Source organism: Scyliorhinus torazame, chromosome 9, assembly GCF_047496885.1.
Source record: "Scyliorhinus torazame isolate Kashiwa2021f chromosome 9, sScyTor2.1, whole genome shotgun sequence".
NCBI lineage: Eukaryota > Metazoa > Chordata > Chondrichthyes > Carcharhiniformes > Scyliorhinidae > Scyliorhinus > Scyliorhinus torazame.
The window spans coordinates 157,731,653-157,875,831 of record NC_092715.1 but is presented as its reverse complement, the minus strand read 5'-3'; the positions used below and the strand labels follow the sequence as shown (position 1 = coordinate 157,875,831).

The following is a 144,179-nucleotide window of genomic DNA, read 5'->3' as shown; positions in this document are numbered from 1 at the left end:
CGGCCTTTTTAGTGGGAGCTCGCCAATCCCCCTTTCCTGGTCCCCTGGATGAACTTCGAACAGCTCACTCTTCCCCATGTTGAGCTTGTACCCCGGAAAGTCTCCGAATTCCCTAAGAATCCTCATTACCTCCAGCATTCCTCCCACCGGGTCCGCCACACACAGCAACAGGTCGTCTGCATAAAGTGACACCCTATGCTCCTCCCCACCCCGCATCAACCCCCTCCAGTTCCTTGACTCCCTCAGTGCCATAGCCAGGGGTTCAATCGCCAGTGCGAAGAGCAGGGGGGACAAGGGACACCCCTGTCTCGTCCCTCGGTGCAACCGAAAGTACTCGGACCTCCTCCTGTTTGTGACCACACTCGCCATCGGGACCTCATACAACAGCCAAATCCACCTGACAAACCCCTCCCCAAACCCGAACCTCTTCAGCACCTCCCACAGGTACCCCCACTCTACCCTATCGAAGGCTTTCTCAGCGTCCATCGCCACCACTATCTCCGCCTCTCCCTCCCTCGCCGGCATCATGATAACGTTCAAAAGCCTCCGCACATTCGCGTTCAACTGTCTCCCCTTCACAAACCCCGTCTGGTCTTCGTGAATGATCTGCGGCACACAATCCTCAATCTTCGTGGCTAAGACCTTCGCCAGCACCTTGGCATCTACATTTAGCAAGGAAATCGGCCTGTAAGACCCACATTGCAGGGGATCCTTGTCCCGCTTCAGGATCAAGGAGATCAGTGCCCGGGATATTGTCGGGGGCAAAGCCCCCCCCCTCCCTTGCCTCATTAAAGGTCCTAACTACAGCGGGCCCAACAGGTCCATATATTTTTTATAGAATTCGACCGGGAAACCGTCCGGCCCCAGTGCCTTCCCCGCCTGCATGCTTCCTATCCCTTTGATCAGCTCCTCCAGCCCAATCGGGGCCCCCAATCCCGCCACCAGTCCCTCTTCCACCTTTGGAAACCTCAATTGATCCAGGAAGCGGCCCATCCCTACCGCCGCCCGTGGGGGCTCGGATCGGTACAATTCCTCGTAAAAGTCCCTGAAGACCCCATTGATGCCAACCCCACTCCGCACCACACTCCCTGCCCTGTCCTTAACACCCCCGATCTCCCTAGCTGCGTCCCGCTTCCGAAGCTGATGCGCCAGCATCCGGCTTGCCTTTTCCCCATACTCTTAAATAGCCCCCTGGGCCTTCCTCCACTGCACCTCCGCCTTCCTGGTGGTCACATGGTCAAATTCGGCCTGGCGGCTATGCCTCTTCCTCAACAATCCTTCCTCGGGCTCCTCCGCATACCTCCTGTCTACCCTCACCATCTCCCCCACCAGCCTCCCCCGCTCCTTGTGGGCCCTAATGGAGATCAACTCTCCCCTCACCACTGCCTTCAGTGCCTCCCATACCATCCCCACTCGGACCTCCCCGTTGTCGTTGGTCTCCAAGTACCTCTCTGTACTTCCTCGGACCCGCTCGCTCACCTCCTCGTCCGCCAACAGCCCCACCTCCAAGCGCCACAGCGGGCACTGGTCCCTCTCCTCCCCCATCTCCAAGTCCACCCAATGCGGGGCGTGGTCCAAAATGGCTATTGCCGAATACTCAGTATCCTCTACTCTCGCTATCAGCGCCCTACTCAAAACAAAAAAGTTGATTCGGGAATAAGCCTTATGGACATGTGAGAAGAATGAAAATTCCCTAGCCCCCGGCCTTCCAAATCTCCAAGGGTCCACCCCTCCCATCTGGTCCATAAACCCCTCAGCACTCTAGCCGCCGCCGGCTTCCTACCCATCCTGGACCTGGAGCGATCCAGTGCCGGATCCAGCACCGTGTTATCCTAGCTGATTTACTCCCCCCATTGCACTTCTGCAAGTCAGCTGACCCCGGCCACTCCCACCTCTCCTTCGACTCCTCCCATTGTGTGGCACACCCTCCTCTCCTGTTCCCCATCCATAGGCTCTCCCCCTTCCGTTCTAAGTGCGGGAAACAACCCTCACTTCCCCTCCCTGACCCCGCCCCCTCCAGTCTTCAGCGCCGGAAAAAGCCCACGCTTTCCACCTACCAGGCCCCGCCACCTCTGATGCACCTTTTGCAGGCCCGGTCCCCTCACCCCCGACTCAGGCCTCCCCCTCGCTTGCGGGGCCCCATCTCACCGCCGTCCACCCCCCCCTGTTCCGTTTACCTACCCCCCCCCCTCCAAGAGCCCCCCCCGACCAACCCAACCAAAACAGTGCCCAACCCGCCCCAGCCACTCTCACCAACCCGAAAGAGAAAAACACAGAGAAAGAAACCCGGAGCAATACAAAGGCTCCCCCTCGAGAAAAAATAAATAAACATAACATATCAACCGCAGTCCTCAATCACCCATCCCGACCCTCAATCTGTGTCCAACTTCTCGGCCTGAACAAAGGCCCACGCCTCCTCCGGAGACTCAAAATAATGGTGCCGGTCTTTATAGGTAACCCACAGTCGCGCCGGCTGCAACATGCCAAACTTCACCCCCTTCCTGTGCAGCACCGCCTTCGCTCGATTGTACCCGGCCCTGCTCTTTGCCACCTCCGCACTCCAGTCTTGATATATCCGACCCTCCGCGTTCTCCCACCTGCTGCTCCTCTCCTTCTTGGCCCGCCTGAGCACACACTCCCGATTGATGAACTGATGGAACCTCACCAGCACCGCCCGCGGAGGCTCGTTAGCCTTGGGCCTCCTTGCCAGCACTCTTATGGGCCCCTTCCAGCTCCAGGGGCCCCTGGAAGGGCCCCGCTCCCATCAGCGAGTTCAACATGGTGACCACATAGGCCCCCACGTCCAGCCCCTCCGGGAGGCCCAGAATCCGCAGATTAGTTCGCCTCGACCGATTCTCCATCTCCTCGAACCGCTCCTGCCATTTCCTGTGGAGCACCTCGTGTGCCTCCACCTTTACCGCCAGGCCTAAGATCTCGTCCTCATTGTCAGAGATCTTTTGTCGAGCCTCGTGGATTGCCACCCCTTGGGCCGTCTGTGTCTCCAGCAGCTTATCAATAGAAGCCTTCATCGGCTCCAGCAAGTCCGTTTTAATCTCTCTGAAGCAGCGCTGGATACCCTCCTGCTGCTCTTCCGCCCACTGCATCCACGCTGCCTGGTCTCCGCCCGCCGCCATTTTATCCTTCCCTCGCACCTTCTTCGGGTCCACCACCACCTTTTTTGTCGCCCCGCTCCTAGTTGAAGCCATATACTGATGGGGAGCTGTTATAGACTCCTTCCCACAACGGGAAATGTCGAAAAAGTGCCGTTGGGGGCCCTGAAAAGAGCCCAAAAGTCAGTTTTTGCGGGAGCCGCCGAATATGTGACTTAGCTCCGCATAGCCGCAACCGGAACTCAAGTTCTGTACTATCAAACGACGGTCATTAATATGTATCAAGAAAAAGACCGAGTATCAACCCCGGGGGAATCCCACTGTGTCTTTCTTCAACCTGAAAATCAACTGTTCCAAAATGGAGAGAAGTAGAAATGTGATGTATTTATATTGTTGAAAAGGAGGGTGAGGGGCAGGTGGAGCAAAATAGATCAGCAATAGGTTTGTGTCCAGGAGAGATTAAATGACAAAGATGTCATGGAGCACAAGACAAATGGAGTGGTAATGATGGTATTAAGGCAGGCTTGTCCAAATACTGGCCCGCAGGCTGGATTGTGGCCTCCCTGAAGCCATTCTTTGGTGCCCCTAGGATTCCTGTGAACCAATCAGCAGCAAATATGGGAAAGTCTGCGAACACCATAATAATCCTTATTTGTGTCACAAGTAGGCTTACATTGACACTGCAATGAAGTTACTGTGAAAATCCCCTAACAGTGTTTGCTGTGGAGAAAGAGGCTTTCTTACGATGGGGTACAAAGAAAGGTACAGCACAGGAACAGGCCCTCGGCCCTCCAAGCCTGTGCCGACGGGGCGGTGAGAACCAGAGTGCTGAGGCCCTTCGGGCAGACCAGGATATCAGGGACCCCAGGGGGGAAAGCAGAGGTTGGAGTGGTGAGAGGTTGGAGTGGTGAGGGGTTGGTGTGGGGGTTGTGCTACATGTGCACTGGGGAACCGCAACTCACCAGGGGCTCACTTGCTTGCCTGATGCCAACCTCCGCCTTGACGAATGTCGTCTCTCTGGGCCCACCAACCAGGTCCACTGCTCCACTGCAGTGGGGTGCCGCAGATCCTGAGGTCCCTCTCCAATCATCTCGCTCTCCTGGCTATTATGCGCCGCCTTCTGGCGGGGGAGACAGAAAGGATAAAATATTAGGCAGTCGGACGCATGCAGCACAGGGATGGACAGATGGTGGCCTTCATGGTCACAGTACCCAGCAATGGTGGCTGTTATGGGTGCTGGCATGTGGTGCATACTGCCAACTGGTGGCGTTCGATCTCCGTCCAGGTTTGGGGGGGGCGGGTGGTTAGTGCCAAGGGCACGGTGCTGCCTGGCCATACTGAGGAGGTTGTGCAGCTTTTTACGGCACTTCTGTCTGGTCCTGGCGTTGGGCCCCAAGGCGCTCATGGCCTCTGCCACCTGCACCCAGACTTAGTGTAGGGCGGCAGGTGGCATCCTTCTTCTCACCACGGGGTACAGGGTAACCGCCTGTCCTCCACGGTGTCCAACAGGGTCTGTTGATTCCCAAATTTCTTTCTCTGTCAGTCTGGCCTCAATAAAAGTTGAGATGGATTCGCACGTAAAAAGAAGTTATTTATTTAGCTTGCAAGCTTAATTCATCTTACAGAAACATAAGAGACATCCAGCCTCTTACACTCCAGAAAGCGACTGAACAAAGAGACAAAAGGATCTCTGCAAAATCAATTCAAATGGTATCAAGTTTCACATACTCGACGCCCATAGGTCAGCCTATGTCCCTCCTGACCTGTTTGATCTATTCTGATTGGCTCACTTCCAATCCCTTTCTCTGGCCCCTATCAATGCAGCATCACTCTCATAGACACACCTCTTCCTGCTTTTTCCATGCGGTCTCAAATCCCTTTGTCCCTAACTGCCAGAATCAAAGTGGCTTATTTCTACATTACATTAACTAGTATCTCTAAAGTAACTATTTTATATCACATTCGTCAGGTCTCCAGCTCGATGTCCGTAAACTGGGGTGCCACTCTCCGTGCTGCCATCGTGTTTGCTGGGGTGAGTGCGTGTGGGGAGTGGAGTGCTAATACGCAGCTTGTCAGCCTCCCGAGTGGCAATCCCGACCCCGGCGAATTGGACTCTGTTTTTCATTGGAATTCTACATGGTGGCCAGTGCTAGCCCATTAACGGTTCATGAATTGTTTCGGGACCGGCGCCAATTTTGTGGTCGTGGAAGTCCACCGATTCAGTCAACACTAGTCTCTGAGTCGGAAAATGCCGCCCCTGGTGCTTGAGATAGAAATCCTGTGTCAGAACACAGCTGACAACTGCTCTGCAACTCTACTTCCCTTTTCCCTCCCTCTGCAAGGATGAGAAATTTCTGTCATTTGGCGGATTTCTGATATTGGGGCCTCTAAATTCTGCCATTTCAAATATATGTTCCAGCCTCACAAACTAGTATGGGGCTTTAAGAAATCACAACTGTCAGCCAGAGAGAGTGGGAACTAACTGCTGATTATGATGGGAGGGAGAGAGAGTCTGTTTCCAACTCCGCTCCATAACTATTCCCAACATCCTAAACGTGGTAATCCTCCCATGTCAGACTGGACACAACACACAGCTGAGACATCCTGTGGTGTTCACGCTGTGAAAAAGGCGCAGTGACCATGGGAGCAAAAACAGAAAATACTGGACACTCGCAGCAGGTCTGACAGTATCTGTGGAGAGAGATGGTGATATGCAAATGCTTCTAGGCCACTTCAAAAGGATGGATTTGAAAATTACTGAGAAGTACAGTTGAGTTCATTTTTGGACTCAAAACCCCTCTGACACCAACCCTCAACTAAGTCCCGCCTTCCCCTTTTAAACGCCCCCTGCCCCGTCACTGACCCCTCAATATTCCTTGAAGAAATTGATGAACGGTTTCCACCTCCGAATGAACTATTATACTGACCCCCACAGAGCGAACGTAATCTCCACCCTCAGGAATTCTGCCAGGTCACTCACCCACACCCCTGCCTTTGGCGGCACCGAGTCCCTCCAACATAACGTTTTGAGTCTGGATGACTCTTTGTCAAAGCTGGCTGATCTTCCACTTTCCCCCTTTGATCCTTCCTTCTCCTTTCCCTTCCTGCAAGTTCTCCCCTCACTCTCGTTCCCATCCCTCCAGGTCCCCTGACCCACTCGTTCTAGCCCCCCCCCCGTATCACTATTAATTTGGTAGATGTCGTATTCTGTTCCTTCATAATGAGGTAACTGGAAGTCAGAATTCCAGACAGATCAGGTGTGTTAGATTTTGAGTCCAAAATTGAACTCAACTGTGCTTATGTCTCAGTAATTTTCAAGTCCATCCTTTTGAAGTGGCCTAGAAGCATTTGCATTTCACCATTAAGATAGATGCTATAATTCTCTGCCCCCTCATGCTCAGTCACTTTGTTACTTTGCACTATAAGGTATATGATTCCTTGTTACAAAACTATCCCAGACTTTTTTGTCATTGACCACTCGTCCTTATTCTGGGGTCACTTTGCTGGTTTAACCATGCGTCACTCCCCTGCTACCATATTCTGCTTTAGCCATCCTGCTCCTTTGTGTGTATATCCTTTTTAAAATTCTCTCAGAATGCCTCCTTTTGGCTTGTAGTAATATTGCTTTTGTCATCTAATTGCCCCTCGTTCGCTATCTATCACTTTCTGGATTTTTTTTCCTCAGCCCCTTAGCCTTGTTCTGTGCCTCAGAATAAGCTGTAATATCTCCCAGTTCTGACAAATGGTCATGGGCCTGAAACATCAACCTCCTTTTTTGTTTCTGCACAGGTGCTGGCAGACCTGAATGTTGCCGGCATGTCGTTATTTCAGATTTCCAACATCTGTAATATTTTGCTTCTCCATTATTGTGCCACTGAACTATTGACCTGACTGCGCCAAGTAGCAGATACAATGTGCATTGAACTACATTAAATTTATAAGAGCTTTACTCAAATCTGTTGCACGTTTATCCATTCTTAACCGACAGTCAAGAAAATTAGTGTCTTCGTACTAAGGTGACAATGAATATAAGTTGTATGCCAGGAATATGTGGTATGATTAAAGTTTTTAAAAATATTTTTATCAAGGCTGTTCAATAAAATATAAATATAGAAAATATCAAAAGAACATCACATCAACCCAATAAACAACTCCAGATCCTCCCTGACTCCGACCCTCAACCACGTCCTGCCTTCCCCTATTTAACCCCCCCCCACCCCGAACGCCCCTTCCCCCCCTCACTGACCCCTCAATATTCCTTGAAGAAATTGATGAACGGCTTCCACCTCCGAATGAACCCTTCTACTGACCCCCACAGTGCGAACGTAATCTCCAACCTCAGGAATTCTGCCGGATCACTCACCCACGCCCCAGTTTTTGGCAGCCCCGAGTCCCTCCAACATACCGGGCTATCAGGGAGGCAAAGGCCAAAACATCGGCCTCTCTCCTACCCCACACTCATGGGTCTTCTGACACCCCGAATATCACCACTTCCAGGCTCTGGGACACCCTCACCCCCAGAACCTCGGACATAACATCCGAGAACCCCTGGCAGAACACCCTCAATCTTGGACATGCGCAAAACATGGATTTGATTTGCGACCCCACCGCGCACACCGCCCATACCTATCTTCCACCCCCTCAAAAAACCTGTTCATCCTCGCCACCTTCATGTGGGCCCTATGCACCATTTTAAACTGTATGAGGCTTAATCTCGCACATGACCAGGACACATTCACCCTCCGCAAGGCCTCAGCCCATGTCCCGGCTTCCACCTCCTCTCCCAACTCCTCCCATTTGCACTTAACATCCTCCACCAGGGCGTCCTCCCACTACATCAGTTCCTTATAAATATCCGACACCTCCCTTTCCCTGTTTCGTCCTCCGACAGAAACTTATCTTGCAGCACTGGAGGTGGAAACCCTGGGAAAGTCGGCACCTCTCTCCTCACAAAATCCCAAACATGCAGGTACCTAAACCCATTCCCCTTGGGCAACTCAAACAATTCCTCCAACCCTGCGAATTTGCCCCCTATAAGCAAGTCCCTGAAGTACTCAATCCCCACCTGCAACCAACCCTGGAACCTCGCATCAAGTCTCGCTGGCACAAACCTATGGTTATCACAGATAGACGCCCACCGGACTTACCTCTAACCCCAAGTGCTGCCTATACCGCCCTCACACCCTTAAAACCGACACCACCACTGGACTAACAGAATACCTGGCCACCGAATATGGCAGTGGCCCTCAAGCTCGTTCCCCTACACAATGCCGCCTCCACCCATCCCAAAACCGACCTCTCCTCTATTTCCTCACCATTGAAATATCTGCAGCCCAATAATAATTTGTCAAATTCGGCAAACCCAGCCATTTGTCCCCCGCTCCAGAAAAGCCCGCCGTACCAACGGAGTCTTACCCGCCCACACGAACTCCAAAATCAACCCATTAAATTTCCTGAAAAACAACTTAGGGACAAAGATAGGGAGGTTCTGAAACACCAGCAGAACCTTGGCAGCACCCTCATTTTTACTGCAGCCACCCTGCCAGAGCCAATGGGAAAACATCAATCTCCTAAAATCCATCTTCATCCCATCTACCAATCGAGCCAAGTTCAACCTATGCAGCTGGGCCCAGCTCCGCACCACCTGAATACCGAGGTCTCTGAAGCTCGTCCCCACCACCCGAAACGGCAACTCCCCTAACCTCCTTTCCTGCCCCTAGCATTGATCGGGAACATCTCACTCTTCCCCATATTCAATTTATATCCCGAAAACCAGAACCTGCCCATTGCAGCCCAATGGATCCAAAATATATAACAGATCATCTGCATACAGTGAAACCCTATGCTTGGCTTGATCCCCACCCCCCACTCAATCCCTCGATGCCTAAGCACCATTGCCAGTGCCTGTATTGCCACGGTGAAAAACAACGGGGAGAGTGGGCACCCCTGTCTTGTCCCACTGTGTAACTCAAAGTACCCCGAGCTCACTCGGTTCGTCCGCACACTGGTCACAGGTGCCTTATACAGCAACCGGACCCAATCCACAACTCCTGTCCGAACCAAACCTCCCAACACCTTGAACAAATACACCCAATCCACGCAATCAAAAGCTTTATCCACGTCCATCACCACCACTACCTCAACGTCCTGCACCCCCAAGGGCATCATAATCACGTTAAGTAGCCTCTGGCCATTTGCCGCCAATGCCTTCCCTTCACAAAACCTGTCTGATCCTCCCCAGTCAACCCTGGCATGCAGTCCTCAATCCGCAATGCAACGACCTTCGCCAATAGCTTGGGATAAACATTCAACAGCGATATCAGGCGGTATGACCGGTATGCTCTTGGTCCTTATCCTTTTTAAGAATCCGGGAGATAGAAGCCTACGATGAAGTAGGGAGGAGTTTCCACCCCCCCTTTCCCTCGCCTCATTATATGCCCTCACCAGCAAGGGCCCCAGCTCCGCCCCAAACTTCTTATAAAACTCCATTGAAATCCCATCCAGACCCAGGACCTCCAGGCCCTGCACCTGCCCCTCCTCCACCTTGGGACACTCCAACTCATCCAAGAAACCCCTCTTCCCCCCCTCAAGGGCTCTGACTCATAATGCCTCCTATAGAAGGTCTCAAATGCCCCTTCCAGATCGCTACCATACTCCCTTCATCCCTCACTCTATCAATCACCCTTGCCACTGCCTGCTTCCTCAACTGATGGGACACCATCTTACTTACCTTCTCCCCGTATTCATACACTGCATCTGTGGCACTCCAAAACTGCTCCACCACGTACACCGTAATCTCTAATCCAACCTCCATCTGGAGCTTCTGTGTCTCCTTCAACAACTCTCCTCCAGCACCACCGAGTGACTCCTATCCACCCTCAAAATCTCATCAACCAATCTTGCCCTCTTCTCCAGATCCACCCTTTCCCTGCGCACTTGAATCAAAATAAATTCCCCTCTACAGCCTTGAGTGGCTCCCACAATGTGGCAGCTGTGACCTCCCCCGTATCATTCACCTCCACATAGCCCCGAATGGCAGCCCTCACTCACTCACACACCCCCTCATCTGCCAACAGCCCCACATCCAGCCTCCACTGCGGCCTCTCCCCCCCCCCCCCAAACCGATCCACCCGTAAGTCCACCCAGTGCGGTGCGTGGTCAGAGACCATAATCGCCTTATACCCCGAGTCGATCACCCTTGCCAACAGCGTCTTGTCCATTATGAAAAAAACGATCCAGGAATACACCTGGTGGGTGCACATGGGAGAAGTATGAAAACTCCCTCGCCCTCCGGCTCCCAAATCTCCACAGATCCATCTGCTCCCCCCTGTTCTCCATGAACCACCTCAGCTCCCTCACCACTGTCGACCTCCTCAACGACTTCGGGCTCGACCGATCCAGGCTCGGATCCAGGACTATATAAGAATCCCCTCCCCATAATCAGCCTGTGCGTATCTAAATCTGGAATCCTCCCCAACACACACCTCATAAAATCCACATTATCCCAACTCCAGGCATAAGCATTAATCAGGACCACCGGCATCCCCTCCAGCTTCCCACTGACCACCACATACCTAGCCCCCGAATCGATCACTCTCAAACGCCACCCTCTTATTGACCAACGCCACCACTCCCCTTGTCTTCATATCCAGCCCTGAGTGGAACACATGTCCCACCCATCCCTGCCTCGTCTGATACCCCAACATCAGGTACGTCTGCTGCAGATCACCACGTCCGCCTTCAGACTCCTCAGGTGCGTGAACACACACGACCGTTTAATTGGGCCATTCAACCCCCACACATTCCATGTGACCAGTCTGGTTGGGGTCCCCCCGCCACCCCCCTCTGCCGATCAGCCATACTCCTTCTTGGGCCAGCCCCTGGTCCGCGTCATGCGCCCCTTCAGGCCCACCCTCGGATGTCCACCACCATCTCTCCCTTCCCAATTGTGCCACACCAACCACACCCATGTTAGCAGCCCTCCCCCCATCCAAAATCAAAAACTTCCCACCCCCACCCGTCTTCCCCCTGGCAGCCCCGTACTTCACTTCCGTTAATTAGCCTACCCAGCTAACATGGTAGCCCCCACCCAAGGCCTCTAACCTCCCCATCCCCCTCCAATCCATCCCCCAGCCACCAACAAACAAAGAAGAATAAAAAGCACACTCACCATCGCTGCTACCCTGTCGAAGCCAACCCCAAAATACCCACCATAGACATTTTATCACATTATACACAAAGGTTCTCTCCAACGTTCAGTGTCCTCACACTCCCAGTCCATGGTCTCTCATAAATTACATCACCTACTCCGACGAGTCAAAATACAATTCCTGTTTCTGAGGAGTCATCCACAAGCGGGCAAGGTACAGAACCCCAAAATTCACTGCCTTCCTGAAGAGGACAGCTCCGCACCCAGGTCCTGGTAGATGTGCAGTCCACTCCCTTCCCAGGTGCACCTCTTGATCTGCCTTGCTCACTACAAAATCTTTATTGTTATTTTAAAACTCCAGGCAGCATGTGGCGCAGTGGATAGCACTGGGACTGCGGTGCTGAGGACCCGGATTCGAATCCCGGCCCTGGGTCACTATCCGTGTGGAGTTTGCACATTCTCTCCATGTCTGCGTGGGTTTCATTTCACCCCCGCAACCCAAAGATGTGCAGGGTAGGTGGATTGGTCACGCTAAATTGCCCCTTAAAATGAAAAGAATTAAAAATTATTTTAAAACTCCACCTGTTGCCCCGTCGGCCACTTGCCCTCCGCCATCTTGACCTGTGGTGCACCACGAGACTGCCCTGCTCCAGCTGCTCTGTCTTTCTCATACCCCTTCTCATTCTCTGATCCATGCACCAGACTCATCAGAGGAGTATTACCTTCCCTGGGCACTCTCAATCCGATCTCCCTCACAAAGACCCCCGTACGGGTGGGGAAGGACCAACAAAATCCACCTTGAGCGGGAACCACCAAATGTGTGACCGCTCAGTCCATGGCTGCCACCGGAAGTCCGTGATATTATTAAAGTTAATAGATCATTTAAATGTTTAAAAACTGGGCCAGGAGTTGTTAGTCTTTTAGATACTAAACCACTGATTTGTTATATTTTAGTAAAGATGGGAAAAGTCAAAGGGGTAATGTATAAAGTTAAAGCATTGACTGCCGGTGATATATCGAAAGCAGTGATGCCATATATTGGTCAATAATGGTATTGCCAAGAATGGTTCAGACCTCTGACATGAAGCTTATCTGTATGGCTGCAATTATGTGGCAAGTTTAATGCCACTGCAGGAAAGTTTGCATTAAATTAGAAAATCCTAATGATCTGTTATCGATTGCACTCTTTAAGTGAATTCATTAGCATTCAGCAAAGGTGGCTCACTTACAGTTACAAATTGGTATCGAATCAACTAAAGCTATGAGCAAAGTACATACAAAAAGACTTGCATTTATATGCTGCCTCTCATAACCTCATGCTGCCCCAAAATGCTTTACAACGAATGAAGTACCTTTAAAGTGCAGTCACTGTTGTAATGTAGGAAATGGTGCAGCCAGTTTGTACACAGCAAGCTTCCTGAAGCTGTAATATGATGACAGGGTGGTTGTTTTTAGTGACATTGATTGAAGGATAAATATTGGTCAAGAAACCAGAGGAGTCACCTCTGCTCTTCAGAATAGTACCGTCTAAGAGTGGAAATGTGCAATTTTCTTTTATAAATTTAGAGTACCCAATTAATTTTTTCCAATTAAGGGACAATTTAGCGTGGCCAATCCACCTACACTGCACGTCTTTGGGTTGTGGGGGCGAAACCCACGCAAACACAGGGAGAATGTGCAAACTCCACATAGACAGTCACCCAGAACTGTGATCGAACCTTGGACCTCGGCGCTGTGAGGCAGCAGAGCTAACCACTGCGCCACGATACTAGAAATGTCCATTTGAGGTAAATCCAGTGTCAGCAGCCTGCACAAGAGGACGGGGCTGCAATGCTGCAAGGCGATGAATGACCTAGTCCATTCTGCCAGGGTACAGGGTGCTCCCTGTATCCTCTCAGCATCACAACTTGCCATCACTCCTCAGAATATCACATGGATTCCACATGCTGCCACCTAGCAGGGACCCAGAACCTAACCGCCCACAAGCTTCCTCATACCCCCGTGGCACTCCTCTTCAGAACCTTTCCCTGTTTACGTGCAGTGCCCTCACATGTCAGGTATTATCGACATCTGAGCTGCCAGGCAGCCAGCTCAAATCATCCCCATTTTTGTTCCAGCAGGATAAACTTGCCCACAGCTGCCACACAACTTTTGAGGCGAGGAGCAGGAGTGGGCCTGTGCTAAGAGTGAGGTGGACTCACAACATTAAAGTGAAGAGTCACTATGCGTTCATCCAGATGGCCAAATTCAAGTGAGTTCTGTATATCCCAGACCATTGAACTAGTCATGCACAAATACCATGTCCCTTTCCTTGCAGCAACATCACCTGATCAGCCTGGCCTGTCCACTAGCAGTGGCCCAACACCCACCCTCAATGCTATCTCAGAGGAGACATCGTAGGAGGACAATAAAGAAACTATCCACCAGCGCAGAGACAAATACCTTGGCAAGCGATCTTAGCAGGCAGGTTTCTGACTCACTATCCTGTGAGCACCACACTGCTTCTGATGCACATCAGGTGGAGGCAGGATCATCCCAAGGATTGGACAGTCAGCTATACCCCAGAACTCAGCTGTGCCCCAACCAGGTGCTGTGCCTCTAGACATGTTCATCCTTCAGCTGCCTGAGATGCAAAGGCAGAGCCGGGAATATCAGGAGGGGGTGTCAGCGACACTCTTGCGACAACGAGGTCAAATGGAAGAATCCCAAAGCCTGCTGTCCCAGGAGATGATGCGGGCAATGCATGGCACCCAGACCAATGCTGCAGACGCCGTCCAGAGGATGTCTGCCATTGGCATCTCGGGCAACAGGACATGGAAGGCTGCAGGGCACCTCCACCTCTGATGTGCATCCTGGAAACACATCTGGACAGAGTGGGAAGGTTTGCAAGGCTAAGGAATTGTAGGGACACAGCACGGGCACGGGTGAAGTTAGGCACCGTTAGTTGGGAGATATTGTCTCTTGTCATATTTTTAGATGTCACTACATTAAATGCTGTTATTGCTCACCACTTTAACATCTCAGAATCTTTAACCCACCTCCCTGTGGCATGGCGCTTCTCCCCATCAGGACACAGGTGTTCTAATTGGGCCTCCATGCCCCCCCCCCCCCCCCCCCCCAGATGGGGAGGCCCTCTCAGAGTAAATGCTTTATTTGCTGTGATAGGACTCAGGCATGATTCAGTGAACCTAGATCCTCACCCCTAATCCCCCTCTGGACAAAATGACAAAGAAATGTAAGGCAGACCCTCGCTCAGGCATGAGCTGGGGAGTCAGTGTGTTGGCAGCAAACGGACAGGAGTCAGACATAAGCTGCAGCTGAGGAGCATCACAGCCTTTCTTCACTACAAGCCATCATAATCCTGCAGTGACTGGGCACCTACAGCACCCTGATGATCGATATCTCAGCCATCTTCACCCCCTGGTCAAAGAGGGGACATGATGTCCTGGAGGCTCACGCTATCAGACAGCGAGTTTGTGTTCCTCTAAGAAGCAGGAGGTGTTGAAGGCGGCTAGAGCCCTCATGCCCACCCTTGGCCCTGGCTGGCCTCCATCCTCAGGCTCCTCAGTGGGCTCTTCCTCGGCACCCTCAGGCACGTCCTCCTCATCCAAGGACATGAGCTGTTCCTCGAGGTCATCCTCAGAATCTCCTCACCCCACTGCGGAGCCAGGTTGTGTAGGGCACAGCAGACTACGTCAAAGTGGGAGACCCTCTGGGGGCTGTTTTGGAGGGCCCCACCGGACCTGTCAAGCCAGTGGAACAGTATCTTCAATAGGCCAATGCACCACTCGATGACAACTCAGGTTGCACTGTGCGCCTCATTGTACCTGATCTCCATAGCGGTCTGTACCCTCCACACTGGTGTCATCAACCACGACCTGAGAGGATACCCCTTTTCTCCAAGAACCCATCCCTGTTGCTTGAGGGAAGATTCCAGGGATCTCGGACTGACCGAGGATATAACTACCATTCACGCACCCTGGAAAATGGGCACATGTGTGTATGACCCACATCTGGTGATCACACATAATAATAATAGTAATAATCGCTTATTGTCACAAGTAGGCTTCAATGAAGTTACTGTGAAAATCCCCGAGTCGCCACATTCCAGCGCCTGTTCGGGGAGGCCGGTACAGGAATTGAACCCGCGCTGCTGACCTTGTTCTACATTACAAGCCAGCTGTTTAGCCCACTGTGCTAACCAGCCCCTGGGCATTGAAGGAGTGGAATCCCTTCTGGTTGATGAAGGGAACTCTCTGGTGCCACAGGGCATGGAGAGTGACACGGGTGCAGTCTATCACCCCCTGCACCTGTGGCAGACCAGCTATGTGCCCAAACCCCTTAATCCTCTCATTCTGCCAGGCCTGGTCCAGGTCAAAGTGGATGTAGTCCAGAGCCCGTGCATACAGTGTATCTGTCACCTCACGGATGCACGTATAGGCAGATGCCGGTGAGGTACTAGAGAGATCCTCTGGAAGGACACTGTGGCATGGAAGTTGAGGGCTGCTGTGACTTAATGGTCACAGGGAGCGGCTGTCCTCTGCCGTCACATGGTGCCAGGTCCGCAAGGATGTGGCACAGATGCCACACAGTTTCCCTCGTGATGCAGAGTCTTCATCAGCAGATTGTGTCAAAAAGCTCAATGAAGAACACACGAGTCCGGTAGACTCTGATGTGTTGGGTGTTCTGGATCACATACAGGTCACCAACACTTGAAGTAGTGCAACACTATTTTATTAAAAGGTTAACTATTTAAACATACTTGAACTGTGGGTAAATACGATACCAGCTTTAACTAAAGACCTTTGCCTTGTCCTAACCAGTTGATGCACTCAGCACATGGTGAATGTCTGTGTTGCAGGCTGTGAGCTCTGTGCTCCTAGCTAGCTGCTACTCGAATGAGCGGGAACTCTGATGTCCCCTGTCTTTATAGTGCGTGTGCTCTCACTGGTGATTGGCTGCGGTGTTGTGTATGTTGATTGGTCCCACTGTATGTCCATCAGTGTGTGTCTGCACCATGATATACTGGTGTATATTATGACAGACTCTTGGTCTTCTTTGGCGCCTTTGTGTTCCTGCACAGCTGGTGTGGCCTCCGGCTCCTGATCCTGCGGCCCCCTGGTCCTGTCCTGCAGGATCATCCCTCGGAACCACCACATGTCACTGCTGAAGCCTGTGCTCGTCCAGCGTCATGATTAGTAAAATTGCCAGCTTCACTGGATCCATCCCGACATCGTTCCGAATCCTGAGAGGTATCAGAGAGATGGAGAGAAAGAGAGAGTCAGGTTGGTGCCACAGCTGCTGGCCATCATTATCTCTCCTGACCTATTGGCCTTCCTGACCTGGAAGCAGCAAGTCCCAGAGCTTCACTGGCAGCGACTGCACACTCGGGCCCTCCCATCTTCAGAACATGGCTAACCCCGCTCTGTGCCCTCGCCTATTTAGAATTTCCTGTAGCTATCCATCTGGGCTTGCCCTCACTTAAGCTCACTACTACTGTGGGTTCTTACAGAAGGGTCCCGTGCTCCCTCATCTCAACTGGCCAAGACCAACTGGATGGTCATGTCCACCTGTTGATCCTGACTGGCAGGCATTGGGATCCCGGTTGAGAAGCGACCCCGTTGCCTCTTGATCCCGTGCTACCACGCTTTGAGCCCTGAATCCTGGGGATTCATCCCATTCCTTGACTTTAAGGCTATGGGGAACTGGCATTGCTAAGGGTTAACTCTTGATAGCCAATTAGTGTCATGAGCATGAGTCCCAGGGATCTTAGAGGGTACATTTCCTTTCTGCTTCAGGGACAGCCAGAGCTAATAGGCACCTTTCTTAGTCAGGCTGCATAATTCAGAGATCCCATTGCTGTCATGCCGCAACATTTAAGAATCCTGGACAGCTACCCCACAGGTTGAGCCCCTCTGGGTGGGCACTGTGTTTGTTTCTCTTTCTGGGTCTCATCCACCCAGCCCATTTGGCCTGGCTCATGACTCTTCTCGCACCCCGGCCCCGTCTCATGTACCCCACAGCCGTCCCTGCCCCAGACTCCCATGCCACAGACTGCATATTCACACAACACTGAAAGCAGACTCACTCAGCACTGAAGGCAGACTCCAGGACCACCGGCACCAACAGTGAAACCCTCCCTGCCCTGCGGCTACAGCCTTATGCCACCAACAGCTGCCTTTTTCTTGGGATATTTGAGTAAACTGACTGTCTTACTCCCGCAGATAAGGCCTTTTTTTCTCCGAATTAAGGGGCAATTTAGCATGGCACATCTTTGGGTTGTAGGGGGTGAGACCTACGCAGACAGGGGGAGAATGTGCAAACTCCACATGGACAGTGACCCGGGGTCAGGATTGAACCCGGATCCTTGGTGCCGTGAGACAGCTGTGCTAACCACTGTGCCACCGTCCTGACTTGGATTAACTTTCAAACTTTGTCCAAAACTAATTAGGATGGCTTGTTGCTTGTTGCATGATCAGACCACATCTGGATACTGTTTACAGTTTTAGTTATCTAGTCTTAGTAAAGATAGTATTGCCCTGGGGAGTACATAACTGAGAAACAATTTCAGTTATCCGGAACTTAAACTACGAAGAAAAGTTACGAATGTTTTCTTTGACAAATTAAGACTTTGAGGTGATCTATATTAAACAATATAAATTGATCATAACATTTTTTTTTCACTGTGGTGAAGGGTTTAAATACTTTAAAAATAGGAAATTGAAAATGAGATGAAATGGACTTTTTCCTGACACAATTTTAGGAATTGTCGGACAAATTAAAATGGAAGCCCATTAAAACAGCATAATTGTAATATTTTAAAAATCTAAAAGATTTATTAGACTTAATGAACTTTCCTACTCCTAATAGTCCCTATATTAGGGGTGGCACAGTGGTACTGCTGCCTCACAGCGCCAGGGACCCAGGTTCAATTCCAGTCTTGGGTGACTCTGTGGAGTTTGCACTTTCTCCCCATGTCTGCGTGGGTTTCCTCCGGGTGCTCCGGTTTCCTCCCACAGTCCAAAGATGTGCAGGTTTGGTGGATTGGCCATGCTAAATTGCCCCTAGTTTCAAAACATTAGGGGGACATGGTGGGGAGGGGGGATAGTAGGGTGCTCTTTCAGAGGATCAGTGCAGACTCGATGGGCTGAATGGGCTCCTTCTGCACAGTAGGGATTCTATGACAATTCTATGATGTTCATGCTTGTATCCTTATTTTTACACTTTGTATTGATTTATTTGAACATTTTTTAAATTTGTGATAAATGAATTATCTAAAGGGGACCTAACCTTTCACTGACTTAAGTCCAAAAGTGCAAGGAAAGAAATTCAGTTGACCTGCTTTTAACCTGGTAGGCTTCAGTGAACTTGGTCATTGCTGCTGCATACTCACTTCAGTCCATCGTAACTAAACAACTTACATATGATACGCAGCACAGAAACAGACCATTCGGCCCGATCAATTCCTGTCAGCATTTATGTTCTATTTGCGCTTTCTCCCATCTTTCCTTGTGTAAATCTATCATCATAACTCTTATTTCCTTGTCACTCATATGTCTGTCCAGCTCCCCCGTAAATGCATCTATATTATTTACTTCAACTAATCCTTGTGCAATGATTTCCGCGTTCTCACCACCTTTTTTGTAAATAAATTTCTTCTGAATTCCCTCATGGATTTCTTGGCCACTATTTTGTACTGAATGCCTCTAGTTATGCTCATCCCCACAGGTGGAAATATTCTGCATCCACTCTATCAAAACCTTTCATAATTTTGAAGAACTCTGTTCAGTCACCTCTCAGTTTTCTGTTTTTGAGAGAAAGGAAACTCGACTAGTTCATCTTTCTTTATATGTATATGCACGTATTTCAGGTAACCTCTTTGTAATTCTTCTCTGAACTCTCTCCAGTGGTTCAAAATACTTATTTTAATGTGGTGACCAGAATCGCTCGCAGTATTCTTAAATGTGCTCTGACCAAGTGTAGTAAATGCAATGATTGGCGACCACCAGTTGGCTAATGAACAATGAAGCGTTTATTAACAAACAGAGCACAATAATCAATGTCTTCATTCCCAGCACTAGGGTAACAACTGGCTGCACCGTTGCATGAGATCCCCATGCTCATTTCCCATCAGCCAATCGGGTTAACCTAGCTCTACATTCCCCTTCCCCCCCTCCCCTTTAAGTCCTTTATTGTATAGTACATTGATAACTTATACAACTTTCAAAACATTAGCAATAGAAAAATACTTTTCACTGTACCTCGGTATACGTGACAATAAACAAATCCAATCCGCTAAATCCAATAATGAACAACTTTTAACACCATTTATCAGAAACCAAGTCTGTCAAGGGACTTTCTCTTTCTCTGGGAACGATGTAGCTCAACTCATTGAGCTGCTGTAGAGGTAGCTTCGGTTGGACTGTTTCACTGGAACTCTCTCTTGCTGGCAGTACATCACTTCCCACTGTTTCCTCAGTTCCACTGGGAGCAACACTTTGGCCTTCCACTGGCTGATCAACTGTTCCCCTTGTTGAACCAACATCAACACTACTTGCTGGCACAATTGGATCAGGCAGTAGCACTGGACCCTGGGATAGCACTCGTCTCCTCTAATGGTTTATGTGTTTCTTCAAAAACTTGTCCTGCACTTTCACTTCCGAGGACAGTCTTGGCCATCACAACTCTCAGGACCCAATTTGGTTGACTTCCACAATTCTTCACAAAAACTGGATCAACTTTCTCAAATGTTTTTTCCACATTTGCCGAATCACTGCGTCAGTATCTGGCAGCTTCCCCTTCTCCAATGCTTCACTAAACATCCCCAACAAATGCGGTGCCAAAAGTCATGTGTGAGTACCTTTAAGAAATGGGTGTTTATCAAATAGCTGTAGTGGGTGTACCTTTAAGAAATGGGGGTTTATTAAATAGCTGCAGTGGGTGTACCTTTAAAGAAATGGGTGTTTATCAGATAGCTAACGCTCCCTGCAATTCTGAATGGTACGCAGTTGATTTAAATTGTTTTATTCCTAAGCTATCCAGAACTTCTTTGAATAACCTAAAGGTAAAATTTGATCCTTGATCCGATTGTATTTCGGTGGGTAGTCCATATCTAGTAAAGAATTTAAGTAATTCCTCCACAATCTTTTTAGCTGTAATATTACGTACTGGAATGGCCTCTGGAAACCTGGTAGACACATCCATTATAGTCAAAAGATATTGATTCCCACTTTTTGTTTTAGGAATCACAATCAATTAAGACCCTTGTAAAAGATTCCTCAAATGCTGGAATGGGTTTTAAGGTTTCCTTATCACTTGACATGTGTGACATGATCAACAAACTTTAACTACATCTTTATGTAGTCCAGGCCAATAAAAATGTTTTTGGATTTTAGCTTGAGTTTTCCTTACTCCCAAATGACCTCCCACTGGTACCTCATGTGCAACTCGCAACACCTCCTTTCTATACCCTACCGGCAATGCCACCTGATGAACGTTTGCCCATTTTTTATCAGCCTGCATATGTAAAGGTCTCCATTTTCTCATCAAGACATTTTTACGGTAATAACATTCTGGTATACACTCAGATTCCTCTTCCATGTATGCTTTCTGATACATCCGTTTTATTTCTGTATCTTTCAGTTGTAACTCCGCCAATTTTCCTGAAATAAAAATATCTGCCTCATCCTCCACCTGTTCTTGTTCTTTTCCAACCATCTGATCAAAAATCGTTTCTGATAATTGAACTTCAACTTTATCTTCACTCTCTGATTTCTCCTCTTCGCTTAACCTGTGATTTTGTGACCTTGTTACTACACAATCCAAAACAATTCCCAGGATACTCGTCCTTCAACACATCAGTTGTCTGATTTTCCACTGGCTTATCAACCACAGTAGGCATCACTCCCACCTAGGATCCAGCGATATCATTACCCAAGATAAACTGTATTCCTGGACAAGATAGTTTCTCTATTACGCCTACTACCACTTCACCACTCTTCACTGGACTTTCCGACCTTACCTTATATAATGGAACACGACTCTTCTCACCCTGAATTCCACATATTACCACCTTTTCTGGCAATATTCTTCCCAAACTACATAACTCATCATCTCTTACCATTAAAGATTTACTAACTCCCGTATCTCTTAAAATTGTGACTTCTTTACCTGCTCCTTCTGGTACACGTGAGTAAACTTTACCCGCACAAGTAAATTATTTAAAGAGATCTGGCACCTTCTTATCAATCACCTCTTGATCAGGCTGTACAATCTTTTGCACCTCCTTCGCTTCACTTGGGCTTTCCTTTACCACTTTAACAAACCCCACTGCCTTATCCTGTTTTACCACATCAGCCTTCCCAGTGCTTTTCTTCAACCACCAACACTGACTTGACATGGCCTAGTTTATTACAGTGAAAACATTTGAAACTTTTCATTTCTCTTCCACCCTCCTGGATTTCTTTTTTAATCTGAGGTATAATCTCCTTATTATCTCCCATCAGATCTCCTTTACCTCGACCACTTGAGTATTTCTCTTTCCCCCAGTTTCTATCCCTCACAGGCTGAAACTGATGTCAGAAACCAAGCTTTGATTTATGACCTAATTCATAATCATCTGCCATTTCTGCTGCTAACCTCACAGTTTTAACCCTCTGCTCTTCCACATGAGTTCTCACTACACCAGGAATTGAATTTTTAAACTCCCTCAAAAGTATAATTTCTCTGAGCGCTTCATTCGTTTGGTCTATTTTCAAAGCCCTTATCCACCTATCAAAATGTCTCTGTTTGATCCTTTCAAACTCCATGTATGTTTGACCAAATTCTTTCCTTAAATTTCTAAACCTTTGTCTGGAGGCTTCAGGCACTAGTTCATATGCACCTAAGATGGATTTTTTCACCTCCTTATACATTCCAGATACCTCCTCCGATAATGATGCAAACAATAATACTCACATGTCCGGGGCCATTTCATTTGTTTAGCTACCTTCTCAAATGAATGAAAAAGGCTTCTACCTCCTTCTCATCAAACCTTGGCAATGCTTGGACATATTTAAATAGATCTCCACCAAGCCTTCGACTATGATGCTCTTTCTCTTTATCCTCATCACTATCTTCTAACTACATTTCCATAAGACCATAAGACATAGGAGCAGAATTAGGCCACTTGGCCCATCGAGTCTGCTCCGCCATTCAATCATGGCTGATATTTTCTCATCCCCGTTCTCCTGCCTTCTCCCTTTAACCCCTGATCCCCTTATTAATCAAGAACTTATCTATCTCTGTCTTAAAATCACTCAGTGAATTGGCCTCCACAGCCTTCTGCAGCAAAGAGTTCCACAGATTCACCACCCTCTGGCTGAAGAAATCCCTCCTCATCTCTGTTTTAAAGGATCGTCCCTTTAATCTGAGATGGTGACCTCTGGTTCTAGCTTTTCCTACAAGTGGAAACATCCTCTCCTCGTCCACTCTATCCAGGCCTCGCTGTATCTTGTAAGTTTCAATAATATCCCCTCTCATCCTTCTAAACTCCAACGAGTACAGACCCAGAGTCCTCAAACGTTCCTCATGCGACAAGTTCATCATTCCAGGGATCATTCTTGTGAACCTCCTCTGGACCCTTTCCAAGGCCAGCGCATCCTTTCTTAGATATGGGGCTCAAAACTGCTCACAATATTCCAAATGGGGTCTGACCAGAGCTTTATACAGCCTCAGATGTACATCCCTGGTCATGTATTCTAGCCCTCTTGACATGAATGCTAACATTGCATTTGCCTTCTTAATTGCCGACTGAACCGGCACATCGTGAACAAGGACTCCCAAGTCCCTTTGTGCTTCTGCTTTCTGAAGCATTTCCCATTTGGTAAATAGTCTATGCCTAAATTCCTCCTTCCAAAGTGCATAACCTCACACTTTTCCACATTGTATTTCATTGGCCACTTCATTGCTCACTCTCCTAGTTTGTCCAAGTTCTTCTGTAGCCCCCTTGCTTCCTCAATACTATCTGTCCCTTTACAGATCTTTGTACCATCTGCAAACCTAGCAACAGTGCCTTCAGTACCTTCCGCCAGATCATTAATGTATATTGTGAAAAGCTGTAGTCCCAGCACCGATCCCTGAGGTACACCACTAGTCACCGGTTGCCATCCTGGAAAAGACTCCTTTATCCCCACTCTCTGCCTTCTGCCAGTCAGCCAATCCTCTATCCATGCCAGGATCTTACCCTGAACACCATGAGCTCTTAACCTATTTAACAGTCTCCAAGTGGCACCTTGTCAAAGGCCTTCTGGAAATCTATATAAATCACGTCCACTGGTTCTCCTTTATCTATCTTCCTTGTTACCTCCTCAAAGAACTCTAACAGATTTGTCAGACACGACCTGCCTTTGACAAAGCCGTGCTGACTCAGTCCTATTTTACCATGCACTTCCAAGTGCTTCGCGATCTCATCTTTAATAACAGACTCGAAAATCTTAAACCAATGATCGAAGTCAGGCTAACCGGCCTATAATTTCCCGTCTTCTGTCTCCCTCTCTTCTTAAACAGTGGTGTTACATTAGCCACCTTCCAGTCCTCTGGGACCTTTCCTGCCTCCAATGATTCCTGAAAGATCATCACTAATGCCTCCACAATTTCCTCAGCTATTTCTTTTAAGACCCTGGGGTGTAGTCCATCCGGTCCAGGTGACTTATCCACCTTTAGACCTTTCAGTTCCCCCAGAACCTTCTCCTTAGTAGTGGTCACTCCACTCACTTCTGCCCCCTGGTTCTCCTGGAGCTCTGGCACCCCACTGGTGTCTTCCACCGTGAAGACTGATGCAAAGTAACTATTCAGTTTGTCTGCCATTTCTTTGTTTCCTATTATTACTTCTCCAGCCACATTTTCTAGTGGTTCAATGTCTATAATTGCCTCTCTCTTGACTTTTATATATTGAAAAAATCTCCTCCTATCTCCCTTTATATTACTAGCTAGTTTGCACTCATACTTCAACTTCTCCCCCCTTATTGTTTTTTTTTTAGTTTTTCTCTGCTTGCTTTTAAAGGCTCCCTAATAACCCTCAGAAAGCCCTGCCATTGCTGTTCCACTGTCTTCCCTGCTAGGCTCCTTCTCCAATCAACTCTGGCCAGCTCCTCCCTCATGTCTTTGTAGTTACCCTTATTTAATTGTAACACCGTTACATCTGATTACAGCTTCTCCCCCTCAAATTGCAGGGTAGATTCTATCATATTGTGGTCACTGCTCCCTCAGGGTTCCTTCACCTTAAGTTCCCTAATCAAGTCTGCCACATTACACATCACCAAATCCAGAATTGCTTGTTCCCTAGTGGGCTCTACCACAAGCTGCTCCAAAAAACCATCTCTTAGATATTCCACAAATTCCTTTTCTTGGGATCCACTACCAACCTGATTTTTCCAGTCCACCTACATATTGAAGTGCCCCATGATCATTGTAATATTGCCTTTTTTACATGCCTTTTTCATCTGCTGATTTATTTTCTGCCCCACATCTTGACTACTGCTCGGGGGCCTGTACATAATTCCCATCAGGGTCTTTTTACCTTTGCGATTCCTCAACTCTACCCACAAAGATTCTATGCCTTCTGATCTTATATCGCTCCTTGCTATCGATTTAGCTTCATTCCTTACTAACAACGCAAACACGCCCCCTTTGCCCATCTGCGTGTCAGAATAACATATAACATACAGTGCAGAAGGAGGACATTCGGCCCATCGAGTCTGCATCTACACACTTAAGCCCTCACTTCCACCCTATCCCCGTAACCCAATAACACCATCTAACCTTTTTGGTCACTAAGGGCACTTTATCATGGCCAATGCACCTGACCTGCAGATCTTTGGACTGTGGGAGGAAACCGGAGCACCCGGAGGAAACACACACAGACATGGGGAGAACGTGCAGACTCCGCACAGACAGTGACCCAGGAGGGAATTGAACCTGGGACCCTGGCACTGTGAAGCCACAGTGCTATCCACTTGTGCTACCTTTCGATAGGACATATATCCTTAGATATTTAGATCCCAGTCATGATTCCCTTGCAGCCACATCTCTGTGATGCCCACAACATCGTACCGGCCAATTTCAATGTGCGCAACAAGCTCATTTACCTTGTTCCCTATACTGCGCACATTAAGGTACAACACCCTCAATCCTGCCTTGGCCACCTCCCTTTTCACACTCTCCTCAGTCACTGTACCCTGTACTGTGCCCCTTTTTGATTTTTGACTATGGCTTCTCTGCCTTACACTTTCCCCGTTACTGCTTTTTGTTTCTGGCCCCGTTTTACTTCCCTCCGACTTCCTGCATCGGTTCCCATCCCCGTGCCACATTAGTTTAAACACTTCCCAACAACACTAGCAAACCCCCCCCCCCCCCCTCAGGACATCGGTTCCAGTCCTGTCTGGGTGCAGACCGTCCTGTTTGTACTGGTCTCACCTCCCCAGAACCGGTTCCAATGCCCCAGGAATTTGAATCCCTCCCTCTTGCACCATCTCTTGAGCCCCGCATTCATCCTATCTATCCTGACATTCCTACTTTGACTAGCCCGTGGCACAGGTAGCAATCCTGAGATTACTACCTTTGGTGTCCTACTTTTTAGTTTAACTCCTAACTCCCTGAATTCAGCTTGTAGGACCTCATCCCATTTTTTTATCTACATCATTGGTGACTATGTGCACCACGACAGGTGGCTGGTCACCCTCCTCCCCCAGAATGTCCTGCAGCCGCTCCAAGACATCCTTGACCCTTGCACCAGGGAGGCAACGTACCATCCTGGAGTCTCGATTGCGACCGCAGAACCACCTGTCTATTTCCCTTACGATTGAGTACCCTATCACTATAGCCCTGCCATTATTCTTCCTGCCCTCCTGCGCAGCAGAGCCAGCCATGGTGCCTTGAACCTGGCTGCTGCTGCCTTCCCCTGGTGAGCCAACTCCCTCAACAGTATCCAAAGCGGTATACCTGTTTTGCAGGGAGATGACCGCAGGAGACAGCTGCACTGCCTTCCTACTCTTGCTCTGTCTTTTGGTCACCCATTTTCTGTCTCCCTCAGTAATTTTCACTTTGAGTTAGAATCATTAAAACCTCCTCCATTTGCTCTCCTTCCCTTTCAAAGTATATTTTCGACATATTCACATGACACAATCGGTGCGTTTTCCTTCTATAGTGGGTGTACCTTTAAGAAATGGGTGTTTATCAGATAGCTGCAGTGATGTCAGAGTGTGGGTGGAACTGGGCTGTCTGTCTTTCACTTTCGCTTTGAGATCGCAGTTACACAGTGTGTTTAGTTTCGTTTTGCAGATTGGGAGCTGCATCCAGCAAAACCAGGTGTAATTCTGATTTCTTTCTGAAAGGAATGTCTTCAAATCACTTGCTAATTTAAAAGTGATAACTACTCAGAGTAGAGAATTTAAATCTGACCTTCGTGTTGAAGAGGATATTTGTCTTATGGATGTTGTAAGGAAAGATTAAAGGTTACTTGTAGAATATTGTATCTGTGGGGATGATAGGTGTTGATAGTTGTTAAGATGTTTACTGTGGGTTTATAAAGTGTTAACTGGTTTCATAAATAAACATTGTTTTAATTTCAAAGTACTTTAGCTCTCTATTACACCACACCTGTAAAGTAGGCCTGTGTGCTCCCCATAACCACACTCTATTGAAGGTTGGGGGTCAGGTGAGCTCCATGATACCCTTTGGGGTTCTCTAAACCCTGGCCCATAACACAACTCCGTCACGAACGCCGTATGAAATTCCGCCGGAAAGCCGTCTGGCCCTGGATCCTTCCCCGACTTCATACCCCTAATGCTGTCAATCACCTCCCTCGGCCCCAGTGGCTCCTCCAATGCCTGCCTCCTTTCTTCCTCCAACCTTGAAAACTGCAATCTGTCCAGGAACCATCCCATAACCCCTTCTTCTCCACCCGACTCCACCCTGTACAGCTTCTCATAGTACCCCCTAAATACCTCATTTAGCCTCCCCAGCTCTGACACTACCTCCCCTTTATCTGTTCACACCTTTAAGATTTCCCTGGACTCAGCCTGTGTCCGCAGCTGATAGGACAGCATTCGACTCGTCTTGTCCCCATATCCATATTGCACCCCCTCACCCTCTGTATTTGCCCTACTGTCCTTCCCGTCGTCAACCTATCAAACTGCCCCGCAAGCTCTTTCTCTCCACAAACAACTCTTTAGCGAAGCCCCGTGTATCTTCTGTCCACCTTGAATATCTCCTCCAATAACCGTCCATGCACCTCCCAATTTGGCACATATACATTGACTAGCACCACCGGAGTCCCCTCCAGTACCCCACTCGCTATCACATATCTTCCCCCTGGGTCCTGCACAAACCCCGTTCTTTTTTTCAACAAAATGGTCACCCCTCTGCGACTTTGAGTCAAGCCCCATGTGGAATACTTGTCCCACCGATCCCTTCCTCAGCCTAACCTGATCCTTCACCTGGAGGTGTATCTCCTGCAGAAAAATCACCTCCGTCTTCAAACTCCTCAGGTGCGCAAAAAACCTGGGATCCCTAAACCGGCTAATTTAGCCCCCCAACGTTCCACATTACAATTCTTACTGGAGGCTGGCCACCTCTCTCGGCCTCCTCCCCCACCTCACCTCCGTTTATCAGCATAACCTGCCAGCGTGCCAGCTTCTGCTCGAAGGCTCCCCCTGCACACTCCTCTGCCCCTTTCCCCACCGGTCCCTTCTTCGCTTTGCAAGCGCCCCCACCCACCTGAATAGCCCTCAACCAGCAACCCCACTCATTGGGCACCACCACACACACACCCTATCCGTAAAGAGAAAACATCCAAAGTCGTAGACCGCCCCACCAAAAAGAAAAACACCACAAACGGCGGGGGTGGGTGCTTACCTCTGTACAAACTTATGACTCCCCAAAGTAAAAAAGAACTAGAAAAAAAAAAACATCATCCGGCAACATATAACAATCATAACATCCAAACTTTACAGATGTAGCTCCTTCACACCAACTCTCAGTTCTCCCGCAATTTATGGTTCCTGATAAAGTCATTAGCCTCTTCTGGCATTTCAAAATAGTACTTGTGATGATATTCATAAGCTATAGTGTATATAATGATGAACATGACCTCCGACCAGCAGGTGGCAGAGTCAATCTATCATGTGACTCTGTACCTCGGGGAGTTGGGAGTATCAGGACTGAAGATCTACAGAGAAAACATTCTTTGAAGATCTGAACAATTAAAGATAACTCTGCAGAAGAAAATACAGACAGAAATACATTTTTCTACTCACCTGGTGAACTACTGGCAACTAGTACTCAACGCACTGTAAGACTTCAAAGTCCAGGATGGAAGGTCTGAAGGCATCTCACCAGTAACGTAGATGAGAATTGGCGTGTGTTTAAACAGCAGTTCAAACCCAATTTTGCAGCACAGCCTGACGAGAGGCGTATTGCGTTGTTTCTCACTGTAGCAGGTCGGCAAGCAATAGGAAGTATTTTCTTTTATAAATTTAGAGTACCCAATTCATTTTTTCCAATCAAGGGGCAATTTAGTGTGGCCAAGCCAGCTACCCTGCATATCTTTGGGTTGTGGGGGCGAAACCCACACAAACAGGGGGAGAATGTGCAAACTTCACATGGACAGTAACCCAGAGCCGGGATCGAACCTGGGACCTCGGCACAGGGGGCAGCCATGCTAACCACTGTGCTACCATGCTGCCCTAGCAATAGAAGTACTTAACACGTTTGATTTTGATAGTGAGGTGGATAGCAAGAACTTCGAGGAAGTTTTGAAGCAATTTGATTGGCATTGCTCTCCAAACAAAAGGAGACGTTCAAGCGCTACATATTCTGCATGCGCACCTAGAAAGCAGGCGAGTCGTTTGATAGTTTTCTAACTGATTTGCGATTGAAGGCTCAGTCGTGTATTTTACTACCCTACAGTCGGCGATGATCCCCGATCAATCGTGTTTGGGATTTCTAACGACAAACTACGCGAAAGGCTGTGAAGAGAAAATGAGCTTCAGCTTGATGATGCTATCAAAATTTGTCATGCTAGCAAGCTCACTGCACAGCCGATTAGCTCTTTGAATCTCAGACATATTGGCACGAAGATAGAAGAAGCAGCTGACGCCATTAGTACAGTGACACACTCGAGTAAAAACTGTGGTCCCAGTGCAGGTGGCCATTTTAAGCATCTGGCCGGATCCGCCATTTCATGTCAGCGATGCAGCAATCGACATTTGCCACGAGAATGTTCAGCGTTTGGAAAGATAGGCTCCAAATGTCAAAGCAATTTTGCTAAGCAATGCTTTTCTAGTAAAAAAGCGAAACAAACAAAATCAATCAACATGGTTGATGAAGTATGCCTCAAAGACACATTCTTCATCAACATGATTTCTAGTGAGGACAAGGTTAGTTCAGATATGCAGGAAGACAACACCTTAATGACGAATTTCAGCAATAGTCAAGTCAATGCAAATACTCCAAAAGACAAGTATTTTTAACTTTAAAAAAAAAGTATTTTTATTAAGGTTTTTGATGTGTTGGTTGTTCTGGATCACAAACAGGTCACCAACACTGGAAGTGGTGCAACTCTATTTTATTATAAGGTTAACTATATTAACATACTTGAACTGTGGGTAAATGCAATACCAGCTTTAACTGTTGACCCTTCCCTAGTCCTAACCAGGTGATGCACTCAGCACATGGTCCATCAGTGTGTGTGTCTGCACCATAATATACTGGTGTATATTATGACATCTCCCCTTTTATATAAAGAATATGTGCCTGCGTGACAATAAATATTGTGTAGAGAATGTACCTGACTATGTGTGTGCGTGTTATTTACATGACTATGTACATGAGGCTAATCTGTTTACACGGGAAGGTGCCTGGTGCCGAGAAATAGGGTGTCACACCAACAACAAAATAAACATTATATACAAACTACTGGAACGATGAAACAGGATAACAGAACAGATCAAAGAGTCCAACATCGTAAAACTCATAAATCAAGTCTCTGAGGTGGGTGACAAATTCTGGTTGACCGCCTCAAGGGTGGGTCAGGAGCCACCGGCTGAGGAACGGGCTGGGCCACGGCAGAGTGAGGAGGATGCAGAGTATTCGGAATCTCCACATAGTCCAGGTTGGGGACAACAGGAGGGCGTGGCACACCGCGGTGGAGGATCACGTAGCGAGCGTGGAATCAGTGTGTGTGTGTCTGCACCATGATATACTGGTGTATTATGACAGTGTTTGCAGAATTGTTCATAATAAAACAGTAGTAACAATAATAACAAAACAAACTAGAGTGAACATTAACATAGTGCAAAAAGAGAATATACAATAACAATTAATTAGACATTACCCCACACGACTCAGTCTTCCCACACCATCCCAATGAAGCACTCACCCCCACCCCCCTCCCCCCCACGGATTGCTGCTGCTGCTGACATTTTAATTTTCCCCGAGAAAGTCGACGAGCGGCTGCCACCTCTGAGAGAACCCTAGTGTAGACCCTCTTAAAGCAAACTTTATTTTCTCGAGGCTGAGAAACCCAGCCATGTCATTAAACCAAGTCTCTACACTCGGGGGCTTTGAGTCCCTCCACATTAATAAAATCCGTCTCCGGGCTACTAGGGAGGCAAAGGCCAAGACGTCAGCCTCTTTCGCCCCCTGAACTCCCGGGTCTTCTGACACTCCAAAGATCGCTATCTCTGGACTCGGCACCACCCGTGTGTTAAGCACCTTGGACATTGCCCTCGCGAACCCTTGCCAGAACTCTCTAAGCTCCGGGCATGCCCAAAACATGTGGACATGGTTTGCAGGGCTGCCCTTGCATCTCATTTTGGGGTCTTCTACCCCAAAAAACTTGCTCATTCTCGCTGCCGTCATGTGTGCCCGGTGGACCACCTTTAATTGAATTAGACTGAGCCTGGCACATGATGATGAGGAATTAACCCTGCCCAGGACCTCTGCCCACAGACCCGCTTCCAACTCCTCACCTAGCTCCTCCTCCCACTTGCCCTTGAGCTCCTCCACCAGGGTTTCCTCCGCCTCCTGTAGTTCCTGGTAAATATCCGACACCTCCCCCTCCCCCACCCAGGTGCCGGAGACAACCCTGTCCTGTGTCCTCAGTGGCGGCAGAGTCGGAAAGGCCACTACCTGTTTTTCAGGAAGGCTCGTACTTGCAGATATTTAAAGGCGTTTCCTGGCGGCAGATTAAATTTGTCCTCTAGCGCCTTCAAATTGGGAAAGCTTCCGTCTATGAACAGATCTCCCATTCTTCTGATGCCTGCCCTCTGCCAGCTCTAGAACCCACCATCCATCCTACCTGAGACAAACCTGTGGTTACATACCGGGGTCCAGACCGACGCTCCCTCCACCTTCTTGTACCTCCTCCCCTGTCCCCAGATCTGCAGTGTCGCCACCACCACCGGACTTGTGGAGTAACAGGTCAGCGAGAACGGCAAAGGAGCCGTTATCAAAGCTCCCAGACTAGTACCTTTACATGACATTACAGCTGCTCCCCCCCCCGCCCCGCCCCCACACCCCCCCCTCTCCCCCATCGCCCACTTCCTAATCATAGCTATATTGGCCGCCCAGTAGTAGAAGCGAAGGTTCGGCAGCGCCAACCCACCCTCTCCGGCTGCACTCCAACAGCGATCTCCTTATTCGCGGGGTCTTATTCGCCCACACAAAGCCCGTAATGATCCTACTCACCCGCTTATAAAAGGCCTTAGGGATGAAGATGGGGAGGCACTGAAAGACAAACAAAAATCTGGGGAGGACAGTCATTTTCACATTCTGCACCCTCCCTGCCAGTGACAGCGGGAGCATATCCCACCTTTTAAAGTCCCCTTCCATTTGCTCCACCAACCGGGTCAGATTGAGCCTGTACAGGGCATCCCATTTCCTGGCCACCTGTATACCCAGGTAACGAAAACTTTTCTCTACCATCCTGAGTGGCAGCTCTTTCAGTCTCTCCTCCTGCCCCTTGGCCTGGCTCACAAACAACTCGCTCTTTCCCATGTTCAGTTTGTACCCTGAAAAACTACCAAAATCCCTCAGGATCCGCAGAACCTCCCCCATCCCCTCCACAGGGTCCGAAATGTACAGGAGCAAATCATCCACGTATAGCGGGACCCGATGTTCCACCGCCCCCCGAACCAGTCCCCGCCAGTTCCTCGAGGCTCTCAGCGCCATAGCTAGCGGTTCTATAGCTAGGGCAAATAGTAACAGGGAGAGGGGACACCCCTGCCTCGTTCCCCGGTGAAGCTCGAAGTACCCCGACCTCAGCCGATTTGTACATACACTTGCTACAGGCGCCTGGTACAGCAATTTCACCCAGCCAATAAAGCCCGAACCTCCCCAGCGTTTTCCACAGGTACTCCCACTCCACCCGGTCAAAGGCTTTCTCTGCGTCCATCGCTGTTACCACCTCCGCCTCCCCTCCCTCTGATATTCAAAAGTATCCGGACATTGGTATTGAGTTGTCTGCCTTTAACAAACCCAGTCTGGTCTTCCTCTATCATCCCTGGGACGCAATCCTCAATTCTTGTGGCCAGAATCTTAGCTCGCAATTTGGCATCCACGTTTAAAAATGAAATTGGCCTGTATGACCCGCAATGTTCCGGGTCCTTCACTCGTTTAAGAATGAGTGAGATCAAGGCCTGTGACATTGTTGGGGGGAGGGTTTCTTTCTCTCTAGCCTCATTGAAGGTCCTCATCAGGAGTGGGCTCAATATTTCCGAAAATTTCTTATAGAATTCTACCTGGTAACCGTCCGGCCCTGGGGCTTTACCCGATCGCATGCCCTCTATACCCTTGACAATCTCCTCCAATTCAATTGGGGCCCCCAGCCCCTCCACCAGGTCTTCCACCTTTGGAAACCTCAACTGGTCCAAAAATCTCCTCATCCCTTCCCCTCCTGTCGGGGCTCCGACTCGTATAGTTTACTATAGAACCCCTTAAAGACTCCGTTCACCCCTCCTGGATCCAAGACCATGTTACCCTCCTTATTCTTTACTCCCCCGATTTCCCTGGCTGCCTCCCTCTTTCGCAGTTTGTGTGCCAGCATTTTACTTGCTTTCTCCCCGTACTCATAGACTGCCCCCCTTGCCTTCCTCGGCTGTGCTACCGCTTTCCCTGTGGTCAGCAGTTCAAACTTCGCCTGCAGACTCCGCCGCTCCCTCAGTAACCCTGCCTCGGGGGCCTCCGCGTATCTCCTGTCCACTCGGAGTATCTCCTCCACCAGTCTCTCCCTCTCCGCTCTTTCTCTCTTTTCCCTATGGGATCGGTCCATTAATGATTAATGACATGTTAATTAACTATAAACTCGACACGGGAGCCATGGACAACCTTAACAATTTGTCAGATTTAAAAGAGCTGAGAATTAAACCACCAGCATTAAATAAAGCAATACTACTGAAAGACTACAACAGAAATGAAATTACTACACTAAGATCATGTGAGCTAGATGTAAATGCGAAAACAGAGTTCACACAAATATTTTCCATCGTAGAGGTGGAACGCAAATCTTTACTCGGAGTGGAAGCGTGTAAGGCACTTGAGCTAGTTAAACGGTTTTACAGCACTGCAGCCAGACAACATGCATCAGTAGATTCCATACTGAAGGAATTTCCTGAGATATTTCAAGGCTTTGGCACTTTACCGTACACATATAAAATCCAGTTAAAGGAGAACCAAGATGTATACCAGCTCCATTGAAAGACAAATTGAAGGCTGAGTAGAAAGGATGACAGCTTTAGGTGTAATTAAACGCACAGAAGAATCTAAAGACTGGGTAAACTCTATGGTTTGTATCAAGAAGAGAAATAACGACCTACAAATCTGTATGGACCCTCAACATTAAAAGAGAACATTATCCGATACCGAAGAGGGAGGAAATAACATTGCAGGAGCAACGTATTTCAGTAAGTTAGATGCTTCACAAGGCTTCTGGAAGCTCAAATTAGACAAAGAAAGCACCAAGCTGTGTACTTTCAACACAGCTTTCAGCCGATATTGTTTCTTAAAGATGCCATTTGGCATAATTTCTGCACCATAAATTTTTCATCGTGCCGTGGAACACATAGTTGAAAGGATTTCAGGAGAAGAGTTTATGTTGATGACATAATCATCTGGGGGTCAACATGGGAAGAACATGACATAAGGCTTTTCAGGGTCCTGAAGAGCATTAAAAAGAATGGCTTAAAGTTGAACAAGACCAAATGTCAAATTGGTGTTGACAGTATCACTTCTTGGGAGATAAGTGCTCTGCAAAAGGCGTTCAGATGGATCAAGACAAAATAAAGGCAATCTTGAAGATGACATGTCCCAATGATGAATCAAGATTGATAGAGGAAGAAATGACCAAAGACAGTGTAGCCACCTGAGTTGGCCAAGTCAAAGGCTGAAGGGAAATTCAGCCAACACAGGCAGAAACCAGCAGCTGCAAGTTACTGTGTATTAAACGCTGCAAAAGCCCAGACAGCATTGATACAAGCAGCCATCTGCATAATAATGTAGCAGCCATCTACATACTAATAAGCAATCCCCGGGAACAATCGCAACATTTGGGACAAAAAAAGCTAAGCCAGACTCCCCGGCGCCAGCAGGAGCCAACACAAAAGAGGTTAACGGACACCTCAAGACCGCCCATCGATCAGGGAACCGCTCCAGTATTGGAGAAATCGAACCAAGCGATTGGAATGAAGTCCAATCACCTAGAACCAGGTACAGGGTCTGCCCCGAAAGACAGGAAGCCCCTGGGGACTATAAAAGTTAAGCCCCAAGTTCAAATCGCTCTTCTTGACCGGGTCACTCATCAGCGCGAAACAACCCTTGACAGTGACCGGTTCAACTGCCGCCGATATCCAGTAAGTCTTAAGTCAACGCTCGCTACGAGATAGGCGCTCCTAGCTGTCAATCCGTACCAACTTCGAATCCCGCAGACTCAGAACCCGAACAAAAGGCCATTTGTTCCCCTGACCTGGTGGACCAGTCCGAAGTTAAGTATAGGCCTGTTAGTTGTAGAAGTAGCTTAGAAGTAGAATTTATGCATGAGTAGCGATTTACTGTGTATAATAAATGTGCTTTGATTTGAATCTTACTGATCGGTGTATTGAGTTATTGATCATTACTTGAACTTGAACCTCGTGGCGGTATCATAAAGATACCTGGCGACTCGAGAGCAAAGGTTATAAAACAGAGCCATATATTACTGGCGACATTCTGACGGGACCCGAACTGGAAGTGGCTTAACCACTCCGGGAGAACCCAGAAAATTTTGAATTAGAGATCCAATTGGGAACAGAAAACCACAAGTGTTCAAGCAGTTCTGATCAATCCTCATAATTCGGAAGTGTGTGTATGCATGCGTAACTAACAGGGCGATAAGGTAATACTGATAGATTTCTTTGTTGCGACAGAACTGTCAGGAGTTTGTATTTCGGAAATTAGCGAAAGCCGTACCCATAATTACAGCACTGCCTTAGTCCCCCCTTGTTCCAAATTTAAAAGAAGCGTTCAGATAGGAAAGATGGCAATGCAGGCAATGCAACGCCTCATGAACCCAGAGGAATTTGCGGTCGCAGTGACCAGCAGCAGTAGAGTAGGACAATGTCCCGTATGGGAAGAAGAAATCAGGACGTACCTCAAAGGGAAAGGATGGCCCCTTTGGAGCGAATTCTGTAACAATGAGGAAAACAGGTCCCGGGAGTATAGGACAAACTTGATGGGAGAACCTGAGCGAGATTCACAAGAAGAGCTTGGGAAAAGCTCACAAGCCGATGGCAATCGTGTCCTGCTTGGCACAATTGCGAGGCACAGAGGAGGTCGTTAGGACGCTCCGGAAAGAGGTAGAAGGCATACATCGAATGAGCAAGGTCGATGTCAGTGAGGTAGAAAGAGAGAATGTAGAGTTAAGGAGGAAGTTGGCAGCAAAAGACGGAGAGTTGGATGATGCCAAAAGGGCACACCAGTCTTGTCTGGTGCACTTAAGCAGCTTCCAGTCCCAGTACAAAAAGGCCTATCAGGACACGCAACGTGCAGTCCTGGTACGAGAGGAAACCGAGAAGCAGGTGGAGGCATTGCAGAGGCAGTGTCGTGACCTGAAATCATAGAATTTACAGTGAAGAAGGAGGCCATTTGGCCCATCGAGTCTGCACCGGCTCTTGGAAAGAGCACCCTATCCAAGGTCAACACGTCCACCCAGTAACCCCACCCAACACTAAGGGCAATTTTGGACACTAAGGGCAATTTATCATGGCCAATCCACCTAACCTGCACATCTTTGGACTGTGGGAGGAAACCGGAGCACCCGGAGGAAACCCACGCACACACGGGGAGAATGTGCAGACTCCGCACAGACAGTGACCCAAGCTGGAATCGAACCTGGGGCCCTGGAGCTGTGAAGCAATTGTGCTATCCACAATGCTACCGTGCTGCCCTGAAGGCAGCGTTAAGAGCACTCCATGCTGCCACCACGGAGCAAAGACAAAGCTCACTAGACCACGCAAAGTGCCGGAAGCAGATTGCAGAGCTGCAATCTCTGCTTTCAGTTCAAAAGGGATTTCAGGAAACCTTCGGAGCAAAATTAGATGAGGATGACAGCCCTGATTGGGAAGAGTTAAATGAGACAGGGCAGAGATATGTTCGGGGAACATGTGCGCAGGGAAAGCCCCAAAAGAGGAAAGCGCCCCAACCCCCCCATAGAGCAGATAGTTCAGGCTCCAATGAACCCTGTAACCACCCACCACACAGCCACATCGGACGACACTGAATTTCTGTACACCACCCCCTTAACAGTGACCCAATTACGGGACGCGTGCAATAAAATCAAACCGTTCCTCCCCACCTCGGACCCCCAACACTTCTTTGCCAGAGTAAAGCAGCAGGCGACCATGTATGGCCTGGATGAGCGAGAGCACGTGAAGCTCACAGTTTTGAGTTTGGACACTTCGGTCGTAGCAGCCCTTCCCGACCCACAGAATGTAGGAGGAGGCACCCTTGCAGAAATGCATACCGCGGTCCTAGACGCGATCGGGTATAACCGGGGTGACCCCGTAGATGGCCTCAACAAATGCAGGCAAAAGAAAACCAAGCACCCCACAGCGTTTGCTGGATGCCTGTGGATCCATTTTGCAGCAGTTTTTGGAGACCCCAGACAACATGGCCAAATGGACCCTCACCCTTATCTCCCATGCCACAGAAACAGGACAAAAAGCTTGCGCCAATTATGACCCTTCAGTGGAGGCTCATAACGAGAAATGGGTAGTAAAAAGATTGTCCCGCGCCTGGGAGCAGTCTGTTCAAAACAAACACGCAGGTAAAAATCCTGAAGAAAAGCAGGCCGATGCAGACATACAAGCCGTTAAAACACACCGGAACTCCGCATGGGTAAATGAAGGAAAGAACAGCCCCCCACAAAAGTCACAGGAGTGTTACAACTGTGGCCATTTAGGACACTTTGCAAGAGAGTGCAATGCCCCACGAAAGCCACAGAGAGCCCAGCAGACGAGCACTCTAAGTTTGAATAAGACAGAGCCCATACATAGTGTGAGCACCCGTGCGGATCAGACGGACCTGAACGGAACGGACTGATGGTGTTCGGGCTCCCCCAGTTGGGTCTGCGACACCCTTTGGGATAGGTCTGGACGACCGGTAGTTGCAGCATGAATTCGGGGACAGCCCATCGAATTTCTATGGGACACAGGAGGGTCCATTAAATTCCACAATAAATTCCTCCACCATGTTCCAGAAGGACATGTAGCCCAGTACAGCCACTATCACCCTCAGCGGCTTTACAGGCCACTCACAGCAGGGACACATCACAGCCCCTGTACCCATTCAAATCGGCACATCACCACCAAGCACCCCGTAGTCTTAGTCGATCTACCCCACACAGCAGAACACATTTTGGGAATTGATTTTATGAATTCCCACAACCTATCCTTTGATCCAGTCAACCAATGTGTCTTGAAAATGGCAAAATCTGCAAGAGCCCCCGCAACGCTCAACACAGGTGAATACTCGAACAAAATTAGCGCAGTCGGCAAATTTTGGTTTAACCCGACCACGCTTAGCACGGACAAGCAGGTTAGGGCAGTTCTACAAAAGAACAGGACAGCATTCGCGACCCACAAACATGACTGTGGCCGGATGGCTGGTTCGGTACAAATCACAGGACCTGACCCTAAACCCCCAAAACAATATGGATTTCCCCAAGAGGCAGAGGGAGAAATCGCAAAAGTAATCAACAGCGTATTAGAGCAGGACGTATTTAGATCAGTAGCCTCCACTAATAATGCCCCGATTTGGCCAGTGAGAAAGCACAATGGAACATGGCGACTTACCATGTCAGGAATAAATTAATGACTAGGGTAAGAGTAGGGCCAGTCAAGGACAGTAGTGGGAAGTTGTGCTTGGAGTCCGAGGAGATAGGAGAGGTGCTAAATGAATATTTTTTTGTCAGTATTCACACAGGAAAAGGACAATGTTGTCGAGGAGAATACTGAGATTCGGGCTAATAGACTAGAGGGGCTTGAGGTTCATAAGGAAGAGGTGTTAGCAATTCTGGAAAGTGTGAAAATAGATAAGTCCCCTGGGCCGGATGGGATTTATCCTAGGATTCTCTGGGAAGCTAGGGAGGAGATTGTTGAGCCTTTGGCTTTGATCTTTAAGTCATCTTTGTCTACAGGAATAGTACCAGAAGACTGGAGGATAGCAAATGTTGTCCCCTTGTTCAAGAAGGGGAGTAGAGACAACCCCTGTAACTATAGACCAGTGAGCCTTACTTCTGTTGTGGGCAAAATTTTGGAAAGGTTTGTAAGAGATAGGATGTATAATCATCTGGAAAGGAATAATTTGATTAGAGATAGTCAACATGGTTTTGTGAAGGGTAGGTCATGCCTCACAAACCTTATTGAGTTCTTTGAGAAGGTGACCAAACAGGTGGATGAAGGTAAAGCAGTTGATGTGGTGTATATGGATTTCAGTAAAGCGTTTGATAAGGTTCCCCATGGTAGGCTACTGCAGAAAATAGGGAGGCATGGGATTCAGGGTGATTTAGCAGTTTGGATCAGAAATTGGCTAGCTGGAAGAAGACAAAGGGTGCTGGTTGATGGAAAATGTTCAGACTGGAGTCCAGTTACTAGTGGTGTACCACAAGGATCTGTTTTGGGGCCATTGCTGGTTGTCATTTTTATAAATGACCTGGAGGAGGGCGTAGAAGGATGGGTGAGTAAATTTGCAGATGACACTAAAGTCGGTGGAGTGTGGACAGTGCGGAAGGATGTTACAAGTTACAGAGGGACATAGATAAGCTGCAGCGCTGGGCTGAGAGGTGGCAAATGGAGTTTAATGCAGAAAAGTTTGAGGTGATTCATTTTGGAAGGAATAACAGGAAGACAGAGTACTGGGCTAATGGTAAGATTCTTGGCAGTGTGGATGAGCAGAGAGATCTGGGTGTCCATGTACATAGATCCCTGAAAGTTCCCACCCAGGTTGAGAGGGTTGTGAAGAAGGCGTACGGTGTGTTAGCTTTTATTGGTAGAGGGATTGAGTTTCAGAGCCATGGGGTCATGTTGCAGCTGTACAAAACTCTTGTGCGGCCGCATTTGGAGTATTGCATGCAATTCTGGTCGTCGCATTATAGGAAGGATGCGGAAGCATTGGAAAGGGTGCAGAGGAGATTTAAGAACATAAGAACTAGGAGCAGGAGTAGGCCATCTGGCACCTCGAGCCTGCTCCACCATTCAATGAGATCATGGCTGATCTTTTTTGGACTCAGCTCCACTTTCTGGCCCGAGCACCATAACCCTTAATCCCTTTATTCTTCAAAAAACTATCTATCTTTATCTTAAAAACATTTAATGAAGGAGCCTCTACTGCTTCACTGGGCAAGGAATTCCATAGATTCACTACCCTTTGGGTGAAGACGTTCCTCCTAAACTCAGTCCTAAATCTACTTCCCCTTATTTTGAGGCTATGCCCCCTAATTCTGCTTTCACCCACCAGTGGAAACAACCTGCCCGCATCTATCCTTTCTATTCCCTTCATAATTTTATATGTTTCTATACGATCAACCCTCATCCTTCTAAATTCCAACGAGTACGGTCCCAGTCTACTCAACCTCTCCTCGTAATCCAACTCCTTCAGCTCTGGGATTAACCTAGTGAATCTCCTCTGCACCCCCCCCCCCCCCCCCCAGTGCCAGTACGTCCTTTCTCAAGTAAGGAGACCAAAACTGAACACAATACTCCAGGTGTGGCCTCACTAACACCTTATACAATTGCAGCATAACCTCCCTAGTCTTAAACTCCATCCCTCTAGCAATGAAGGACAAAATTCCATTTGCCTTCTTAATCACCTGTTGCACCTGTAAGCCAACTTTTTGCGACTCATGCACTAGCACACCCAGGTCTCTCTGCACAGCAGCATGTTTTAATATTTTATCATTCAAATAATAATCCCTTTTGCTATTATTCCTACCAAAATGGATAACCTCATATTTGTCAACATTGTATTCCATCTGCCAGACCCTAGCCCATTCACTTAGCCTATCCAAATCCCTCTGCAGACTTCCAGTATCCTCTGTACATTTTGCTTTACCACTTATCTTAGTGTCGTCTGCAAACTTGGACACATTGCCCTTGGTCCCCAACTCCAAGTCATCTATGTAAATTGTGAACAGTTGTGGGCCCAACACTGATCCCTGAGGGACACCACTAGCTCTTGATTGCCAACCAGAGAAACACCCATTAATCCCCACTCTTTGCTTTCTATTAATTAACCAATCCTATATCCATGGTATTACTTTCCCCTTAATGTCATGCATCTTTATCTTATGCAGCAAACTTTTGTGTGGCACCTTGTCAAAGGCTTTCTGGAAATCCAGATATACCACATCCATTGGCTCCCCGTTATCTACCACACTGGTAATGTCCTCCAAAATTTCCACTAAATTAGTTAGGCACGACCTGCCCTTTATGAACCCATACTGCGTCTGCCCATTGGGACAATTTCCATCCAGATGCCTCGCTATTTCTTCCTTGATGATAGATGCCAGCATCTTCCCTACTACCGAAGTTAAGCTCACTGGCCTATAATTACCCGCTTTCTGCCTACCTCCTTTTTTACCAGAATGTTGCCTGGTATGGAGGGAAGATCTTATGAGGAAAGGCTGAGGGACTTGAGGCTGTTTTTGTTAGAGAGAAGAAGGTTAAGAGGTGACTTAATTGAGGCATACAAGATGATCAGAGGATTGGATAGGGTGGACAGTGAGAGCCTTTTCCCTCGGATGGTGATGTCTAGCACAAGGAGACATAGCTTTAAATTGAGGGGAGATAGATATAGGACAGATGTCAGAGGTAGGTTCTTTACTCAGAGAGTAGTAAGGGCGTGGACTGCCCTGCCTGCAACAGTAGTGGACTCGCCAACACTAAGGGCATTCAAATGGTCATTGGATAGACATATGGACGAAAAGGGAATAGTGTAGATGGGCTTTAGAGTGGTTTCACAGATCAGCGCAACATCGAGGGCCGAAGGGCCTGTACTGCGCTGTAATGTTCTATGTTCTATCGATTACCAGGAACTCAACAAAGTCACCCCCGCAGCAGCCCCCACAGTAGCAACAAGTCTCGAGACCATGCTCAAGCAGGGACTCAATTCCCGATACTTTATGGGTTTGGATATCAGTAATGGATTCTGGTCCATTCCATTGGCAAAGGCGTGCCAATACAAATTTACCTTCACTTTTAAAAACCAACAGTACACGTGGACATGCCTTCCACAAGGGTTCCACAACTCCCCCTCCATTTTCCACCGACAGCTGGCAAATGGTTTAGCCAAATTTTCTCGCCCCGAATGTCTGGTCCAGTACGTAGACGACCTACTACTGCAGACAGACACCAAGGAAGAGCACATCGAGCTTCTGTCCGAACTTCTGGAACTCTTACCATAAGACCATATGACCATAAGACATAGGAGCGGAAGTAAGGCCATTCGGACCATCGAGTCCACTCCACCATTCAATCATGGCTGATTTCAACTCCATTTACCGGCTCTCCATAGCCCTTAATTCCTCGAGAAATCAAGAATTTTTTTAATTTTTAAAAAACTATATATATTTTATTCAAGTTTTCAAACACAATTTTTCCACCTTACAAATCAACAAAAAAGATAACACAATAACAAATAAATAACATACTTTAAATGAAAATAGTGATATAACAAAGCAACAAAAAGTAGTGCTCCACCCCCCCCCCTCCACCCCAACCAGAACAAAACAGGTTACCCCCCCCCTTCTCTCTGGGCTGCTGCTGCTGACGATCTCTTTTCCTTTAACGTTCCGCGAGATAGTCAAGGAATGGTTGCCACCGCCTGGAGAACCCCTGAGCCGATCCTCTCAACGCAAACTTCATCCGTTCCAGTTTTATGAACCCTGCCATGTCGTTTATCCAGGCCTCCACGCCGGGGGGTTTCGCTTCCTTCCACATTAGTAAGATCCTTTGCCGGGCTACCAGGGACGCAAAGGCCAGAATATCGGCCTCTTTCGCCTCCAGCACTCCCGGCTCTTCCGCTACCCCAAATATTGCTGACCCCCAGCCTGGCTTGACCCGGACCTTCACCACCTTTGAGATCACCTTTGCCACTCCCCTCCAGTACTAATCCAGTGCCGGATACGACCAGAACATATGTGTGTGGTTCGCCGGGCTTCCCAAGCACCTCCCGCACCTGTCCTCCACTCCGAAGAACCTGCTCAGCCTTGCTCCCGTCATGTGTGCTCTGTGTAGAACCTTGAATTGTATCAGGCTAAGCCTGGCACACGAGGAAGAGGAATTTACCCTACTTAGGGCATCAGCCCACAGCCCCTCCTCAATCTCCTCCCCCAGCTCTTCTTCGCATTTTCCCTTCAGCTCCTCTACCAGCGCCTCCCCCTCGTCTCTCATCTCCTGATATATTTCGGACACTTTGCCCTCCCCGACCCATACCCCCGAAATCACTCTATCCTGGATCCCCTGTGTCGGGAGCAGCGGAAATTCCCTCACCTGTTGCCTCGTAAACGCCCTCACTTGCATGTATCTAAAGATATTCCCCGGGGGCAACTCATACTTTTCCTCCAGCGCTCCCAGGCTCGCAAACTCCCCGTCAATAAACAAGTCTCTCAATCTCCTAATTCCTGCTCGATGCCAGCTCTGGAACGCTCCGCCCATCCTTCCTGGAGCAAACCTATGGTTATTCCTGATCGGGGACCACACCGAGGCACCCGTCACCCCCCTATGTCGCCTCCATTGCCCCCAGATCCTCAAGGTTGCCACCACAACTGGGTTTCTGGTATACTTTTTCGGGGAAAGCGGTAGCGGCGCCGTCACCAGCGCCTTTAGGCTCGTTCCTTTACAGGACGCCATCTCCAGCCTCTTCCACGCCGCCCCCTCTCCCTCCCTCATCCACTTGCAAACCATCGCCACATTGGCGGCCCAGTAATAGTCGTCCAGATTCGGCAACGCCAGTCCCCCTCTGTGCCTGCTGTGCTGCAGGAACCCCCTCCTTATCCTCGGGGTCCTCCCTGCCCACACGAAACTCATAACACTCCTATCAGGCAGAAGGCAGAGAGTTGGGATAAAAGGTTCTTTTTCGGAATGGCAACCGGTGACGAGTGGTGTCCCGCAGGGTTCAGTGTTGGGGCCACAGCTGTTCTCTTTATATATTAACGATCTAGATGACGGGACTGGGGCATTCTGGCTAAGTTTGCCGATGATACAAAGATACGTGGAGGGGCAGGTAGTATGGAGGAGGTGGGGAGGCTGCAGAAAGATTTAGACAGTTTAGGAGAGTGGTCCAAGAAATGGCTGATGAAATTCAACGTGGGCAAGTGCGAGGTCTTGCACTTTGGAAAAAAGAATAGAGGCATGGACTATTTTCTAAACGGTGACAAAATTCATAATGCTGAAGTGCAAAGGGACTTGGGAGTCCTAGTCCAGCATTCTCTAAAGGTAAACTTGCAGGTTGAGTCCGTAATTAAGAAAGCAAATGCAATGTTGTCATTCATCTCAAGAGGCTTGGAATATAAAAGCAGGGATGTACTTCTGAAGCTTCAAAAGCATTAGTTAGGCCCCATTTAGAATACTGTGAGCAATTTTGGGCCCCACACCTCAGGAAGGACATACTGGCACTGGAGCAGGTCCAGCGGAGATTCACACGGATGATCCCAGGAATGGTAGGCCTAACATACGATGAACGTCTGAGGATCCTGGGATTATATTCATTGGAGTTTAGGAGGTTGAGGGGAGATCTAATAGAAACTTACAAGATAATGAATGGCTTAGATAGGGTGGATGTAGGGAGGTTGTTTCCATTAGCAGGGGAGACTAGGACCCGGGGGCACAGCCTTAGAATAAAAGGGAGTCACTTTAGAACAGAGATGAGGAGAAATTTCTTCAGCCAGAGAGTGGTGGGTCTGTGGAATTCATTGCCACAGAGGGCGGTGGAGGCCGGGACGTTGAGTGTCTTTAAGACAGAAGTTGATAAATTCTTGATTTCTCAAGGAATTAAGGGCTATGGAGAGAGAGCGGGTAAATGGAGTTGAAATCAGCCATGATTGAATGGTGGAGTGGACTCGATGGGCCGAATGGCCTTACTTCCACTCCTATGTCTTATGGTCTTATGGTCTTATCTATTTTCTTAAAAAAGGCCTTAGTGATCAAAATGGGGAGACATTGAAACACAAAACGAAACCTTGGGAGGACCATCATCTTTACCGCCTGCACTCTGCCCGCCAGTGAGAGCGGCAGCATATCCCACCTCTTGAAATCCTCCTCCATCTGCTCCACCAGCCGCGTCAGATTGAGCTTGTGTAGAGTTCCCCAGCTCTTGGCTACTTGAATCCCCAAATATCGGAAGCTCCTTTCCACTCTCCTTGACGGCAGGGCGTCTATCCCTCTTCCCTGATCCCCGGGGTGTACTACGAAAAGCTCACTCGTCCCCATATTAAGCCTATATCCCGCAAAATCTCCAAACTCCCTCACTATCTGCATGACCTCTGTCATCCCCTCTACAGGATCCGCAACATACAGCAGTAGGTCATCTGCGTAGAGTGACACTCGATGCTCCTCGCCCCCTCTAACCACCCCCCTCCATTTCCTAGAGTCTCTCAACGCTATGGTCAATGGTTCAATTGCCAGCGCAAACAGTAATGGGGACAGGGGGCACCCCTGTCTTGTTTCCCGAAATCAAGAATTTATAAGACCATAAGACATAAGAGCGGACGTAAGGCCATTCGGCCATTACGTTCAATTGGTTGTAAAGTTAACCCCAAAAAGGCCCAGATTTTGGAAGATAAGGTGATATATTTGGGAACAATTATCACACATGGTAAACGCGAGATCGAGCATAAAAGGATTGACTCGATTGCTAAATTGCCCCTTCCCCAGAACGTTTCAGCCCTCCGGTCGTTTTTAGGACTGGTTGGCTACTGCCGAAACCACATTGACGGTTTCGCCAGCAAGGCAGCACCCCTCTCAGACCTCCTAAAGAAAGGAGCCCCTTGGGAATGGCTTCCGCAGCATACGGATGCTGTGGACTCTTTGAAACAAGCACTCACAGCAGCCCCCGCACTCCAGGTTCCAGACCCGCTTTCCCCCTATGCGATAGAGGTAGCAAGCACAGACCGCACCCTTTCGGCCGTGCTCCTCCAGGAACGGCATGAACAGTTAAGACCCGTGGCTTTACGCCTCCAGAGTTTTAGATCCTGTGGAGCAAGGATTTTCAGCCTGTGAAAGGCACCTACTCGCAGTATTCTGGGCAGTACAGTATTTTTCGTACATTACCGGACTGAACCCCATCACAATCCTCACAGAACACACACCCACCCAATTTTTACTGGACGGACGACTTAAGGACGGTACAGTTAGTCAGATAAGAGCAGCTAGATGGACCCTTCTTTTGCAGTGACGGGACATCACCGTTAAAAGGACCAAGACCCACACCTTCTTAGCCGATAACCTTCAGTACCCAGGCACCCCCTATGAATGTGAAATCATCTCACCGCACCATAACACAGGCCCCTTTATTGCGAAAACACCCCCCAGAAAGATAGGTAGTTCACCCCAGAGCCCCCAGCCCACAGACACGTGCGGACCTTTATGGATATATGTGGACGGTTCTTCCACAGTATTAGACGGGAAGCGCATTACAGGATGCGGCATTTATGTTGAGGACGCGCAGGGACACGCCCTAGAAGAGATCTCCTTAAAGCTACCAGGCCACTTAGGCGCGCAGGCAGCAGAACTTGCGGCCATCGTATACATAGTGGAACACCCAGATTCCTTCCCCAGCCCAGCAGACATATACTCGGACAGCCTCTATGTCTGCAACAGCCTTATGGAATTCCTGCCCCTGTGGAAAGCAAGAGGATTTGTTTCCGCAGACGGAAAACCCCTCCCCTCAGCCCCATTGCTCCGTCACATTTTAGAGCGAGCACAGAACAGGACTTTTGGGATAGTCAAAGTTCGAAGTCATCATCGTTCCTCCCCCCCTGGAAATGTAAAAGCTGATGCACTGGCTAAAGCAGGTTCCAGGCATGGATATTTTTGGACACCCCCCGAAAGCGCACCAGTGAATGCAGTTCAGGTCTCGCAGACTAGTATTGAGGATTTAGTGCAGGCCCAGAAGCAGGACAGCAATCTCAGGGAGATTTTAAAAGGAAGATTCCCAGCACCTTTTAATAGGTTTAAGAATACACTGACCACACATGACGGTGTGGTGTTAAAAGACACCCTTTCTGTGGTTCCTGAACAGGACAGGAATCAACTGATTTGTTTGTTCCATGACAGTCATGGACATCAGGGAATCGATCCCACTACACTCCACCTCAGGCAGCTCTGCTGGTGGCCGGGTTTAAAAGAAGATGTTACTCACTACGTTGAGAATTGCCTTATCTGTGCCCAGAACAATCCGGACAGATATGCCAAAAAGGCTCGACTCAGTCGCACCCGACCCGTTAATGGCCCCTGGACTAACTTCCAGATTGATTATAGTGGACCATTGCCCCCTTGCAGGAATGGTTATAAATATGTACTCGTGGTGATAGACACGTTTACAAAATGGGTGGAAGCATTCCCATCCAGAACAAACAAGGCAAAGACCACAGCCAAGATTTTAACCCACCACATCTTTACGAGATGGGGACTCCCCCGCAGCATTGAATCCGACCAAGGTTCCCATTTTACGGGACGTGTCATGAAGTACGTCCTCACGATATTTGGCATTACCCAAAAATTCCACATTGCATACCACCCCCAGTCGAGTGGTATCGTGGAGCGCATGAATCGGACCCTAAAATCCACCCTCAGAAAAATGGTCCAGCAAAACAACACCACTTGGGACTCAGTCCTCCCTTTTGCGCTGATGTTTTTGCGAAATACAGTTTCAACTTCTACAGGTTACACCCCACACACTCTCATGACTGGACACCCCATGAAAGGCACAGAATTTTTATTAGGCTTAGACTTGACCAGCCCCGAAGTGACGGCCTTCACACACGATAACGCAGTCAAACAATTAGTGGAAAATGTAAAAACGGCTCAGCTAGCAGCCGCAGTGAAATTGGGCACAAGAAAGAAACAGAGCAAGGCCTGTTTCGATAAGACAGTGCATGCGACTGAGTTCAGTGTAGGACAGCAAGTCATGCTCTCCGTATACAACCCCAGCACATTCCTGTCACCAAAGTACTCGGGTCCGTACTCCATTGCGGACAAAGTAAGCCCTTCCATCTACAAAAGTATCCCAACGGAAAGACTGCGTGGTTCCATATCAACCTGATGAAGGCATATGGAACACAGTCTAACCGCGCACACCACGTCATGCTCGACGCAGCAGAACACACCCCGCCCACAGCCAACTTAACCCTACCCTCCCCCAACTCCAGCCCAGCCACGGACTCAACACTGACTCCACCCCCAAACTATAGACTCCGCCCCGGAACGCCCACAGACTGCAGCAGCAGAGACAGAGACCGTGACTCGGACGATAGCCACAGCACGCCTCCCTACTATCCCCATGCAACAGGACCCACACCCAACGAATCTGAACACGATTCGAGTGATCCCTTCACGATCACTTTCCTACACAAACCCCACCACTGACCACCGACCTACAATGATGACCCCGACTCCGTCCCCACAGAACTAGACACCACCTATTGGCACAGAGATAATTCGTACAGACTCGTCCGGAATGACGAGAGCGATCCGAAATCACACCACGCAGCCCTACCAGCCCTGATACACTCGAGAGTTTGGCATCCGGGAGAAGATGACGACCTTGAGTCTGACTCCCAAAACGAGAATCCCTTTGCGACCCTGTTCGCAACCGATAACTGAGGTGTCCAGATGATGTTTTAAAAGGAACCGCTTGGGAGAAACGGTGTCCTTTCTGATGGAACCTGCAGCATGTTTGATGTTGTTTGTACTTGTACTGTTAAATGTTGTATGTCAGACCGGAATTTTTTTTTTCCACAGCCCCATGCCCTTTCGGCTGAAACCTCTGAGAACTTGCCCGCAGAGACTTGGTAATGTCCCAGACGCCAGTTCAGAGGAACTCGTCTGTCAACAGATACACAGAACCCCGTTCGTAACTGCCCTTCTGGTTCGAAGGAAGAACCAATACGGCAACCCCCCACTATGACTACATTTCTTGCCTGTTCTTGTCGGTTGTGTAGCCACCTAAAATGGCTGATTCCCTATTAATTTGGCCAAAACCCGATTTAAAATGGCTAACCGAAAAGGCTGATGGGAAAAGCAGGCAACAGGACACAAACGGACAGCTGCAGACAGAATAGCGTATTCGGCTCTGGGGAAGTCGGCCCAGATCGATACTCAAGACAATTAGCAGCACATCAACCCAGACATCTGCAGTTTAATCGGCTATCCCCGGGAACAATTGCAACATATTAGCAATTGAATGCCGGGCCAGACCTGTCGGCGCCTACAGTGGCCGAAACAAAGACAGGTGAACGACCACCCCCCGATCGAGGAATCGCCCCGTTATTGGATATATCGAACCCAGTGATTGGGAACCAGTCCAATCACTTGGGACTCAGGGTCAAGGGCCGCCTCGAGAGGTGGGAAGCCCCGGGACTCTATAAAGTGAGGGGCCAAGTTCAGATCGCTCTCTCTCTCCCTTCTTCGCCTGCTCGCGACCTTCGCAAGAACATCGACCAGAAAGCGTAAGTTTGACTCCAGCGATCGCTACCCGATAGAGACTCCTAGCCATCGACCCGTATCAGCCTTTTGAATCCCGCGGGCCAGATCCGATTCGATAAGTCATTCGTTTCCCTGACCTGGTGGGCCCTTCCTAAAGTTAAGTATTGGCCAGTAGTGGTAGGTTTCCATATAGAGAGTAGCATTATTGTGTAAGCATTACTTGTTGTATATAATAAATGACCGTTGATTTCAATCTTACTAAGCGGTGTGCTGACTTATTAATCATAACTCGAGCTTGAACCACGTGGCGGTATCAGAAAGATACCTGGCGACTCATGAGCAAAGGTGACATAATCAGAGGTAATAAACTAAGGCTAATAAGAGCAACAGTTGCTCAGGCAGTGGAGAAACAGCATTGGGACCCGCCCTGTCTGGGAACCTCCCTCTGGTCAGCTACGCTCGGGTAAAGAACACACGGCATTGGTCGCCGTCCTACCCGGGGACTCCATCCAACTCTTGCCCGTCGCGGTCCATACGCACCTCATTTCGGAAATTTTTGGTTCAAAAAGTTTTGTTTTGTTTCAGGTAACCCTTAGGTTGCCAACCTTCTGCTATTTACATCCTCAAACATTTGGATGGTAAATCGCACAGTCTGCAAGACGGCTCGCACTGGTTCAGTATTTGTAAGTGTGTCTTGTCCTGAAATTCGGTTTTTGAAAAAAAATGAGGGAGTCACACATAGTGACCAATTATAAAGGGAGTAATTGGCACTAAAGGACAGACCGGCTATCATACGAGATATTAAACCCAGATAGTAACAGACACTATGCTTGATTCCACAGAACCCCAGAAGCTCCAGGACCAGAGAAGAGAAGAGAAGAGAAGAGAAAAGAGAGAAGAAGAACCATGAGGACATCCTCCGTGTTGCTCATCATCATAATGGACATTTGGTTGCGCGCGAATGCGAACCCCCTGACCTCAACCCCCCAGCTGTTAATTATTCACTTCTCCACAGTACCCAGAGCCCAGTCACAAGCGACACCACACCATCTTGGTGTGGCAGGTTTATAACCTGGTACTCCCTGTCCTACTTGATAGAATCCCTATTGGTATTGGCGATACTCTGCTGCATCGTGCAGACTATTCGTCTGAGAAAATAGAGAAGGAGAGCCTACCGTGCTCTCACCCCGGTATATAGGATCAGATCCCCTATTTTCGGATATGACCAGACCCCCGACCCCCGCGATCTATAATAAAGAACAGTTGTTTGCGTTTTTGTTGTAAATAAATAAATGTTCATGAGCAATTGTACGATCCTGAGCTTGACTGCCAAGCCAGGAAAATGTGTACAATACTGCTATGATTTTGTTTGTATGGTTTAGGAAGTTAGTGTGATGAAATGTTTAAGTGAGTGTAGTTTATTAAGGATAGTTAGAGGTTCCGATTTTCTTGTTTTGTAATGCATGTCCCTGTTTGACATAGCGCCCCTTAGAATGGTCAGTTAAAATTTTTTGCATAGTTATGGTCAGTGTAGAGGCCATAGAAGAGTGCTCGCCGGGTCAGGGAATGAAAACAACGCAGTTATGTGATCCTTCAAGCTTCGTGTTAGGATCACAAGGAGGGCGTGCAGCCACCTGAGTTGGCCAAGTCCCGATTTAAAATGGAGAACAGCAAAGGCTGAAGGGAAATTCAGCCAACACAGGCAGAAACCAGCAGCTGCAAGTTACTGTGTATTAAACGCTGCAAAAGCCCAGACAGCATTGATACAAGGAGCCATCGGCATAATAATGTAGCAGCCATCTACATACTAATAAGCAATCCCCGGGAACAATCGCAACATTTGGAACAAACAAAGCTAAGCCAGACTCCCCGGCGCCAGCAGGAGCCAACACAAAAGAGGTTAACGGACACCTCAAGACCGCCCATCGATTGGGGAACCGCTCCAGTATTGGAGAAATCGAACCAAGCGATTGGAACAAAGTCCAGTCACCTAGAACCAGGTACATGGTCCGCCCCGAAAGGCAGGAGGCCCCTGGGGACTATAAAAGTTAAGCCCCAAGTTCAAATCGCTCTTCTTGACCAGGTCACTCATCAGCGCGAACCAACCCTTGACAGTGACCGGTTCAACTGCCGCCGATATCCAGTAAGTCTTAAGTCAACGCTCGCTACGAGATAGGTGCTCCTAGCTACCAATCCGTACCAACTTCGAATCCCGCAGACTCAGAACCCGAACGAAAGGCCATTTGTTCCCCTGACCTGGTGGGCCAGTCCGAAGTAAAGTATCGGCCTGTTAGTTGTAGAAGTAGCTTAGAAGTAGAATTTATGCATGAGTAGCGATTTACTGTGTATAATAAATGTGCTTTGATTTGAATCTTACTAATCGGTGTATTGAGTTATTGATCATTACTTGAACTTGAACCTCGTGGCGGTATCATAAAGATACCTGGCGACTCGAGAGCAAAGGTTATAAAACAGAGCCAATTGAAACAACCAAAAGTTAGCAACAACACAGTCTTGCAAAAGGTGAGAACATATCTCCATGAGGGATGACCTAAAGATTCTTGCTCAAGTTATTTTAATGCAAGGGCAGAGTTAAGTGATGCAAATGATTTTTTGCTTTGACAACAAAGGATTATTCCACAATGATTAAGGTCGATGATAGTTAGCAAAATCCATGAAAGGTGCTTTGGAAGAGAAAAGTGCAAAAAAGCCGAGGACACAGTCCGGGCATCAACGGAGATATTGAAGTAATGGTAAAAAAACTGCACACAGTAGGAAGGTGAACCGCTGCACACAGTGCAGAAAGCAAAAAAACTGCACACGGTGTAGGAAGCTTCAGTTCAAACTGCAGAAAGAGTCAGTTACTCCAAGATTAGAGAGTAAACCGCAAGGAGGCAAAGGAAATTTGATGACAAATCCAAAGAAGGCTCCAACCATTGCAGCCAGATGACAGTCAGGCTGGAAGATTCCAATGGGAACAGATGGTCAAAGTATGCAAAGATACTGCGACAGGCAAGTCCGCAATTATATCTCATCATCACTGATGATGGCACAGTCTTAAGGAGAAATATAAGAGCTCTGATGAACGTTCAGCAACCTTTTATAATGCAAACGCAAGAAGAAATTGTGAGCAATCCTAAGACAGTTGAAAAAGATAGGTCAGCATACAGAGTTGGAACAAAATAAAAATGCACAAATGCAAGAAGAACAACAAGAAAAATCCACAACAACAAATGAAGATGAAACAAGTGAAGTGTTGGGTACTCTGATACACAGACGAACCAACACGGTTGCGAATGGTACAACGCAGTTTTATTTCAATCAACTATTAACATAGTAAACTCTGGTACTCAGCACATGGTGAATGTCTGAGTGGCTGGAATGAGGTCTGTGCCCTGAGCCGTCTCCTGCTCGAGTGCCCAGGAAGTGTCGTGTTCCCTGTTTTGTACTGTGTATGCTCTTGTCTGTGATTGGCTGTCGTGTTGTGTGTGTTGATTGGTCCGTTGATCTGTCCATCATTATGTATGTATGTATGTGCTGTGATGTTCACCTGAATATCATGACAACAAGGTCACAAATTCACCCACAACTCAGAAGATCAACAAGGCAAAGACAGAAACCTGAGAGACTGAATTTGTGATGCTCAGTAAATAGTTAAATGTTCTAAACAGTTATGCATGTCATGTTGCATTGTACAACAAAGTCACGAATGGAAATAATTACATTTCCAAAGGAAAATCAATGTGATGATATGCATAAGCTACAATGTATATAATGATGTCCATGACCTCCGACCAGCAAGTGGCAGTGTAAATCTACCATGTGACTTTGCACCTCGGGGAGTTGGGTGTTAGTTGTGTTGGTGCATAGTCATACTTGCTATAGCTCAAGGATAATTTATCAATATTAATTGTTTGTAATATATTTCTTATAGTTATCTTTATCACGCATTTGTTTTATAGTAAATTACTTTAACAAGTCAAGAACTAGATGTTCTACTGTGCATCATTCCTACTGGCCATAGCACAAGAACATGACAGTACTCCCAGCCTTCAAATGTGACTCACAGTTGCGCCGGGTACAGCACCCCAAACCAAATCTTCCTTCAGCACAACATCGCCTTGGCCCTGTTGAATCCTGCACGCCTCTTCGCCAGCTCTGCACCAATATCTTGGTATATTCATACACAATTCCCCTCCCATTCACAGTCTTGCTTTTCCCTGGCCCGTCGGAGAATCTTTTTGTTCTCAATGCACAATCACCGCCTGCAGCAGCTCCCCGTTCTCGGCCTCTACCTTAAATACCTGTGGGCCCTGTCCACCTCTGGGGCCTTGTCCAGCACCCCCTCCTCCACCAGTCCGACCAACATCCTCGACACATATTTTGTGGCACTCATTCCTTCCACACCCTCTGGCAGCCCCACAATCCGCAAGTTCTGCCACCTGGACCTATTTTCCTGCTCCTCTACCTTCACCCTCAATGACTTGCACAGGTCTCCCAGGACCCCACCTCCGCATCCAAGGACACGATCCGATCATTTTGGTCGGACATCACTGTCTCCACCTCTAATAACGTCGCCCCTTGTGCCTCAAGGCACTTCTCTATTCGGTTCATCGATCCTCGCAGAAATGCTACTGCTCCCTCAATGACAGGTAGCCAGTAGACATGCCAATCTTGGGGAGAACCTCTCCCTCTACACCTTCTGCACCACTTTCCTGCTGGAGCTACCCCACTAACAAGTATAATGTGCCCAAACCAACGCCTTCAAGCCGGAGCTGCCCTGTATGCGACCACTCATTCCATGGCTGCCACCAAAAGTCTCCCTTGTGAGTATTTATGGTGACATATCCTCTTGTTGCATTGTCCAGTTCTAACTGTTGGTAACTGTGGCTCATGCCCAACGTGATATATGTCAAATCCCCAGCCAACATGGTGTGATGACCCTCTATTTTGGGATATGGTACCTATCTAGTTTTGTGGCCTGAGTTGGAAACCAAGCTGCAGCTGATTGACTCCATACTGGAGGTGTATCAGCGATACTTCACGGCTCCAACCGTCAGGGGAAGCGCCGAGACTGAATGGGTTCCTGTCAGACTTTTACAAAAGATTCTCAGCTGCGCTAGCCCCGCACCTCTGGGAGATGTTCAATGACTCACTGTCTAAGGGGGCACTGCCACCCATGCTGGCCCAGGCCTCCATTTCATTGATCCCCAAAAAGGACAAAGACCCGACAGAGTGTGGATCATACAGATCAATCTCTCACCTAAACACTGACACGAAATTCCTGACGAAAGTCTGGCGAGGCGATTGGAGAGCTGCCTGCATCAGATATCAGACACCTGCTAATGTAGTAATGACCCCATCTGTGGGGGAGGGCACCAGAGGCAATCATCTGCCTGGCCACTGAGAAAACCTTCTATGGAGTAGAATGGACATACCTCATGGAGGTGCTTAAACGGTTTGGGTTTTGAGAGGGATTCACCATGTGGCTAAAGCTTCTGTACAGCGTTCTTATGGCGAGCCTATGGACAAACACCACCAGCTCTGAATACGTTCGGCTGCACAGGAGAACAAGGTAGGGTTGCCCACTATCACCGCTTCTGTTCACACTAGCAATTGAGTTGCTGGCTATCGCCCTTAGATCAGCAGATTTGTGGACAGCATCCGAAGAGGGGGCAGAAAGCATAGAGTTTCACTCTATACAGATAACCTGCTCCTTTACGTGTCCAACTCCCTAGTCAACATGGGAAAGATAACCGGACTCCTCAGGGAGTTTAAAACCTTTTCAGATTACACACTCAAACTGGGTAAGAATGAAATCTTCCCGGTAAACCGTTGAGAAGAAGGAGTGGAGCTGGAGGAACTGCTGTTTAAAGTGACCCAGACCAAGTTCAGGTACCTGGGGATCCAAGTGGCCCACACCTGGAGGAGGCACCACAAATGGAACCTCTCCGGCCTGATGGAGGAGGGTGAAGAGGAATCTGCAAAGATGGGACTCACTCCCTCTTTTGCTGGCTAGAAGGACACAGATGATCAAAATGAACCTGCTGCCTAGGTTCCCCTTCATTTTTAGATTTCTCCCGATCTTCATCCCCAAATCTAAGGTTGACAAACTAATCATGGCCTTTTGGGGGGGGGGGGGGGGGGGGGGGGGTACCTAGAATATGGAAGTCAATTTTACAACGAGGGTGGCACGTGGGGGGCCTGGCCCGACAAAATCTTCTGTTCTACCACTTGGTGGTTAACGTGGAAAGGATGAGGGGGTGGCTATAGGAGCCAGAAGTGGATTGGGTCCGAATGGAGGAGCCTCCTGCACGGGGACCTCTCTCTGAGCGCTGCCCAGTCCCGGCCAACCCACACACACCCTCCAGAAGCCCTGTTGTAGTGGCCACCCTTGGAACCAGTTTAGGCACCAGTTTGAACTGAGCAAGATGTCCATGGGAGCAATAGCCAAAAGTTTGCACCGGCAAGGATGAACTCTACTTTTGGGATGTGGGATGGGGAGGGAGGAATGCTGATGTTAGCGGACATGTACGTGGAAAACAGACTGGCGACACTGGGGGATCTCACAGAGAAGCTCCAACTCCCGAAAGGAAATGAGCTGAGATATCTGCAGCTATGTAACTTTCGCCCAAAGACCCACGCACACACTCCTGAACACGATGGTGGGGCTGGACTGGTCAGGGGACGACAGGTTCAGTGACATACAGAGGAGAATCATGGAAAAGGTTAGGACTCCAGTTGATGAGACCAGATGAAAGTGGGGAAAGGAATTGGGCATGGAGATAAAGGGAGGACTCTGGATCGAGGCACTGCACAGAGTTAACGCCAACTCCTTCTGCACCTAGCTAAGCCTGATGCAGCTCAAGGCGGTGCACAGGGCACACCTCACCATGGTGCACATGAGCAGGTTCTTCCTGGAGGTGGAGGACAGGTGCGAAAGGTGCTGGGGGGTCTGACCAACCACACCCACTTGTTCTGGTCCTGTCCCAGTCTCAGAGAATTCTGGACAGCCTTCTTCGAGGCTATGTCCAAGATGGTGGGGGTCGAGATGGTGCCATAACCGTGTGTGGCGGTCTTCAGGGTATCAGAGCACCCAAGGCTCTGGACAGGAAAAGAGACGGACGCCTTGGCTTTGGCCTCACTGATGGCCAGGTGGCGACTTCTGCTGGGATGGATGTCAGCTGCACCGCCCCAGGTCTCGGAATGGCTCACAGACCTGCCGAATTCTTGAGACTGGAAGAAAATCAAATTTGAAATAAGAGGATCCGAACCACGTGGAGCAAATTCACAAACTTATTCAAGGACCTGTTTGCAACCAGCAGCCAGTTGGTGGGAGGGGGGAATGGGTAGGGGGTGGGAGGGACCTAGCTAGGGGAGAGGGGAAAGGAGGGTGGGGAGGGGAGAATAGAAAAAGGGGAGAGAGGGATAGCTACCCAGAGAGTGGAAAGCTAGTGAATAGAGAAGGAAGGAAGAGGAAGGCCATCTACTGGAGGGAGCACATGGCTCTCCCAAATGGGGGAAAACAGGGGTAACAAGCAGACCCACCCCCTCTCAAAGGCTTAAAGACTCTCCCCCTCCCCTCCAACAGAATGAAGACTACAGATAAACGAGGGAGGAGACCCCAAACACACCAGGATACGGGAGGGGGAAATGAACAACTCCTACCGCTAAGCTCCAGAGACCCTAGTGAAACCCAGCAGACTGTTCTGAAGATTGAACATTCTTGTACAAATGTAAATACTATCCAGCATTAGAGCCCCAGTCGCGGCGATGGATTTGGATTTTATTTATTGTTACGTGTACCGAGGTACAGTAAAAAGTATTTTTCTGCGAGCAGTTCAACAGATCATTAAGTACATGAAAATAAAATAAAATAAAACACATAATAGGGCAACACAAGGTACACAATGTAACTACATAACACCGGCATCGGGTGAAACATACAAGATTGTAGTGTTAATCAGGTCAGCCCATAAGAGGGTCGTTTAGGAGTCTGGTAACAGCGGGGAAGAAGCTGTTTTTGAGTCTGTTTGTGCGTGTTCTCAGACTTGTGTATCTCCTGTCCGATGGAAGAAGTTGGAAGAGTGAATAAGTCGGGTGGGAGGGGTCTTTGATTATGCTGCCCGCTTCCCAAGGCAGCGGGAGGTGAGAGTCAATGGATGGGAGGCAGGTTTGTGTGATGGACTGGGCGGTGTTCATGACTCTCTGAAGTTTCTGCGGTCTTGGGCCAAGCAGTTGCCATACCAGGCTGTGATGCAGCCAGATGGGATGCTTACTATGGTGTATCTGTAAAAGTTGGTAAGAGTTAATATGGATATGCCGAATTTTGTTAGTTTCCTGAGGAAGTAGAGGCGCTGTTGTGCTTTCTTGGTCGTAGCATCGACGTGGGTGGACCAGGGCAGATTTTTGGTGAGAAGGCAGGGCCCGAGGCTGGCTGTTCAAACCTATGTCGTTCTACTATACTTTATTTGTGAAACCCAGTTTTTCTCCTCTCTTCTGCATGGTAGCACAAGTGGATAGCACTGTGGCTCCACAGCGCCAGGGTCCCAAGTTCGATTCCCCGTCTGGGTCACTGTCTGTGCGGGGTCTGCACGTTCTCCCCGTGTCTGTGTGGGTTTCCTCCAGGTGCTCCAGTTTCCTCCCACAGTCCAAAGATGTGCAGGTTAGGTGGATTGGCCATGCTAAATTGCCCTTCGTGACCAAAAAGGATAGGAGGGGTTATTGGGTTACGGGATAGGATGGAAGTGAGGGATTAAGTGGGTTGGTGCAGACTCGATGGGCCGAATAGCCTCCTTCTGCACTGTATGTATGTTCTATGTTCTTTGCTTGCTTACTCTGCAACTGTTATTTGAAATACCAATAAAATATTTTAAAAAAAAAGGTTTGGCCCTGCCGAACTTGACTCTTTTTTTTTTTAATAAATATTTTATTGAAAATTTTTGGTCAACCAACACAGTACATTGTGCATCCTTTACACAATATTTATAACAGCACAAATAACAATGACCTATTTTATATAAACAAAAAATGAATAGATATTAAATAACAAAAATGAAAACTAGCCCTAATTGGCAACTGCCTTGTCACAAGTTACACCCCCCCCCCCCCCCCCCCCCCCCCCCCAAATCCTGGGCTGCTGCTGCTGCCTTCTTTTTCCCCCCATCTATCTATCCGCAAGGTATTCGACGAACGGTTGCCACCGCCTGGTGAACCCTTGAGCCGACCCCCTTAGGACGAACTTAATCCGCTCTAGCTTTATAAACCCCGCCATGTCATTTATCCAGGTCTCCACCCCCGGGGGCTTGGCTTCTTTCCACATTAGCAATATCCTGCGCCGGGCTACTAGGGACGCAAAGGCCAAAACATCGGCCTCTCTCACCTCCTGCACTCCCGGCTCTTGTGCAACCCCAAATATAGCCAACCCCCAGCTTGGTTCGACCCGGACCCCCACTACTTTTGAAAGCACCTTTGTCACCCCCATCCAAAACCCCCGTAGTGCCAGGCATGCCCAAAACATATGGGTATGATTCGCTGGGCTTCTCGAGCACCTCGCACACCTATCCTCCACCCCAAAAAATTTACTGAGCCGTGCTCCAGTCATATGCGCCCTGTGTAATACCTTAAACTGGATCAGGCTTAGCCTGGCACACGAGGACGACGAGTTTACCCTACTTAGGGCATCCGCCCACAGCCCCTCCTCGATCTCCTCCCCCAGCTCTTCTTCCCATTTCCCTTTTAGTTCATCTACCATAGTCTCCCCTTCGTCCCTCATTTCCCTATATATATCTGACACCTTACCATCCCCCACCCATGTCTTTGAGATCACTCTGTCCTGCACCTCTTGTGTCGGGAGCTGCGGAAATTCCCTCACCTGTTGCCTCGCAAAAGCCCTCAGTTGCATATACCTGAATGCATTCCCTTGGGGCAACCCATATTTCTCGGTCAGCGCTCCCAGACTCGCGAACTTCCCATCCACAAATAGATCTTTCAGTTGCGTTATTCCTGCTCTTTGCCACATTCCATATCCCCCATCCATTCCCCCCGGGGCAAACCTATGGTTGTTTCTTATCGGGGACCCCCCCAAGGCTCCAGTCTTTCCCCTATGCCGTCTCCACTGTCCCCAAATCTTCAGTGTAGCCACCACCACCGGGCTTGTGGTGTAGTTCTTCGGTGAGAACGGCAATGGGGCTGTCACCATAGCCTGCAGGCTAGTCCCCCTACAGGACGCCCTCTCTAATCTCTTCCACGCCGTTCCCTCCTCCTCTCCCATCCACTTACTCACCATTGAAATATTAGCGGCCCAATAGTACTCACTTAGGCTCGGTAGTGCCAGCCCCCCCCTATCCCTACTACGCTGTAAGAATCCCTTCCTCACTCTCGGAGTCTTCCCGGCCCAAACAAAACCCATGATGCTCTTTTCAATCCTTTTTAAAAAAGCCTTCGTGATCACCACCGGGAGGCACTGAAACACAAAGAGGAATCTCGGGAGGACCACCATCTTAACCGCCTGCACCCTCCCTGCCATTGACAGGGCTACCATATCCCATCTCTTGAAATCTTCCTCCATCTGTTCCACCAACCGCGTTAAATTTAACCTGTGCAATGTGCCCCAATTCTTAGCTATCTGGATCCCCAGGTAACGAAAGTCTCTTGTTACCTTCCTCAACGGTAGGTCCTCTATTTCTCTACTCTGCTCCCCTGGATGCACCACAAACAGCTCACTCTTCCCCATGTTCAATTTATACCCTGAAAAATCCCCAAACTCCCCAAGTATCCGCATTATTTCTGGCATCCCCTCCGCCGGATCCGCCACATATAGTAGCAAATTGTCCGCATACAATGATACCCGGTGTTCTTCTCCTCCCCTAAGTACTCCCCTCCACTTCTTGGAACCCCTCAGCGCTATCGCCAGGGGCTCAATCGCCAGTGCAAACAGTAATGGGGACAGAGGGCATCCCTGCCTTGTCCCTCTCTGGAGCCGAAAATATGCCGAACCCCGTCCATTCGTGACCACACTCGCCACTGGGGCCCTATACAATAGCTGCACCCATCTAACATACCCCTCTCCAAAACCAAATCTCCTCAACACCTCCCACAAATAATCCCATTCCACTCTATCAAATGCTTTCTCGGCATCCATCGCCACCACTATCTCCGTTTCACCCTCTGGTGGGGCCATCATCATTACCCCTAACAGCCTCCGTATATTCGTGTTCAGCTGTCTCCCCTTCACAAACCCAGTTTGGTCCTCGTGAACCACCCCCGGGACACATTCCTCTATTCTCATTGCCATTACCTTGGCCAGGACCTTGGCATCCACATTTAGGAGGGAAATTGGTCTGTAGGACCCGCATTGTAGCGGGTCCTTTTCCTTCTTTAAGAGAAGCGATATCGTTGCTTCAGACATAGTCGGGGGCAGTTGTCCCCTTTCCTTTGCCTCATTAAAGGTCCTCGTCAGTACCGGGGCGAGCAAGTCCAAATATTTTCTATAGAATTCGACTGGGAATCCGTCCGGTCCCGGGGCCTTTCCCGTCTGCATGCTCCTAATTCCTTTCACCACTTCTTCTACCTCGATCTGTGCTCCCAGTCCCACCCTTTCCTGCTCTTTCACCTTGGGAATTTCCAGCCGATCCAAAAAGTCCATCATTCTCTCCCTCCCATCCGGGGGTTGAGCTTCATATAATTTTTTATAAAATGTCTTGAACACTTCATTCACTCTCTCCGCTCCCCGCTCCATCTCTCCTTCCTCGTCCCTCACTCCCCCTATTTCCCTCGCTGCTCCCCTTTTCCTCAATTGGTGTGCCAGCAATCTGCTCGCCTTCTCCCCATATTCATACTGTACACCCTGCGCCTTCCTCCATTGTGCCTCTGCAGTGCCTGTAGTCAGCAAGTCAAATTCCACATGCAGCCTTTGCCTTTCCCTGTACAATCCCTCCTCCGGTGCTTCCGCATATTGTCTGTCCACCCTCAAAAGTTCTTGCAGCAACCGCTCCCGTTCCTTACTCTCCTGCTTCCCTTTATGTGCCCTTATTGATATCAGCTCCCCCCTAACCACCGCCTTCAACGCCTCCCAGACCACTCCCACCTGGACCTCCCCATTGTCATTGAGTTCCAAGTACTTTTCAATACATCCCCTCACCCTTAGACACACCCCCTCCTTAGACACACCCCCTCGTCCGCCATTAGTCCCATGTCCATTCTCCAGGGTGGGCGCCCTCCTGTTTCCTCCCCTATCTCCAAGTCCACCCAGTGTGGGGCGTGATCCGAAATGGCTATAGCCATATACTCCATTCCCCTCACCTTCGGGATCAATGCCCTACCCAGCACAAAAAAGTCTATGCGCGAATAGACTTTATGGACATAGGAGAAAAACGAGAACTCCTTACTCCTAGGTCTACTGAATCTCCACGGGTCCACACCTCCCATCTGCTCCATAAAATCTTTAAGCACCTTGGCTGCTGCCGGCCTCCTTCCAGTCCTGGACTTCGACCTATCCAGCCCTGGTTCCAACACCGTGTTAAAGTCTCCCCCCATTATCAGCTTTCCCGTCTCTAGGTCCGGAATGCGTCCTAGCATCCGCCTCATAAAATTGGCATCATCCCAGTTCGGGGCATACACGTTTACCAAAACCACCGTCTCTCCCTGTAGTTTGCCACTCACCATCACGTATCTGCCCCCGTTATCCGCCACTATAGTCTTTGCCTCGAACATTACCCGCTTCCCCACTAATATAGCCACCCCCCTGTTTTTCGCATCTAGCCCCGAATGGAACACCTGCCCCACCCATCCTTTGCGCAGCCTAACCTGGTCTATCAGTTTCAGGTGCGTTTCCTGTAACATAACCACATCTGCTTTAAGTTTCTTAAGGTGTGCGAGTACCCGTGCCCTCTTTATCGGCCCGTTGAGCCCTCTCACGTTCCACGTGATCAGCCGAGTTGGGGGGCTTCCCACCCCCCCCCCCCCCCCCTTGCCGATTAGCCATCATCTTTTTCCAGCTTCTCACCCAGTTCCCACGCAGCTGTATCTCCCCCAGGCGGTGCCCCCCCGCCCATCCTCTCCCATACCCGCTCCCCCCTTTCCCCAGCAGCAGCAACCCAGTAATTCCCCCCTCCCACCCCCCCCGCTAGACCCCCCGCTAGCGTAATTACTCCCCCCATGTTGCTCCCAGAAGTCCGCAAACTCTGGCTGACCTCGGCTTCCCCCCGTGACCACGGCTCGCACCGTGCGACGCCCCCTCCTTCCTGCTTCTCTATTCCCGCCATAATTATCATAGCGCGGGAGCCAAGCCCGCGCTTCTCCCTTGGCCCCGCCCCCCATGGCCAACGCCCCATCTCCTCTCCCTCCCCACCTCCCCCCCTCACCACCTGTGGGAGAGAGAAAAGTTACCACACCGCAGGATTAGAACATAAAACCCCTCTTCGCCCCCCACATTCGCCCCACCACTTTGTCCAAACGTTCTTTTTAATAATCCACTCATTCCAGTTTTTCTTCTACAATAAAAGTCCACGCTTCATCCGCCGTCTCAAAGTAGTGGTGCCTCCCTTGATATGTGATCCACAGTCTTGCCGGTTGCAGCATTCCAAATTTTATCTTCCTTTTATGAAGCACCGCCTTGGCCCGATTAAAGCTCGCCCTCCTTCTCGCCACCTCCGCACTCCAGTCTTGATAAACGCGGATCACCGCGTTCTCCCATTTACTGCTCCGAGTTTTCTTCGCCCATCTAAGGACCATTTCTCTATCCTTAAAACGGAGGAATCTCACCACTATGGCTCTGGGAGTTTCTCCTGCTCTCGGTCCTCGCACCATAACTCGGTATGCTCCCTCCACCTCCAATGGACCCGTCGGGGCCTCCGCTCCCATTAACGAGTGCAGCATCGTGCTCACATATGCCCCGACGTCCGCCCCCTCCACACCTTCAGGAAGACCAAGAATCCTCAGGTTGTTCCTCCTTGCGTTGTTTTCCAGTGCCTCCAACCTCTCCACACATCGTTTCTGATGTGCCTCCTGTATCTCCGTCTTCACCACCAGGCCCTGTATATCGTCCTCATTCTCGGCTGCCTTCGCCTTCACGACCCGAAGCTCCTGTTCCTGGGTCTTTTGTTCCTCCTTTAGCCCTTCGATCGCCTGTAGTATCGGGGCCAACAGCTCTTTCTTCATTTCCTTTTTTATCTCTTCCACGCAGCATTTCAAGAACTCTTGTTGTTCAGGGCCCCATGTGAAACTGCCACCTTCCGACGCCATCTTGGTTTTTGCTTGCCTTCCTTGCCGCTGTTCCAAAGGGTCCGCTGCAATCCGGCCACTTTCCTCTCCTTTTTCCATCCGTGTCCAGGGGGAATTCCCTTCTGGTTTACCGCACGGTGTTTTTAGCCGTTAAAATTGCCGTTGGGGCTCCTATCAAGAGCCCAAAAGTCCGTTCCACCGGGAGCTGCCGAAACGTGCGACTTAGCTGGTCATCGCCGCACCCGGAAGTCCGAACTTGACTCTTAAAGTTGAACATAAACAGTTTAGTCAAAATGTCAATGTGATGCTAAATGAGCATGTTTGTGTTCTGAATCTCCTTCACAAGTCACAAGTGGGATGTGGGAATTGTAGAAGTGTGTGGACTGAAAGGATACCTGGAATGGTCACAGAGTCATAGGATCATAGAATTTCTACAGCACGAAAACAGGTGCATCTTGTCCATGCCAGCCATCAAGCACCTATCTACTCTAATCCCATTTTCCAGCATTTGGCCCTTGCCTTTTATGATATGGCATTTCATTTGCTCATCTAAATACTTCTTCAACGTTGTGAGGGTTCCTGCCTCTACCACCCTTTCAGGCAGTGAGTTTCAGATTCCCACCACCATCTGGGTGAAAGCGTTTTTCCTCACATCCCCTCTAAACCTCCTGCCATTACCTTAAATCTATGCCCCATGGTAATTGACCCTCATAACCATCTCTGCCTCTCATAACTTTATTCACTTCAAATAGGTCCCCCCTCAGCCTTTTCTGTTCCAAGGAAAACAACCCCAACCCATCCAGTCTCTCTTGATAGCTGAAATGCTCCAGCCCTGGCTCAATCTTGGTGAATCTCCTCTGCACCCTCTCCAGTGCAATCACTTCTTTCCTACAGTGTGGCGACCAGAACTGCACACAGTACTCCAACTGTGGCCGAAGTATTTTATACAGCTCTATCATAACCTCCCTGCTCTTATATTCTATGCCTCAGCTAATAAAATATCCCATATGCCTTCTTAACCACCTTATATACTTGTCCTGCTGTTTCCATGTTGAAGTACAATTAATGAAACCGAAAATAGTGCATTTACTTTGAAGTTTACAGTGCTGGTAGGTTAGGATGTACAGAGCATAAATACATGTATAACACATTCCATAAAGAATAGAATTCCATAGAACAATAGAATTCCTACAGTGCAGGAGGCCATTGGGCCCATCGAGTCTGCACCGACCCCCTGAAAGAATACCCTGCTTAGCTCCACTCTCCCACCCTATCCCCATAACCCCACCTAACCTGCACATCTTTGGACTGTGGGAGGAAACTGGAGCACCCAGAGGAAACCCACAGGGAGAAAGTGCAAACTCTACACAATCGAACATGGGTCCCTAGTGCTGTGAGGCAACAGTGCTAACCACTCAGACACATGGCGCCCAGCAAGTTGAAATAAGACTGATTGAAATAAGAACTTGAAGCACATCAATTCATGTCTTGTATTTGTTGGGAAGAGCACAAAACATGTGTAAGACACACCTTTTCACAGCATAAACCTGTTTAATACTTGTTGCCTTCTGAATATGTAGAAAAGCATATGGCATGGTGGCAGTGGTTAACACTGCTCCCTCACAGTGCCAGGGACCCAGGTTTAATTATTTTTTTAGAGTACCCAATTATTTTTTTCCAATTAAGGGGCAATTTAGCGTGGCCAATCCACCTACCCTGCACATCTTTGTGTTATGGGGGTGAAACCCACTCAGACATGGGGACAATGTGCAAACTCCACACGGACAGTGACCCAGGGCTGGGATTCAAACCCGGGTCCTTAGGGCCATAGTCCCAGTGCTAACCACTGCATCACATGCCACCCTTCCAGGTTTGATTCTGTCCTCGGGTAACTGCGTGTAGTTTGTACATTCTCCCCGAGTCTGTATATGTTTCCTCCGGCTGCTCCGGTTTCCTCCCACAGTCCAAAGATGTACAGGTTAGGTGGATTGGCTATGCTAAATTGCCCTTTAGGATGGAGTTGCAAGCATAGCGTGTGGGATTGGGCCTAGGAAGGGTGGTCTTTTGAGGACTCTGTGCTGACTCGATGGTCTGAAATGCTTCCTTCTGCACTGTAGGGATTCTGTGATTCTATGAAAGTATGGTTCGGTATTGAAAAACAAAAATGGCTTTAATGCCTTGATTATAATACATTGATATGGTATGCAGAGTTATGGATGTAACCCTATCAAGATGTCAAAAGATGGTAATTGCACAACGACTCAATAAGCTCACACATGAGTTTCTCTATTGATGTCACCCCTGATGTGATCCTCCGTCTATTTCCCCTTCCGGTTCTAGCAACCTCCTATTCAATACGTCATCACCTTATGGGGGCTTCTGTGAAACGTCACAAGCCAGCTCACTCGGCTTTCGCGAAACAGATATTATTTTAGAAATCCTATCGCAATTCTTTGACTGGCGGCTGCATTCTTTTTGTATTTGGTGCCGGTGTTACGAGGATGGGTTTTTCTGGATGGATTACCCATGGTGCCGCGGTGCAATGAGGAAGCGGCCGTTGGCTGACACTCGGCTCGAGGATGGCGGAGAACGCGGAGCAGTGTTCTAGAACGGCGACCAGAACCATCCGGGTTACCGTCAAGACTCCCAAAGACAAAGAGGACTTCGAGCTGGCGCCCGATTGCACCGTCAAAGAGGCGAGTGGCGTGGAGAGGCCGCAGCGAGCGGGTTAGGGCGGCACCGGAGCGGGCCGGCACCGGGGCAGCGCGAGCGAGCGAGAGAGCAGCTCGGATTGCCCTCACCCCACTGTGTCACCAACAACACGAGCCGGGAAACAGCATTGTGCAGGCGGGCGGCCGGGCGGGCAGCCTGCCTTCACTAACGTTGCCAATGTTACTCCCGAGCTTCTGGCCCAGCACAGATACCAGAGGAATGAATCTCCCAAATGTTCACTCACGCTGTGTCATCCCACACTCTAAAGCATCGTCAGCATCCTTTATCATAACCCGAGCAGTTTAACGTGAAGTAACCGAGGTGGCTCCCCGAGTATCCAACAAATAAATGTTATACGTTAGTGGCCATTTAGATTTACACAACGTGATGATGAGGATTTTTTAGGATTCTCAACGTGTCTCTGTTGGGGTGGATGCCGGTTAATGTAGTATTTTAACCCTTTTCAGGAATACAAATCAAAGTGAGCTTGAACCATGATCACTCCAGTTTTATTCATATATTGTAGTTAGTCTCCATGCATAAACCATTCACTTCGAATTGTTTTTGCTGAACCATATTTTTGTTTTTGGAGTCTGCCCACAGGTATTGTGGTGGACTTGATTTCCAAAGTGCTTCTCCTTGTATTCAAGACATCTCGGCACAAAATTAACGTAATGGTGTAATTTTGAGAAACACAAGCAACTGCAAGAGATTTTTCAAGATGGGGAAGGAGGTAACAAAAGTAATGGATTTCGAAGACATTTACAGAGGGCAAGGACGTGGTGGTTAAAAGGACAGCCATAATGGGCAGGGTAATGGGAGTGCAGTATGAGGATTTCCGGACGCAGTTGTGATAATCTTTGTTCATGTCACAAGTAGGCTTACATTAGCAATGAAGTTACTGTGAAAATCCCCTAATTGTCACATTCCGGCGCCTGTTCGGGTACACGGAGAATTCAGGATGTCCAATTCACCTAACAAGCATGTCCTTTGGGACTTGTGGGAGGAAACCGGAGCACCCGGAGTAAACCTACGCCGACACTGGGAGAATGTGCAGACTGTGAATAGACAGGACCCAAGTGGGAGTTGAACCTGGGACCCTGGCACTTTGATGCAACAGTGCTAACCACTGTGCTGCCATGTGATTGTATGGTTCTGTGAGACAGCTGAGGTCAGGTTTGGTGAGGCCATAGAAAAAATTAGAAGTTCCTATTTTAACTGAGTTGACTGGGGCATGGGAGCTGGTTGGTGGGGTTTGAAAATATTTGGAGTATTTTATCCAGAACATTGGCAGTTTTTGTTTTTCTAGTGTTGGACACTAAACAATGTATGACCTGGTTTGTCTATTGGTTATTCAGTGTAAAGAATTAAGTTTAAACATGACTTCTATTGCAAAATCATTATTTGAAATAAGTGAAATCCTGCGATAGACTGATTTATGTGAAGTGTGCTTCACCTTTCTTTGCAGTTAATAAGTGTGATAATAGATTAGATTTTGTTTTGTAATGAAATATGAAATTAATTTAAGAGACACGTGTCAGGTAAAAAGTTGCTTTCTAACAAATGCTTTCAGAACCAATTGCCATTGTAGTTGTGGATTTTTATCCAGTCATTTAAGCATGTTTTTATCAAGGACCCTAGAAACCTCTAACGGAATATCTGGGCTTCTCCAGATCACCAGAGTTGTGTTTTTTCAAAATCTATATTTATTGATTTACAACAAATTTATGTAGCACCGTTTAACATAATGAAACACTGTTTTATAATGCTTATGTGAAATGCTATGCAAAATACCACACTGAACCACATGAGATGATGTCAGGTCAAATCACTAAATCTCGGTCAACAATCTGTTTTTTGACAAGTGCCTTATCGCACGAAAGATGGGGAAGTGTAGGGAGGGCATTCCAGAGCTTGGTGCCTAGGCAACTAAGGTCCAGCCACTGATGGTGGAGCAATTTTATAATTGGAAATGCACAAGGGGCCAGAATTAGAGGTGCGCAGATATCTTTGAGGAGTGTGGGGTTGGAGGAGATTACAGTGAAAGGGAGGAGAAAGGCCATGTAGGGATTTGAAATAAAGATGAGAATGTTTAAAGTCAAGATGTTGCTTGACCAGGAATCAATGTGCGGGGAAATGGAGTTTGCTACAAATTAGATATGGGCAGCAGAGCTCTGGATGACCTTGAGTTTACAGAGGGTCGAATGTGGGAGACCAACCGAGCGTGTGTTAGAATAATTGAGTCTCGAGGTAATAAAGGCATAAGTGAAGGTTTCAGCAGCAGATGAGCTAGAAGTGTGGCGGGAGGGATGTCGGTCAAGTTGCAAGTATGTTATTTCTCTTTCTGTATATTAGCATATATTGGGTGGCACATGGTGCAGTGGTTAGCACTGGGACTACGGCGCTGAGGGCCTGGGTTCAAATCCCGGCCCTGGGTCATTGTCTGTGGCGTTCGCACATTCAAGGGCTGCTTTCCTTGTGTAGTTGGGAGAATTTTTTTCACGTTAAAAGATATCTGGAAATGTGTTATATTTGAAGGGATCAGAGGAATAGTTTGGAAAAGCACTGCTGTAAGGTGGGAGTCAGTGATGCAATAAGGTTCCAAAACTAATATTCTCATCTACACATTGCTGTAGGCAGTGTTGGATATTCTGGATATTTACATTACTTCCAATCAAGTAATAGTAATTTAATGTATTAATGTTGTTTGCTGATTCTTTAGGATATACTTCTCACATATTTAATTGTAGATCAGATTTAAATGGCAAACATTTGTATCAACTGCAGGCTGAATAAATCAGTTTGAGGAATATTCCTTTGGGAGAAACGTTTTCATTACTACAATATATAGAAAGCTGAACATATTTTAATACACAGTAATAGAATTTGAATCCAACTTCTGTTTCTGCTGTTACTGAGAGATGTAGTTGTAATGACATCTTGTGTTTCCCAAACTCAGCAGAATTTGATAAATATTTGTTTTCCATAACTTTGAAAATACTTTCTAGAAATAGTTTTATAATTGATTTATTCCTGCTGTAAACAATATAAATGACTGCTATTTTGAATTGTTCTGCAGTTACATCCATTATTTGCAAGTGGATATTGCTTCCATAGGCAAAGAATATTACTTTCAGTTAATATATGAAAGCAACATTGTGATTGGAAGAATCTAGGTGAAGAATGTAAGGCATACAGTCACATTGTGGTTTAGTGAAACACACTTTGTTTACCTGGCCAGATTGTATGTATACAATGATAGCCAGACCATTGCTTTCAAGGTAAATTGTGATATAGGGGCATGGGTTTGCAAATTAGGACCGAAGACGAGAAGGACTTGAGGCAAAACATATTTACTGTTTGAAATGGATTTTCATCAGGAGTAATAGAGGTGAAAAGATTGCCTTTCAATCTTGCAATTAAGAACTTGAATTTTCCTTTCAATTGGATGAGCTAAGAGAAATGAAGGATATTCCTCCTCTGTTGCTATCTTGTGATTTTGAGAATCCATCTTTCCTTACTGTGCTGTTAGATTGCACAAAGATCTAATGTTAAAGCACATCCAAATTTATTTGAGTTTTTAATTATATGTGCCCAATGTTAAATGTGTTTTTGAGTTGAATTTATTTTTTTGAGGCAGTGGGAGTTTGATTGCTCAGTTTAAGAACAAGATGGATTGTATCTGTTCATTTTTTTAAAAGCCTATTGAATAAGAGCAACTTATTCTAAGAGTGGTTAGCATGCTTACATTTTGTTTCAACAAATTATATAGCTTGTGAAAATAATAACTTTTCAATATTCCATATCGGGTGCCCTTAAAAAATATATCAAATATAGATGTAGCATAAGTTACATCACAACCGTAGACCTGTAAATTTCTGATTTGGAGTCTTAATGAATTAGTTGAGAGATTGATGCTATTTTTAAAAAAGTTTGTTTTATCATACAACTGGTGTGCATATGTAACTTAAATGCAGACCATCAGTAGTGATTGTTCAACTAGGTAAAAACATTGCATTGGTTAGCTCAGTTGGCTAGGTGTGGGGCAGAATGATGCCAACGATGTACTGGTTGTGGTAGTATGTGGAGATTTGCCTCCTCACCTTGACCCACACTTGTGGAGTAGTGCCCCTCAAGCTACTTATTAACCAATTGTCTCTGCCTACTGGACAGAGATGCCAATGGTCTTTTGTGGACTGTGGCTAATTATTGAACCAAGATCAACCGATGGGAAGAAGAAAGTAGCTCTAGTCTAGTTAAATGCCCAAGTGCTGAGTGTAAGAACAAATAGTTAGTTGGGCTATGCTAATTACTTGAATCAGGCCAGATGTGGCATTAGGGTTATCTTTGGAATTTTGTAATGCTGTTTCCTCTGGAAGAATGTTTCTGTTTAAATGTTGAAATTAGTTCCAAATAATTCAATGACTTTGTTCAAGTGCTCCTTATTACCAGTACTCCTTATTATAGATTACTGAAATATCTGAAAAATTCAAGCTCTTTAAGCTACTTGTTGCTAGCACATGCATTGCTATGCTGATTGACATGTCAGTAGCTTACTACTTTAGTATTGCTCTCATGATTCAGTTGTTGTTGATGTTCACAATTCTGTTCCTGAGGATATGAGCAGCTGCCTGGGGAATACTTGCATTGCACCTGTGACCCTCTATATGGCTTTCACAAGCTTCGGTGCAGCAATTAAATGTTTTGTGCATTTGAGTGTGCATTGAGAATTATGTTGTCTAGTTCCAGGCATTGCAGTACTGTACGTTCAGTCACTTATCAGTTTGCGCTGCATGTTGGACTGACTTGTGCAGTTTGTGAATTTGTAACCTTGCTTTATTGCATCAATATTATTTATATAATTCTGCAAACATTTTGCCTTGTTCATGATTTCAGTTGCTAATAAAGTTTGGGTTGTTTTGAATTTTAGAAAGCTGTCTTAAAGAACTTGCTTTACTGATGAAGCAGAAGAATATTAATTCCAGCACATACGGAATTCTGTGAATTAGTACAATTAAAAAGGAGCTTTCATTGTTGGCCGGAAGAGCACGGAAACTTTATATTAAAATAAATTTACTGAAGTTCAGTAAACATTGTCTTACACATACAAGATGAAAGGGTTTGGTACAAAGCAGTTTCCTATTAAGTGGTATACTCTGTCTTGCGTCACTTTCATAACACAATCCCTCATTTTAATTGTGTGCGATTCATCTGACTGGGCCAGAAACAACTGCATTTTAATTTCAAGATTGCATAGACTGTAGTTGGCAAAGAAAAAATGGAGGATTTTGAACCAAGTCTCAAGTACATCAAAAATGCCTTTAGAGATGGAACAATTCACTCAAATGTGAGATTTCCATGTTAGATCACAAGGCAAAGAATTTGTCTCTATATTGTAAATTATGAAGGCTATTGGAATAATTGCAGGCTGGGGGATTATTTTGGTTTTACATAATGCCATCTTGTTACTAGATATGAACATGTGAATGGACAATGTAACAAAGGGAACTATTATATCACATTTGTTTCAGATACATTTTTAGATGGTCTGCACCGAGTTTGAAAACAAAGTTTTTGGCTGATATTTAGTCATCCAAATACCATCTAAGAGTGCAGTCATGTAGTGAAAAGGAAGAGAAAACTGAACCTCCAATCGCTGGGTTAAAGGATTGAATTTCAAATAACCACCATCATCTCACTTTGATGCATTTTACCCCCATGTCATGGCTTTATTAGCTATAATTGGAAATAAGCTGATAGAGTAAGCACCTATTGAGCTTATACTTGGGCAAAGAAAGATCATGACACGAGTCTTCTGGCGAGATGATTTGTAAAATATTACTTGTTTCTGATCTTCCCTATTGTTTAGTTCCATCATGGTTTACAGGGAGGAGATAATGTAACTTAACTAAATTAATCTATCTGCATTGGATTGATTTAGTGATGCTGTCCATACGTAACCATAGTACACCTTAAATGGAGTTACTAGATCACTGCTAGATTATTATATCCATTACGTTTTATCCAAAGTATTTGGCTTTCGGGCATTTACAAAAGAAGGAATGTGGAACCACCATTCCCAATGTGGTAATTTCCACTTTCCATCCAGTGATGACATACATTCAGCACAAACTCCGACAGTATAAAGTCTGACACACAGGCACCTTTTCATCTAACATGTGCGTGTGAATCTTGACTTCTGAAGCTTCTTCCTGCTTTACTCATATGATTCTGTTTCTGGTGCCATCTGTTCTTGACCATTGCCCGTGTGAGGTAATCAGATTATGATGACTCTACCACGTTTGAAGGTGGGATTGAGTTGTTAACTCTTTTAGAAACTGGATGAATCTGGTCCAATAAGACTTGACTTAGGCCACTGGTGAGAAGACTTTTAGTTCTGCTTGCTTAAGGAGAAGTAAAATTTAAGTTGTATTACTCCATATAGTATGTACGGTAATTACGCAAAAAATGTTTGTAACTAAACCGGAAGATCTACAGTATAGAAACCATTCTCCACATTGAGTATTTATACATGGGAGATTCTGAAGAACACAATAGAATTATCCCAGCAGAGTCAACGCAAATGCAATTCATAAGAATCATATCAGAGACAGAATTATGTACCAACGTTGAAAGAGCCATTTGCAAGTGTTCATAGAAATCCTAGAAATTTGCATATGGAGAACTGTTGATGGTGATGTGCTGAGCAGTCGCACATCAGATGGCTCCCTGAATCGGGACAAAAAAAGGCACCTTTAGTTGAATTTTGCTCAAATTTCAAGGGAGAAAATCTCAACAACAAATAGAGTATAACCGAGGAAAGATGCCAGCAAACGGGAGCTCCCAAGGACTGAAGAGCCGGCAGAAGCGGCGGAAAGAGCTACGACCAGCAGGCGGGTGGGATAGCGGACCCACGAGGCAAAGGGACCTTGACCACTCAGGAGAGAGCGTGGCCAACAGCGACCCCCCCCCACCAGCTGGAAGAGCTTTCTGATGAAGGAAGTGACTGCCACGAAGGAGGTGATCAGGATAGAGATCAAGGGCGGTAGCAGAGGCAATGGCCACCATGCAGCAGAAGGCAATCGTCAGGCTGGGGAAAGAAGTGGCAACCCAGGGGAGGACTATCCTTGGCCTGGAAAAGACCTTGACGGACCAGAGTGACAGAATTGTCACCCTGGAGGGAGAGGTAGAAAGGTTGGTGGTGGCCCACGGGAACCCAGGGGAGAAAATCGAGGACCAAGACAGCAGGTCCCAATGACAAAATATCCGGATTGTGGGCCTGCCTGAGGCATTAAGGGTAAAGACCCGACAGTCTACATCGCCTAAATGCTGGGCAACTTAGTCGGGAGAGAGAGTTTCCCCAACCCCCAGAGCTCGTCAGAGCACACGGGTTGCTTAGACTGAAACCCAAAGCCGGGGAGCAGCCGAGGGAGATTATCGCAAAGCTTCACCGATATCAAGATGGTGCGAGGATCCTGCGGTGGGCACGGCAAACAAAAGCAAGCACCTGGGTAGGATATAGAATCAGAATTTACCAGGACATTGGGGCGGATCTAACAAAATGCAGGGTCAAGTTTAATCAGGCTAAATCGGCCCTGTACAAGAACTGGGTACATTTCAGTATGCTGTTATCGCCAGGCTCTGGGCCACACACCAAAAGAAGGAGCATTACTTAAACTCCCCAGAAGAAGCGAATGAGTTTCAGAACCAACGGCCTAGACAAGGGACAGGCACCAAAATGATGAGAGTTGTGCAAGGAAAGACTCTGAAAGAGATTTAAAAAAACCCTCCATAGACCGTGAACGTGTTGGCATGGGACTGTGCTGTCTCGTTCCGATTATAAAGGGAAGACTGGATCTTAGAAAGGAGCACGGACTGGGGAAGGCAGGTGAGGGTCGAAACAGGGAGAACAGGCAGTCAGCGGGCATAATGAAGGGGTTGACCAGCCCAGGAAGGAGGGCTACCACTAGCAGAAATAGCTAGCATGGAAAGACCAAAAGCAAGGGGGACCTCAACGCACCTCCTGGTAAGGAGGAGGGGGGTTGCACAGGGACATGGAAGGGGGAAGTACGAGGAACGGGTGACATGCGGAAAGGGGCACCAAAGGAACAGAGAAGGAAAAATAAGCTGGGTATTGAACAGGCCTCTGCAGGAGAGGAGCAGGCTGAGGAAACACGATGGTGTCTTAAACAACCACTTTAGAGGCTCCCTAAACCAAGGGAAACCCTGGAGTGCAGTGGTGCACCCATGTGACGTACACGCCATGTTGAGTGCCTCCTGGACAAAGCGAAACCCTAGAGCACAGGGCCCGGTCTCTCGGAGAGAACGTACACCGCGGTCATTTTGGACGGCCCCCTAACAAAGGGAAATCCGGAGTGCAGGGGCGCGTCCACCAGATAAGTGTGATTGATCCCGCAGGAGCAGGGGGACAAAAGCCCCCCACCAGGATTATCACCTCGAATGTCAGCGGGCTTAATGACCCGGTATAAAGATCCAGAGTCTTTGCCCATCTGAGAAGCCTGAAAGCCGACATAGTCTTCCTGCAGGAAACATCCCTGAGGGAGAAGGACCGACTGCGTGTACGAAAGGGCTGGGTGGAATAGACTTACCATTCATGTTACAGGACGGGGGCTAGGGTAGTGATCATATTGATTAGTAAGAGGATGAGGTTCATGGTGACAAGGACGGTTGCGGACCAAGGAGGACAGTACGTCATGGTCAGCGGTGTCCTAGACGGGGCACTAGTCGGGTTAATGTATATGCGTCCAACTGGGACGACACTGGTTTCATAAAGGCCATGGCGGAAATCCCCGACATTACCACGCACTGACTGATCATAGGTGCGACTTCAACTGTGTACAGGACCCATTGACATGCCGATCGAATCACAGATCGGGGAAAAGGATGGGCATGGCCAGGGAGCTGGCAACATTTATGGAGCAGATGGGGCGGAAGTGGCTTAGGGATTCTGGAGCAAAGCGCTGAGCAACTCCTCCACCTCCTGTGCTAAGCTAAACCTTAAGCAGTTTAAAGTGGTGCACCGAGCCCACCTGACTAGAACCCGAATGAGCAGGTTCTTCCCGGAGGTGGCGGGTCAATTTGAACAGTGCCAGGGAAGCCTGGCCAACCACGCCCACATGTTCTGGACAAGCCCCAGACTTGTCGGGATTTGGACAGCCGCCTTCGAGGTGGTGTCCAAAGTTGGTGAGGGTGGAGCCGTGCCCGAGAGTGACAGTCTTCGGGGTATCCGACTAGGCAATCCTTCATCTGGGAGGGCCGACGCCCTTGCTTTTGCATCTATAATCATACAACGGAGAATCCTGCTCGGCTGGTGATCGGCAGCACCACCCAAAAGCTGCAGACTGGCTGGCATACCTGGCAGAATTTCTCTACTTGGAGAAGATCAAGTACAGCCACCGAGGGTTGGACGAGGGCTTCCACAAAGCGTGGGGGTCATTCGTCAGCCTGTTCCAAGACCTATTTGAGGCAAACAACAACTAGGAAGAGAGGGGGGGAAGAGGGAGAGAAGGACCAGGGAAGGCACGCTCAAGAGACTGGGGCAGGGAGGGGAGGGGAGTGAAGGGATCCCAAAGAAGGCACAAAACAAAGCATGGGGGCATGCGGGGAGGAGGGGAAGGGCCATACAGGCCCCCCCACCAATCAACAAAGAATAAAATCCCCAGTGGGAGAAAAAGTGGAACATGCCTCCCCAACAGGGGAAGGGGGTGGGGGGGGGGGGGGGGGGGAAACCACCGTTGTTCATAAGACATGAACTGGCTTGTCAACATCAGATACACTTGAGCTACTTTGTAAATATCATGTACCAGACACGTGAAACTATTATACTGTTAAAAGTTGAAAATGGCAATAAAAATATTTTAAAAAATAAATTTGCAGTATGGAAGAAGGCTATTCATGTCTGTGCCAGCCATCCAGCCTAATTGCCCTTTCCAGCTCTTAGTCCGTAGGTCACACAAGGGCACAAATAAATACTTTCAAATGTTGAGGGTTTCTGCCTCCACATCCTTTGAGGCAGTGAGTCCCAGACCTTCACATGGTGAAAAATTAAATTTTCTCTAAACCTGTTGCCCTAAATCCATACCTGCTGGTTATGGGCCCCTCACCCAAATGGTTATAGGTCCTTCCTATCTACACTATTTAGAACATTCTTAATTTTATACACTTCATTTGGTCTCCCCTCGGACACAAAATACCAACTCTAGCATATCCAACATTTTCTCATAACTAAAATTCTCCAGTCCAGGCAACATCCTTTGTAAACTTCTTGGTGTACTCACCTCATTATAATAGTGTGGTGACCAGAACTGCATGCAGTACTCCAGCTGTGCTCTAATAGTGTTTTATACAATTCAAGCACAACCTCCCTGCTCCTCTCTAGCATGCCTTGACTAAAGGCAGTATCCCATTTGCCTTCTTGAAGCCACCTTCATGGATCGGTGGACTTGCACGTCGCACATCTCAGTATTTTACCAATTGTTGTGTATTCCCTTGCCTTATTAGCCTTCACCCAAATACATAACCTCACGATTCTCTGGATTGAACTCCATTTGAAACTGTTTTGTCCATCTGTCCAGTTCATTGATTTCATTCATCAATCTACAGCTTGCTTCTTTGTGATCAACCACAGGGCCAATTTTTGTACTGTCTGCAAACAATAATACCCCCATGTATTCAAGTCCAAATCACTGATAGCTACAATTTAAAAGCAAGAGATCTAGCACTTCCTCTTAGCCTTTTCACCCCTTGATGGAGCATGGGCCATGGACAAATTCTCTCCATCTAATCCTTTGTTGGGCCGAACTCTCTTCTATATCATCATATAGAAATCTCGGCTCTCAATTCCTTTTCTGTATCCCGTCTACATGTATTTCTTGGTCTGCCTTGCTTTCTCTTTCCTTGTGGGTTCCGTGTGAGAGCTTGCTTGCCGTGTAATGTTGTTCGGTTGCTTCCTCGATATGGCCTGTCCAATTCCACTTTTGCCTTTTGATTTGGAGGACCATTGGATCTTGTTTTGTCTCCTCCCATAGCATAATATTAATGATGGTATTTGGTCAGTGTATCCTAAAGATAGTTTGAGGCATCTGTTGATGAAGTATTAGATTTTTGTCAACATTGTTTTGGTGGTCCTCCATGTTTCAGAACCATAAAGGAGAACTGACTTTATGTTGGAGTTGAAGATCTTTAGCTTTGTTGCTTTGGTGATCTCTCTTGATTTTCAGATGGTAGAGAGTGATGAATGCTGTTCTAGCAGATCCTCATCTGTCTCATTGGTAGTACTTACGACATTACCCAGATAGGTAAAAGACGTTACTTAATCCAGCTCTGTGTTCCTTATCTGAATGGAGTGTTATTATTATCTTTGTTTTCTTTATATTGATGTTAAGGCTAACTTTGGCCGATATTTGTGCTAAGTGACTGGGTTTATCTTGCATCTGTATGTGGCTATGAGAAAACAAAAGCCAAGTAATCCACAAAGTCCAAATCTTCCAGTTGTTCTGTGAGGGTCCATTGTATGCCATTTTTCAGTCTGATGTTGTTTGCCTCCCAATTCAATCAATCGCGAGACAAAATAGGAGTGGTGACATCAACAGCCTTGTCTAACGTCAGTTTATACATGGAATTTATCAGAGAGGGCTCATCTGTGCAAGACGTATTCCATCATGGGTATTCTTCATGAGGAAGATTATTTTCTCTGGAATGCCATAGCTCCCCAGTGTCTTGGTCAATGCTGTCAAATACCTTCTCGTGATCTAAAAAATTAATGTAGATGGATGAGTTCATTTCCAATGATTGTTTGATTATAACCCGTAGGGTTGCTATCTGATCCACAAGATCTTCTTTGGCAAAATCCTGCCTGGTTGCCTCTTAAGGTATCTTCTACTGTCCGTTTCATTCTGTCCAGTGTGATGTGGTACAGCACTTTCCCTGGCACAAAGACTGGGATCGTCCTTCTTCCAAAGCTTCACCACATAACCTTCCTTCCAATCTGATGGTAATCTTTCCTCCTCCCTTATTTTCTGCCGGAATCCATAGATCATGTCCACCGTAGTGTTACTATCAGCTTCTTGCTGGTATATAATCTGGCCAAGGGGTATCTCACTGAGCACTGTAAAACCTCACCGGAAACAACTTTCCAGTTATAAAAGCATCCTTCGACCGTTGCCCTTTACTACTTCCCTCTGAGCCAGTTTTGGATCCAATGTGCGATTTTGGCTTTGGCTCCTATTACTTTCTGACCAGTCTGCCATCTGGAACCATGTCAAAAGCCTTGCTAAAATTCATATGATTATATCAAATGCATTACTGTCATCAACCATCGTTAACTCCCCCTAAAATTCAATCTTGGTAATCAGACATGGCCTTTCCAATAGATAATCCATGCTGACTGCCATTGATTAATCGTGTCTTTCTAAATTAAGATTACCTCCATGTTTAAAAATTTTCACACTACTGAAATTATGCTGAATAGCCTGTCAGAGCACAGTCTATCTTTTTTCTCCTTCTTAAACAATGGCACATTAGCTTTCTAACAATAAATTCAGTGACCCAGCATGCACTGCATTCTGGAGAAGAGGATTCCACATACTTAACAACCTTCAAAGAAAATAAATTATCATTTCCATCTTTAAAGGGAAATGTCTTATTTTTAAATAGTGTTCTCCAGTTCTAGTCTCTGCCACAACAGGAAAGATCCTCCCAGTATTCGCCCTTTAAAACCCCCTCAAGATTCTTATGGTTCAATACGATCACCTCACATTCTTCTCCCCTCCAATGAGTAGAGGCCCCAAACCATTTCCTCATCCCAGTAATGAATTGAGTGAACATTCTTTGAACTGCTTCTAATGTAATTATACCCTTTTTCAAATAGCAAGCCAAAACTGTACACCGTATTCTAGATGTAGTCTAACCTTGGCTTCTGTGCAGCTGCAGTAAAACTTCACAACTTTCATATTGCACTCCCATTGCTAAAAATGCCACCATTCCATTTGTCTTCCACTTGCTGTACCTGAATCTAACTTCTGTGATTTATGCACCAGGTCACCCAGATCCCTCTGTGCCACAGTGTTCTTTCCAAATCTTTCCAAATTTAAATAATATGCTGCGTTTTTCTCCTTCCTGCCAAAGTGGCAGGTTCACATCATATAACATCTATTTGTTTTGCCTATTCACTTAACCTATCTATACCTCCTGTGCAGACTCTCTACCTCCACTTGACAACTTACTTTCTACCTATCTTGGTGTAATCAGCAAATGTAACTATCATGCATTCAGTTCCTTTAAATGAACTAGGTAAATCTCGGGCAAAAACTGTATATCATAGAATCCCTACAATGCAGAAGGAGGCCGTTCGGCCCATCGAGTTTGCACTGACCCTCTGAAAGAGTGCCCTAACCAGACTCCCGCCCTATCCCTGCAATCCCATAATTCCACTTAACCCGCACATCCCTGGCCACGGGCAATTTAGCATAACCAATCCACCTAACCCGCAGATCTTTAGACTGAGGGGAAATTGGAGCACCTGGAGCAAGCCCACACAGACATGGCGAAAGTGCAAACTACACGCAATCACCCAAGGTGGAAATTGAACACTGTTCCCTTGCGCTGTGGGGGAGCAGTGCTAACCACTCTGCTTCCGTGCTGCCCTACGTGCTAGATCACTCCGGGATCATAAGTGGGTGGCTCCCACGAAACAAGTGAACTGGAAGTTTGGAGTTCTGTTTCCCTTCCACACCCTCCATAACGGCAAATATTTCTATGTTCACCTCTATTGGGATTGGAAAATCTGGGCTATGTGGTAACACCAGCGCTTTTAAAACATAAGGTCATAGGTTTAAGTCCCACTCCAGGACTCAGTGCATTGACACTTGTAATTTAGAGAAATTGTTGGATGTGCTGGATTTCAAATGAGATGTTTAGTTTGAGACCTCGTCTGTGGGTTCAAATGAATGCAAGATTCCATTGCAGTATTCCAGCAAAAGCAGTAACTTCTTCTGATGCCCTGGTCAGCACTGATCCCTCAACCACTGCCATCACAACAGAAAAGAATGGTTATTCAACTCTTGCTTTTTCTGAAATATTCCTGTGTCAAAATTGACATGTTTAATGTGTCACAAGAGCCACACAGGTTCAGAAGTCATAATGTGGCGATGCCAGCGTTGGACTGGGGTGAGCACAGTAAGAAGTCTTACAACACCAGGTCAAAGTCCCAACAGGTTTTTTCGAATCACTAGCTTTCGCAGCACAGTTCCTTCCTCAAGTGAATGCACCTCAGGTGAATTCACCTGAGGAAGGAGCTGTGCTCCGAAAGCTAGTGATTTGAAACAAACCTGTTGGACTTTTACCTGGTGTTGTAAGACTTCTTGATGTGCTCAGAAGTCATAGACAGTGAAGCACTTTGGATGTCCTGTGAGTGCATAAATGCAGATTTGTTTTGCCCGTGTGGAGAGGTGCGTTTGACTTCCTGAAGGCACCAAAAACTGGACTAACATGCTTCACTGGTCAACAATTGATATAACTATTGAATTATCATTTTGCTTTCATACTCTTAGAATGGTCACAGCACAGAGGACTGTGGAGTATTGTGTTAATGCGACTTTCATTACCCTGCCTTTTTCCCATAGCCCTGTGAATCTTTTCTTTTTGGAAGCCATGATTGCACTCCATGCCCCTATTTTTAAAACCTGGGAAGTTGTCCTTTTTTCACAGCTTCATTAACTTGTCCTCCCATATTTTTAAAGGATTTTTTTGTCTTGTGTTAAAAGTACTATTGATTTTTTGGTTGTTGCAACTTTTATATTGTTAGCTTTTTCCTTCACAGATGTTTGAGGCTCAGTAAGTAAAATGGACAAGAGTGTTCACTGTTCTTTCTTTTATTTATTAAATTAAAAAAAAAATTCTCCTCCATTTTCACATTTTCTCCCACATTTACATCCATCAACAATAAACAATAATCAGCAAGATATGTCAGTCCCCATAATAACAACAACGATCCCATCTACCCACCAACCCCCAAACCCCAACCCGCATGTTTACATAAACAAATGACAAAAATAAATCTGGGATTACCCGTAGTCACCCTTAATCTTACACAGCTCCCACCCCCCACCCCAGGCCTCCAGCTCCTCCCGTCCACTGCCTCTTGTAAAACTCCTCCCCCTACTCTCGGTTCCTTCCCCCCCCCAACTTTCCACCCCGGCTAGACCACTCGAACCCTGTTCGGCCAGGCTCCGATGGCCGCAGCCCCTCCCCCCACCTCACTCCTGTTCACTGGCCAGCACACACCGGCCAGCGTGGAGGCCCCCGCCCGGGTCCCTTTCCCACTTGCCCGGCCCCAGGAAAGCCCAAAGATCCCCTTTTAGCGCACAAACCCTGCCTATCCACCTACATCCCAAAGAACTCTCATTTCGAGTGAAAGTCCTGTCCCTTCCCTCGTCCAAACATATACCACCTTGGCTCCTTTAATCTCTACACCCGCGTGCAGTGATACAAAAAAGAAGAAAATACAGTCATGAGGTTACATCGGCACATGGCCATTCCTCAGTTTGTCAGTTCTGCCACAGTACTTCTGCTTCCGCAAACTCCTCCGCTGCTTCCGCCGTTCCAAAATAAAAGTCCCTGAGCTTGTAAGTCACCCTCAGCTTCGCTGGATATACAATGCCACACCGCACCTTGCTAATGTACAGTGCCCTCTTCACCCGGTTGAAGGCAGCCCGCCCCCTTGCCAGCTCCACCGTAAAGTCCTGGTATACACGTATACCAGCTCCAGCCCACTGCACCACCCGCTTCTGCTTGGCCCAGCTCAGGACCTTCTCCTTCACACTGTACCTACGGAAGCACAGAGTCACTACCCTTGGCGGCTCACTCGCCTTTGGTACAGGCCTTCACGACCGATGAGCCCGATCCAGTTCATATCGGGAGGGGTCCTCCCCCTCCCCCAGTAGTTTTGCCAGCATCGCGGCAAAATACTCAGTCGGTTTCGGTCCTTCAACTCCTTCGGGCAGCCCCACAATCCTCACGTTCTGTCGCCTGGATCTATTTTCCAGGTCTTCCATTTTTCCTCGCAGATCCTTGTTAGTATCCATCACCGTCCGCATCTCTTTCCCCATCTAGGCAAGTTGATCACTGTGCTGCAATAACGTCTCCTTCACTTCCTTCAGCGCCTCCCGTTGCTCTCGCACCTCCGCCACTGCGCTCGCCACCTCCTTCCTCCCCGGGGAAACTGCCTCCTCCACCAGCACACTCAAAGCCTCCCTCATCTCCTTCCTCACCGTCTCCATGCATTTCGCAATCTGCGCCAACTGCTTTTCAAATTCCGCAGCCATCACCTTGGTTATTTCTTCAGCCGTAAGCAGTGCGGCCTTCCCTGGTGCTCCAGCCTCCGTTTTTCCTGGTGACCCCGCGGTGACCTTTCCACTCCCCGACGGACCTCCAGCTGGGTTTTTTTCGGCCGTTTTTCTGCTCACCCTCGACATTTTTCTTTGTTCTTTTTTCCTCCTGTGTCTTCTCAGTGCCTCCTCCGTGCCTTCTCCCTTCTTCTGCCGCCTCCGCGGACTCTGGGACCGGGCTTAAAGCCCCAAAATTGCCGTTCCCGAGCGGGGGCGCTCCATTGTGCGGCCGCCTCCCGCCCGCCGTCACCGGAAGTCACTGTTCTTTCTTTTATAACCAATTGACTTCATGGTAACAAACTGAGCAGAACCAGATGCAACTAATAGTTTATATAGATTTTAATGCTTCCCCCATTCTCTACGTTTATTGATTGATTGATCTATTTCGAGGACACTAGATTTAGGTGTACTTAAAACATTTTTTTTAGAGTACCCAATTAATTCTTTCCAATTAAGGGGCAATTCAGCGTGGCCAATCCACCTACCCTGAATATTTCTGTGCAAACACGGGGAGAATATGCAAACGCGACACGGACAGTGACCCAGAGCTGGGATCGAACCTGGTACCTTTCGTTTTCGTCAGTCCTGGGTACTGAAAGCGTAATCATCAATTTCCTTCTCGTTAAAATTATTGTCGTGTTTACACTTGAGTGTATACAGCTAGCTGAAAGGGTAAATAATCTTTGAGTGTCGCAAGTAGGCATACATTAAAACTGCAATGAGGTTACTGTGAAAATCCCCTAGTCACACACTCGGGAGCCTGTTCGGGTACACTGAGAATTCAGAATCTCCAATTCACCTAACAGGACTTATGGGAGGAAACCGGAACACCCGGGGGAATCTCCCGTAGACACTGGGAGAACATGCAGACTCTGCACAGACAAAAAAAAATCTTTATTGTCACAAGTAGGCTTACATTGACATTGCAATGAAGTCACTTTGAAAAGCAGTGACCCAAGCCACGAATCAAACCCAAATCCCTGGCGCTGTGAAGCAACAGTACTAACCAGTGCTACTGTGCCTCCCAATTAAAAAAGGTGTGGATAACAAAGGTACGGGAGAGGCACACAGCAGTGGAGAAATAGAGACGGAAAGCAGATCTGTAATAAAAATAGAAAACATTGATCATGCAGATTTTATAAGGCAGCATTTAATGCTCATCCCAATTGCTCTGAATGGCGGCCTCCTGGCAATTGTTTTTACAACGTGTTTGTTGTTCGTCTTCAGGAGGCATTAAGTATTAACCACCTGGTGGCATTTTTAGGCCAGACCATGTGAGCAGATTCCTTTGGTCTGAAGTTGCTTGACTGACTTCTGCATTCTGAAGATGCTGCCTGATCTGAATATTTCCAGCTTTTCCTGTTTTCTTCCGTGAAGTTGGATTTTTGCATTATTCCATTGTTTTTCTTTGGTACCTGTTCACAAATCATATGTAAAATCCAACCTTGTGTCGTGCCATGGTGGAAATATTAATTTTTGAACTCTGGATTGTTAGTCCAGTACACCGTCCTATCCTGGATCTTTTCCCACAGGGTGTGGGTGTCGCTGGCTAGGCCAACATTTAACACCCATCCCTAATTACCCTTGAGAAAGTGGGAGTGAGCCTCGAACCACAGCAGACCAGTGGTGTAGGTACATTCGCAGTGCTCTTGGGAAGGGTGTGCCAGGATTTTCACCCAGCGACAAGTTCCAAGTCAGGATGGTGTGGGGCTTGGAGGAGAACTTGATGGTAATGTTCTGGGAATGCCAATATCATTGGTCCAAAATCTCCCCATCAGCATTGTTTTGATCATTTCCATTTCTTTCATTTATTGGATTTCCACAGTTTTCCTTTTATTCCTCTTTCTTTATGTTATAAAATATTACACCTTTGTGGAATGTTTGTTTCATTGTCACGCAAGGGAAATCGTAAGTGAGTTGCAACATTTTTGTTCAGAATGCTTATTGAAATTCATTGCCCTAAAGTGCAATGAATTTCTGCAAGTATCTTTTCATTGAATTCATGTTTAAAAAGTTATTTTACAGTTTCTACTTACTGACCAGTCTCATTCCTAAATCATTTCCCAACTACATTGAAATTGGTTGATTTTAAAATGATTAAACAGCCTGGAAATTGACAGTGATTATTGAGAGTGGGATACTGTACTTTTCATTTTGATTAGTTTTAGGACAGTGCCAGCCTACTAGTTATTGAATTGCCCATTGTTGGAACGAACTGAAAAGATGAATGGCTTGCTGGTGTAAATCTGGAAACTGTGTGTTTATGTGAAATGACAATACTGCAGAATTCAATGTGTAAGAAAGCATTCATTTTGTTAAACAAAACCAGCTGAAAACACTAGATATATCTGCTGCAGTGAGGTGAGATTCATTTGTGTTCCGAATGATTCAGTTCGCTGTAATGGGTAGCAGTATAGAAGATTATATTTTTGTTGACTCTCCGTTGAACTAAGGGCCAGTGTTTCATGAAACTTTGTAAAATGGGATTATAGTTGTTGAACTGGGTGGGCAATGATTGTTCGGACTATCGTGAAGGAGGGTGTTCTTTTGATGAGTTGTTTTGTGCCAAAATAGAATTTGGGGAGTCATCAAGGTAAATGAGGTGGGTGTATTTTTGTGAGGGGATGCTTTGAGGGGAAAGGTTGTCTGGCAAACACCACTTCATCTTTACACTCTCCACAAATAGTGTTTTTAACATTTTAAAACATTAATCTAACATACATAGAACATAGAACAATACAGCGCAGTACAGGCCCTTCGGCCCACGATGTTGCACCGAAACAAAAGCCATCTAACCTACACTATGCCATTATCATCCATATGTTTATCCAATAAACTTTTAAATGCCCTCAATGTTGGCGAGTTCACTACTGTAGCAGGTAGGGCATTCCACGGCCTCACTACTCTTTGCGTAAAGAACCTACCTCTGACCTCTGTCCTATATCTATTACCCCTCAGTTTAAAGCTATGTCCCCTCGTGCCAGCCATTTCCATCCGCGGGAGAAGGCTCTCACTGTCCACCCTATCCAACCCCCTGATCATTTTGTATGCCTCTATTAAGTCTCCTCTTAACCTTCTTCTCTCCAACGAAAACAACCTCAAGTCCATCAGCCTTTCCTCATAAAATTTTCCCTCCATACCAGGCAACATCCTGGTAAATCTCCTCTGCACCCGCTCCAAAGCCTCCACGTCCTTCCTATAATGCGGTGACCAGAACTGTACGCAATACTCCAAATGCGGCCGTACCAGAGTTCTGTACAGCTGCAACATGACCTCCCGACTCCGGAACTCAATCCCTCTACCAATAAAGGCCAACACTCCATAGGCCTTCTTCACAACCCTATCAACCTGGGTGGCAACTTTCAGGGATCTATGTACATGGATACCTAGATCCCTCTGCTCATCCACACTTTCAAGAACTTTACCATTAGCCAAATATTCCGCATTCCTGTTATTCCTTCCAAAGTGAATCACCTCACACTTCTCTACATTAAACTCCATTTGCCACCTCTCAGCCCAGCTCTGCAGCTTATCTATATCCCTCTGTAACCTGCTACATCCTTCCACACTATCGACAACACCACCGACTTTAGTATCGTCTGCAAATTTACTCACCCACCCTTCTGCGCCTTCCTCTAGGTCATTGATAAAAATGACAAACCGCAACGGCCCCAGAACAGATCCTTGTGGTACTCCACTTGTGACTGTACTCCATTCTGAACATTTCCCATCAACCACCACCCTCTGTCTTCTTTCAGCTAGCCAATTTCTGATCCACATCTCTAAATCACCCTCAATCCCCAGCCTCCGTATTTTCTGCAATAGCCTACCGTGGGGAACCTTATCAAACGCTTTGCTGAAATCCATATACACCACATCAACTGCTCTACCCTCATCTACCTGTTCAGTCACCTTCTCAAAGAACTCAATAAGGTTTGTGAGGCATGACCTACCCTTCACAAAGCCATGCTGACTATCCCTGATCATATTATTCCTATCTAGATGATTATAAATCTTGTCTCTTATAATCCCCTCCAAGACTTTACCCACTATAGACGTGAGGCTCACCGGTCTATAGTTGCCGGGGTTGTCTCTGCTCCCCTTTTTGAACAAAGGGACCACATTTGCTGTCCTCCAGTCCTCTGGCACTATTCCTGTAGCCAAGGATGACATAAAAATCAAAGCCAAAGGTCCAACAATCTCTTCCCTGGCCTCCCAGAGAATCCTAGGATAAATCCCATCAGGTCCCGGGGACTTAACAATTTTCATCCTGTCCAGAATTGCCAACACCTCTTCCCTACGTACCTCAATGCCATCTATTCTATTAGCCTGGGGCTCAGCATTCTCCTCCACAACATTATCTTTTTCCTGAGTGAATACTGACGAAAAATATTCATTTAGTATCTCGCCTATCTCTTCAGACTCCACACACAATTTCCCATCCCTGTCCTTGACTGGTCCTACTCTTTCCCTAGTCATTCGCTTATTCCTGACATACCTATAGAAAGCTTTTGGGTTTTCCTTGATCCTTCCTGCCAAATACTTCTCATGTCCCCTCCTTGCTCGTCTTAGCTCTCTCTTTAGATCCTTCCTCGCTACCTTGTAACTATCCATCGCCCCAACTGAAACTTCACATCTCATCTTCACATAGGCCTCCTTCTTCCTCTTAACAAGAGATTCCACTTCCTTGGTAAACCACGGTTCCCTCGCTCGACGCCTTCCTCCCTGCCTGACCGGTACATACTTATCAAGAACATGCAGTAGCTGATCCTTGAACAAGCCCCACTTATCCAGTGTGCCCAACACTTGCAGCCTACTTCTCCACCTTATCCGCCCCAAGTCACGTCTAATGGCATCATAATTGCCCTTCCCCCAGCTATAACTCTTGCCCTGCGGTGTATACTTATCCCTTTCCATCATTAACGTAAACGTCACCGAATTGTGGTCACTGTCCCCAAAGTGCTCTCCTACCTCCAAATCCAACACCTGGCCTGGTTCATTACCCAAAACCAAATCCAACGTGGCCTCGCCTCTTGTTGGCCTGTCAACATATTGTTTCAGGAAACCCTCCTGCACACACTACAAAAAAAACGACCCATCTATTGTACTCGAACTATATCTTTTCCAGTCAATATTTGGAAAGTTAAAGTCTCCCATAATAACTACCCTGTTACTTTTGCTCTTATCCAGAATCATCTTCGCCATCCTTTCCTCTACATCCCTAGAACTATTAGGAGGCCTATAAAAAACTCCCAACAGGGTGACCTCTCCTTTCCTGTTTCTAACTTCAGCCCATACTACCTCGGAAGAAGAGTCCCCATCTAGCATCCTCTCCGCCACCGTAATACTGCTCTTGACTAGCAGCGCCACACCTCCCCCTCTTTTGCCTCCTTCTCTGAGCTTACTAAAACACCTAAACCCCGGAACCTGCAACATCCATTCCTGTCCCTGCTCTATCCATGTCTCCGAAATGGCCACAACATCGAAGTCCCAGGTACCAACCCATGCTGCCAGTTCCCCTACCTTGTTTCGTATACTCCTGGCATTGAAGTAGACACACTTCAAACCACCTACCTGAACACTGGCCCCCTCCTGCGACGTCAAATCTGTGCTCCTGACCTCTATACTCTCATTCTCCCTTAGCCTAAAACTACAATCCAGGTTCCCATGCCCCTGCTGCATTAGTTTAAACCCCCCCCCAAAGAGCACTAACAAATCTCCCCCCCCAGGATATTTGTGCCCTTCAGGTTCAGATGTAGACCATCCTGTCTGTAGAGGTCCCACCTTCCCCAGAAAGAGCCCCAGTTATCCAGAAATCTGAATCCCTCCCGCCTGCACCATCCCTGTAGCCACGTGTTTAAATGCTCTCTCTCCCTATTCCTCATCTCACTATTACGTGGCACGGGCAACAACCCAGAGATAACAACTCTGTTTGTTCTAGTTCTGAGCTTCCATCCTAGCTCCCTGAAAGCCTGCCTGACATCCTTGTCCCCTTTCCTACCTATGTCGTTAGTGCCAATGTGGACCACGACTTGGGGCTGCTCCCCCTCCCCCCTAAGGACCCGGAAAACACGATCCGAGACATCACGTACCCTTGCACCTGGGAGGCAACATACCAAACGTGAGTCTCTCACGCTCCCACAAAATCTCCTATCTGTGCCCCTGACTATAGAGTCCCCAATTACTAATGCTCTGCTCTTCTCCCCCCTTCCCTTCTGAGCAACAGGGACAGACTCCGTGCCAGAGGCCCGTACCCCATGGCTTGTAACATGTAACAATGTTACATGTACATAGATTTTCCAATATCTGAGTGTCTTGTACAGACTTTACAGTATGTCCTCTCTCGAATGCTTATTGGTACTTTAGTAATGTAGATGCTTCCAAATACTGACTTTTATAAAAAATTTTAGAATACTTAAAATGGGCATCTTTGTTTATACTGTGCATCATTAGAATGGCTTTGTTGTTCACCAGACGTTTTATCCTCCTGTGATCAGATATTTTGTTCAGTTTACTTATACCATACTAGACTTGAGTAGTATATTGTTACTAGCATGATATGGGACAAAACAAATTGCAGTACTTTAATATTGTGTGCTGAACCTTAATCCATCACTTCAAATTATTTCACCACTGCCATTACTAATTTACAGGTTAAAATGTTAATGATAAACTCAGCTTGTGTATAGTTGCATTGCTCAGTGCATTTTCATAGAATCATAGAATTCCTACAGTGCAGAAAGAGGCCATTAGATCCTGTTTTTCACAGTCCAAGTAACATAATTCATAATGTTTGCATACTCACCATGACATCTCATTAAAAGTAGACAGGTGACCCTTGTGGCACCCTTAAATTGCCTTGTTTGAGGCTGCTTTGTGCTCATTACAAATCCCTGGTTTAGAGGTACAAGTTACCCTGTATGCAACAGTGCCTCATGTACCTTGTATGTTTCTTGTTGTGGTCTTTGTTAATCTACAGAATGCTATTCCACTATACTATCCTTTGATAGACCTTAAATTCGGCTGTAAACGTGCCTCATGGTAGCCACTCGTTAAATCAGTTACTGTGAAGTTTAGATTACATCAAATTCCAGGGAAGGTGTCTATTTTTCTGATCTATTTTGTTTCTTTGAGCAACAGAGCGCACAGACGTCTGTTGTAACAATCACAGAATCAGATCTTTAACAAGCTTGTTATGCAATCTAGCATAGCATTTAAGCAAATCATACCACATGATTCCAGTATGGTTAGATGATTCATTATTACAATTCACTATATAAACTCCGATACCACACTTCACAATTCCAGTGTGATTACATCAAGCAGATGTTTACGCAAAACACTTGTGCTAATTTTACCTTTTGATCTTTGCCCATGTTAGTCTTCATTGAATAATGAGAGTCCAGATCCCCAACCCCAGAGTGGCCAGGAGTGAGAAAACTCTATCCTCTTGCCTTCATTCCTTCCGTCTCTCGTATTACTGTGGCTGAGTTCAGTTGCACTTCTATGTTTAAGGAGTATTTGTTCCCCATCTTTGTTACATGGGTGTATGTCACAAACCAGCCAGCAACCATTCTGACTTCTGCGCCTTTGTCAGTGCTACCCAAACAAGCACAGAATGGAGTCTCTCTCACTCTCACTCTCTCACTCTCACTCTCACTCTCACTCTCACTCTCACTCTCACTCTCACTCTCACTCTCACTCTCACTCTCACTCTCACTCTCACTCTCTCTCTCCCCCCCCCCCCCCCCCCCCCCCCCCCCAGATTCCTGAATGACCCTCTTCAGGACTGAACTGATCTCCACGCATCTCTACTGAGTAGTACTACACTCCGTATGAATTTACATTGTGTATCTATCATATGTCCTATGTTTTTTCAGGTATGGAACTATCTGCCTGCACTGTGCACAGAACAATACTTTTCACTGTACCTCCCCCCGCCCAGATGTGCATTTGACATTGCAAATCAACTTTGTTGTAGAAACTAATTTTCATTTAAATGAAATCAATAGAATGATGATCAGGCAGTTTCTATACCAGCTGCTGACTTGACATTGCTGCATACTTTGGTGGCAAGTTGAAAATCTAGCCGACTACTGTTTCCCAAGGTGTATTGACCAGGAAGGTTCTAGATTAAATCCCTATTTGTGCTGAGTTAATTCATCTCGGCTGGGGTCAGTAGGGAAACCAAGATTGGCCTCAATATACCACTATTTGTAAGGTATGCAGGTCCCCCAGCAATCAAAAAGAAATAATTATCCAGGGGGTGGAGGGCTTATCCTGGGGGAGGAGGGTGGGAATTAACCCTCCCAGGATGGTGGGTTGGAGACGAGTGGAAGGTATAAATTTGAGAAATCTGAAACTCCCAACCCCAATTCTCCCACTTCTGAAGGAGATGCCGTTGACCAGCTTGTGCCCAGGAAAAGTTAGGCAGCTGTGGCTCTCGGTTGAACAACCCACCCTTGGGAGATGGGTTGGTCACTGCCTCTTTAAAGTTGCTGTGTCAATCTCTTTTAACAATGTTTATTTTTACTCCGTTGAGGCCAGTATTCCTAGACCGTGGCAGGTTAAAGGAATTTGGCAGGTTAAAGGAATTGAGAAGGGCCGGATCCTTAAATTAAGTGCCTTTATAGTGCTCCTTATGGGCCAGGAGGAACAGGAGTATTTGGAATGTGGCGACGAGGGGATTTTCAGAGTAACTTCATTGCAGTGTTAATGTAAGCCTACTTGTGACAAAGATTATTATTTTTTCCACCAGGCCCAATAAGCTAACTTCTTTACATACTTACAAATCAGCACCATCTAAAATTCCTCCCCTTCAGCACCATTAATCAGCCCCATTCACTGCCCTGTTACATATGCAAAGCATTTTATAAAAAAAAAGAAAACTAGTCAGCCAATTTGTTGCTGTTTGCCTGCTTCCAAAAACTTTAGCTAAACTGCTATTTAATTGAGAGTGTACAGGTAATGGAAAATACCTGATTATCCTATTTAACCAATGCTTGGGAACAATTGCCTTAAAATGACAGGCTAGTTTGAATACAGCCCCACCTTTTCATAAAAACCTTGCACAGTGTGTATGTTAAAGTCACCACATTAACTGTTACCAGTGGATAACTTTTATCCAGCTCATATTTTAAAAAAAAAACCTAAACCGGTACAATTTAGAAATGCCTTAGTTTTTCCCGCAAATTTAGTGGGACTTTCCAGAATGTGAAAGGTGTCCCTAAAATGTCAAGATTATAATTTGCTCCTGTCTGCCTTGTATTTGCCTTATTGGGGGTGGATCTGAGTAAGGGAAATAAGATACTAAATGTTTTACCCAGAGGGCAGCCACATGAGTCAATTTGGAACACTTTCCGTAGGATTCCTCAATGGAAAAAGTTGATATCTGAGCAAGACTGCAAGATATATTTCAAGACTGGTGCAAGTTTCTGCTGTACTTTGCTCACTTTATATTTTGTTTCCTCTGTGTCTGAAGTGTGTCTCTGTGAACAAGCAGCTATTCAAGAATATTATTTGCAAAGTAGTAACATTTTCCCCTTTTTAAAAAATAGTTCAAGGAAGATATATCCAAACGATTCAAGGTGCAACCAGAACAGCTTGTGCTAATATTTGCTGGGAAAATCCTGAAAGATCCAGACACGCTTGCCCAGCATGGAATACAGGATGGGCTCACAGTTCACCTGGTTATCAAAACTCAAAACAGGTGAAGAATCATTTACACTATTAAACTAATACCAAACAGAGTAAAAGAGAATTGCCAGGTCAAAGTACAGTCCAGGAGTTTTAAAGAAATGTTATACCTGTTCTTATCTACCCCGAAGCCAGTTCAGTTTTCCTATTGTGTACAGTTCAATTTAGAAATTTGCCACATTGAGATTAAATACACTTCACCATCCGCAGAGAACTGATTAACACTTGTGTAGCAGTATGAACTTGAGCAGCTTGAACCTGAGCAGCCGAGAGGATGCTTGAAAGTGCATTAATGGGTAGCTTGCCGTAATGGAAGTTGCCTCAAAATTTGCATCTCGGTTGGGTAGGAGATGTGATTGACTGGTTGGGACACATTTTATTGGTCCAAATCTTGTGATGTGTTCACTTATGATGACTTGTAGTATATCCAGTAAAAAGTCTTACAACACCAGGTTCAAGTCCAACAGGTTTGGTTCAAACACTAGCTTTCGTCATAGATTATCATAGATTCATAGAATTTACAGTGCAGAAGGAGGCCATTCGGCCCATCAAGTCTGCACCGGCTCTTGGAAACAGCACCCTACCCAAGGTCAACACCTCCACCCTATCCCCATAACCCAGTAACCCCACCCAACACTAAGGGCAATTTTGGACACTAAGGGCAATTTATCATGGCTAATCCACCTAACCTGCACATCTTTGGACTGTGGGAGGAAACCCGAGTACCCGGAGGAAACCCACGCACACACTGGGAGGATGTGCAGACTCCGCACAGACAGTGACCCAAACCGGAATCGAACCTGGGACCCTGGAGCTGTGAAGCAATTGTGCTATCCACAATGCTACCGTGCTGCCCATGGAGCACTGCTCCTTCCTCAGGTGAATGAAGAGGTATGTTCCAGGAACATGTATATAGACAAAATCGACGATGCAAGACAATGTTTTGAATGCAAGCATTTGCAGGTCATTAAGTCTTCACAGATCCAGAGATAGGGGTAACCCCAGGTTAAAGAGGTGTGAATTGTCTCAAGCCAGGGCAGTTGGTAGGCTTTCGCAAGCCCAAGCCAGATGGTGGGGGATGAATATAATGTGACATGAATCCAAAGTCCCGGTTGAGGCTGTACTCACGTGTGTGGAACTTGGCTATAAGTTTCTGCTCGGCGATTTTGCGTTGTCACGCGTCCTGAAGACCGCCTTGGAGAACGCTTACCCGGAGATCAGAGGCTGAATATGCTTAACTGCTGAAGTGTTCCCCGGCTGGAAGGTAACATTCCTGCCTGGCGTATGTCAGTCAAGCTACAACACAGAAGATGACCGGTTCATTGTGCTTGTGCTGACCTTTTGAAAGAGCTGTCCAATTAGTCCCATTCCGGTACTTCTACTCTATGGCTTTGCAAGTTTTCTCTTTCAAATATTTATTTAATTTTCTTCAGGTACTGCATTACAGATCATGGTAACTTGCATTTTTATGTAAAATTCAGTTTTTCCTTGTGTCACGACCACTGGTTCTTTTGCAAAAAATTAAATCTCCATCCTCTTGATTGCTGATCCTTATCCTACCAAAAACCGACTCCATTAATTCTATTGAGAGCCTTCCTGGTTTTGAATACTGTCATATCTCTTCTTGATCTTCTCTGCTGTAAGGAGAACAACCTCAGGTTTCTCTAGTCTTGCCATTTAACTGAAGCCTTTCATCCCTGGTACCATGCTAGTAAATCATCTATGCATTTAAAGCATTGACATCCTTCCTTAACTCTGGTATCTAGAATCAGCCACATTACCCCATTTTGGGCTGAGCCAATGTTTATTAAAGGTTACGTACAACTTCCTTGGTTTTGTACAGTCTCCCTCTATAAAGCCAGGGATCCTGTATGTCTTTTTTATGGCCTTTCTCTCTCGTCCTGCCACTTTCTAAGACTTGTGTATGCAGAACCCCAGTTCACTCTGTTTCTGCAATTTATTTTAAAATTGTGCCATTTATTTCACATTGCATCCCTTCATTATTCCCATCAAAATAAACAACATCACACCATTCTTCGCAAAGTTTCATTTGTCATGCCCAGTTCACCAGCATTGTATCCTGAAGTCTTGTTACTATTTTCCTCATTGTTTGCTCTGTTCCCTGCAGTGGCAGATGTAGTATTTCCTGTAAACCCAAGTCCAGGTTATTAGAAGAGCAGTGGTCCTGGCACTGTCCTTTGGGGACATTCCTGTCTGCTTATCTGCAGCCTGAAAAAAAAACATTTGCTACTAATCACGGCTTTCTGTCCCTTAGACGATATTGCATCCATGCAGTTACTGTTCCTTTAATCCCATGGACTTAATTTTGCTAACTCTATGTGGTACCTTATGAAACACCTTTTTAAAGTCCATGTACACAATATAACCACCTTCCCTTCACCAGCCTTCTCAAAAGAACACCTTTTGTAAAATAAGATTAACTTGCTTTGTAGGTCCTGTTCTGTCATTAATGTTGGGATCCATATGCGAATGTGTTTTATTTGTAATTCTGAATAATTTTAAAAATCAGTTAAAACTCCCAAGAATAAACATCGGTAGGAGTTAATGATTCTAAAACAGAAAATGCAGGATTCAACTTAGTTGCCAAAAGTGAAGTAGATAGTGATCTATGGCATTTGGCTCTAATCCAATCCTGACGGAATGGAGGTGTTCTCTGCCTGCTGACAGTAGAGGTATTATGAGAAATGAGTTGAACATTTGATGATTAATGGACATGAACCCAGGATGCACAACTGCTCAGAATTTGGCATTTTGGCAATTTCTCTTGAGACCATAAGGTCACAGGTGTGGGCAACAGAAGAAGGGTGCTGCAGGTATGATAGAAGATGTTCTTCTGATGTAGGCCTAAGGCACAGACTTAATGGACTGTCACTGTGTAGTTGGGGCATGCTTGATGCTGAAATTAAATATCTTTGATGCATTTTTTCACACTTTGGCACCAATATGCTTCACTTTGATCAATGTTAAAATATTCCCATTCCAAAAAAAATCAAAACAATTTGCTCTAAATAATTTATCTTTTGATTAAGGCCTCCGGAGCAACAGAGCCAACCTGACAGCCAAAGCAACACTGCTGCTACTTCAGCAACATCCAACAGCACAGCCTCAACTACTAGCAGCCTTGGTAAGTATCATTAGGAAAGTTAAACTGGTTGGCAGTGGGCCACTTGCTTATTATTTTTGGTGATCAGAATACCAGGAGTTCATTCTGTACTTTAACCCTGAATTTATTTCCAAACTTTCTAATTGGTTAATTCATACAGATATACAAATTAGGAGCAGGAATAGGCCATCCCGCCCCTCAACTGCTCCGCCATTCAATAAGATCATGGCTGATCTGAACGTAACCTCAACTCCACAATCCCGGCTCCTCAAACTTTCACCCCTTTGCTTCTCAAGAATCTTATCCACCTCTGCCTTAAAAATATTCAAAGTCTCTGCTTCCAGCACCTTTTGAGGAAGAGAGTTCCAAAGATTCACTACACAAATGGACAACCCCTTATTTTTAAACAATGATCCCTAGTTCTAGATTCTCCCACAAGAGGAACATCCTCTCCACATCCACACTGGTCAGACCCCTCAGAATCTGATATGTTTCATAAAGTCATCTCTTACTCTTCTAAATTCCAGCACCTACGAGCCTAACCTGACCAATTCAGGATGTGTTCATACCGTAAGGCAAACCTTTTCATTATCATGATTGTAGTAGTCTTCACACAGTGAATATGAACTGCATTTTATAGCATCCCATAAAAATCCACAGTAACTTCATTGCAGTGTGTAGGTCATACAAAATTAGGTGAGGAGAGAAGAAAGAAGACTTGAAAAGTCCAACTGGTCCATCAAATCTGCCTCATCCTGATTTAATACAATCTGATAGCACTATCATACAATCTTAATGTGGGGAAAACGTGGGCTAATTTAGTAATATCTGGGATGTATCTTGCCGATCCCAGATAGCCCACCCATCTAGCTTTTCAGTTTTGTCGCTTGGCAATACTGAGAATTACTTTCTTCCTTCTCCCCTCAATATATTGTTTCTTGGCCATGATAACTATTAGATAATCTGCTCTCGTGTCAGTGTTGCCTGTGATGGACTGATCCAGGACGAGCTAGTCTTTTCCTTATTGCTCCTCTCCCTGGAGTAATACATTAGGCCATGTTATTTTCACTGATCTGTCCTGTTAAATTTTGATTTAGGGAAAGTAAAGCAGCTGATCAGAGCCACACTCTCACCACCCTGGCCCAACATCCAGGTCGATGGTATCATAGAGTGAAAATTTAAAGTAGCTTCTAGTAACTAGCTCAAGTCAACAGCAAGGATTTGGTTGTAGTCACCCTTCTGGTTGTTTAGTCAAAGCATAGGGTGTAATCCAACAGTAACTTCCAAAATGGAGGAGAGTGGAGAGCAAGTGAGGAGAAAATCTTTAAATATCCTTTTCATCTCTTCTAAATTCAGTGGTTCAGATTGGATATGTTTCCATTAATTTGGGAGGTGGCGCTGGGCTAGATCATAAGATATAGGTGCAGAATTAGGCCATTTGGCCCATTGGGTCTACTCCGCCATTTGATCATGGCTGATCTCATCCTGGCCTTAACTCTGCCCGTTCTCCAGAACCCTTCAACCCAATACCAATTAAAAATCTGTCCAACTCATCCTTAAATTTACTCACTGTCCCAGCATCCAACGTACTGTGGGGTAGCGGATTCCACAGATTCACAACTCTTTGTGAGAAGTAGTTTCTCCTCAACTCCGTTTTAAATTTGTTATGAATTCTTGTTCTAGAAAGCCCCACAAGTGAAAGCATCTGCTCCCTGTCTACTTTATCTGTACTTTTTATCATTTTGTATACCTCCATTTGATCTCCCCTCATTCTTTTAAACTCCAGAGAATATAGGCCTAAACAGTTCAATCTCTCTTCATACGACAAGCCCCATATCTCTGGAATCAACCTCCTCTGAACTGCCTCCAGTGCCTCTACATCTTTCCTTACACAAGGGGACCAAAACTGTGCACATTACTCCAGGTGTGGTTTCAACAATGCCTTGTAGAGGTGCAACAACATTTCCTTACCTTTTACAGTCTATTCCTTGAACTATAAATGCCAACATTCCATTCGCGTTCTTTATTATCTGCTGTACCTGCATGCTAGTTTTCTGTGGCAACTACACGTTCTGCATGTGTATCTTGGACAATTGTCTTTGGATTGTTGCTAATTTTGCCTTCGTTCAATTGCTCTGTTTTATTACCTTTGCTCTTGAGTCGCCAGGTATCTTTATGATACCGCCACGTGGTTCAAGTCCGAGTAATGATCAATAATCCAATACACCGATTAGTAAGGTTTAAATCAAAGCACATTTATTATACACAGTAATCGCTACTCATGCACAAATTCTACGTCTATGCTACTTCTACAACTAACAGGCCTATACTTAACTTGGAACTGGCCCACTAGGTCAGGGAAACAAATAGCCTTTCGTTCGGGTTCTGAGCCTGCGGGATTCGAAGTTGGTACAGATTGGTAGCTAGGAGCGCCTATTTTGTAGCGAGAGTTGAATTAAACTTACGAGTTCGATCTTCACTGCTCCGGTCAAGGTCAATATTGGTTCATTGTTGCTGGGTGACCCGGGCAGGACGGAGAGCTGAAGAGGAGCTGCTGAAGAGGTGAAGAGAGCGATTTGAACTTGGGGCTCAATTCTTATAGTCCCCAGGGCTTCCCGCCTTTCGGGGCGGACCCTGTACCTGGCCCCAAGTGATTGGACTTTGTCCCAATCGCTTGGTTTGATTTTCTCCAATGCTGGAGTGGTTCCCTGATCGATGGGCGGCCTTGAGGTGCTCGTTCACCTCCTTTTGTGTAGGCTCCTGCTGGCGCCGAAGAGTCTGGTTTTGCTTTGTGTGTCTAAATGTTGCTTATTGTTCCCGGGGATTGCTCATTAGTATGCAGATGGCTGTTGTTTTGTTATGCTGATGGTTGCTGGTATCGATATTGTCTGGCCTTTCCAGAGGTAAATGCACAGCCAACCTGCAGCTGCTGGTTTTTGTCTTGTTGGCTGACTTTCCCATCAGCCTTTGCCGTTCGCCATTTTGAATCGGGAGTTGGCCATTTTAAGTGGCTACAGGATTCAACTGAGACCCATCACATTCAGGCCACTTTTGCTTGGCATTGACAACTCCTCTGAAGATTGTTAGTGATTGAGTGTGGAAACTCACTTGGATATCTGGAGCTCTGGAGAACTTGCTGATGAAGTTGACCTTAAAGCAAATGGATTTTATTTTTGTTTTGAATTGGTTATTTGAAGCATTTAATATGTGTTCCACATTGCCCTAATGTCTTGTGTACTACAGGTGGATTGGGAGGTCTTGCAGGTTTGAGCAGCTTGGGATTGAATTCAACCAACTTCTTGGAGTTACAGACTCAGATGCAGCGCCAACTAATGTCAAATCCAGAAATGATGTCTCAGATCATGGAAAATCCATTTGTGCAGAACATGCTGTCAAACCCAGACATGATGCGACAGTTAATTGTGACCAACCCACAGATGCAGCAGTTGATTCAGCGAAACCCAGAAATTAGCCACATGCTTAATAACCCAGACATAATGAGACAAGTAAGTCAGAAGGAGCAAGCATTTGTTTAAATGGAAATAATGTAAATTGCATTGTGAAACCTAGTCTTTTCTTTCTGTACCAAGCAGTCAAAGTTCCTTTCACAAGCTGGCAACAAGTAGAAATGTATGTTTCTAAAGGGAGCAGGCCTGATGGCTGAATTGCCTTTTCTTGCTCGATGTTGTTCTTGTGTGTAAGCCTGTACTTAAAACATTTTGGAGACAAGTAATTATTGCATTTGGCCTCTGCTCAGCTTTTAAGTTTTCAAAATAATTTTGTCGTTCTGTGTGAAAGATCTGCATGTTTAAGAGATGACATGCAATCAAAACATTTTGTGTTTTCTTTTTAGCAAGTATATTGATGCACACCTTTAAAACAAAATCTATATTCTTTGTCTTAAGAGCTGCTGATAGGCTCATTTTGAATCTTTTTTTCCAACGAGCTTTGCTTTGTGTGTGCTGTTGTCTGCCTGATTAGTTTCAATACCATCCATTTTTGAACTAGACTTTAGAACTTGCTCGAAATCCAGCTATGATGCAGGAAATGATGCGGAACCAAGACCGAGCACTTAGCAACCTAGAAAGTATTCCAGGCGGTTACAATGCTTTGAGACGAATGTACACTGACATCCAGGAGCCAATGTTGAATGCTGCCCAGGAACAGGTAGGTGGGCAATCAATGTCAATCCTTCACCGAAAAAGAAAATCTTAATGATCTATTAAAGTTCCCTGTCTAAATTTTAGGAAAAATTGCAGTGGCGTCCTAATTTTCCTTCTAATAAAGGGCACTGCAAATTTGATCCCAACAGTGCAAACTATGACCAGATTCTAATCATGCTTGTGTTATGACATGGATTAAAGGATTTTTAATGGAATCTGAAATCTGTCCTTTAGCTACTACTTGTATATACACTTAAAATATTAATTTACAAGCAGTGTTCCTATTGCACATTTATTTTTTCTATTTTAATTATGCACTTGTTTATTTTTTATAATTTTTATTAAAAAGGAAGTATTCTTTGCCTGTGAATACCAACAAATAAAGGAGGATCAACCTTCTGATATGAGTTATATCTGCATTTTGTTTGGCTGACATTCAAATGCAGACACTGTAAATTCCAACGAAATAGAGATTACTTAGACTGATCATTGGAAACATTTCCTGGAAACAAAAAAAGATTTGTACTTGGTCATTTAAATCCAAGTTGAATGACAATGTAAGATTTTTAGTATTTGTAATGCTATTTCAAAGAAAGTTCTCTCTCTTTTGAGTTTTTCATTTTTGCCTATTTGTTAGTTACATAGTGGATGAGTCATCTAAAATTGAAACCATTTAACCTGAATTATTAACCTGTATTCATCCTCGCTGACATTTTCCCCCAGCCTAAGGATTTGAGATTTTGTGTAATCCATTTTTTGTGTAAATGTAGCTTTTGTACTATGTTTAAAAACTAGTATGGCTGAACGCAAATGTTATGTGATCACCTCCAAGTTGTGGCTGCGCACTAACTGTAGTACCACTACTATTCATTGAAAGTGAATATTTTAAGATTAGATTTTGGCTCTACCTGTCAGTTCTTGCTAATTTACTAAAAGTATGTGCTATCTGTGATTGGAACTTTATTAAATGTCAACACCTGCGAGTGGAACATGACCAAAGAATAATCGAGCCAGCACATGTTTTGGCGCACTAGTCCCCACCAATCTAAAGTTGGGTGCTAATGACCAAATGCTATTTATGGTGTTGTAGAGCACAATGTAATCAATTCATGTTTAAATTTGCTATACTATTTATAAATCAACACTCAACAATGACTGTCTTTCTTTTTGATGATCAGATATGTTCTACACCAAAACATTTATCTCAAAACTAAACAGTCATTTTATTGAGATTTGTTTTGAAAGAATAATCCTTATTTTCATTCATAAGGTTTCTTTTCTCTTCAAAACATTTTGAGGTCTTCTACTCTTCTAGTAGTTCTGTAACATGTTGTTTGTCCCTTGACTGTTCACTATTATTCTCGTGAGTAGAAACATTGGGGCGTGATAGTCCCATTGTATTCTCTATAACTGGAACAAACAATAATACCTATTTAGTTCATGATATTAGTATGTCCTACCTCCCCAAACTACTTCTGATGGAAGCAATCCGTGTTGGCAATGGATTGTACAATGTTGGTATTGGATTGTACAATGGGGCGGCATGGTAGCACAGTGGTTATCACTGTTGCTTCACAGCGCCAAGGATCTGGGTTCAATTCCCTGCTTGGGTCAATGTCTGTGCGGAGTCTGCATGTTCTCCCGTGTCTGCGTGGGTTTCCTCCGGGCGCTCCGGTTTCCCCTCTCACGTCCCGAAAGACGTGCTTATTAGGTGAATTGGACATTCTGAATTCTCCCTCCGTGTACCCGAACAGGTGCTGGAGTGTGGCAACTTGGGGATTTTTACAGTAACTTCATTGCAGTGTTAATGTAAGCCTACTTGTGACAATAATAATCATTAAAAATAAATTTAAAAAATTGGATAACATATTTAGCTTAGAATGAATGATGTGCTGAAAATACCTCTCTGCTGATATCAATTTGTTTGAAGTAGAAGTTTAGATAATCTATTAATATGCATGGATCCCCAGCACAAAACTGTCCAGAAATTGGCACTCATTTGCAATCTTGCCTCATATGATCCTGAGGATGGTTCATATAGGAAATGAATTCAATGAAAAATTAATGATGCTCTTCTAAAGTTTGGGCTGAGGCCTGATCCGTGGGGTTGAATAGAGAGCTTTATTCTGTATCTAACTTCATTGCACCTGACTCTGGGAGCTTCTGATATTCAAATTAGGTGCTTGCAGTATAATATGTTTCTCGATTCTCTTAAGGTTAATGTGCAGGTTCAGTCGGCAGTTAGGAAGGCAAATGCAATGTTAGCATTCATGTCGAGAGGGCTAGAATACAAGACCAGGGATGTACTTCTGAGGCTATACAAGGCTCTGGTCGACCCCATTTGGAATATTGTGAGCAGCTTTGGGACCCGTATCTAAGGAAGGCTGTGCTGGCCTTGGAAAGTTTCCAGAGGAGGTTCACCAGAATGGTCCCTGGAATGTAGAGCTTGTCGTATGAGGAATAGTTGAGGACTCTGGGTCTGTACTTGTTGGAGTTTAGAAGGATGAGGGGGGGGATCTTATTGAAACTTGCAGGATACTGTGTGGCCTGGATAGAGTGGACGTGGAGCGGATGTTTCCACTTGTAGGAAAAACTAGAAGCAGAGGACACAATCTCAGACTAAAGGGGTGATCCTTTAAAACCGAGATGAGGAATTTCTTCAGCCAGAGGGTGGTGAATCTGTGGAACTCCTTGCCGCAGAAGGCTGTGGAGGCCAAATCACCGAGTGTCTTTAAGACAGAGATAGATAGGTTTTTGATTAATAAGGGGATCAGGGGTTATGGGGAGAAGGCAGGAGATTGGGGATGAGAAAAATATCAGCCATAATTGAATGGCGGAGCAGACTCAATTGGCTGAGTGGCCTAATTCTGCTCCTATGTTTTATGGTCTTGTGTTCCATTGCTCAGCACTGCATGGAATCAATGGGCCAAATGGTCATCTCCTGTCCTGTTATGCCTCTGATTATCTCCTCAATGACCTTGAGCACAAAAAATTTAAATGTGAAAAGCTAATTATACATATGAAATAGTTAACTCCAAAGCAAAATGCGGTAAATTTGAAATAAAATCTAAATTCTGGAAGTTTTCCACAGATGCTGTCTGACCTGCAGCGTGTTGAACTGAATTAATGTTTCAGGCAGATGACCGTTTGTCAGAACTGGAAAAGGTTAGAGATGTACCAGTTTTTAAGCAGGCATCGAAGAAGGGGGCAAGAAAAATGGGAAGGACTGAGATAGGGTGGATGGCAGGATAAGTGGTGTATATGATGCAAGGCAAAAGGGAATGGAATTGGGGAAAGTAAAGAAGCAAAAGATGAGTCTGGAGGGGATATAAATGGTAGCAGCAGAATCATTATTAAAAATTGCTGTCTGAAAAAGTGGGGACAGTCATGATGCAAATTTTAATTTGCTGTTTAAGTTGAAAGACTGAAAAACGTCTAATCAAGATGAGGTGTTGTTCATTGAACTTCATTAGAACAGTATGAGGCTGATGACAACTCCGTGTGGGAGTCGTACAGAGATTTCAAATGGCAAGTGATTTAAAAAGTTCAGGGTTGTGCTTAAAGACTGGTGTCTAACAATAAAATCACCCAATTTGTGATTGGTCTCGCCAATGTGGATTAGACCCCGTGTAATACTTAATGTTGAACCCGTGGAGACAATGGCATGTCCCAATCAGCTGAAGGGGAAATAATTGCTCTGGCTTACTGTGGCTTGCATTATTTCAGAGTAGCAATCCACTTGATGCTGCGATGCATGAGTAACTTGGTTTGCTTAGCAAATATATTCTGGTGCACCTTATAATTGGTGAGGAGCCGTGATGAAAACAAAGTCAGTAAATCTGTTTTGCAAACTTAATGCTAAATTATCATAAGTTTTAATGGTTAAGAATAAACAGGATCTTCCAGTTAATATTTCACCAAAACAATTTCCTTGACTTGGATATTGGAATAAGACCCCTGCAATAGGCAAAGCCAATCGCAAGGCTGCGTGTGAAATTTGAAAACCATTTAAATTTTTAAAAATCTGGTCTCCCAGTTTTCTGATAATATAAACCTCCATGCATCTTTTTATATTGCATGTAAAGTTAAATTAGCTTCCAAAAGTGAAGATATGGCTGTGATAGCATCTGTTTGAGTGAAAATTGATTCTTGCACTCTTTTTCTCTCTCTCAAACTTTTGAAACTTGGACAGAATGGTACAGATGTATTGGCACAATTTAAATGAAAATTAATACTTGAAGTATTTAGTTTATAACATCAGATGGTTGCCACATGGTGACCTATATGCATTTTAAGAAACCCGGATCATTAAGAGGTGGGATGAGGAAACTTACACGCTTTACTTTGTAAAGAACATAATATATGTTTCATTTTCACTGTAGTTTGGAGGCAACCCCTTTGCATCTTTGGTGAGTAACCCTGATGGAGGCAATCAGCCATCACGCACAGAGAATCGAGACCCCTTGCCCAACCCCTGGGCTCCACTGTCAAGTTCACAGTCATCTACAAGTACACCCGCAAGTGGAACTACCAGTCAGTCCACGATGCCAGGCCTAGGAGCTGGATTGGGAGGTAAGGTTTCTTTGTCAGCAATGGTTTAAAATCTCAAGAGAATATAAACATCATTTCATTTCCGCAGCACATGTTTCAATAAGTTAAAATCTGAAAATACAGTATTTGCTGAAAATTCATTAGTGGGTTCATCTTATTATTAATCATATAATAAATTAAATGATTTATTCCACAGCAGGATCTGGTATGTTCAACACACCAGGTATGCAGAGCCTATTGCAGCTAATTATTAATCAAGTACAATGGCAGAATTGCATTTAAGTAGTTGGTAATTTTTTTGTGTCCTGCAAAGGAAAACCTGGTCAGCAACTTGATTGGATTGTTTGTACAAAACCTTTTCATAAAGGAGGTTTAGAGGCGATGTGAGGGAAAAACCTTTTTTATCCAGGGGGTGGTGGGAGAGACCCTCGTATATAATTTAAGAAGTATTCAGATGTGCACTTGCCATCCCAAGGCATCCAGGGGTAAGGGCCAAGTTCCACATGGGAGACTGATGGCGAAGGAAAGAGCCCATAGAATCCAAGTAAATTTGGCAAATTAGATCCAGAATTGGCTGAGTAGCAGGAAGTAGAGGGTGATGGTCAAGGGGTGTTTTTCTGACTGGAAGCCTGTGTCCAGTGGGGTCCCGCAGGGATCAGTGTTGGGGCCCTTGCTGTTTGTGGTTTATATAAATGATTTAGATATGGATGTAGGAGGGTTGATCAGTATACATTTGTGAAATCCTAATCTTATTAAATGATTTATTCTACAGCAGGATCTGGTATGTTCAACACACCAGGTATGCAGAGCCTATTGCAGCAGATTACAGAAAACCCACAGCTAATGCAAAACATGCTCTCAGCTCCTTACATGAGAAGTATAATGCAATCACTGAGTCAGAACCCTGACCTTGCAGCACAGGTACAGACCCAGATATCTCCATGTATTTTTTATAAATTAACAGTACCAAATAATAATGCTTGTATTTATCATGTTGAAATATCTGTTTCCCACTTTTAAAGCTAACATAAATTTGACAGCCATTCCGTTCCAGCAATATATATATATGTATATATATATATATATATATATATGCAGCATGAAGATAAATTGACAAGTTAATCTTTTTGGTGATATTGCTTGAGGGAAGTGTCTGGGCCATGAAAATTGGAGAGTTCTGAATTCTAACTAGCAATATAACTAGACTTTTTAACACTCAAACACCTCAATACTTGATCCAAATAACCACACCAGTGACAGTACACCACTTGTTCACTACTGCAGTGTCAGCCTAAATTGTAATGTTCCAGTGTGGAATATTAAACAACAATTTTCTAACCCAGCGGTAAGCATGTTACTAACTGACATTTCAGGCTATGCTGCATTTGAATTTGAGGTTAACGGCTTTTTTAATGCTGGTAACTAATTGGTCACTTATTAAAATTTTAGTGTTCACAGGTCCAGAGTAATGAACATGAGCATTGATTTGAATTGTATTGCAAAGTTGTGGTACATCGATGTTTATTATTTCCTTCTTTCCTTCTATCATAAGATCAGAAGTGGGCATGTTCGGTTAGCAATGTTCAGCACCATTCGCGACTCGAAGCAGTCTGTGTCCATTTGCAGCAAGACCTGGACAACATTCAGGCTTGGGCTGATCAGTGACGAGTGCATTCATACTACACAAGTGCCAGGCAATGACAATCTCCAACCAGTGTGCATTTAACCATCGCCCCATTGACTTCTGGTAGCGGCTATGCCTAGGTAGGTCGCACGTTCGGCAGTTCCCGCCGGGAACGGACTTTTGGGCTCTTCAGAGGGGCCCCAACGGCAATTGTTCGACGGCTTCCAGTGTGGAAAGGTGACAGCAAGGTCCCCCCGACATATGGATTGGACCAGGAGTGGGGCGGTTAAAAAAGTGATCCTGGTGCAGCGAAAGGTGCGAGGGAGGAAAAGCAAGATGGCGGCGGGTGGAGACCAAGCAGCGTGGGCGCAGTGGTTGCAGGAGCAGCAGGAGTTTCTTAAACGCTGCTTTCAGGAGCTGAGGACAGAAATGCTGGCGCCAATGAAGGCGGCGATTGAGAAGCTTGTGAAGACCCAGAAGGCCCAAGGGGCGGCGATCCGGGAGGTGCTGCAAAAAAGCCTCTGAGAACGAGGATGAGATCTTGGGCCTGGTGGTGAAGGTGGAGGCGCACGAGGCGCTGCACAAGAGGTGGGTGGAAAAATTTGAGGACCTGGAGAATAGGTCGAGGAGGAAGAATCTTCGGATTCTGGGTCTCCCTGAAGGAGTGGAGGGGCCCGTGCCGGGGCATATATGAGCATGATGCTCAATTCGCTAATGGGCGCGGGAGCTTTCCCGAGGCCCCTGGAGCTGGATGGGGCTCATCGGGTCCTGGCAAGGCGACCCAAAGCCACGAGCCACCAAGGGCTGAAGTGGTGAGTTTCCACCGCTTTATGGACCGAGAGTGTGTCCTGAGATGGGGCAAAAAAGAGCGGAGCAGCAGGTGGGAGAACACGGAGATCCGAATTTACCAGGACTGGAGTGTGGAGGTGGCTAAGAAGAGGGCTGGTTTCAACCGGGCTAAGGCGGTGCTCCAACGGAAGGGGGTGAAGTTCGGGATGCTGCAGCCAGCGCGATTGTGGGTCACGTTCCAAGATCGGCACCACTATTTTGAAACGCCTGATGAGACATGGAACTTTATACAGACTGAAAAGTTGGACTCAAATTGAGGGTTTGTCGTGGGGGGATGTTTACTGCGTTTACTGCGTTTGGGGAATGTTCTTTTTGTTTGAGTGCTGGGTGGGGACGGGTGACTGGATTTGATGTGGAGGCTGTGGGAGAGTGTGGGCGTTGGTGTTGAATGGGCAGGGCCCCACGGAGGAAGAGGGGGGTGGTGGAGGCCTGGGGATGGGGGAGTTGGGGTAAGGCCGCAAAAAGGAGCTGCGCCAGAGAGGGCGGGGCCGGCTCCAGAAAGCGCGGGCTTTTTCATGCGTTAGGGAAGAATGGGGGGGGGGTGGGGCGCTGGAGAGGAGACACACTGACTGCCAAGGGGTGGGGGGATTCTCACACTGGGGGTTCGATGGAATAGTGGGAGAGGCCGGGGTCAGCAGGAGTCAGCTGACTTAGGGGAGTGTCATTGGGGAGCAAAATGGCTAGATGAGGATCTAGGGGGGGTGGGGAGGGAGGAGGGAGGGAACTAGGTTGCTGCTGCATTGGCCAAAAGGGAGCTGGAAGTAGGAGAGGTAGTCGGGGAGGGGGTCCGCCGCCTGGGGGACTGGAGGGTGTGGGAGGTGCGGGCACGTGGCTGGCCTAGAAAAGGAGATGGCTAGTCAGCGGGGGGTGCGTGGGGGTGGGGGGAGGGGAGGTGAGCAGCCCCCCAATCCGGCTGATAACTTGGAATGTGAGGGGCCTGAACGGGCCGGTCAAGAGGGTCCGGGTGTTTGCGCACTTAAAGGGACTGAAGTAGGACGTGGTTTTTATGCTCCAGGAGACACATCTGAAGGTGGCAGATCAGGTGAGGCTGAGAAAGGGATGGGTAGGGCAGGTCTTTCATTCAGGGTTGGATGCGAAGAACAGAAGGGTTGCAATACTGGTGGGGAAGCGGATGTCGTTCGAGGCACTGAATGTTGTAGTGGATAATGGAGGTTGATATGTGATGGGTGGTAGGTTGCAGGGGGTGCGGGTGGTACTGATGAATGTGTATGCCCGGGGGGGGGGGGGGGGGGAGAATTTCAACACGGTGCTGGACCCAGCACTGGACAGTTCTAGGTCCAGGACGGGTAAGAGGCCAGCTCCGGCCAAGGTGCTCAGGGGGTTTATGGACCAGATGGGGAGAGTGGATCCATGGAGGTTTGCCAGGCCGCTGGCTGGGGAATTTTCCTCCTTTTCCCACGTCCATAGAGCCTGCTCCCGGATAGATTTTTTTCATTTTGAGTAGGGCGCTAATCCTGAAAGTGGAGGGAATGGAATATTCGGCCATAGCCATCTCGGACCATGCCCCTCATTGGGTGGAGCTGGAGTTGGGAAGGAGAGGGACCAGCGCCCGCTGTGGCGCCTTGATGTGGGACTGTTGGCGGACGAGGGGGGGGTGCGGGGGTGTATTGAAAGATATTTGGAGGCCAAATACAACGGGGAGGTGCAGGTGGGGCAGTCTGGGAGGCGTTGAAGGCGGTGGTCAGGGGCGAGCTAATCTCCATTCGGGCCCATGGAGAAGAGAGAGGGGAGGGAGAGGGAGAGATTGGTGGGGGAGATTTTAAGGGTGGACAGGAGGTATGCAGAGGCCTCCGAGGAGGGGCTACTTGGGGAGCGACGGAACCTCCAGACGGAATTCAACCTGTTGACCACGGGGAAAGCAGAGGCACAGTGGAGGAAAGTGCAGGGGGCGGTTTATGAGTATGGGGTGAAGGCGAGTCGGATGCTGGCACACCAGCTTCGTAAGAGGGAGGCAGCGAGGGAGATTGGTGGAGTTAAGGATAGAGGGGGGGAATACGGTGCTGAGTGTGGTGAGAATAAACAAGGTATTTAGGGACTTCTATGGGGATCTGTACAGGTCTGAGCCCCCAGTGGGGGAGGAGGGGATGCGACGATGCCTAGGTTCCCGAGGGTGGAGGAGGAGGTGGCTGGTTTGGGGGTGCAGATTGGGCTGAAGGAGCTGGTTAAAGGATTGGGGAGCATGCAGGCGGGGAAGGCCCCGGGGCCGGATGGGTTCCCGGCTGAATTCTACAGGAAATACGTGGACCTGCTGGGCCCGTTGCTGGTGAGGACTTTCAATAAGGCGAGGGTTAAGGAGGGGACCTTGCCCCCGACAATGTCCAGGGCGCTGATTTCTTTGATCTTGAAGCGGGACAAGGATACGTTGCAATGTGGGTCGTATAGACCGATCTCGCTCCTCAATGTTGACGCTAGGTTGCTGGCTACGCGAATTGAGAACTGTGTCCCGGGGGTGATTCATGAGGACCAGACGGGATTTGTGAAGGGTAGGCAGCTAAATACAAATGTGCGGAGGCTCCTCAATGTGATTATGATGCACTCGGTGGAGGTGGAAGCGGAGGTAGTGGCAGCTATGGACGTGGAGAAGGCCTTCGACTGGGTGGAGTGGGAGTATCTTTGGGAAGTGTTGTGGAGGTTTGGGTTCGGGGAGGGGTTCATCGGTTGGGTCATGCTGCTATATAGAGCCCCAGTGGCGAGTGTGACTACGAACCGGCGGAGGTCGGAGTACTTTCGGCTGTACCGGGGGACGAGGCAGGGGTGCCCCTTATCCCCCTTGTTGTTTGCACTAGCAATTGAGCCACTGGCCATGGCACTGAGGGAGTCCAGGAAATGGAGGGGACTGGTCCGGGGGGGAGAGGAACACCGGGTGTTGTTGTATGCCGACGACCTGTTGTTGTATGTGGCGGACCCAGTGGAGGGGATGGTGGAGGTCATGCGGATCCTTAGGGAGTTTGGGGACTTTTCGGGGTATAAACTCAACGTAGGGAAGAGTGAGCTCTTTGTGGTGCATTCAGGGGACATGGGAAGGGGGATAGACAAGCTACTGCTGAAGAGGGCGGAAAGGAGCTTTCGGTGCCTAGGGATCCAAGTAGCTAGGGGTTGGGGGGCCCTGCACAAGCTCAATTTGACGCAGATGGAGGAGGATCTTAAAAGATGGGATATGCTGCCACTCTCACTAGCGGGTAGGGTGCAGTCGGTCAAAATGACGGCCCTCCCGAGGTTTCTCTTTGTGTTCCAGTGCCTTCCCATTATGATCCCCAAGGCCTTTTTCAAATAGGTAAGCAGGAGCATCATGGGATTTGTGTGGGCGAATAAGACCCCGAGGGTGAAGAGTGTTTCTGGAGCGTAGCAGGGACAGGGGGGCTGGCACTGCCGAATTTGTGTGGCTATTATTGGGCAGCCAATGTGGCGATGATCCGTAAGTGGGTAATGGAGGGAGAGGGGGCGGCGTGGAAGAGGCTAGAGATGGCGTCCTGTGTGGGCATGAGCCTGAGGGCGCTGGTGAAGGCACTGCTGCCGCTCTCGCCGACAAGGTACACCACGAGTCCGGTGGTGGCGGCGACGCTGAAGATCTGGGGGCAGTGGAGGCGACACGGGCGAGGTGGGAACCTCGGTTTGGTCCCCGATTCGGGAGAATCATCGGTTCGTCCCGGGAAGGATGGATGGGGGGTTTCGGAGCTGGCATCGGGCAGGGATTAGAAGAATGGGGGACCTGTTCATCGATGGGACGTTTGCGAGCCTAGGGGCGCTGGAGGAGAGGTCTGGGCTACCCCTGGGAAACGCTTTCAGGTACATGCAAGTGAGGGCGTTTGTGAGGTGGCAGGTGAGGGAATTCCCGCTGCTTCCGGCATGTGGGATTCAGGACAGGGTGATTTTGGGGGTGTGTGTTGGAGAAGGCAAGGTTTCGGCGATTTACCAGGAGCTGAAGGAAGAGGAGGAGGCCTCGGTGGAGGAGTTAAAAGGCAAGTGGGAGGAGGAGCTTGGGGAGGAGATAGATGAGGGTCTGTGGGCTGATGCCCTGAGTAGAGTTAATTCTTCCTCCTCTTGCGCCAGGCTCAGCCTAATACAGTTCAAATTTACTCACAGAACGCATATGACAGGGGCGAGGTTGAGTAGGTTCTTTGGGGTGGAGGACAGATGTGGGAGGTGCTCGGGGAGCCCGGCAAATCACGTCCATATGTTCTGGTCGTGCCCGGCGCTGGATGGGTTTTGGAGGGGTTTTGCGAGGACTATATCCAAGGTGGTGAACGCCTGGGTCAAGCCGAGCTTGGATTAGCATTATTTGGGGTATCGGACGAGCCGGGAGTGCAGGAGGCGAAAGAGGCCGGTATTTTGGCCTTTGCGTCCCTGGTAGCCCAGCGGAGTATTTTGCTGCTATGGAAATATGCGAAGCCCCCTAGTTTGGAGCTTTGATCAATGACATGGCAGGGTTCAGCAAGCTGGAGAGGATAAAGTTTGCCTTGCGAGGGTCTGTGCAAGGGTTCCTCGGGCGGTGGCAACCGTCCTTCGACTATCTCGCGGAGCGTTAGGGTGTGGGGGGAGGGGGGGGGGTTTCTTTTGGGGTTGGCGTTTGGGTGAAGGTGGGGGGGGGGGGGGGGGGGGTTTCCCGATTTGTGTTTTTAAATGTTATGTGGGGGAAATCCAATGTATAATTTCTGATTGTTGTGTTCTTCTTTCTTTTTGTTGGGTGTGGGGTTTTGTTGAAAATTTGTTGAAAAATTTGAATAAATATATATTTTTAAAAAACCATCGCCCCATGATATTCAATGGCATTACCCTTGCTTAATCCCCCACTATTGACATCCTGGGGGGGTTACCATTGACCAGAAACCAACTGGGCCAACCATATACATACCGTGGCTACAAGAACAGGTCAGAGACTAGGATTTCTGCAGTTAAAAACTCACCTCTTGGCTTCACCTCCTGTCCACCATATACAAGTCACTAGTCTGGAATGTGAAGGAATACTCTTCACTTGCCTGGATGAGTGCAGCTGCAAAAACACTCCATAAGCTTGTGACCATGACAATTCCAGCCCATTTGCTTGCCACCCCAACCTCTACCGCGAACATTCACTCCATCCACCACCGATATACAGTGACAACTGTGTGTACCATCTACAAGATGCCCTGCAGAAACTTACAAAGGCTGCTTTGACAGCACCTTCCGAACCCACGACTTCTACCACCTAGAAGGACAGCAGATACATGGGAACACCATCACCTGGAAGTTTCACTCCACACAGCATCCTGACTTGGAACTATATCATCGTTCTTTCCCTATCGCTGGGTCAAAATCCTGCAATATTCTTCCTAACAGCACCATGGGTGTACCTGTACAATATGGACTGCAGTGGTTCAAGAAGGCCACTCACCACCATCTTTTCAAAGGCAACTGGGGATGTGCAACAAATGTTGCCTTAGCCAGTGATGCCCACATATAAAATTAAATTATTTAAGCTGTTGTGGTTTTAACATGTTCGGCTTTATATTGACTTTATAATCGCTTTTTAAAAAGTTTTTGAAGCCCAATCGACACCTAACTTACTCCTTACTCCTTTTTCTCTCTCCACCTTTTTTTCCACATTGTCAATGGACCAATGTATTGTTCATACATTAGCCTATAATTGTCCACCGGTTATTTGATTGTGCTCTGCACGGCTGAACTTGATCCTGTTCTGATCTGATGTTGATTTCTGCATATTTCTGCAGCAGTCACTGGATATCTGCTAAGAGCAGAATCCCCTTTTTGTAATCTCCCCTATCTACATTGTCCTGGGAAGGGGACAGGGTGTAGTACCGTACCATTACTACCTCCAAGCTTTGTTTGAATGATAAACACGTTTGTGTATGTTTAACTTGCCATTGAGCTAAGAATCTATAGGTCTTTGCTGTCTAGTACTGAAGGTGTAGGTACCACAGTTGCCGAGTAGGTTGCTATTTGAAGACATTTATATGCTTCCATGCATACAACCCTAAACTATTTGGTGGGCCAAATAGCATTTCCCATCCAAGGGTTAATTGTGGATGATTGCATCAACACCATGGTATTGACAGTAACTAGCTGAGGGGTGTTACTTTTTCCCCTAAATTAAGCCTCTCCACTTGACTGTACATTCCATTACTTTTCCTGCCCACACTGTTGCAGTGGTAGTGTAGCTTTTATTATTGAATCAAAGCTTGATCTGTCTCAGTGTTCCTTTGGCATTTTCTCCTCCTTTTAACCATTTTGCATCGTTTCATCTCTTTGCCTCTCATTAAAATCCTCATCTTCTACCACTAAACAATGATCTAAAAATGTTCTCCAAGATATCCTCACTGCTTCCTTTCCTCAATTTCTGCGTTGAATTACCTATTGGTGATCTCAATCTCAATTCCTCATGCTCTCTCTCTTCAGAATCCACTTCCCTCTAACCTCCTGTAATCTCTCTGTCCAAATAAACTCCCCACCTGATATGTACAGCAACCTCCTTGACCTGTCCATCTCCTTGGCCTTCTCCTCCCATTGTGTCAATCACAGATAAGGCCATCTTTGCAATATTGCTCTCCACTCGCACCCCCCCCCCCCATCTCCCTTTCAATTCTACTTGCTTCTGGGAAAATAAATTCTCCTCTAACAAGTGTTTTCAAAATCTCAACCATGTAGCCTTTGGCCCTCCATTCACAACATTTCTGCAGCTACCAATCTGCTTAATCACAGGCTAACTTCAAGCTTTGATGTTCTTCACCTGACTGAAACTATGGCTCTTTTGTGCTGTCACCAGACATCTCTCAGCACTTTCTAGCCAATGAAATAAATGTTCTTTGAAGTACAGTCGCTCTTGTAATATAGGAAACGCAGCAACCAATAAGTGATCATGACTAGACAATTTGTTTTTGTGATGTTGATTCAGAGATAAATATGGGCAGGATACTGGGGGATCTTCAGAATAGTGTCTTGGTTTTTTTTTTAAACATTTGCCTTGGAGGGCAGACATGGCCTCATCCAAAAAATGGCAGCTCGATCAATACTGCACTGATATGGCAGCCTTGTTTTTGTGCTCCAAGAGGCAAAAAGGTTATCAACCGAGCCACAGCTAATACAGCAATAAAGTGTATTTATATAATACCTTCAATAACATATTCCAAGACGTTTCACAGGGATATTCTAAAGTAAAATAGGCTACTGAGCTATGTATGCAAATATTAGGGCAAGCAATCAAAAGATTCGTCATTGAGGTAGGTTTTAAGGAGGGTATTCCTGAACTTGGGGATCAGGCACATGAAGGCATGGCCACCAGTGGTGAACAATTATTATTGGAGCATTATTTAAACCGTGGTAGATTGGAAAACGTTGATGTGTAAAGGGATCTGGGTGTCCTTGTACACCAGTCACTGAAAACAAGCATGCAGGTGCAGCAAGCAATTAGGAAGGCAAATGGCGTGCCGGCCTTCATTGCAAAACACGGAGCAAGATAGCAGCAAACTTGGAGTATTTTTTGTTTTGAAAATATTTTTAACAGTAACAACACCAACACAAGTATTATAAGTTGCCACCGCATTAGGATGGTCCACCTTCCCAGTTTGACATGTGGAAGGGGGGATCCGTTTGCCCTCCTGCGAATGGCCTTCCTCCCCATTTATCCTCTGCTGTGCACAAGCTCCCTTTCATTCCAGCAGTACTTCCGATTGTGAACAGGTCTGCAAAGAGGTTTGTGAACTTCTTCCACGTGTCATGGAATCTATCCTTGGACCCTCTATCGAGAATGTTACCTATAGTTCCAGGAACTCGGCTAGGCCTGAGAACCACTCTGAGGCCTAGTGTGGCATTGCCGACTTTGTAGAAGTCTCCGCCTGGCAACCAGTGGAGTACAGCCCAGGTAGTCTGCCCCCCTTCCTTGTGCAGGAGCTCCAGATGCTCTGACAATCTGAATACTGCCACAGTCAGGCTCCACCTTGACCCCACAACCCTTGACATGGCCTCGAAAAAGGCCTTCCAGAACTCCCTGGGGCAGGACCAGAGCATGCGGGTGTGATTGGAGAGGTTCCATTTGTGGAGCCTCGTCCAGTTGTGGGCCTCTTGTATTCATAGGTACCTGAACTTGGTTTGGGTCACTTCCAGCTTCGCTCCTCCCTCTCAGGGGGTTCACAGGGAAAATGTTGCTCTCTTCCAGGTTGAGTTTGTAACCAGAAAAGGTTTCCATGGTCCGTGGTGTCTTCATTAACTGGACCTATAGCCTCCGCTCCATATTGTCCATTGCTTCCCTTATGATGGCCGCTTTGGCCTCCACTGCAACCTCGACGGTTGCCAGCAGGTCTTTTTTAATCTCCTTCCTATTACTCTGGAACTAGGAGGTGATGAAGCACATCAATTTGCCCATCCGCCCCATGGTCTGCGCTCCGAGCTCTGTGGTCGACCCTCCGCAGTTCTGTGCCTCCACGTGTGGTTCCTTGCTTGGAGGCTGCGGTTTCCCTCCCCTTTAATTTACTGGCTTTTCAGTATGGCAGCTGATTCTTTCCCATCCTGCTTGGCTGTGCGGTCGATGGGGTGGTTTGTTGGTGTTAAAAAACTTTAGACAATGTTCTTGGATGAGAGCCATCTTTTGTGCGACTGCTCAACTCATGGCTATCACAGGAAGTCACAAACCTGGAGTATTGTGTATAGTTTTGGTCTCCAAGAAATGATATACTTGCCATAGAGGGAGTGCAGTGAAGATTCACAAGACTGATTCCTGGGATGACAAGATTGTCGTAAGAGGAGACTGTAGGTTGACGGGGCCTGTATTCATTAGAATTTGGAAGAATGAGCGGGGATCTCCTTGAAATATATAAAATTCTGACTAAGCTTGTCAGACTGGATGCAATAATGTTGTTTCCTCTGGCTGGAGGGGGTGCAGAACCAGGGGCCACAGTCTCGGGATACTGGGTAGGCCAGTTAGAACTGAGATGAGGAGAGACTTCATTTCTCAGTGTGGTGAACCTGTGAAATTTTCTACCACAGAAGGCAGCAGAGGCAAAATCAATTAATATATTTAAGAAGGAAATGGATTTCTAGACTAAGGTGGCATGGGGAGAGCATGGGAGTATGGTGTTGAGATGGAGGGCCAGCCTTGATCATGTTGAATAGTGGAGCAGGCTCGGAGGGCTGACTGGCCTACTATTTTCTGCATTTCTAATTAAAATTGAAGATGTTTAAGAGGCTGTAATTAGAGGAGTGCAGTTATCTTGGTTGGTTGTGGTGCTGTAAGAAATTAGAGCTAGGGAGGGGAGAAGCCATGGAGAAATTTGAGAATTAAAAAATGGAGGCATTGCTTAACAGCCAGTGCGAGCAGGGGTGATTGAGTGAGTCGAATTTCTTATGACATGAGAAGCATATGACCTAAGGTTTAGGGAAGGTAGAATGTGCCTGGCCAGCAAGGAGTGCTTTACAGCAGTCAAGAGCTAGCAAAAGCATGGATGCGTTTCTGAGAAGCAAATAAGCTGAGGCAAGGGCAGAGGTGGCCACGTTATAGAGGTGGAACAAGTTTGTCTTGGTGGTGACGAAGAGATATAGTTTGAAGTTATCTTGGGGTGAATTATGACGCCAAGTTGTAAACTGCCTAGTTCAAACTCCACTACCAGCAGGAGGGGTTGTCTTTCGGTGTCTAGTGAGTCTGTGGTGAGGACTGAAAACAATAGTTTCAGTTCTCCCAATATTTGGTTGGAGGAAATTTTCAGTTCATCTAGTACTGGAGGTTGAACAGGCAGTCTGACAATTTGGAGACAATGGAGGGGTTGAGTGAGGTGGTGCTGTGAGAGAACTGGGTGTGATTGGTGTACATGCGGCAACTGGTGGTATTTTCAGGATGTGTTACCGAGGGTCAACCTGTAGATGAGAAATAGGGTGGAACCAAGGATATATCCTTGGCAGATGCTAGAGGTAACTGCCAGAGCGGAAAAGGAAGCCATTACAAATGGTTCTCTGATTATGATTAGAGATGATGTGGAGATGCCGGCGTTGGACTGGGGTGAGCACAGTACGAAGTCTTACAACACCAGGTTAAAGTCCAACAGGTTTGTTTCGATGTCACTAGCTTTCGGAGCGCTGCTCCTTCCTCAGGTGAATGAAGAGGTATGTTCCAGAAACACATATATAGACAAATTCAAAGATGACAAACAATGCTAGGAATGCGACCATTAGCAGGTGATTAAATCTTTACAGATCCAGAGATGGGGTAACCCCAGGTTAAAGAGGTGTGAATTGTCTCAAGCCAGGACAGTTGGTAGGATTTCGCAGGTCAGATGGTGGGGGATGAATGTAATGCGACATGAATCCCAGGCCCCGGTTGAGGCCGCACTCGTGTGCGGAACTTGGCTATAAGTTTCTGCTCGGCGATTCTGCGTTGTCGCGGGTCCTGAAGGCCGCCTTGGAGAACGCTTACCCGGAGATCAGAGGCTGAATGCCCTTGACTGCTGAAGTGTTCCCCGACTGGAAGGGAACATTCCTGCCTGGTGATTGTTGCGCGATGTCCGTTCATTCGTTGTCGCAGCGTCTGCATGGTCTCGCCAATGTACCACGCTTCGGGACATCCTTTCCTGCAGCGTTTGAGGTAGACAACGTTGGCCGAGTCGCACGAGTATGTACCGCGTACCTGGTGGGTGGTGTTCTCACGTGTAATAGTGGTATCCATGTTGATGATCTGGCACGTCTTGCAGAGATTGCCATGACAGGGTTGTGTGGTGTCGTGGTCACTGTTCTGAAGACTGGGTAGTTTGCTGCAAACAATGGTTCGTTTGAGGTTGCGCGGTTGTTTGAAGGCAAGTAGTGGGGGTGTGGGGATGACCTTGGCAAGATGTTCATCGTCATCAATGACGTGTTGAAGGCTGTGAAGAAGATGACGTAATTTCTCCGCTCCGGGGAAGTACTGGACGACGAAGGGTATTCTGTCGGTTGTGTCCCATGTTTGTCTTCTGAGGAGGTCGGTCCGGTTTTTCGCTGTGGCGCGTTGGAACTGTCGATCGATGAGTCGAGTGCCATATCCCGTTCGTACGAGGGCATCTTTCAACGTCTGTAGATGTCTGTTACGCTCCTCCTCGTCTGAGCAGATCCTGTGTATACGGAGCGCTTGTCCATAGGGGATGGCTTCTTTAATGTGTTTAGGGTGGAAGCTGGAGAAGTGGAGCATCATGAGGTTATCCGTGGGTTTGCGGTAAAGCGAAGTGCTGAGGTGACCGTCCTTGATGGAGACGAGTGTGTCCAAGAATGCAATTGATTTTGGAGAGTAGTCCATGGTGAGTCTGATGGTTGGATGGAACTTAATGTCATCGTGTAGTCGTTTCAGTGATTCTTCGCCGTGGGTCCAAAGGAAAAAAATGTCATCAATGTATCTGGTGTATAACGTCGGTTGAAGGTCCTGTGCGGTGAGTAGGTCCTGTTCAAACTTGTGCATGAAGATGTTGGCGTATTGGGTGCGAATTTGGTCCCCATGGCTGTTCCGTGCATCTGGATGAAGAACTTGTTGTCGAAGGTGAAGACGTTGTGATCCAGAATGAAGCGGATGAGTTGTAGAATTGCGTCTGGAGATTGGCAGTTGTCGGTGTTGAGTACTGAGGCTGTTGCAGCAATGCCGTCGTCATGGGGGATGCTGGTGTAGAGTGCCGAGACGTCCATAGTGACGAGGAATGTTCCTGGTTCAACTGGTCCATGGGTGCTGAGTTTCTGTAGGAAGTCCGTCGTGTCGCGACAGAAGCTGGGTGTACCTTGTACGATAAGACTTCGTACTATGATTAGATAAGAATGGAAGTGGGTGCAATCCCATCCAGCTGGATGAGGAGGGTGAGGTGTGGCAGATGATGGTGTGATCAATGTCACAAAGGCTATAAAGGTGAGAAGGACCAGGAGGGATTGTTTAACTTTCTCACAGACACGTAGAATGTCATTTGTGAGTTTGACACAAGCGATTTTGATCCTGTCAGGGGCAGAAATCTGTTTGGGGGGGGGATTCAAGCTTTGATAAGTTGACCACATCCTCCAACACCTCTCCAATATCATCCAACTGGGTGAGACTGCACACCTTTCGTTCCATTCTTTAAAAAAAATGTTTTTATTGAGTTTTGTGGTATGCAAAATGAGGATAAGAGTGGACAAAGATTATGAGCTGAGGATAAAGAAAAATAGGTGCACATTGGTCGGTTTCCATTATTTACATACATCGTCGTTCTTCTTGCATAATTTACAGTGGTGGTTCCGATTTCCTGTTTTTCGTTCCCTAGTAGTTTTTCAAATCTGGCTGTCCCTGTCTCTCTCTCTCTCTCTCTCTCTCTCTCTCTCTCTCTCTCTCTCTCTTTTTCCCCCCGCCCCCAATCATTTATGTTGCCTTCTTCTCTACCCTCTGTCGGTGTGATACTGCATCCCATGTTTGTTTTGGGGGCATGGTTGCGTTCCGTGTCTCCATTCGTTTCCTTGCTTGCTGTGTCGTAACTGCCCTCTCCTATTCTTTGACTTCTTAGCTGTTGGCTACGAACAGGTCTTGGAACAACCGAATGAATGGCTCCCATGTTTTGTTGAAGCCCTCCTCCGACCCTCGGATGGCAAATTTAATTTTCTCCATCTGGAGAAATTCGGCTAGGTCAGACAGCCAGTCAGCAGTCAGGTGCTGCTGACCACCAGCCGAGCAGGATCCTCCAGCGAGCGATTAGGAAGGCAAGGGAGTCAGCCCTCCTCTCCGTGAATAGATCTGGCTGTTCTGATGGCCCAAAGACTGCCACTCTTTGGAAAGGCACCACCTTCACCCCTCACCTTGGACATTGCCTCAAAGAAGGCTGTCCAAAACTCAGCAGGTCTGGGGCAAAACAAGAACATGTGGGCGTCGTTCGCTGGGTCTCCTTGGCACCGTTCGCATTTGCCCTCGCCTCTGGGAAGAACCTGCTCATTCGGGTTCTGGTTAAGTGTACCACTTTTAGCTGTATTAGGCTTAGCCTTGCGCATGTGGAGATGGAGTTGACCCTGTGCAGTGCTTTGCTCTAGAGTCCTCCCACTTCTTCCTAGTCCAGTTAGGTGCAGTCGCCCATATATGTTGCCCCAGTTCCCTTTCCCTAGGATGTCTCGCAGTGATTGTCGTGGTGGTCGTGGGTACATCCTTGTTTTTGATCTCCAGATATCTTAGTTCGCCGCCTCCCCCATCTACTGTCAGCTGGAATTTTTCTGCCAGTTCCTCGGGCCTTGTCAGTCTGTTGTCAGTGTAGATGACCCTAAGTGTCAGTGTCCCCCCTGTCCTCTCTCCACTTTTTGAAGATGACATCCATAGTCGCAGGCGTGAACCTGTGGTCGTTGCAGATGGCGGTCTTGTTGGTTAGCCCGAAATTCTGTCGCAGTTGATTCCATGACCGGAGTGTTGCTACTACCACTGGGCTTGTTCAATATTTTAATAAGTGAGGATGGGAGTGCCACTGTGGCTCGTGCTCGGAGAGAGGTCCCTCTGCAGGAGCCCTCCTCCATAAACGCCCACTAGGCTTCCGGCTCATTTATCCACTCCTTTACCCTCTCTGCGGTTGCAGCCCAGTGATAATATGGCAGGTTTGGGAAGGCTGCCCCCCCCCCCCCCCCCCCCCCCCCCCCCCCCCCCCCCCCCGCCCCCCGCCCCAGGACCTTGTTTTCTGCAGTACTCTGGGATCCTTGTGTTCTTCCCTCCCCACACAAACGCCATAATCAGTTTCTCTAGTGAGTTCAAAAAGGCGTTGAAATGAAATGAAATGAAAAAGATGTAGATCGGGATGGATCTAAACAGGAAGAGGAACCTGGGCAGTACGTTCATCTTGATCATCTGCACTCCCTGCCAGGGAGCATGGGAGTGTGTTCCAACTCTGCAGGTCCTTTTTTTACTTCCTCTGGCAGGCTGGTCAGGTTCCACTTGTGGATCCCTGTCCAGTCATAAGCGATTTGGATCCCCAGGTAGCGGAATTTGTGTTCGGCCTGTTTAAATGGCAACCCCTCCAGCTCTGCACCTCCTTTTGCGGGTTCACTGGTAAGATCTCGCTTTTGCTCAGGTTACGTTTGTAGCGCAAGAAGGCTCCAAACTCTTTCAAGGGTGCCATGATTCCATCCATACTGCTTCCAGGGTCCAAGATGTAGAGGAGCAGGTCATCTGTATAGTGGGAGACTCTGCTCTGTGTCTCCTCTCCGGATCCCCTTCCAGTTCTTTGCTCCCAAAGTTCGATCGCCAGTGGTTCAATAGCCAAGGCGAACAGCAGCAGGGACGATGGGCATCCCTCACTTGTGCCTCTGTGCTGCTGGAAGTACTTAGAGCTGGTGGTATTTGTCTGTACGTTCGCTGAGGGAGTGTTGTATGTGAGTTTCACCCAGGTGGTGAACCCTGTTCCAAGCCCGAACCGCTCCAGTACCTCTGAGGTACGTCAATTCGACTCTGTCGAAGGTCTTTCTGCATCCAGGAAGAAAGGCCTATCACCTAAAGTATTCCCGAGCAGCACGGTAGCACAGTGGTTAGCACTGCAACTTCACAGCGCCAAGGTCCCAGGTTAGATTCCTGGCTGGGTTACTGTCTGTGGAGAGTCTGCACGTTCTCCACGTGTCTGCGTGGGTTTCCTCCGGGTGCTCCGGATTCCTCCCATAAGTCCCGAAAGACATGCTTGTTAGGTCAATTGGACATTCTGAATTTAAAAAACCTACTGTGTTCTCTCCTGGATGGGGTCATGATCATGTTCAACAGGTGCCTGATGTTCGATGTTAGCTGTCTCCCCTTGACAAAGTCCATCTGGTCTTCTGCTGCCACCTCTGGTATGCAGTCCTCCAGCCTTTTGGCTAGGGTCTTGGCCAGTATTTTCATGTCTGTGTTTAGCAGCGAGATGGTTCTGTAGGAACTGCATTCTGTTGAGTCTTTGTCCTTTTTAGGTATCGGTGAGATTGAGGCTTGTGCTGGCGTAGGTGGCAGTGAATCTGTGAACTTCTCCCGTACACATGGGGCCAGTACCGTCGCAAATCTTTTGTAGAAGTCTGCCAGGAAACCGTCCGTTTCCAGCACCTTCCCCGCCTGCATGGAGCTGATACTCTTATGATTTCTCCCAGTTCTACCGGCGTTTCCTCCCCCACAACTGGCATGTCCAGTCCATCGAACAACTGCTTCATCCACAAGTCTCCTGCTGGGGGCTCGGAGGTGTACAGCCCCTGGTGGTAGGCCACTAAAACCTTGTTGACCTTATCCGGCTCCTCTACTAAGATGTGTTTGACCCTAATCTGGGCTATTTCCCTCGTGACTGCCTGCTTTCTCAGCTGGTGAGCCAGCAGGCAGCTGTCCTTGTCTCTGTGTTCCTACAGGGTCCCCCGGGCTTAGGGGAGTTGATGCACTGTTTTCCTCGTGGAGAGCAGATCAAGGTCCATCTGTAACTTCTTCCTCTCTGCCAGGAACTCTATGGTCGGGGCCTCGGAGTATCGCCGGTCTATTTCCAGTATGGAGTTGACTAGCCATTGCCTAGCCGCCCTCTCTTCCCTGTCTCTTTTGCTTTGTAAGCAATAATTTCACCATTTATCGCAGCCTTCTGTGCTTCCCAGAACGTGGAGGGTGAAATCTCCCCATTCTGGTTATTAGTAACATAATCGTCTGTAGCCTGTGATATTTTCTCGCAGAAAGTCTTATCGGCCAGGAGGGCCGTATCCAACATCCAAGGGGGAGAGTTGGCACTGCCCAACTCCAAATTCGCATCCATATAATGTGGAGTGTGGCCGGAGATTACAATTGTGGAACATTCCACTCTTATTAGCCTTGGAAGCACCACTTTCCCCACTACGAAGAAGTCGATCCGTGAATATGCATTGTGTATTTGGGAGAAGAAGGAGAACTCCTCCCCTGGGTGGGTGAACCGCCATGCGTCCACCACCCTCATCTGCTCCATAAATAGGCTGAGTTCTTTCGCCATGTTGGAGGTCTTTCCTGATTTGGGGTTCGACCTGTCCATCCGTGGGTCCTGTACACAGTTAAAGTCTGCCCCCAAGATCTGTCTGTGTGTGTCTATGTTGGGGATTTCCGCCATGATCTTCTTGATAAATTTGTATTGTCCCAGTTGGGAGCGTATACATTCACGAGGGCTACCAGTGCCTTGTCCAGGATGCATCTGATCATGACGTACCGCCCCCGTGGCCCCGTAACCATCCTTGTTGCTGTGAACGCCGACCTCTAACTTAACAGTCTGGCCCTTGTCCTGTAGCAGGAATGGTAGGTCTATCCCACACAGCTCTTCCTTACCCGCAATCAATCTTTCTGCCTCAGGTGTGTCTCTTGGAGGAAGACTGTGTAGGCTTTCATACTTTTCAGGCGGGCGAAAAAGACTGGATCTGTTCACTGGGCCGTTAAGTCCCCTGAAGTTCCAGGTGACTATCCTGATGGGGGGTTTTAGTCCCCTGCTCCTGTGGGATCAACTTGGTGGACACACCCCTGCACTCCGGGGTATCCCTTCACCGCAGCTTTAATGTCCGCCTTCATCTCTTCCCTATGCTCCCTCAATTCTCGAGAGAAACATCCTCCACCTTCTGGCGAGGCCCGAGTTTCGCTACCTCGTGCGTCGGCCGGCTCCGTCATTTGTTTGTCCAGGCTTTTTTCGCTTTTGGTTTCCACGTTCTCTGGATTGACTGCTATTTGGCATTTTTCTTCTTGTCGTGGTGCGGGGATGTTTTTTTTTTTGTGTCAGCAGGATTTTCCAGGCGAAAATCCTATTTTTCAGGTTCATGGGAGGAGAGCAACCTGATGTGAGACTTGTCAGCGTATACCCATCACTGGAAGTTCCTTTCCGTTCCATTCTCATCCCAGCCAGAGATCACTTTCATTAGATCTTTGAGCTCCCATTTGGCTACTTCGGATACGTCTCAAAGATTGGCACAGTGGTTAGCACTGCTGCCTCACAGCTCCAGGGACCCGGGTCCGATTCCGACCTCGGGTGACTGTGTGGAGTTTGCACTTTTCTTCCTGTGTCTGCGTGGGTTTCCTCCGGATTCCTCCCACAGTCCAAAGATGAGCAGGTTAAGTGGATTGGCCCTGCTAAATTGCCCCTTTAGTGTCCAGAAGATTAAGTGTGTGTTACTGGGTTGCAGGGATAGGGTTAAGGCATGGGCTTATGTAGGGTGCTCTTTCCAAGGGCATGTGTAGACTCGATGGGCTGAATGGCCTCCTTCTGCATTGTAAATTCTATGATTCTTGGTGCCCTATTTCTCATCTCCATGTTGCCTCTCGGCGACATCACCTGAAAGTGCAGTGCCAGTTTTCACTGTGCCCAGCTCTTTCTCACCATCAGGCCTCCCAACCTCTTCTATGTCTCTAAATTTTCAGACTGATTGTCCAACATCCAGTACAGATTGAGCAAAAATTTCCTCCAGCTAAATATCAGGAAACTGGTCTTTGGTCCCTGCCACAAACGTGTAGCCTCCATGGGGCTTTCATCCCCCTGACAATTATGTGACACTGAACCAAAACTCTTTGCAACCTTGGGCGTCATACGTCACCCCAAACTGACCTTACAGCCACATAGTCCATGCCATCAACAAGGCCATCTATTTCCACCTTTTAACATTGGTCCATCCCTGGAATAGCCCATCTGCTGAAACCCTAGTTAATGTTACCTCTCGACTTGACAATTCCAACACATTCTGGCTGACCACGAGCATCCTACTGTTTGTGAACTTGAAGTCATCCAAAATTCTGCCTGTATCCTTACTCTTACCAAATCCTGTTCATCCATCACTGCACACTCTTGTCGCCTGGTTAAGCAATGCCTCGGTTTTAAAATTCTCATTCTTATTTTCAAATCCTACCTCTAATCTCCAGCCATGCAACCCTCCGATACCTGTGCTCCCCCAATTCTGACATTTTTGAGCATCTCTGATTGTAATCATTCCTCCATTGGCAACCATGCCTTCAGCTATCTGGCCCCAAGTTCTGGAATTCTCACCCTAAATCTGTTTCTCTTCCTCTCTTTCATCCTTTCAGGTGCTCCTTAAAACCTACCTCTGAAATAAAGCTTTTCATCTCTAATGTTTCCTGATGTGACTTGGTGTTAAATTTTGAATTTTAAATAGCCTGTGATGGGACTTGCGAAGTTTTACTACAGTAAAGGTACTATATGAATAAGAGTGTATTTTTTTTAAATAAAAAAATTTAGTGTACCCAATTCATTTTATCCAATTAAGGGGCAATTTTGTGTGGCCAATCTGACATTGGACCCAATGGGGACACTTAAGTTAAGAATGCCCTTAAACCAATCACTATGACTAAGTCTTAAGCAATGCCTTCTAATATCTCCTTTAGCTTGGCATCTATTATTTTCTGAATACACCTCTGAGAAGCGCCCTGAAACATTTTTCTCTGATAAAAGAGCTACATAAGTGGAAGGGGTTTAGAGTGGGCATTAAATACGTGGTACTAGTTGGGAGGGAGCAGACGCTTTGTAACATTTTCTCATTAAATTGTTCAGTGTCTCTGGCATATGATACGTAACTTCATTTGAAGAGGAAAATACCACATCCAAAGTTGGAAAAACAGGAAATATAGTTTAAGTTATAGAAGTGCAAACGTAATGAAAGTTTTATTACGAATGTCATCAAAGTTGAATTGGTTCTTTCTAGGTTGATGTTGAAATTTGGACTTCCCCATAGCATGTTTATTAAGACTTCTGTCAAGTGGAATTTGTAACCGGAATATCAGGAAACATTTTTTTCAAACGAATGAACTAAGGCAGATCTTTCTCATATGTTGCAGATCATGCTGAACAATCCATTGTTTGCAGGAAACCCTCAGCTGCAAGACCAAATGAGGCAACAGATCCCCAACTTTCTGCAGCAGGTAACAAGTTTGTTTCTGGCTTCACCCATTTCCCTATACTGAATCGCTTGCTACATTCACATCAAACTTTGCAAGTGATTGAGAGTAGTTGGAAGGTGTTAAACTGCTTCTATCTGTAAATATTCAGCTGTACTGATTGTGAATAAATTGTGCAAATACTCTGAAGTAAAATGAGCTGTTATGACACATGCACCCAAGATCTGGAGATATCTGCAATATAATTTAATTTAATAATCTTTATTGTCACACGTAGGCTTACATTAACACTGCAATGAAGTTACTGTGAAAAGCCCCTAGTCGCCACACTCCGGCGCCTGTTCAGGTACACAGAGGGAGAATTCAGAATATCCAATTCACCTAACAGCACATCTTTCGGGACTTATGGGAGGAAACCGGAGCACGGAGGAAACCCACGCAGACACTGGGAGAATGTGCAGACTTCGCAGACAGTGACCCAAGCCAGGAATCTAACCTGGGGTGCTAACCACTGTGCAACCGTGCCGCGTATTGGGATTAAATTAATTAGATAACTATTTTTGTTTTATTTATTTTATGCTTTGCATGTTTCACAATATGGAAATCAAGACATTCAATCCACTGTAGTCTCTGATACATCCACAACAAATCAGCATTTTGCTTAATCCTTCTCAAGATATTGTGGTATCTTCTTGACTCCCAAGTTCTGCCTGTTTTCATGTCCAAGCCAATGAGTTGATGCACTCACTGTTTCACAGTGAAACCCAAATCACCTCATTCTGGTGTTTCCTTTTATCAGTTTTCCTCTTGTACTTTTCATTGCCTGGAGCAATATGAAACACGGTTACTTGCATTTCCTTTCTTCAACCCTGGCGAGGAAGAGTTGATTTTAACCCTGGTGGATTTGAGCTGTTTGTGTGGAGATGTGCAATCTGGCGTGTTGACTGTGTATTTTACTGATTTGTTATTGTGCTACAAAGCATGCTGGAGTATCTTAAGGTCACGATGTAGCAAATAGGTGAACCCAAAGTTTTCAATCTTAAACAAAGTATCATGTTTTAATTCCAGATGCAGAATCCTGAAACATTGTCTGCTATGTCAAACCCAAGAGCCATGCAGGCTTTACTACAGATTCAGCAAGGCCTGCAGACATTATCTACTGAGGCCCCAGGGCTTCTGCCAGGGTAAGAGCTTTGTTATGAAATGGTAGCTACACACTGCTCCATAAATATAAATAGAAATTGGATGTTAAGGCCTGAACATACTATTGTCGCTGCTTTACTTTGTGTTGTAAATATTATTTAACACCAAGGCCAGCATGACCATGCTAGTGTTTATGCTCAATTTGAACATTCTCCCATCCTTTAGCTAACTCCATCAACGCATCCTGCTATTCCTTCCTGCCTTGTGTGTTGGTTCCAAATGTGCCAGTCATCTTAAATGTATTCAGCAAGTGCACTGATTACTGGACGTTAATGAGGATTGAATTAATGTATTGTGTGAAGAACACATTAGGTTTGGCTTCTAATCGATACTCTCAATTTCTTAACAATTTCCCTCTCCACAGCGACAGGATGGGTTAGTCCATTGTGCCTCTACCTAATATATACAGTTGTTACATTAACGAGCAAAAAAATGGCCCTACAACTCTGTGGATTGCTTCTCTCTGGTTAGTGAATAGCTGACTGGCAACATTTGACAAATCCAATTACTTGACGAGTTTTAACAATGAGCAAAAAATACAAAAGGAAGTATCCACTTCCTTGACAAAAAGTGCCCTGCACCTTCAGTCATGACCCTTTTTGGAGGACTTAAATGTGAGTTGTGAATGAATTACTGTGTATGCCTAGCAGGACATCGTTCTGCTCGTGTGTTTGTAACCGTTTTTGCCGAAGAGCTTGCTATGATGCATTTGCAATAAAATATTTTTATTGAAGTATTTGTAAAATTTTATAACAAAAACAGAAAAAGAACAATAAGTGTTAAACATTAACATAGTGCAAAAATAGTTATTTCCCCAAACGGCTCTGGCTTCACAGACCACCGAAAATGGCAAAACAAACAAACACACTTTTACCCCCCCCCCGTGCCAAAAGCTGCTACTGCCGACAGTTTAAATGAAATTTCCCCAATAAAGTCGACGAACGGCTGCCATCTCCAGGAGAACCCTAACATTGATCCTCTTAGGGCAAACTTTATTTTCTCGGGGCTGAGAAACCCAGCCATGTCACTAACCCAGGTCTCTACACTCGCGGGGGGGGCCTTCAAGTCCCTCCATATTAACAGGATCTGTCTCCGGGCTACCAGGGAGGCAAAGGCCAGGACGCGACCTCTTTCACTCCCTGAACTCCCGGGTCTTCTGACACCCCAAAGATCGCCACCTCTGGACTCGGCACCACCCATGTTCCTCGCACCTTCGACATTGCCCTGGCAAACTTCTGCCAGAACCCTCCAAGCTTCGGGCATGCCCAAAACATATGGACATGGTTTGCTGGGCTCCCCGCACACCTCACACATCTGTCTTCTATCGTGAAAAACTTGCTTATCCATGCCGCTGTCATGTGTGCCCGGTGTACCATTTTAAACTGTATTAGACTGAGCCTGGCACATGATGAGAAGGAATTGACCCTACTTGGGGCTTCCGCCCATAGTCCCGGCTCGAACTCCCCCCCCTAACTCCTCCTCCCACTTGCCTTTAAACTCCTCCACCAGGGTTTCCTCCGCCTCCGACAGCTCCTGGTAGATATCCGACACCTTCCCCTCCCCCACCCAGGTACCAGACACTACTCTATCCTGTATCCCCCATGGCGGCAGCAGCGGGAAGGCCACCACCTGCTTCCTCAGGAAGGTCCGCACTTGTAGATACCAAAAGCCGTTCCCTGGTGGCAATTTAAATTTGTCCTCCAGCGCCTGCAGGCTAGGAAAGCTCCCATCTATAAACGGGTCACCCATCCTTCTAATACCCGCCCTCTGCCAACTCTGGAACCCGGCAGGAACCTGTCGTTATTACATATTGGGGTCCAGACCGATGCTCCCTCCACCCTCTTGTGTCTCCTCCACTGCCCCAGATCTTCAGTGTCGCCACCACCACCGGACCTGTGGAGTAACGGGCCGGCGAGAACGGCAGAGGTGCCGTTACCAGCGCTCCCAAACTGGTGTCTTTGCATGACGCCGCCTCCAACCGCTCCCGTGCCGACCCCTCCCCCAATACCCACTTCCTGATCATGGCAATGTTGGCCGCCCAGTAGTAGTTGCAAAATTTCGGCAGCGCCAGCCCACCCTCCACCCCCCCGATTGCGTTCCAGCAGCACTCTTTACTCGTGGGGTCTTGTTCGCCCACACAAATCCTGAGATGATCTTATTAACCCGCTTGAAAAAGGCCTTGGGGATGAAGATGGGAAGGCACTGGAATACAAATAGAAATCTGGGGAGGACCGTCATTTTCACGGTCTGTACCCTCCCCGCCAGTAACAGCGGGAGCATGTCCCATCTTTTAAAGTCCCCTTCCATTTGTTCCACCAGCCGGGTCAGATTAAGATTGTGCAACGAATCCCACTTCCGGGCCACCTGTATACGCAGATAACGAAAGCTCTTCTCTACCCTTCTCAGCGGCAGCTTCTTCAGTCTCTTCTCCTGTCCTTTTGCCTGGATCACAAACAACTCGCTCTTCCCCACGTTCAATTTATACCCTGAGAAACTGCCAAATTCTCTTAAGATCCGCATGACCTCCCCCATCCCCTCCAGTGGGTCCGAAATATACAGGCGGAGATCATCCACGTAGAGCGAGACCCGATTGCGCCAGCATCCTGCTCGCTTTCTCCCCATATTCATACACCGCACCCCTAGCCTTCCTTAACTGTTCTACCACTTTCCCTGTGGTCAACAATTCAAACCCGCCTGAAGCTGCACCGCTCCCTCAGGAGTCCCGCGTCAGAACTAAAAAGTCAATATGGGAATAAACTTTCTGGACATGGGAGAAGAAGGAAAACTCCTTTACCCTCGGCCGTGTAAACCTCCAGGGGTCTACGCCCCCCATCTGTTCCATAAAGCCCTTCAGCTCCCTTGCCGCCTCTGGCCTCTTCCCTGTCCTGGATTTTGAGCGATCCAATTCAGGTTCAATGACCGTATTAAAGTCCCCTCCCATGACCAAGTTGTGTGACTCCACGTCCGGGATTTTGCATAACACGCGCCTCATAAAATCCACATCCTCCCAGTTCGTGACGTAGACATTCACAAGCACCACTCGGACCCCCTCCAGCTTCCCACTCACCATGATATACCTACCCCCTTTATCAGCCACTATTCTCCCAGCCTCAAATGCCAGTCGCTTGCAGATCAGAATTGCTACCCCCCTGATCTTCGAGTCCAGCCCAGAGTGGAACACCTGACCCACCCAACCCTTCCTTAATCTCATCTGGTCTGTGACCTTCAGATGTGTCTCCTGGAGCATTGCCACGTCTGCCTTTAGTCCCTTTAAATGCACAAACACGCGCGCTCTCTTCACCGGCCCATTCGGACCTCTCGCGTTCCAAGTAATCAGCCTGGATGGGGGGCTACCCCCCGCCCGCCTAGCCATCACCCTTTTTTGGACAGCCCCGAGCCCGCGCCCCCCCGGCACCCCCTTAAGCAGCAGCTGCCCCTGACCCTCCTTTTATTCCCTGAAGAAAAGTTCCCCCTTGCCCGCAGAGCAGCCACCCACCCCCTCCCCCCTAACACCAGAAACCTAATCCCCCAAATCAAATACCAACTCAACACTAAGCCACCCCCCACCATGCTTCTGAGAATCAGCTGATCCATGCTGACGCCGATAGCCCCCACCCCTGGAGCCAGTCAGACTATCGCCCTGTTGTTCGGACCCCTCTCCCCACATAGAAAAAACCTATTTACAAGATCACATTCCCCAGTAAGCAAACATCAGCTCTCCAAAATCCATTAGCATAACCATAAAGCCGAACAGTCACACTCGCAACAAAACCGAGTCCCCCGAAGAGTAGTGCTAACTTCAGGCCCCCCCCCCCCCCCCCCCCCTCCCCGTATCAACCACCTTCTGAACAAAGCGCTTCCAACCGTCCCCCCAACCTGCTCTCTCGCCCACGACTAACCACAATCTTGTTTAAAACCGAACACAATTACAAACCGTCGCTGCCTCCCATCTTCGAAGCATTGTGTCCCTCAACTCAAGTCCAACTTCTCTCCAATAGATGTCCAGACATCATCTGGCGACTCGAAATAATAGTGTCAGTCCTCGTGCTTTACCCACAGTCTCGCTGGATATAGCACCCCAAACTTCACCCCCTTCTTAAAGAGGGTCGTATTTGCCCGGTTGAACCCTGCATCTCTCTTGGCCAGCTCCGCACCCAGGTCCTGATAGATGTGCACCTTACTATTCTCCCACTTGCTGCTTCGTTCCTTCTTGGCCCATCGCAGGATGCGCTCCTTGTCAAAAAATCGGTGAAAACGGACCACCATGGCCCTTGGGGGGGGGGTCGTTCGCCTTGGGTTTCCTTGCGAGGGCACTGTGCGCTCCATCCAGCTCCAGGGGTCGAGGGAAAGCCCCCGCTCCCATCAACGACTCCAGCATACTCGCCGCATACGCTCCCGCATCTGATCCCTCAATGCCTTCAGGAAGGCCAATGATTCTTAAATTCTGCCTCTTGGTTCTGTTCTCCAGCTTCTCCTGCATCTGCTTGTGGCGGTCATCTAGCACCTCCACCTTGTGCTCCAGTCCAGTTATCTTGTCCTCTTGGTTGGAGAGTTTTAATTCGATCTCCTGGATCGCTTTCCCCTGGGCTGCCTGAGTCGCAACCATTTGGTCGATCGATACTTTCATCGGTTCAAGCGTATCCCTTTTTAGCTCGGCAAAGCAACTCTTGAAAAACTCTTATCTGTTGCTCCTTCGGCCAGTGAGCCGCCGCTCCCTGGTCCTTGCCGTCTGTCATGCTTCGCCGCACTGCCAGCTCCCCTCGCTTCCCTCTTTCAGGACTAATTCGTTTCACACGGCCACTTCTGGTCCAGCTATCCATACACTGGGGGGGGGGGAAATCCTCCTTACTGATGCTAACTCCACCGATTTATTTCATAAAGTCCCCAAAAATCCAGGAAAAAAAGATCCGAAAGTCCGATTCAGACAGGAGCTATCGAATGTGTGACCACCTCCTCCATGGCTACCACCGGAAGTCCCGCATTTGCTCTGTTAAAGTTTGCTTTATTGTTCAATGATTTTATATGATTTAATTGCTGCTATTATTTGAACTTTTTTTACTCTAACCACTGCCATTTCAATTTAATATATACAATATAATTTTTATATGGAATGCACAGGGAATAGATAGTGCTGGTTAATTAAAAATGCCAGTAAACTGAGAATTAAATTAATTTACCAATAGAATACAGCCCAATAGGAGTATGAACTAATATGCAGGTACTCCATAAGCAAAGACCAGTACTCCTTGTAGTTTTAAATCTTTAACAGTACAATAAAATATAAAATAATACACAATGCAGGTACAAGTTCCAGATAACCTTTACAATAATCTTTATTAGTATCACAAGTAGGCTTACCTTAACACGTCAATGAAGTTACTGTGAAAATCCCCTAGTCGCCACACTACAACACCTGTTCGGGTACACAGAGAATTCAGAACGTCCAATTCATCTAACAAGCACGCCTTTCGAGACTTTTTGTAGGAGGAAACCGGAGCACTTGAAGGAAACCTACACAGATCTGGGAAGTCCATGCAGACTACACACGAGACTGTGCAGCTGGGTCCCTGGTGCTGTGAAGCAACAGTGCTAACCACTGTGCTACCGTGACACTTACTTTGTAATTGCTTCCAGTTGATTAAGTGACTATTTGTATTATGGAAACATCAGAAATACCAATTGGTAGAGTGCAGAACAACAAAGTTTACTATAAAAATTTACTAGGCAACATATTCCAAAGTCTATATTGTTTTGCTGCAGAATTTGGTCATGCGTGCTGCAAATATCAGCTTTGAGATGGCACAGAATTCTAAGCACACTGCTTGTGATGTAGCTTTTGGAAATCTTCGACGTTGTGCTGTGAACTGAATGTTGTTAATATCTCACTTTCCCCACGTTGACAGGTTTGTTTAAAGTATTCTGTTTAATTTTTCTCTTTTAAGATATGGCGGTGGTATTGGTGGAATTGGCACAGTTGCCCCCAATCCAAATGAAAATACTGGTGGAGCAGGTGGAACAGTAGGAACTGATAGCGGACAGCAACATTTTGTGCAGCAGATGTTGCAAGCATTAGCTGGAGCAAACTCCCAGGTAGTGTGATATGAGGTGAAAATACAGTTGGTCAGTAATTCTGTTGTAACATGACATGTAACAGATTCCAGTCTCTCAAGGGAGGATAGTGGTGGCTATGGCATCAACATTAAATCCACCTGTTTATAAAACAATTGATCATAATTATAACTGTATAACTTCCCTGTAATCTGGAAGGTTGCTGGATTTCTGGGTTGAAATCCTAAAACCTAGTTGGGAAAAGCCTGGCTGTTCTTTGCGGTTTCCCCGTAGCACCTTAATTGAGATCAACACTGGCAGTTTTGGGGATAGAGTTGTGCACCCAGTCATACCGTATACCACACTTGCATCTTATTCACCCGAGAAGAGAAGTTGGTTAGGATTAGACTGAGGAAGAGGTATTTAAATGCCATCAAAGTAGAAAAGACGGCCAGTCCAGATGGGATGTGTCCTGGGTTGCTGAGGGAAGGGTAGAAATGTGGAGGCTCTGAACACAACCTTTCATGCCTTAAATAGGGACCTGGTACCGATGGGTTGAAGGATTAAAAATGTTACGTTCTTTTTTTCAATAAAAAAGGAAGAAAGATAACTAGCTAACCACAGGTCTGTCAACCTAAAGGCTCTTAATGTTAATAATCTGGAATTTCATTGCCACTTGGAAAATGTGGGTTAACCAATTGTAGTCAATACAGATTTCTTAAAGACATTTTATTTCATATTTAACTGACTTGATTAAGTTTTGTGAAGAAGTAACAAAGTGATGAGGTTAAGGCAGCTATAATACATGTGTGTATGGACTTTGGTCAGAAAAGTTGAAGTCTGGAATTAAGGAGCAATTTGGATACAAAGTTATCAAGGGGCGTAGAGGTGAGTGGATTTTCAGATCCGAGAGAAATATACTCTGGTGTCCCACAGGGGTATTGTTTTAGTATTAAGACTACTGCTCTCTGATATGTATTCATGACATGGACCTTGATATACAGGACATGATTTCAAAGTTTGTAAATTAAACTAAATGGTACAATTTAAAAAATGGTGCAGGAACAGAGAGACCTGAGGCAGTGACCTGGTAACTGATCTCTTTTTGAAGGCTGTAAGAGAGGCAAACTGGATTTATAAATAGAAGCATGGAGTATAAAGGCATGAAGTTATGTTAAACCATTATAAATCATCTGGTTGGGCCTCAGCTGGAGTATTGTATCCAATTCTGGGCACCGCACATTAGGGGAAAGGGTATTGAAGAGAATTATTGCAATAGGGCCAGTGATGAGGGACTTGGTTACATTTTGGGACTAGTGAATCTCCAAGACAACAGGGAAGGTTAAATTAGAGATATGAAAATGAAATGAAAATCGCTTATTGTCACAAGTAGGCTTCAATGAAGTTACTGTGAAAAGCACCTAGTCGCCACATTCCGGCGCCTGTTCGGGGAGGCTGGTACAAGAATCGAACCGTGCTGCTGGCCTGCCTTGGTCTGCTTTAAAAGCCAGCGATTTAGCAGAGTGTGCTAAACCAGCCCCTGAAATGAAAATTGCTTATTGTCACAAGTAGGCTTCAAATGAAGTTACTGTGAAAAGCCCCTAGTCGCCACATTCCGGCGCCTGTTCGGGATTCACCAAGCATTCTGGTGGCAAAGGGATCCGTAACCAGAAAATACACATGAAAAGTTTGCAACGAAAGGGCAGAGGTGAAATAAGCTCATTTTTAGAATACACTGCCTAATGAGAGCAGTGGATAGTAAATTCAGGTGAGAATTATAATTGCAGACCCGAACAGGGAGGGAAGTGGGACTAATTGGATAGATCTTTTGAAGAGCTGGAACAGATATCATGGACAGAATGGTTTATTTCTGTGCAAAGATTTATGAAATGGCAATGTGATAATGACCGGTTAATTGATGGATAAATATTGGTGAGAACTCTGTTCTTATTCGGAATAGTGCTGCGGGATATTTTACGTCCACCTGAAAGGGCAGACAGGGCCTCTGTTTAATGGTTTTCCACCCACTGGATAACAGGAGTCGAAACCATGTCTGACCCATCTCCTGCACCTCTGCTCTCACAGCTTCCCCTTCCTCCTGGAACCAGGATAGTGTCCCTCTTGTCCTCCCTTTTCACCCCACCAGCCTCCGCATTGAAAGGATCATCCTCTGCCAGTTCTGCCAACTCCAGGATGATGCCAACACTAAACACATCTTCCCCTCACTCCCCCTGTCAGCATTCTGTTGGGACTGTTCCCTCTGGGATGCCCTGGTCCGCTCTTCCACTCCCAACATCTGCCAGAACCCTTCCCATGCAATCGCAGAAGGTGCAACATCTGCCCCTACCTCCCTGTTTACCATCCAGCAGCCTAAACACTTTCAGGTGAAGCAGTGCTTCACGTGCACCTCCTTCAATCTGGTTAATTAGGTTCACTGCTCCCAATGTGGTCTACTCTACATTTGAGAGACTAAACACAGGCTGGATGAGGGCTTGGCGGGACACCTTCAGCCCATCCGCAAGCAGGACCCAGACCTTCCTGTCGCTTGTCATTTCAACACACCTGTTCTCATGTCCATGTCCTTGGCCTGCTGCATGTTCCAGTGAAACCCAACACAAACTGGAGGAGCAGCACTTCATCTTCAGATCAGGCACGTTTCAGCCTTTAATCATAGAATCTCTACAGTACAGGAGGAGGCCATTCACCCATCTAGTCTGCACCGACTCTTCGAATAAGCAATCTACCTATGTCCAATCCCCTGTCCACTGCCCTATCTCCATAACCTAACCTGCACATCCCTGGACACTAAAGATCGATTTATCATTGTCAATCCACCTACCCTATACATCTTTGGACTGTGGGAGGAAACCGGAGCACTCGGAGGAAACCCACACAGACACTGGAAGAAAGTGCAAACTCCACACAGACAGTCACCCAAGGCTTGAATTGAACCCGGGTCCCTAGTGCTGAGACAGCAGTGCTAGCCACCGTGCCAACCCTTCTGGACTGAGAACTCTTTACTCCACCCTATTTTTATTTCTAGCAATTTATTTTCATTTTTTGTCATCCTGCTTTCCATCTTGTTTTTTTCCTTACCACCATCACCCCTCCCCTACCCTGCCCCAATAGGGCCAGGTTGTCCTTTGACACACTGCTTACCTTTGTTCTGCCGTTAGCACATTCTGATCTCTTGATGTGCCACTATCAACACGCTTCTCAGCCATGATGACCACCCATTTACATTCCCTTTGTCTTTTCTCCAGTTTCTCCCTTGCCTCCACTTATTGCTGGCCCTCTATCCAGATCCACTGCTCTACCAACGCCCTCACCCCAACAACAATATAAATCTCATCCTATTTCTAGTTCTCTCTCTCTCTCTCTCTCTCTCTCTCTCTCTCTCTCTCTCTGATGAAGAATCATCCAGATTCAAAACATTATTTTTGTTCTCTCTCCACAGATGTTGACAGACCTGTTGAGATTTTCCAGCATTTTGTTTTTGTTTCCAATTCCCGCATCTGCAGTAATTTGCTTTTATCTCTGTTCAACATCTTGTCTGAAAGCATGTAGTGTTCCTTTCACTGTAATAAGATAAACCCTGTACACAAGAAACAAATATGTACAGCTAGAGACACTAATATATTTGATAATTTACTTCATTTATTATTGACTAAAAATTAATCTTCTCTTTAATAACAGGCAGAGTAAGACATATTAGCTCCACATTTAAAACTTGGATTTAATGAGGCTTGTGCAGATGGCTTCTCCAGGTCTGTTCATACCACACGATCAGGCGAGCAGTAATGGTCGTCTTTTCATCAAACTTAAGTAAAAACATGTCCCTTCTTTTATGCCATTTTCTCTTTTGATTTTCTCTTAGCTGGTTGGAACCCTGAGTAATTTATGACTAGTCAGTTGTTTGAATAATTTGCCAAGAGGACCCACATACAGTAACCATTGCTTCCTATAATAGTTTTTTCCCAAGCCAGAGCTTTGTTGTAAATAATCTCTTGATCTTCTTGAGCAGCAAATGACATTTTTGGTTGAATAATAACAGAAAATTCTCAGTAGCAATTGTAAAACTGTTCTGACAAAGGGTCACTGATCTGAAACATTGGGTGATGGAATTTTCAGATCCCGCCCACCCTGAGACAGGAAATGCCCGCCCAAGATCAACGGACCTTTCAACGGTCCGTCAGCTTTTTATGCTCCAGTTTCTGGAGTGCGACTTGAACCTACAACTTCCTGACTCCAAGGCAGAAGACGTGTTACCACTGAGCTACAGCTAATACCTTTTTAAAAATAAATTTAGAGTACTCAATTCATTTTGTCTAATTGAGGGGCAAATTTGCATGGCCAATTCACCTATACTGTACATCTTCGGGTTGTGGGGGCAAAACCCACCCAAACACTGGGAGAATGTGCAAATTCCACACAGTGACCCAGAGCCGGAATCGAACCTGGGACCTCGGCGTCGTGAGGCAGCAGTGTTAACCACTGCGCCACCGTGTTGCCCGAACTGCAGCTAATACCTTAAAGATTGGCTGGAAATTATGGCGACATTGGTTGGCTGAAGACCAGATTGCATTAATTCCAATGTGCTCCATCATAGAATAATCTGTCAATACTTTATTGAGGTATTTTTTTGGCATTGTAAACAGTTACAGCTAACAGAAATGTGCAAAAATCAATATAAAACCACTACTTCAATCAAACCATACTGCACAGGCCCGCTCCTCTCCCCTAGACGCTACCCGCCTATTTATCCCTCCTACTCTACCCTAATCTCCTCCCCCCTGCTAACGTTCACGCTCGAAGAAGTCGATGAATGGTTGCCACCTTCGGGCGAACCCCAGTACAGATCACCTCAAGGCGAACTTAATTTTTTCCATACCCAGAAAACTTGACATGTCCGAAAGCCATAGTTCGGTCTTCGGGGGTTTTGAGTCCCTCCATACCAGCAGTATCCGCCGCCGGGCTATTAGGGAAGCAAAGGCCAGAATATCTGCCTCTTTCTCCCCCTGGAATCCCGGTTCTTCTGAAACCCTGAAAATTGCCACCTTTGGACTCATCACCACCCTTGTTTTCAGCAGCTGGGACATGACCCCCTAAGCTTAGGACATGCCCAAAACATGTGAACATGGTTCGCTGGTCCTCCCGCGCATCTAGCGCACTTGTCCTCTACCCCAAAGAATTTGCTCATCCGAGCTACCGTCATGTGGGCCCGGTGAACAACCTTAAATTGAATCAGGACGAGCCTGGCACATGTTGCGGTTGAATTTACCCTACTCCGAGCTTCTGCCCACAGCCCGTCCTCCATCTCCCCGCCGAGCTCCTCCTCCCATTTGAGTTTCAGTTCCTCCGTCTGGGACTCTTCCCCCTTCATGAGCACCTTGCAAATATCCGAGACTCGACCATCTCCTCCTCCTCCTCCTCTAGGGACTATTCTGTCCTGGATCCCTATTGGCGGGAGGCGTGGGAAGGATGGGACCTGTCTGCATACAAAGTCCCGCACCTGTAAGTACCTAAAGTCATTTCCCCATACCAGCCCATATTTCCCCTCCAAGCCCCTCAAACTCGCCAAGCTCCCCTCCAGGAACATATCGCCCACCCTCGCCCACCGCCATGTTCAAAACCCTCCATCCATGTTCCCGAGGGCGAATCGATGGTTATCTCATATTGGAGCCCAAACAGACGCACCCCCCCCAACCCCACATGCCTCCTCCACTGGCCCCATATCTGCAGGGCCGCCCCCACTACCGGGCTGGTGGAGTAACTGGCCGGCGACAGCGGTAGGGGAGCCGTGACCAGGGCTACCAAACTGGTGCCCCTGCACGAAGCCGCCTCCACTCGCTCCCAGATAGACCCCGGACCCACCATCCACTTCCTTATCATGGCTATGTTAGCCACCCAGGAGTAGTTGATCAGATTCGGCAATGCCAGTCCCCCCTCGCTGCGGCTCCTTTCAAGCATCGCCTTCCTCACCCGCAGGGATTTTCCCGCCCAGACAAAGCTCATGATGATTTTGCCGGTCCTTTTGAAGAAAGACCGTGGGATAAAGATCGGGAGGCACTGGAAGATGAACAGGAATCTAGGGAGGATTGTCATCTTTACCGTCTGCACTCTCCCCGCAAGTGACAGCTGGAGTGCACCCCATCTCCGAAATTCCCTCTTCATTTGTTCCGCCACTCTAGTCAATTTTACTTCTGTCACCTGCCCGAGTCTCGTGCCACCTGTATCCCCAAGTACCGGAAACTTTCCTCCACCAGCCTAAATGGCAGCTCCTTCAGTCTATTCTCCTGGCCCCTTGCCTGCACCACAAACATCTCACTCTTGGCCATATTTAATTTGTACCCTGAAAACGGGCCGAACTTCCTCAATGTTTCCAGTATATTTTCCATCCCGGCCAGTGGGTCCGACACGTACAGGAGCAGGTCATCCGCATGTGGAGTGAGACCCTATGGCCCCCCCCCCCCCCCCCCCCCCCCCCCCCAGTTATTCCCTTCCACCCCTTCGCAGCAGCTCTCAACGCCATCGCCATCGCCAGTGCGAACAGCAACGGGGAGAGTGGGCACCCCTGTCTGGTCCCACAGTGTAGTCTGAAATAATCTGACATCATGTTCGTCCTAACGCTAGCTTTTGGGGCCTGGTACAATAGTCCACCCAATTAACCAGTCCCTCCCTGAACCCAAACCGTCCAAGCGCCTCCCACAAATAGCCCCACTCCACCCGGTCGAAGGCCTTCTCAGCGTCCATTGTCACCACTACCTCCACCTCCTTGCCCGTCGGGGGCATCATGATCACATTAAGTAATCTTAAGTTAGCTGTCAGCTGCCTGCCTTTCACAAACCCTGTCTGATCGTCCCCAATCACCTCCGGTACGCAGTCCTCCATTCTAATCGCCAGAAGCTTGGCATCCACATTGATCAGGGAGATTGGCCTGTATGACCCGCAGGATTCCGGGTCTTTGTCCCGCTTTAGTATCAGCGAGATGGTGGCTTGCGACATCGTCGGTGGCAGGGTCCCTCTGTCCCTTGCCTCATTAAAAACCCTTGTCAGGACCGGTCCCACTATCTCCGAGAACTTCTTGTAAAACTCTACTGGGTATCCATCCAGTCCCAGGGCTTTCCCCGACTGCATGGCCTTTTGGGCCCCCAATACCTCCTCCGCTCTAATCGGGGCCCCCAGCCCGTCCACTAGTCCCCTGCTCACTTTTGGGAAGGTTAGTCCCATCCAGGAACCTTTTCATCTCTTCCGGGGGTTCTGAAGTGTACAGCTTACTATAGAAGTCCCGAAATACCTTATTCAGTCCTGCCGGGTCCTCCACTCTGCTCCCCTCCCCATCAACCACTCTACTTATTTCCCTGGCCGTCTCCCTCTTCCTGAGTTGCTGCACTAGCAATCTGCTGGCCTTCTCCCCATGCTCATACACCCCTCGCCTTCCTAAGTTGTTCCACGGCCCTACTCGTGGATAGCACCCTCAGTTCTGCCTGCAATCTCCGTCTCTCCCTGAGTAGGTCCTCCCCCGGGGACCCCGCATGCTCCTCGTCTATCCGGTGAATTTCCCTAACCAATCAGTCCATTTCTGCTCTGTCCGCCCCGACCCTGTAAGCCCGAATTGAGATCAACTCCCCCCTCACTACTGCCTTCAGCGCCTCCCACAGGGTCGCTGCTGAAACCTCCCCTGTATCGTTCACCTGCAAGTAATTTTGCATACACTTCCGAAGTCTCTCTCACATCCCCTCCTCCAACAACAGTCCTACGTCTAACCTCCATTGTGGGCGTTGGTAATTCGCCCCCCCGACCTGCAGGTCCACCCAGTGCGGGGCATGGTCCGAGATAGTGATTGCTGAGTATTCTTTACCTCCTCTACACAGTCCTTGCTCGAGATAAAAAAATCAGTCCTAGAATATACTTTATGAACATGCGAGTAGAACGAGTAGCCCCTTCCCGTCGGCTGCCTGGCTCTCCATGGGTCCACAGCCCCCATTTGCTCCATGAACCCTTTCAGCTCTCTTGCCATTGGTGGGAGTCTGCCCGTCGTCTCTCCCCCCCCCCCCCCCCCCCCCCCCACATTATCAACCTATGTGAGTCTAGGTCCGGGATCTTCCCCAGCACTCTTTTGATAAAGTCAATGTCATCCCAGTTCGGCGCATATATGTTCACCAGCACCACTCTTCTCCCCTCCAGCTTGCCCCTTACCATAAGGAATCTGCCCCCGCCGTCTGCGACTACGCCCTCCGCCTCAAATTGTACCCGCTTATTGATCATAATTGCTACCCCCCGGGCTTAGAATCCAAGTCCGAGTGGAAGACCTGGCTCAGCCCCCCCCCTCAGCCTAGTCTGGTCAGACACTTTCAGATGTGTCTCCTGCAACATAATTACGTCCGCCTTTAGAGCACGCAAATGCACGAACACACGTGCCCTTTTAACTGGCCCATTTAGTCCCCTGACATTCCAGGTGATCAGCCTGGTTGGGGGGGCACAACCCCCCCCCCCCCCGGTCAGCCATAACCTTTCTTGGGCTCGCCCCCGGCCCATGCGGCGTGCCATTCCTGGCTCGCCTCTTGGCTGCCTCCCACCCCCGACCTCCTTTCCATTACCTACTTCAGACCCCCCCCCCCCCCCACGTCAGCAAAATAACTCTTTCTCCCCCCCCCCCCCCCCCCCCCCCTCACCCCTGCCATTCACTGGCTGAATTCTCTCTTTCTCTTCCTGCCCCCCCCCCCCCAAAACCACCACCACCACCTGACTCCCTTGACTAGCCAATCTGCTAGCCCGGTGACCCTGGAGCAGTCTCACTAAAATGGGAAAAATCAGACAAGATGTAAACATCAACGCAAGGCTGCCCCAGGTACAATACAGTTCCAGCTGTGTACACAGAGAAGTGTTAACCCACGTCCCTTTCTGAGCACCAAAAAGAAAAAAAAAGATATATATAACCCCGCAATACAAGGAAAAAGACCATTCGAGGGGAGGGGGGATACCCTCCTCCCACATCCCCCCCACATCCCCCACAGGCAAAAACTGCCCACAAAAAAAATACACAAGGCACCTTTAAAGCAGTAAACAGTCAACCTGTAGTCCAGGCACAGTAAGTGTCCCTTCAACCAGTAATTCTCGGACCCTAGCTTGCGTCCGTGGGACCTTTTTTCGAGACCAGCCCTTGATCCCTCACAAAGTCCATCGCTTCTTCGGGCTCGGAGAAGTAGTGGTGTTGGCCCTGATGCGTAACCCAAAGACGGGCCGGGAAGAGCAGACCAAACTTCACGTGCTTTTTGAACAACACCTCCTTAACTTGTTTAAAGGCTGCTCGCTGCCTGGCCACCTCCTGGCTTAGGTCCTGGTAAATGCGAAGGACACTGTTATTCCACGTGCTGCTCTTAGCGCTCTTTGCCCACTGCAGCACCCGCTCCTTCTCCACAAACCTGTGGAACCTGATCACCATCGGAAGGGGGGGCCCCCCGGATGCACCTGTCTCGCCTGTACTCGGTGTGCCCCCTCCAGCTCCGGCGGTCGCGGACAGGCTTCAGCCCCCATCAGCTGCATCAACAGGTCCGCCACGAACGCTGTGGCATCAGCTCCCTCCGCCGCCTCCGGGAGGCCGATGATCCTCGGATTTTGTCTACGGGCTCTATTTTCCAGCTCCTCTACTCTGTCCAGCAGTCTTCTCTGTCTCTCCTTCAACCCGTCGACTTCTAGCGCAGTAATCGTCTGCGCGTCCGCCTGCTACTCCACCGCCTCTCCCAGCTCCTTAACCTTTTCATCCTGGTCATCCAATCTCTGGTTCAATTGATCTACTGCCTTCTGAAGTGGGTCCAAGTTATCCCGCTTCAAAGATTCAAAACTGCTTTTTATCACCATGTTTTCCAGCGCCTGCTGGACTGCCGGGTCCGCAGGTCCGCCATCTTTGCTCCTGGGTCAGCTTCCCCAGCACCTTGTCTTTGTCCCTTTCTCTCACGTTTGCGCTGCTTTCTGCTCTCCTGCAGTTCCATGCAGCTCTGCCCGTTCCTCAGCACCTCCGTGGCCACCTTTCCAGCGCTCCGCAGTCCCGCAAAACCGGGGAACCAGATCCTCAAATCCCGCCGGAGTGAGAGCCCCCGAATGTGCGGCTCACTCACTCATTGCCGCCACCGGAAGCCCTGTCAATACTTTGTTGATGCGTAACTATAAAGCTGGACACCTGAAGATCTATGAAATATTCTTGTATTTATTATTGATAGAGAATATCTAGTGACATTATTTTTCATTTTGTTGCCGTTACATGTCACTGCTGAGCAGACTTTGACTCCGAATCCTGAAGTACAGTTTCAGCAACAACTTGATCAGCTCAGTGCGATGGGATTTCTGAATCGTGAAGCCAACCTTCAAGCTCTAATAGCAACAGGTGGAGATGTCAATGCAGCCATTGAAAGGCTACTGGGTTCTCAACCATCTTAGCAATCTTTCTGCAGCTTGCAAATAAATTGTAATTTATTTTTGATATAACAGCAGTTAAACCTTTAAAAACAAATGCTCTTTTCAGCTTGACTTTTGAGGTTCAGTCTTGCAGTTGGAGATGGAGATAATTGCATTATATTAAGTGAGTACACAGAGGCATTTGTACAGTACATGAACATTGAGATTTAAGGCTTTTTTTGAGTCAGGCCAAGATGTTGCATGCATAGAAATTTTCTGTTCTGTTTGTAATTTTTAAAAACTCAGATGAGTCATGTGAATAGTTTTTTGGTCTGACCTGAAAATCCGTTTAAATCTCAAGTCTTGCTGTTTAACTAGCAGCCTCTTGATAGCAATTTGTATAGAACAAAGACTTGCAAGAGATGCAGACGAAACTGATCAAAGCTGCAGTGTCTGACAGCCAGTAGCATATTGTGAACGAAGCATGCATTAAGGCAAATACATCCAAAGACTAAATGCCGAATACCACTGAATCTAATATTTATTATTTTGCTTTATATGCAAAATGAAATGCATAGAAATGTACTTCATTACATATTATTTCATTGAAAATTATTCAATACCTTTCTAGTCTTGTTGAATGCAATTGCAGTGGTTTTCAGCTTCCTAATTTTGGATGACTTCAATTCTTTGTGCAGCTTTAATGAGCTCCTAATTTCTAAACCGTGTGCTTTCAACTACAGCAGATTGGCTTTGGCCAGTGAAAATTCTAGCATACTGTATGTGCATTATAATTTGGGATGTCACTTTTTCTTTTCAAGTGTCATTGGTGATATTAATCTAATTATTTCTCTGAACTGCCTTGTACAAAATATTTAACCTGTCTGTTTTTATCAGTAGTGATTACTTAAGTACACAGACCA

General features: G+C 47.1%; 1 protein-coding gene across 2 annotated transcripts; it reads left to right on the top strand.

Annotated features, from left to right (window-relative positions):
• The first annotated feature begins 66,192 nt into the window (after positions 1 to 66,192).
• ubqln4 (ubiquilin 4) lies at positions 66,193 to 143,462 on the top strand. 2 transcript variants are annotated; one of them, XM_072516664.1, is made up of 11 exons: positions 66,193 to 66,388; positions 92,368 to 92,519; positions 95,557 to 95,651; positions 98,874 to 99,136; positions 99,639 to 99,797; positions 104,176 to 104,365; positions 105,117 to 105,265; positions 125,551 to 125,634; positions 126,679 to 126,794; positions 132,756 to 132,918; positions 143,140 to 143,274. In XM_072516664.1, exons 1-10 carry the CDS (start codon positions 66,272 to 66,274, stop codon positions 132,910 to 132,912), a joined length of 1,482 nt encoding a protein of 493 aa, XP_072372765.1. In that variant the 5' UTR covers positions 66,193 to 66,271; the 3' UTR covers positions 132,913 to 132,918; positions 143,140 to 143,274. The 2 variants fall into 2 exon arrangements, with proteins under 2 accessions (XP_072372765.1, XP_072372764.1); XM_072516663.1 differs by having other exon boundaries at positions 66,197 to 66,388; positions 132,756 to 132,903; positions 143,140 to 143,462.
• The last annotated feature ends 717 nt before the right edge of the window (positions 143,463 to 144,179 follow it).

Excerpts from the sequence above, each read along its gene's own strand:
- ubqln4 (XM_072516663.1), top strand. The coding sequence starts at position 66,272 with ATGGCGGAGAACGCGGAGCAGTGTTCTAGAACGGCGACCAGAACCATC. Across the intron at positions 92,520-95,556 it reads GTTATCAAAACTCAAAACAG|GCCTCCGGAGCAACAGAGCC; the intron begins GTGAAGAATCAT and ends CTTTTGATTAAG. Across the intron at positions 99,798-104,175 it reads TGAATGCTGCCCAGGAACAG|TTTGGAGGCAACCCCTTTGC; the intron begins GTAGGTGGGCAA and ends TTTTCACTGTAG.